Source organism: Ciconia boyciana, chromosome 4, assembly GCF_034638445.1.
Source record: "Ciconia boyciana chromosome 4, ASM3463844v1, whole genome shotgun sequence".
In the NCBI taxonomy this organism is placed as follows: domain Eukaryota; kingdom Metazoa; phylum Chordata; class Aves; order Ciconiiformes; family Ciconiidae; genus Ciconia; species Ciconia boyciana.
The window spans coordinates 3,732,695-3,876,873 of record NC_132937.1 but is presented as its reverse complement, the minus strand read 5'-3'; the positions used below and the strand labels follow the sequence as shown (position 1 = coordinate 3,876,873).

General features: G+C 43.3%; 1 protein-coding gene across 8 annotated transcripts; it reads right to left on the bottom strand.

Moving 5' to 3' along the window:
* Nucleotides 1–40,834: 40,834 nt before the first annotated feature.
* On the bottom strand, nucleotides 40,835–140,792 carry LOC140650831 (protein patched homolog 1-like). Of its 8 annotated transcripts, none has more exons than XR_012042175.1 (26): nucleotides 139,832–140,792; nucleotides 138,001–138,193; nucleotides 99,071–99,260; nucleotides 97,764–97,833; nucleotides 97,557–97,648; nucleotides 95,928–96,126; nucleotides 95,213–95,334; nucleotides 93,646–93,793; nucleotides 92,359–92,490; nucleotides 91,922–92,077; nucleotides 91,177–91,275; nucleotides 90,143–90,268; nucleotides 82,794–82,912; nucleotides 80,377–80,779; nucleotides 79,587–79,896; nucleotides 75,081–75,223; nucleotides 72,157–72,340; nucleotides 70,909–71,189; nucleotides 69,235–69,372; nucleotides 59,509–59,651; nucleotides 56,192–56,291; nucleotides 53,576–53,830; nucleotides 51,944–52,472; nucleotides 51,686–51,837; nucleotides 47,814–47,910; nucleotides 40,835–43,989 (listed from the first exon to the last, which is right to left on the bottom strand). XR_012042175.1 is itself a non-coding variant. In XM_072859627.1 (24 exons), exons 1-23 carry the CDS (start codon nucleotides 140,030–140,032, stop codon nucleotides 51,945–51,947), a joined length of 4,332 nt encoding a protein of 1,443 aa, XP_072715728.1. In that variant the 5' UTR covers nucleotides 140,033–140,792; the 3' UTR covers nucleotides 40,835–43,989; nucleotide 51,944. The 8 variants fall into 8 exon arrangements, 3 of the variants coding, with proteins under 3 accessions (XP_072715728.1, XP_072715731.1, XP_072715730.1); XR_012042177.1 differs by lacking the exons at nucleotides 51,686–51,837; nucleotides 139,832–140,792 and adding exons at nucleotides 135,731–135,811; nucleotides 136,579–136,622 and having other exon boundaries at nucleotides 138,001–138,134; XR_012042174.1 differs by lacking the exon at nucleotides 51,686–51,837.
* Nucleotides 140,793–144,179: the final 3,387 nt, after the last annotated feature.

The window sequence follows — 144,179 nt, the reverse complement described above, 5'->3', positions numbered from 1 at the left end:
GTCGACAAACTTGCTGAGGGTGCACTGTCCATGTCCTTGTCACTGACAAAGATGTTAAACAGCGCTGGTTCCAATACCAACCCCTGAGGAACGCCACTTGTCACTGGGCTCCACCCAGACATCGAGCCGTTGACCGCAACTCTTTGAGTGTGACCATCCAGCCAATTCCTTATCCACCGAGTGGTCCATCCATCAAATCCATGTCTCTCCAATTTAGAGACAAGGATGTCGTGCAGGACACTGTCAAATGCTTTGCACAAGTCCAGGTAGATTAGGTCAGTCGCTCTTTCCTTATCCACCAATGCTGTAACCCCGTCATAGAAAGCCACCAAATTTGTCAGGCATAATTTGGCCTTAGTAAAGCCATGTTGGCTGTCACCAATCACCTCCTTATTTTCCATGTGCCTTAGCATAGTTTCCAGGAGGATCTGCTCCATGATCTTGCCAGGCACAGAGGTGAGACTGACTGACCTGTAGTTCCCCGGGTCTCCCTTTTTTCCCTTTTTAAAAATGGGGGCTATGTTTCCCCTTTTCCAGTCACTGGGAACTTCACCAGACTGCCACGACTTCTCAGATATGATGGATAGTGGCTTAGCAACTTCATCTGCCAGTTCCCGCAGGACCCTCGGATGCATCTCATCAGGTCCCATGGACTTGTGCACCTTCAGGTTCCTTAGATGGTCTCGAAGCTGATCTTCTCCAGTGGGCGGTTCTTCATTCTCCCAGTCCCTGCCTTTGCCTTCTGCAACTTGGGCGGTGTGGCTTGAGCACTTGCCGGTGAAGACTGAGGCAAAAAAGTCGTTGAGTACCTCAGCCTTCTCCATATCCCAGGTAACCAGGTCTCCGGTTTCCTTCCGGAGAGGGCCCACATTTTCCCTAGTCTTCCTTTTATCACCAACATACCTATAGAAGCTTTTCTTGTTGCCTTTGACGTCTCTGGCCGGATTTAATTCCATTTGGGCTTTAGCTTTCCTAACCTGATCCCTGGCTGCTTGGACAATTTCTCTGTATTCTTCCCAGGCTACCTGTCCTTGCTTCCACCCTCTGTAGGCTTCCTTTTTGTGTTTGAGTTTTGCCAGGAGCTCCTTGTTCATCCACGCAGGCCTCCTGGCATTTTTGCCTGACTTTCTCTTTGTTGGGATGCATCGCTCCTGAGCTTGGAGGAGGTGATCCTTGAATATTAACCAGCTTTCTTGGGCCTTCTTCCCTCCAGGGCTTTATCCCATGGTACTCTACCGAGTAGATCCCTGAAGAGGCCAAAGTCTGCTCTCCTGAAGTCCAGGGTAGTGAGCTTGCTGTGCGCCCTCCTCAGTGCCCTAAGGATCTTGAACTCCACCATTTCATGGTCACTGCAGCCAAGGCTGCCCTTGAGCTTCATATTCCCCACTGGCCCCTCCTTGTTGGTGAGAACAAGGTCCAGCATAGCACCTCTCCTTGTTGGCTTCTCTATCACTTGGAGAAGGAAGTTATCAATGCACTCCAGGAACCTCCTGGATTGCTTATGCCCTGCTGTGTTGTCCCTCCAACAGATATCGGGGTGGTTGAAGGCCCCCATGAGGACCAGGGCTTGTGAACGTGAGGCTGCTCCTATCTGTCTATAGAGGGCCTCATCCACTTGGTCTTCCTGGTTGGGTGGCCTGTAGCAGACCCCCACTATTATGTCACCTGTCCCTGACTCCCTTTAATCCTGACCCATAAGCTCTCTGTCGGCTCCTCATCCATCCCTGGGCGGAGCTCCATGCACTCCAACTGGTCATTGACATAGAGGGCAACACCCCCTCCTCGTCTCTCCTGCCTGTCTTTCCTAAAGAGCCTATATCCTTCCATTCCAACACTCTAGTCATAGGGGCCATCCCACCACGTCTCCTGATGACAATAAGGTCATAGCCCTGCAGGCGTGCGCACGTCTCTAACTCCTCTTGTTTATTCCCCATGCTACGTGTGTTTGCATAAAGGCATTTAAGTTGGGCCACCGATGAAGCTGACTTACTGGCTGGAGTGGCTGGAATTCCTTTGTGCTGCTCTTCAGGTACTCTCCTGCTGACCTGTGATCCTTCTCCAGGCTCTGGGCATCTATTGCTGGCACTGGCATCAAACTGGTAGGAGTGGGATGGATTGAGGTTCCCCTCCCCCGGCAACTTTAGTTTAAAGCCCTTGTAAGAGGAATATAGATAGCGAGTAAATGTTACGTCTCTTCAGATGCTGGGAACCCCATGTTCGTGCAGCATCGGATGCACCCCGGATAGATTTCTTACACTGCACACTGCACAGATCCCATACCTGGAGAGAATCTCCCCTCTCCCTCCCCCCCCCCCCCCTTTTTTTTGAGTTATTATAGGATTTTTCTTACAATAAACCAAGGCTATTCATCATTTCTACTGTCAAACAGAAAGGATGTTCACATGAGAACTTCTTGCCGCACTGTTAGATAAAGGCAAGGCCATGCAGGTGGCGTAATCACCAGTACCAAGTGGGAGCTGCCTGCAGGCTCCTCTGTTACAATGAGCTGGCTGAGTACAGGCCTGAACACAGCACAGGCCTGGGCCTACTCAGGTTAACCATTATGTGAATCATTAACCCGTTGATGTACACTGGTCTCCTAGTCAGGATCAATACACAGGGTGAAGCCCCTGAACACCTGCAATACATCAACATCATCATCATGTGGGGCAACATGGCAGAGGAAGTGTTTGAGAAAAGCAAAAGAATAATCCAGATCCTCCTGAAAGCTGGTTTTGTCATTATACAAAGCAAGGTTAAAGGACCTGCAAAAGAGATCCAGCTTTTAGGAATAAAACAGCAAGATGGGCGTAGTCACATCCCTATGGATGTCATCAATAAGATAACAACTGTGTCCCTACCAGCTAATAAAAAAAACCCCAAGCTTTCCTAGGCCTCGTGGATTTCTGGAGAATGCATATTCCAGGTTATAGTCAGCTTGTGAGACCTCTCTATCAAGCAACTGGAAAGAAGAAGTGTTTTGACTGGGACCCTCAGCAGCGACAAGCCTTTGAACAGATCAAACAGGAAAAAATTCATGCGGTAGCCCTTGGGCCAGTCCAGAAAGGACCAGTTGTGAGAAATGTGCTCTAAACTGCAGCTTGGGAGCATGGCCTCACCTGGAGACTGGCAGAAAGCAAATGGAGAGACCTGAGGTTGACCTCTAGAGTTTTGAAACTGGAGGTATAGAGGATGTGAGGCCTGCTACATCCTGACTGAAAAAGAGATACTAGCAGCATATGAGGAGGGTTGGGCTACTTCAGAAGTAGTTGGTACAGAAGCACAGCTCCTCTTGGCACCGCAATTGCCTGTGCTACACTGCATGTTCAAAGGAAATATCCCCTCTACGCATCACGCAACTGACGCTACATGGAGTAAGTGGGTAGCGTTGATCATGCAACAGGCTTGAATGGGGAAACCCAACAGCCCAGGAATCATGGAAGAGATCATGGACTTGTCAGAAGGCAGAGATTGCGGAGCATCGCCCAAGGAGGTGAACCGTGCCGAGGAGGCCTCGCCGTATAATAAATTACCAGAAAATTACAAGGAATATGGTCTCTTTACTGGTGGGTCCTGTTGTGTTGTAGGAAACCATCGAAAGTAGAAAGCTGCTGTGTGGAGTCCCACATGACAAGTTGTCAAAGACACTGAAGAAGAAGATGAGTCCTGTCAATTTGCAGAAGTGAAAGCCATCCAGCTGGCCCTAGAGATTGTCAAACAAAAAAAGTGCCAGTACTCTATCTCTATACTGACTCATGGATGGTGGCAAATGCCCTGTGGGGGTGGCTACAGCAATGGAAGCAGAGCAACTGGCAGCACATAGGTAAACCCATCTGGGCTGCTGCATTGTGGCAAGGCATGGCTGCCTGGGTAGAAAACATTGTAAAGGCACATCATGTAGATGCTCACATGCCTAAGATCTGTGCCAACGATGATCATAAAAACAATTAGCAGGTGGATCAGGCTGCTAAGAATTAAAATGGCCCAGGTGGATCTGGACTGGGAGTGTAAGGGTGATGTATTCATAGCTGAGTGGGCCCATGACCCATCAGGACATCTAGGAAGAGATGCAACATTTAGATGGGCTTGTGATCAAGGGGTGGACTTGACCGCCAACACCATCACACATGTTATCCGTGGACGTGAAGCATATACCATAAGCAAGCTAAGCAGGTTAAGGCTTTCCAGCACAGAGAACGGTGGCTGAGATGTTGATATGGGGAGGAATGGCAGATCGATTATATCACAGTTGTGAACACGCCAAGGCAAGCACCACAAGCTTACCATGATGGAGGTGACTACCAAATGGTTGGAAACATAACCATACTGTCATACCCATGTTGCTTAGTTACAAAAGAACAAACTAATCATTTTGGTTACATCTGGTTACATTTCCCCCCTTTGGAAGTTTTGAAATAATCATCTTTTCAATACTTCCACTCTTAATCTTTACCTATCTCAACATAAGCAGGTGGCTCCTCTCCTGGCATTGGTGTACGATGCTTCATCACTGATTTTAAAATTGCTACAGAATTCCTAGACATTGTCTGTGTCAACATTTTCTTTAAACATTGATAAACCAAACAAATCACCAAAACAACTGTAATCAAAATGATTAGTGTCTGTAACAACTCAGTTATCCATCCTTTAAGAGGAAATCCAAAATGTCCCAAAATTTGGCTTAACCCATTTGTTTGCATTTCACTCCTTAAACCTTGAGTCTGCTGTGCCACCCTCTTCATGTCATCTATTTGTTCATTCAAAGCAGCTGTAACATTTGGGATGTGCACACAGCAATCTTGATTTCTGTAAATCCACAATCATCGCTTCAATTCCCCCATGTGTTTCTCTATGTTTCTCCTCTGCTATTTTTATCATTATTTGTGGGGTAACTATGACTTGTCGGGTGGATGTTACCCACCACCCATCCTCATTTTCTACTGCTCTCAACTGTTCTGCCAATAATCTATCCAATTTACCATAATTTGGTTTCGGGGTTGGAAGTTTTACCTGTTTTACTGGTACCAGGGCAAGGATGCTTTGCTCTGCTGTCTCTCTAGCAGTTTTATCAGCCAATCGGTTGCCCACATTTACCACGGTTTGTCCAAATTGATGTGCTTTACAATGCATTACCACTACTTCCTTGGGCTGCTGGATGTCCTGGAGGAGTTGGAGGAGAATTTCTTCCTTATATTTAATGGGCGATCCTTGAGCTGACAACAGTCCTCTTTCCTTCCAGGTAGCTCCATGTGTGTGAATCTGCTTTCTGTGCTGATGTATTCACAGGGAGAGCTTCAGCTTTCATCACTTGGGTGGTGGTGACCACTGCATACCCTGCCATTCATTTTCCATCTCGGACAAAACTGCTTCCATCCGTAAACAGCTCCAAATCAGGATTAGGCAACGGTTCGTCCTTCAGGTCCTGTCTGCTAGAATATACCTGTTCAATAGTTTGCAAACAATCATGGTGTAAAGACTCACCCATTTCCGAGCTTAAAAACATTGCCGGGTTCACTGCTGTTGAAGTTTTAAGTTCCACATCGTCCTGTTCCAAGAGAGTGACCTGATATTTGAGCATGCGGCTCGGGGACAGCCAATGCCCCCCTTTTTGCTCCAAGACAGAAACTACCATATGTAGGACATAAACCGTAATCTTCTGCCCCATGGTTACTTTCCTTGCTTCTTGGATTAAGAGTACAGTTGCTGCCACAGCTCGCAAGCATCCAGGCCATCCCTTGCTGACATTATCCAATTGCTTAGAAAAATACCCAATGGCCCATTTCCAAGTTCCTAATTTTTGAGTCAACACACCCAAAGCAAGATGTTATCGCTCATGTACAAACAATTCAAAAGGCTTTGCTAAATCTGGGAATCCTAACGCAGGTGCAGACATCAAAGCCTTCTTCAGATTTTTAAAAGCTGTCCAACACTCAGGTGTCCACAACAGGTGATTCTCCTGGGATCCTTTCAAAGCTGCATAATTGAGGATCCACAATCGACACCACCCGACCATACCCAAAAATGTCCGCAATTCCCGTATCGTTCTGGGTTCTGGAACTTGACAAATTGCTTCCTTTCTGCCTGCTCCCAATCTTCTTTGTCCTTGCGAAATTTCAAAGCCTAAATATATCACAGTCTCTTTCCCAATCTGGGCCTTGCTTTTTGATACTCGGTATCCTGCTTGTCCCAAAAAAATTCAGCAAGCTGATGGTCGCTTGTAAACAGTCCTCTCAAGTCTCTGCTGCTATCAAGATGTCATCTACATACTGCAATATTATTCCTTCTGAATTTTCTTTTTTCCACACTTCCAATTCCTTTGCCAATTGATTACCAAATATTGTAGGACTATTTTTGAACCCTTGAGGTAGCACCGTCCAGGTGAGTTGTGTCTTGCGTCCAGTGGTGGGGCTTTCCCATTCAAAGGCAAATATGCCTGGCTATCTTTGTCTAGAGGTATGCAGAAGAAAGCATCCTTGAGATCAAGTACAGTAAACCACTTATGTTTTTCTTTTAAGGATGTCAGCAAGGTATATGGGTTAGCTACTACTGGGTGAATGTCTTGAACAATCTGATTTACGGCTCTTAAATCTTGAACTAGCCTATATTCCTTGCCATTCTGCTTTTTCACTGGCAATATCGGGGTGTTATATTCTGATTCACACTCTATCAATAATCCATAATCCAAAAATTTTGTTATTAATTCTTCCAACCCCTTTCTAGCTTCCCACTTAATAGGATACTGGTTTTGTCTTACCGGTTTAGTTCCAGATTTTAGAACAACCTTTATTGGTTCCGCCAATTTAGACCGACCTGGGATTCCACTAGCCCATACCAAGGGTGTTACTGCATCCTCCACTTCGGCAGGAATTTCTTCCTTCGGTCTTGGTGTGTTCTGTAACATAAGAATTCTCGCTTCCACAGCTTTTGATTCAGGTATTAACAGCTGAGTCTCCCCATTTTTAAAAATTATTTTGTGCATTCAATTTACTCAATATATCTCTTCCTAACGAAGATGATGGACATTCTGGCATATACAAAAATTGATGAGTTACCCATTGCTTTCCCAATTTGTATTTCAAAGGTTATTAAAACGGCCAATTTTCCTTCCGCCCTGTTGCCCCAACAACACTTATAGTTTTATGACTAAACCCCCCTTTGCATATATTTAATACCGACTATGTTGCCCCTGTATCAACTAAAAATTCTACTTCATCATTCCCCAGCTTTAATGTAACCAGGTGTTCAGCTGGGGTTGACTCCCCTGGTCTCCTTCAGTCCTCATCATTCAGAGTCATCAACTTAATTGCCTGTAGTGAAGGATCCAATTCTCTCACTTTGAGACATTCCCTTTTCCAATGCTACAGGCAGAGCAACATCATCTTAAACTCTTATTCCTTCCCTGTTTTTTTCCAAAGTCAATACCATAGAATCTTGCAGGATAATCCCACACTGTTTTTGCCACTCTGGATGATTTCTCAAAGCAAAAAAAAAAAATACGTCATAAGGTATTTCATCTCATTTACCTTCCCTTTTGCAAAATAACATTAATTGCAAGATGGTATTATATCACAATGTCCCATTTTCTGGCCATCTCTCCCCACCTTCCAAGGTATACATTGGCCACCAATGATTGCAATATTCAATTAATTGTTTCCGAGTCAAAGGATCACCCCCCAGATCTTTCCAATGTTTTAAAATACATCCCAAAGGTGTTCTTTGCGGGATGGGTTTTTTTTTTTTTACTCGGAAATGTACCCATTTCCCAAATGACTAGTGGTTGTGATTGTGCACTATCAATCACAGGCACTAGTCAGAGGGACCCCAACCCTTGTTGGAGCTCCCTCTGGGATTCCAGCCCCCTGCCAGAAATCCCAACCTTGGAGACTTCAACCCCCCATTGAAGACTCCCCCTTGGGCCCCGCTCCACAGGGTGTCGCCTAGCAGAGACTTTTGGTTACATCTGGTTACACTCAGAGTCCCATGGTCATAGAAACCAAAATCCTGTTGTTGACAGCAGCCTGCAGCCTATTGTTGACATGCAGTATCATTGCCCTCCCCCTTACACCCTTTCCCCTCACCAGCAGGACTGAGGAGAGTATGACCTACTTCCCCCCATGCGCCTGATTATTTCCCCCAGAGCTCTGTAGTCACTTTTGATACTGTCCAGTTTGCCCCTGGCAGTATCATTGCTGCCCACATGGAAGAATAGCAGATGGTAATCATCACAGGGTCGAACAAGCTTTAGCAGTCTCTCCACATCTTGGATCTGGGCCCCTGGCAAGCAGCAAGTGTCTCTGGACAATAGGTCAGGTAGGCAGAGGGGGTCCTCTGCAGCAGGGAGTCATCCACTACTATCACTCACTGCTTCCTCCTGGTGGTCTTGTATGGTTCAAGGTCAGTTGGCCCAGATGCTTGGCTTGAAAGCACATATGTCTCTTCTTCAGGTTTGAGGGCAGTGAACCTATTTCATAGTTTTAAGCCTTTAGGGGGAGCAGGATCCTTCCTCTTGATGCCAGAAGTCACCAGCTTCCATTCTTCACTTTCCCCAATGGTTGCACTTAATACTAGGGGTGGACTTTCCCTGCATCTCCACTGCAGTTGGGGTCCAGGGTTCTTCAAGCTGTTGTGTCTCTAAGAAGATTCTGTCTCTCTCTCTCATCTTTTTTGATGCTGCACAGCCTGGTGACTTCCTCAACTTCCTTCAATTCAAGAAAACATTTTTGGTATCAGTTTGCTGGAACAGAAAAGGAGCATTCAGTAGAAGTATTCCTACACAGTTCTGAGTAAAACAGGAATTCATTTAAACTCTACAAACTACTGAATAAATCTCAGGTCTTATGTTTCTAATAGATCAGTTATCTTTCAGATAAGCCACACATGGCTTCATACTTTTGTAATATTCTGATTTAAAAAAAATTGACAAAACCAAAATACTGTAAAAACATTGTCCTTGAAATATTGCTATTGCTGCTGGGGTAAAAAAAAAGAAATTCTGGAAGTTTAGTAGAAAACATTATTTTTTTTCTGTTGTATATGTACTGTGATAACACAAAGAAGTCCTTGTATGGATAAAGCCTCTCACTGCCAATTATATAATATTTCAGTCTTTTATCTCACTACTGATTTTCAGACTAAAAGTTAGGCAACTTATCTGAAGCTTCTGAGCTTGGTCAGTGCATAAAAGTGGTTTTGTTTTTGTCAAACAACAGATTTTTATTTCATCAAAATTTAACTCCCTGGGTGGTTTTGTGGGAGGTGACTGGACTTTAGGACTCGTCTTCACCACTTCTAATAAGATGAAGATAAGTATCAGCACATACCTTTTAGCTATTCTTAGAATTACTATCAGTAAATAGGGAAGTTTCTAAAGCTGATCATCCTATTGGGGAGTGTTTCAGCAAAAAAAGTAATTATTTCCTTAAGCTGTTCAAAGCTGCAGAGCAAAAGATAATTTCATCAATCCTGTCAACATCCTGTAGCACTACAAAAACTCCTATAATTTCTTACTGAAATACTTATGCAACTGTTTTTCTTGCTTTCCATACACACATACACACCCCAATAGTCATTCCATACTACTATTTTAAGATTATTTTCACTGGCATATGTGTAATGAATTTCTTCTATTTTGTGTTTCAATAATTTTTTCAACACCCTAACAATGTTACTTTAAGGCTTCCAAATATTCCAAAACCAATCTCCATTGAACCCAGTAGGATTCAGAGCAAGTCCTAAGGCACAAATACTGTAAACAGTTACACATATGCTTAATTTTACACACTTGAAAACCCTATGAGTTAAGCACTTAATAAACATTTGCAGCATTGAAGCTTAAGTATTTTTGATTGTAATATATTATTATGCATGTAGGAGGAGTATGTTCATAGCCCTATGACTATACTATCTATTCAGATTGTAAATTTTCCCTCTCGGCCCCAAGCAGCTAGTAGTGGTAGCCAAATGTGATCCATGAAGTCAGACTCCCAACCTGAATTCAGGAAAGCCTAAGAAATTCAGGTTTCTCTAACAAAAAGAGGTGCTTTCCCAGTTTAGGCTGAAATAGCTGCAAATGCTGATTGTGGCTGGGAATGAATTACTGACTTTTATACACTGTTTTGAAATCTGTGCTTTTAGTGTAAGAGACTGTGTATGAAACCGAATTCTGTTCTTCTAAATGTTCTTCAGAGATGAAACATCCATCCCTCTTACATTAACTAGATAAGTTGACGCAGTTAGAGTGAAAGGATGACAAGACTAAACTATTTACTTAAGGGATTCCAGTTTTTCCAAGCACCAAACAGTTTAAGTCTCTCAACCAGACAGTTAATAATAAAACCACCATTTCAAAACACAGTGTAGCAACCCAGGTATATACCCTGGTTTAGCATTGATTGGTATCTGATTGTCTAACATTGCACACTGCTCTGAAAAAAACCTCTCACAAAATGGATAGCTTCAACCCTGAAATCCATTTCAGACGTTCCGAATGGATACTGGCAAAAAAGTTTAAAAGCCTTTAGGTTTTAAACTGCAGCTTATCTTTCTGTGGACAAATACTTGAAAAAAACCTTTGAAATTATTTTTATTTTCACTGGGATCTTCCAAGCACTAGCACTTCTTCATATTAATCATGTTTTAGGCAGACTTATTTCCTTGTGAGAATAGATAGTTTCCACTCAACTGGATAAAAAAGTACTTCTTTCCTGAGCTGAATATGTTGCATCAAAATAAAAGGAAGCCTTTTTATGGCACCACACCTTAGCATTTCTTCTATCTAGGCTACCTAATGCCCATTTAAAGGGCCAAACTGAGGAAAGTCAGTTTAAGTGGACAGAAGGAGAAACAGGGGTAAACCCAAGTAAAAATCCAAGTGAAAAACATAAGTGAACATGTATGAACAATATGGAAGTCCAAAACAGAATGCTGGAAAACAGAAGCAAACCCAAATTTCTGTATTTTGATGAAAGAAACACAGCCAATACAGAAACTCTTCATAAGTCACAGACCCTAGCAAGCACCATCAGCTAAATTCAGTTCACAGTTCTGAAATCAAACAAATTTAAATGGTATATTTTCACACAGTATTGTGGTTATTTTTCATGGAGGATTAAACTAGTCTATGCCCAAAATTCCTGAGAATTTGGAGTCGATGACACTTCAGTATTTCATGGGAAAAGCAGAGCATCTTCTCTAATAGGATACCAAGTATATTGTTTATTCATAGAATCATAGAATCATAGAATGGTTGAGGTGGAAGGGATCTCTGCAGGTCATCTGGTTCAAACTCCCTGCTCAAGCAGGGCCACCTAGAGCTGTTTGCACACGACCACATCCAGAAGGCTTTTGAATATCTCCAAGGAGGGAGACTCCACCACCTCTCTGGGCAACCTGTTCCAGTGCTCAGTCATCCTCACAGTGAAAAAGAGTTTTCTTATGTTCAGATGGAACCTCCTGTGTTTCACTTTGTGCCCATTGCCTCTTGTCCTGTCACTGGGCACCACTGAAAAGAGCCTGGATCCATTTTTCTTTGCACCTTCCCTTCAGGTATTTATATACACTGATAAGATCCCCCTGAGCCTTCTCTTCTCTAGGCTAAACAGTCCCAGCTCTCTCAGCCTTTCCTCATATGTGAGATGCTCCAGTCAGTCCCTTAATACTGCTAATGCAGCCCAGGATACCATTAGCCTTCTTTGCTGCAAGGGCACACTGCTGGCTCATGTTCAACTTGATGTCCACTAGGACCACCAGGGCCTTTTCTGCCAAGCTGTTTTCCAGATGGTCAGCCCCCAGCATATATTGGTGCATGGGGTTGTTCCTCCCCAGGGGCAGGACTTTGCACTTCTTTGTTGAACTGCATGAGGTTCCTGTCAATCCGAGGTCCCTCTGGATGGCAGCACAACCCTCTGGCCTATCAGCCACTCCTCCCAGTTTTTTATCTTCAGCAAACTTGCTGAGGGTACACACTGCCCCATCATCCAGACCATTAATGAAGATGTTGAACAGGACTGGACCCAGTATATTGTCCCCTGGAGAACACTGCTAGTTACTGGCCTCCAACTAGACTTCGTGCCACTGATCACCACCCTCTGGGCCCAGCCATTCAGCCAGTTTTCAATCCACCTGTGGTGGGTTGACCCTGGATGGATGCCAGGTGCCCACCAAAGCTGCTCTATCACTCCCCTTCCTCAGCAGGACAGGGGAGAAAAAATATAATGAAAGGCTCGTGGGTCGAGATAAGGACAGGGAGAGATCACTCGCCAGTTACCGTCACGGGCAAAACAGACTCGACTTGGGGAAATTAGTTTAATTTATTACCAATCAAATCAGAGTAGGATAATGAGAAATAAAACCAAATCTTAAAAACACCCTCCCCCCACCCCTCCCTTCTTCCTGGGCTTAACTTTACTCCCGATTTTCTCTACCTCCTCCCGCCAAGTGGTGCAGGGGGACAGGGAATGGGGGTTGCAGTCAGTTAATCACACATTGTCTCTGCTGCTCCTTCCTCCTCAGGGGGAGGATTCCTCACACTCTTCCCCTGCTCCAGTGTGGGGTCCCTCCCATGGGAGACAGTCGTCCACGCACTTCTCCAGCGTGAGTCATTCCCATGGGCTGCAGTTCTTCATGAACTGCTCCAGCATAGGTCCCTTCCACGGGGTGCAGGCCTTCAGGAATAGACTGCTCCAGTGTAGGTCCCCCACGGGGTCACGAGTCCTGCCAGAAAACCTGCTCCAGCATGGGATTCTCTCTCCATGGGGTCACAGGTCCTGCCAGGAGCCTGCTCCAGCGCAGGCTCTCCACAGGGTCACAGCCTCCTTCGGGCATCCACCTGCTCCAGCGTGGGGTCCTCCACAGGCTGCAGGTGGATATCTGATCCACCGTTGTCCTGGTTTCAGCTGGGATAGAGTTAATTTTCTCCTAGTAGCTGGTATAGTGCTGTGTTTTGGATTTTAGTATGAGAATAATAGTGATAACACGCTGATGTTTTGGCTGTTGCTAAGTGGTGTTTACACTGGTCAAGGACTTTTCAGCTTCCCATGCTCTGCCAGGTGCACAAGAAACTGAGAGGGGGCACAGCCAGGATAGTTGATCCAAACTGACCAAAGGGCTATTCCATACCATATGACATCATGCTCAGTATATAAACTGGGAGGAGTTGGCTGGGGGGTAGCGATCGCTGCTCGGGGACTGGCTAGGCATCGGTCAGCGGGTGGTGAGCGGTTGTATCACTGTTTTTTTTTCCCTTGGGTTCTGTTCCTCTCTTGCTCTCTTGTTGTTTTCCTTCTCATTACAATTTATTATTATTATTGGGGGGTTTTTGTTCCAATTATTAAACTGTTCTTATCTCAACCCACAAGTTTTCTTACTTTTGCTCTTCCGATTCTCTCCCCCATCCCACTGGGGGGGAGTGAGCGAGCGGCTGTGTGGTACTTAATTGCTGACTGGGGCTAAACCACAACAACCGTTAACCTCCATGGGCTGCAGGGGGACAGCCTGCCTCACCATGGGCTGCAGGGGAATCTCTGCTTTGGTGCCTGGAGCACCTCCTCCCCCTCCTTCTTCACTGACCTTGGTGTCTGCAGAGTTGTTTCTCTCACATATTCTCACTCTTGTCTTTCACTGCAGTTGCGCAGCAGTTTTTTTCCCCCTTCTTAAACATGTTATCACAGAGGCGCTACCACCATCACTGATTGGCTCAGCCTTGGCCAACGGCAGGTCTGTCTTGGAACCGGCTGGCATTGACTCTATCGGACATAGGGGAAGCTTCTAGCGGCTTCTCACAGAAGCCACCACTGTAGCCCCCCCGTTACCAAAACCTTGCCACGCAAACCCAATACACCACCTCGCTGTCTGTTCATCCACCCCATACTTCATCAGCTTCTCTCTGATGATCTTATGGGAGACAGTGTTGAAAGCTGTCCTGGAGCCTAGGTAGACAATGTCCATTGCTCTTCCTTCGTCTACTAGACCAGCCATTTCATAATAGAAGTTTATGACATTGGTCAAGCTGACTACTCCTGATGATTTCCTTGTCCTTAATGTGCCTGGAAGTGGTTTCCAGGATTATCTGCTCCATCACCTTCCCAGGGATCGAGGTGAGGCTGACCGGCCTGTACTTCCCTGGGTCCTCCTTCTTGCTCTTCTTGAAGATAGGAGGGACATTTGCTTTCCTCCAGTCCTCAGGCACTTCTCCCAGTCACCATGATCAATCAAAGATTATTGAGAATGGCCTCACAATCACATTGGCCAGCTCCCTCAGCACTTGTGGGTGCATCCCATCAGGGCCCATGGACTTATGTATGTCCAGTTTGCTTAAGTATTCTCTGACCTGATCCTCTTCCACCAAGAATACATCTTCCTTGCTCCAGCCTTTTTCCCGGTCTCTGGGGCCTGGGATTCCTGAAGGTCGATCTTGCTAGTAAAGACTGAGGCAAAGGAGGCATTCAGTACCTCAGCCTTTTTTATGTCCTGTGTCACCACGCCCCCTGCCTCATTCAGCAGCAGGCCCACATTTTTCCTAGTCTTCCTTTTGTCACCTATGTACTTATAGAAGCCCTTCTTGTTGCCTTTGACATCCCTGGCCAGATTCAATTCCATTTGGGATTTAGCTTTCTTCACCTCATCCCTGCATGCTCAGACGACATCTCTATATTCCTCCCAGGTTACCTGTCCTTGCTTCCACCCTCTGTATGCTTCCTTTTTGTGTTTGAGTTTTGCCAGGAGCTCCTTGTTCATCCACACAGGCCTCCTGGCATTTTTGCCTGACTTCATATTTGTTGGGATGGACCGCTCTTGAGCTTGGAGGAGGTGATCCTTGAATAACAATCAGCTTTCTTGCCCTCCCTTCCCTCCAGGGCCTTTTCCCATGGGACTCTTCCAAGCAGATCTTTGAAGAGGCCAATGTCTGCTCTCCTGAAGTCCAGGGTTGTGAGCTTACTTTTGCCCTCCCCTCAGGATCCTGAACTACACCATCTCATGGTCACTGCAGCCAAGGCTGCCTTCGACCTTCATATCCCCAATGAGCCTCTCCTTGTTGGTGAGTATGAGGTCCAGCAGACCCCCTCTCCTCATCAGCTCCTCTATCACTTGGGTCAGGAAGTTGTTGTCGATGCAGTCCAGGAACCTCCTGGATTGCTTATGCCCTTCTGTGTTGACCCTCCAGCAGATGTCAGGGTGGTTGAAGGCCCCCATGAGGACAAGGGCCTGTGAACGTGAGGCTGCTCCTATCTGTCTGTAGAGGGCCTCATCCGCTTGTTCTTCCTGGTCAGGCAGCCTATAGCAGACACCTCCTACAATGTCACCCACATTGGTCTGCTCTTTCATCCTTACTCATAATCTCTGAGTTGGCTCATCATCCATCCCCAGGCAGAGCTCCATGCTCTCCAGCTGCTCTCTCATATAAAGGGCAACTGCACCTCCTCGTCTTCCCCCTCTGTCTTTCCTAAAGAGCCTGTATGCCTCCATTGCAACACTTCAGTCATGCGAGCCATCCCACCAAATCTCCGTGATCCCAATAAGATCATAGCCCTGCAACTGCATACAGATCTCTAACTTTGACAAATACAGTTATTAACATACTGTAATGAAGAGTATGGAAATTTTCAAGCAAATTACTAGTGAAAATATTTATATTTAAATAATGTGAACAACACACCTTGGAAATGCATGCTCCTTTTTTTGCCTTTAAATTACTGACTTTGTTCTTAACCACTCTTGTGGCATTAGTGTCATCTTACACTGCAGCAATGCTCTCCTCAGTTGTAGGCAGTTATCAAGCTAATGTTTTATATTCCATTATTGGCTCAGCACTCACCCTAAAGGAAAACAGTTGAGTGCAATAAAACCCTCCCACCCCACCGCTCCTTCTGTTCCAGCCTTTGTTCTTACTGTCTTTTAAGAGACAGGCAACTAATAGTAACCAGTTTTTATAATAAGAGTAAAATGTAAGGAGTTTTAATATTTTTCAAAACTGAGTCCAAATTTGCTGTTATCAAGTAATTGAGTGTTGTATTTGGTTTACGTGTAAAGGTTTTGGTAGCGGGGGGCTGCAGGGGTGGCTTCTGTGAGAAGATGTCAGAAGCTGCCCTCATGTCGGACAGAGACAGTTCCAGCCGGCTCCAAGACGGACCCGCCACTGGCCAAAGCTGAGCCAATTAGCAATGCTGGTAGAGACTATCATTCCCTGTAGAGACTACCAGCAGATGTCGGCAAATAGAGACGGAAAAGCTAGTATCAAATTCCATTGAAGAGAGAGGCCTTGAAATTTGCTGCGGAATTTATTCTTAAGATGGTAATTACTGATATATCTATGTGTGTGTGTGTGTGTGTGCCTGAATTTAGGCATTAACTATGAGTTTCTACTAGGCGGAATCATCACCATCTTTTCTAGCTGGTGCTAGAGACCCCCCTCTAGCACTTAATTCATAGCAGTATTCACATGTGGGCCTGTTTAAGTCCACCTGCCTCTCTGGCAAGTTTTTCTTACTCGTGATAGATGTTTTCCTTCAAATGTTTGTCCGGACTTTTAAAAGATATGCACATGGTAGCTGTTTCAGTTGCTGCCTTAACAGGGAGTAGCTTATTCTGGGAATTTGCTGTTAGGTGGTCTGTTCACTGCTGAATGTCAAAAAGGAGTTTCTCTTGCTTGCATTGGCCATCTTCCTTTAACCATCTGTCTGGCTGTTGGAAAGGAATAACCCATGGGCTTATGTATGTCCAGTTTGCTTAAGTATTCTCTGACCTGATCCTCTTCCACCAAGGGTACGTCTTCCTTGCTCCAGACTTTCCCCCTGGTCTCTGGGACCTGGGATTCCTGAAGGTCGGTCTTGCTAGTAAAGTACCTCAGCCTTTTCCATGTCCTGTGTCACCAGGTCCCTTGCCTCATTCAGCAGCAGGCCCACATTTTCCCTAGTCTTCCTTTTGTCACCTATGTACTTATAGAAGCTCTTTTTGTTGCCTTTGACATCCCTGGCCAGATTCAGTTCCAGGTGGGCTTTGGCTTTCCTAACTTCATCCTTGAATGCTTGGACAGTGTCTCTGTATTCCACCCAGGTTACCTGTCCCTGCTTCCACCCTCTGTATGCTTCCTTTTTGTGTTCGAGTGTTGCCAGGAGCTCCTTGTTCATCCATGCAGGCCTGCTGGCATTTTTGCCTGACTTCATATTTTTTGGGATGGACCGCTCTTGAGCTTGGAGGAGGTGATCCTTGAATATTAGCCAGCTTTCTTTTTCCAGGGTCTTCCTCAGATCCATCTACATTTGGTCTGTGGTGGGCTGACCTTGGTCAGCTGCCAGAGTCCTACCCAGTTGCTCTCTCACTCCCCATCCTCAACAGGACAGGGGGAGAAAATACGATAAAAAAGCTCATGGGTTTAGATAAAGACAGCAAGATCACTTGCCAGTTACCGTCAAGGGCAAAACAGACTCGACTTCGGGAAAATTAATTTAATTTATTGCCAAATAAAAATAGAGTAAGATCGTGAGAAACAAATATGAGAACTAAAACACCTTCTCTGCAGCCCACCTCCTTTTTCCCAGGACCAACTTCACTCCTTCATTCCCAACAACTCTACCTCCTCTCTACCACCCCAAATGGTGCAGGATGGGGAATGGGGGGTTGCAGTCAGTTCATAACACTTCATCTCTGCTGCTCCTTCCTCCTCACACTTTTCCCCTGCTCCAGCATGGGGTCTCTTCCACGGGCTGCAGTCCTTCACAAACTGCTCTAGAGTGGGTCTTCTCCATGGACTGCAGTTCTTCAGGATAAGACTGCTCCAGCATGGGTCCTCCACAGGCCACATTTCCTGTCAAGAGAACCTTCTCCTGCATGGGCTCCTCTTCATGGGCTGCAGTTCCTGTCAGGAGCCTGCTCCAGTGTGGGTTCTCCACAGGCTGCAGCTTCCTTCCTTGGGGCTCTCTCCTGAGATGTCCGATGCTTCCACGCAGACAGAACTGCTAAGGAAGGAGACTGCAGTGCAGACCTCAGGTTGCAACGAGTGTCCAGACCTTCCTCCTGAGGCACAAGCAAGTACCTGCGAAAGATGCAAGCAGGTCGAGGAGCTGTCATACCAGGTGGCTGAGCTACAGGAGACAGTGAGAAGACTGTGTGGCATTAGAGGGGCTGAAGAAGAGATAGATGAGTGGTTTCACAACCAGTCTCTTATGGTTGACGCCACTCAGAACGAGGCACCGTGGACCCTGGTGACCCACAAGAGCAGGACTCTGCTTCACTCTCACCCCTCCTGCATAACAACCAGGAACAGATATGATGTCTTAACTGAAGACATCTATGAGCAAGCTCTGCAGGGAGAAACTGTACTAGAACTACATACACACACTAGAAACCACAAAAAGAAATGACTAGTGCTTGTACTGGGTGACTCTCTGCTAAGGGGCACCAAGGCACCCATTTGTCATTCCGACAGGGAATCACATGAAGTTTGCTGCCTTCCAGGTGCTAAGGTCCGGGATGTCACTGAAAGGATGGCACAACTTGTTATAAACATGGACTGTTATCCACTATTACTCTTTCATGTGGGCATGAATGACACGGCAAGCCGGAACCGGGACAGAATCAAGCAAGACTACAAAGCTCTGGGGGTGCGATTGACAGGGATTGGTTCTCAAGTTCTCTTTTCCTCTATTTTACCAGTTAGAGGAAAGAGTGCAGGCAGGAACAGAAGCATTATGCAAATCAACACTTGGCTACATGGCTGGTGCTATCACCAGGGTTTTGGTTTTCATGATCATGGGACACTCTACCTACTAGGGATAGATGGGATCTACCTGATTAGAAAAGGCAAAGGAATCGTTGCCAACAGGATAGCAAACTTGGTGAAGAGAGCTTTAAACTGACAAGCCTGGGGGATGGGGTCCATGGTGGTGACACCTGTGAAGTTGAAAGCAACAGGGTAAAAAACCAAGCCAACCAGAGCAGCAGTGAATGCTCCTTAGCCTTCTCAGTAGGGATAGGGGATGGAGATCCATGCAGCAGCAAAGACACAAGGGTTGTTGATGTGTTAGAAACCACAGAAGCACCTGAGAACAGTCACATAGGAATTAGGGCTTCTCCCCCAAAAAAGGTGCCAGGATCAATAGCCCAAATGAAGTGCATCTACACCAGTGCACGCAGCATGGGCAACAAACAGGAGGAGCTGGAAGTCATTGTGCAGCTGGAAAACTATGATATAGTTGCCATCATGGAAACATGGTGGGATGACTTGCACAACTGGAGTGCTGCAATGGATGGCTATAAACTCTTCAGGAGGGATAGGCAAGGAAGGAGAGGCGGTGGGGTAGCCCTGTATGTTAGGGAGTGTTTTGACTGTCTAGAGCTTGATGATGGTGATGAAAGGGTCGAGTGTTTATGGGTAAGAATCAAGGGAAAGGCCAACAAGGCAGATATCATGGTGGGAGTCTGTTATGAACCACCCAACCAGGATGAAGAGGCAGATGAAATATTCTATAAGCAGCTGGGAGAAGTCTCACAATCGCTAGCCCTTGTTCTTGTGGGGGACTTCAACTTACCAGATGTCTGCTGGAAATGCAATACAGTGGAGAAGAAACAGTCTAGGAAGTTCCTGGAGTGTGTGGCAGATGACTTCCTGACACAGCTGGTGAGTGAGCCAACTAGGGAAGGCACCCTGCTGGACCTGTTGTTTGTGAACAGAGAAGGACTTGTGGGTGATGTGATTGTTGGAGGCCGTCTTGGGCATAGCGATCATGAAATGATAGAGTTTTTGATTTTTGGAGAAGTAAGGAGGGTGGTCAGCAGAACTGCTGTCTTGGACTTCCAGAGGGCAGATTTTGGCCTGTTTAGGAGACTGGTCGACAGAGTCCCCTGGGAGGCAGTCCTGAAGGGCAAAGGAGTCCAGGAAGGCTGGACATTCTTCAAGAAGGAAATCTTAAATGTGCAGGAGCAGGCCATCCCTATGTGCCAAAAGATGAGCTGGCGGGGAAGACGACTGGCCTGGCTGAACAGAGAGCTTTGGCTGGAACTCAGGGAAAAAAAGGGAGTTTATGACCTTTGTAAGAAGGGGCAGGCAACTCAGGAGGACTACAAGGATGTTGTGAAGTTATTATGCAGGGAGAAAATTAGAAGGGCCAAAGCCCAACTAGCCCAACTTAATCTGGATAGTGCGGTAAAAGACAATAAAAAATGTTTCTATAAATGCTTTAACAGCAAAAGGAGGGCTAAGGAGAATCTCCATCCTTTATTGGATGTGGGGGGAAACATAGTGACAAAGGATGGACAGTGTGGATATCTGCTCTGTCGTGGTCCTCTTCATGGGCAGGGAAATAGATGCTCCACTGTGGTCTCTTCCAGTATTTCTGTTATAATAAATGTAGGCACATGGATTTATTTCATGGGCTGCATTTTTTTGTTGGTATGCACAGGGCTTTTCTGGAGAATTTACATAATCTTAATATTAACCAGCCAATTACTTGAGTCGCGTCTCAGCACCTCCTGGTGCAAAAAAGCCCTTTAAAAGAAAAACAATGGGTGGAGCCAGACAACACTCTGACCAGAACAACAAGAAGAAAAATAACAAGAAGTCCGGCTGAATGGTGCAAAAGAAACAGAAAACTCAGGGAAAGAGGTCCCTTTCTACTGCTAGAAAAGGAAACACATTTTAAAAGGAATGGCTTTCGTTCATGGCTGCTCAGAAGAATGTACCAAATCCAAGCTGGATTTGTTTGACGTGTTCTCGAAGCAGACCGACACTGAGAAAAGCCTGTTTATTGAGGTGCCTCCATTTTCTGCTACTGCACAGTCTGTACCTCTGTTGTCCCACAAGTGTGAGGTCGTTTACCCAGTGTGCGAGATGCCAATATACACACAGGGCAGAGGTATTTTATTTCATGTCTGCACAGAGATGGGTGCTAGGTGGTACCTCCACAAAGCTAGCACAAAGTTTGGTCATACAGGTACAGTATTTATACAGTCCAGTTATGCATATGCATAAGTAATTACACAAAGCTGTTTTCTATTGGTCTACATTTCTCTTATTTCAACTTAAAGCTACAGTGCTACTTTAATATTCTGCGCACGCTCAAAGGTGAGGGGTCTCTGCTTGGGCCGGGGTCTCCAGCTTGAGGGGTGTGACTTTTAGTATTATAATGAGGATAGTTTGCCTGAGAGTGCTTCTTATCACACTTCTACTAGTTGTTTCAGATGGTTCCCAAAACATCTTACTTAGCTTACATATTTCTCCAGGATGTGCTTTACTCCCAAGGACAGTAATTCTTGTTTAGACGTTCTGCTTTCCAGCCTGAATCCCCCTTATCAGCTTTACGTAAGCCCTGGCCTTCCACCAGCTCCTGTTAGACTACACTGTTAGACTACACCTCTGGACTTTTTCATAGCTTGGAATGGGGAAGATTATATAGATCTGAATAATACCCTGCTGTACCTTTGCTGCAAGACTGAAAAAGTTGATGAGGCCAACCTCAGTGCTGGTGAGGCCATAGGCCTTGTGAATTACCCACTAGCCTCTGCTTTCAGGCAGCTGGATGTTAGGCTGGGGGACCAACTGATAAGCCAGAGCAACAACTGCTACCCCTACCACACCTTCATTGAGTTGCTTCTCAATTACAGCCGTGACATGCTGTCCACACACTTCTCCACAGGGCTGTTCTACAAAAACACAGCCAAGCAGCAGGAAGCGGTCCTAGTGGATGGTGTTGGTAATCAGGGGTTTAGGCAACGCTCAGCTCTGATGGCCCAGAGTAGGAAGATCAAGCTATTGGGACCCCTCCACAACAATCTGTTTTTTCAAGACAAGCTTTTGTTGAACGGTGTGGATGTAAAAATTAAACTGTTGCACAGCAAAGACCACTTTTGTTTGATGAGCTCCCTGGTGTCAGGAGCCTGCAAGCTGGTTATTACCTATGCCTTGCTGTTTGTGAAGAAAGTGCAGGTGGCACCTGCAGTGTGTTTGGGGCACACTGAGGCATTATTTATGGCCAGCACTAAATACTTGGTAGACCAGGTTAGCATGAATGTGTTCAGTATACTGGCTGGCAGTCACATCAGCAACCAGGAAATTTTGTGTCTGGGACAGCTTCCCAAACTTCTTGTTATTTGGTTTGTAGATAACAATGCTTTTAGCAGCAATTATGCTAAGAATCCTTTCAACTTTAAACATTATGATATAAATTTTGTGGCCTTCTTTGTGGATGGTGAACAAATGCCAGTGAAACCTCTGCAGCATGATTTTGAGAATGGCTGCTCTGTGAGAGAATACATGCAGTCGTTCAGACAATTGGCAGCCATATGAAAGACTATTCCCTGCTGGCTGACTGGGAAGCATTTGCCTGTGGCTATACCCTGTTTGCCTTTAACCTGTCTCCAGATCAAGAATGTGCTGATCAGTGTTCCCTGATCAACACAGGAAACCTGAGAACAGAAGTACGCTTTGTGGGGGCCTTGACCACCACCGTTAGTATGATCGTGTACGGTGCATTTGTCATTGTGATAGAAATAAACCAGTGTAGACACGTGCTCTTCGACTACATGTGAGGATGGACACTGAACAGCTCTCCTGTTTTTCTTCAGCAGACCCCTACTCCAGAGAAACATTTCTAGGTGTGTACCCGAATGACTGGCTCCCTAGGGCCAGTGTTTTTCCAAAACCAGAGCATGGTTGTGAATATGCAACCACATAACCAACCTGGAGAGCACTGGCTAGAAACTTTGCTGGCAGATCAGAACCACACAGAGTGTTTTTGACTTATATGGCTACCCCCCCCCCCCCGAAACAGCACTCTGTTTCCTGAAAGCATCATGTCATTTTTAAAGCACAACATTATTCAACGGACATGGCTTTCCAGAGGAAGGAACTGCAGCATCCTCTCTCCGTGGCCCATGAATACCACTGTGTCTTTTTCCTACATCACCATAACAGGGGACTACCTTTTCAACAGCTTTTAAATGTTAATTTTTTAAAAATTTTAATTTTAATGATCTAGTACAAAATGACCAGATGGTGATTCACTTTGTAAAATATGAATATGGAGCTTTCCCCGTGACCAGAGCTACTCAAAATATGTTTCAGAAGACCCAGACCTGTCTCCCTTGTAATATGTATTTCATAAATGTAATCTTTAAATAAAACTTACAACCCAACTGAAGTTTGTGTTCTGTAACCACACCCCCAATATGTTTTCTTAAATGGACATGACAGACAACAAAGTTTAAAGATTTTACAAATATTTTATTTTCAACAGTAAACTTTACAGGGTGAGCCATTGGGCTTTAGGCACCTTTCTCTTCTTAGGTGGTGTGTATGGTGCTTCTCAGTCCTCCTCAGTCACTTTTAGTTGTTCCAAGAATGAATGAATTTAATGGATTTGTGACCCTTTTTCAGTATGCGTATCTGGTGGAATATTAACGTAATATCCCCCTTCAAGGTATTCAGGGCAATTTCAGAAATGGCCTTTATCAAGTGATCAGAAGCAGCGCAGAGTATTGCTTTCCTCTACCAAATCAACAGCTCCAGGAGGGACAGGTTACTCTTCAGACAATGGGACATCATGCTCACAAGTCTGCCCTGATAGCAACGCAGGGGGCTGGGCTGGATCCTCTGTATTTATTGCTGAGCATTGGGGATTTTTTTCCAATATGTAAATGGCTGGCCACCCTGGCAGGAAAAGGCCAGTTCTTAGCCTAAAAGCTTCATGGGTATAAGTGTTTAAATCGGCAAATAGGTACCCCTATGGTGCCTTCATAGCATCTTCAAACGCTTCTAAAAAACACTGGGCCTTGACAGGATACATCTGCCTGGCTAGGGACGTAACCTGGAGCCTATCTATCTCAGGGGTTCTTAAATAACACCATATATTTTGTGCTGAGAGTGATGGTGTGACTCTTTTTACTCTGGAAAAAAAACCATTCTGGACAATGTACAGGATGCTAAGATTCCTGTGATCTTAAGATCACTAAGATTTTTACTTAGTAAAAGCTTTCTCAATTTCATCACTCTCACAAGCAGAGTTCATCAAATCATTGGTCACAATCATATTTACTTTATTAGGGGAAAATAAATGGTTATCACTAAGGCTTTCAAGTAAATCCTCTACAAAGTCGATAAAAGGATGTTTACAGAGCACTTCCTGAAACAATGGTTGCCAACAACTGTAACACCACACAATATTCTCAGGCATAAAAGAAAACAAGCGGTTGGCATTCTCCAAAATATGTTTTAGAAAATAACTTTTCCCACAGTTGCTAAGCCTTGCCAGAATAGCAGAAAAGATGTGTTTCCAGTGCATGCCCATGATCAAAAACCATAGGCGAGGCTTTCAAAATTTTTAGTCAATACCCTTCTGTCATAGACCATGTTCTGTGTCTTCCAGACAGGCCTGTGTGCTGGTTTTGGCTGGGATAGAGTTAATTTTCTTTATAGTAGCTAGTATGGAGCTATGTTTTGGATTTGTGCTGAAAACAGTGTTGATAACACAGGGATGTCTTAGTTGTTGCTAAGTAATGTTTACACTAGCCAAGGACTTTTCAGCTTCCCATGCCCTGCCAGGTGCAGAAGAAGTTGGGAGGGGATACAGCTGTGACAGCTGACCAAAGGGCTATTCCATACCATACGACGTCATGCTCAGTATATAAAGATGGGAGAAGAAGGAAGGGGGGACGTTCGGAGTGATGGCGTTTGTCTTCCCAAGTAACCATTACGCATGATGGAGCCCTGCTTTCCTGGAGATGGCTGAACACCTGCCTGCTGATGGGAAGTAGTGAATTAATTCCTTGTTTTGCTTTGCTTGTGTGCGTGGCTTTTGCTTTGCCTATTAAACTGTTCTTATCTCAACCCACGAGTTTTCTCACTTTTACTCTTCCAATTCTCTCCCCCATCCCGCCGTGGGGGAGTGAGTGAGCGGCTGTGTGGTGCTTAGTTGCCAGCTGGGGTTAAACCACGACAGCCTGGTTTCTATTGTCCACTTCTGCTTGTTCCTGACAATAAAGTGCTGCTCTATCATGATCTTTTTAGGGTTGTCACTGTAGCTTGCCATTTACCCTCATGGGAAGCACAGAGCACATGAGACAGGTACACCTTTACTTTGACGATCCTAAAGTAGGCTGTCAGGGTGTCAAAATTCTCAGAAATAACTTCAGGGTGCCCAAGAGGGTATTGTTTTGTTTTGTTGATGAAAGGATAGAGGCTAGTAAAATCGTAGTAATGTATCTTTACATCAGGGGCTGCTTTGTCATACAGACAAATGGCATTTGCTGTCAAAAAGCATATCTCTGGGGACCAGTGGTATGGGCAGTTTGGTCCTGGCTAAGAACTCTGCAAGCTCCCCATCTGATTTTTCGTAGCAACCCACTCATGCTCCCATATAGATCTGATGTTGACGCCCACTCTCTTTAGGTGGTCCATCTTTCGTTGTGTTGTGTAATACAAATATCCCAATGTGTCCCCCGCCAGAGGGTTCCAGTCATTTTCATAGTAACATTCAACACAACCATGGAGAAAGCACCCATTAAATTCAAAAGCTGTTGGCACCCCATCAGTGACTGCATAGCCACTCAAGAAGTAGGATCCTACTTGATATTCACCGCCTTATAACACATGATGGATTTGAATATTCTCCTTTTTGAGCACGTACATAAACCATTGAATAGAGGGGGTTGAATATCTCTTTTTATTCCAATGACAGTCATCTGGAAAGAGGAGTGTTGCCGTGTTAGTTTTAAGGAACATAAAGCAGTACATGGACATGCAAGTAGGGGTCAGTGTAGTATACTGAAAGGGATCTATAAGCCTTCACCTTTTCACCCTCTTCACCCTCTTCACCCTTTTATAGAATATGCAATGGGTCATCACCATAATTTCGTTCCTGTATGATCTGCAAGATTCCCTCAAAATTTTTACATCTTGTTGGTAGTAATAACTCAGTTCTTTTTGCAAGTCAGGAATCTTCTGATTAGGTGTGTGCCATGCCAAGAATTGCTTTTTCTTTTCAAGCATCATGCTGTCTACCCCATAATATTCCGATGGTGGAAGAGGGCACACATAACTTTGATTTTCATCAGTGTTGAAAAAATGGGGGAAATAACCTTTGCAGCACTCAATACCCATTGCGTGGGGAAGGCTGCTTAGTTTCATGGGAAAAAAATGTAAAGAATCTATGAATGGTATACTCATGCTGGGTACTTCTATGCACATGAGTTTACCACCTTGGGTCGTTAACTACACACCCATTTTTTCCCCTTCAGAACCTAACTAACAACAAAGTAGCCATCATAGCCTTTGGCGTTATGCACTAGGAAAGTGTAGCCCTAAAACTCTGTGTCCATAAACAACCCAATAAAGTCCACGAGACATGTATCCCCTTTAAAGTTCCATTCTCCTTCAGTTTTCCTTTCTGCCCCTTCTTCTTCATCCCAAGGGGCATCTGGAGCTAACTCCATGGCAAAAAAGTAGTTTGGGACATGTGTTCTGGTTTCCTGCATACATTCCATGTCACAGATAATATAGCCCTGCCCTGCTTCTGGATTTTTGATCATGGGGATGAAACACTGGTGCTGGTTTATGTTGCAGATCTGTTCATAGCATGTTACGCACTTCCAGCCTTTACATTTGTGTTGTTTTTCTACATAGGCCTTATACTTCTCACAGAAAATCATAGCCAAACAGTCAATTTGTTTTTTAATAGCCAGGGCCTTGTGCCTCTGGAAACGTTCCCCATACCTGCACAACAGCCTGCAGCTGGGGCACCTTATCCTTGTCCCCAAGTTAACTGCACAGTTGTGAGAAAAGCAGAGCCAGCAATAACATTTACAGCTGTGGCCATGGTCATAGCATGTATGACAAAGCTCACAAAAGTTCCTCACCCCAAATATCTTCCTAACATCCTTAACACCATAATAATGTTCATCATGTAAAAGGAGGAAGCAGGTCTTGGGATATCTAAGAGTGTCGTTTGGCTTAATAAAGGTCAAAAATTTGCTCTACATCTCAAACAAATATTTAATAAGCTTCATGTAGTGGTACCTGATCTAAATTAACAAATCTGCATTCCTCTACATAATGGATGGCTATAAGCTCTTCAGAAGGGATAGGCAAGGAAGGAGAGGCAGTGGGGTGGCTCTGTATGTTAGGGAGTGTTTCGATTGTGTAGAACTCAGCGATTATGATGATAAGGTTGAGTGCTTATGGGTAAGGATGAGGGGGAAGGCCAACAAGGCAGATATCCTGCTGAGTGTGTGTTATAGACCACCCAACCAGGATGAAGAGGCAGATGAAGCATTCTATAAACAACTGGCAGGACTCTCACGATCACTAGCCCTTCTTCTTGTGGGGGACTTCAACTTACCGGATGTCTGCTGGAAATACAACACAGCAGAGAGGAAACAGTCTAGGAGGTTCCTGGAGTGTGTGGAAGATAACTTCCTGACACAGCTGGTGAGTGAGCCTACCAGGGGACGTGCCTCGCTTGACCTGCTGTTTACAAACAGAGAAGGACTGGTGGGAGATGTGGTGGTTGGAGGCCGTCTTGGGCCTAGCGACCATGATATGATAGAGGTCTCGATTCGTGGCGAAGTAAGGAGGGGGGTGGCGAAGTAAGGAGGGGGGTGAGCAAAACCACTACCGTGGACTTCCGGAGGGCAGACTTTGGCCTGTTCAGGTGAGAGAGTCCCTTCAGAGGCAGTCCTGAAGGGCAAAGGGGTCCAGGAAGGCTGGGCATTCTTCAAGAAGGAAGTCTTAAAGGCGCAGGAGCAGGCTATGCCCATGTGCCGTAAGACGAACCGGCAGGGAAGATGACCGGCCTGGCTGAACAGGGAGCTTTTGATGGGACTCAGGGAAAAAAGGAGATTTTACCACTTTTGGCAGAAGGGGCAGGCAACTCAAGAAGAGTACAGGGATCTCATCAAGTCATGCAGAGAGAAAATTAGAAAGGCAAAAGCCCAGATAGAACTCAATCTGGCCACTGTTGTAAGAGATAATAAAAAATGTTTTTACAAATACATTAACAACAAAAAGAGAGCCAAGGACAATTTCCCTCCTTTATTGGATGTGGGGGGGAACATTGCCACCAAGGATGAGGAAAAGGCTGAGGTACTTAATGCCTTCTTTGCCTCAGTCTTTAATAGTCAGACCAGTTATCCCCAGGGTATTCAGCCCCCTGAGCTGGAAGACAGGGACGGGGAGCAGAATAAACCCCCCATAATCCAGGACGAAGCAGTTACCGACCTGCTATGCCACCTGGACGCTCACAAGTCTATGGGGCTGGATGGGATCCACCCAAGGGTACTGAGGGAGCTGGTGGAGGAGCTTGCCAAGCCACTCTCCATCATTTATCAGCAGTGCTGGTTAACAGGGGAGGTCTCAGACGACTGGAGGCTTGCCAATGTGACGCCCATCTACAAGAAGGGCCGGAAGGAGGATCCAGGGAACTACAGGCCTGTCAGCCTGACCTCGGTACCAGGAAACATTATGGAGCGGTTCATCTTGAGTGCGCTCAACAGGCATGTGCAGGCCAACCAGGGGATCAGGCCCAGCCAGCATGGGTTCATGAAAGGCAGGTAGGTCCTGCTTGACTAACCTGATCTCCTTCTATGACAAGGTGACCTGCCTAGTGGATGAGGATGTGGATGAGGCTGTGGATGTTGTTTACCTGGACTTCAGTAAAGCCTTTGACACTGTCTCCCACAGCATTCTCCTGGAGAAGCTGGCGGCTCATGGCTTAGGCGGGTGTACTCTTTGCTGGGTAAAAAACTGGCTGGATGGCCAGGCCCAGAGAGTTGTGGTGAATGGAGTTAAATCCAGTTGGCAGCCAGTCACAAGTGGGTTCCCCAGGGCTCAGTATTGGGGCCAGTTCTGTTTAATATCTTTATCAATGATCTGGATGAAGGGATCAAGTGCACCCTCAGTAAGTTTGCAGACGACACCAAATTGGGCGGTTGAACAAGGCTAAGTGCCGGGTCCTGCACTTGGGTCACAACAACCCCATGCAACGCTACAGGCTTGGGAAAGAGTGGCTGGAAAGCTGCCAAGCAGAGAAGGACCTGGGAGTGTTGGTTGACAGCCGGCTGCATGTGAGCCAGCAGTGTGCCCAGGTGGCCAAGAAAGCCAATGGCATCCTGGCTTGTATCAGAAATAGCGTGGCCAGCAGGACTAGGGAAGTGATTGTCGCCCTGTACTCGGCACTGGTGAGGCCGCACCCTGAATACTGTGTTCCGTTTTGGGCCCCTCACTACAAGAGAGACATTGAGGTGCTGGAGTGTGTCCAGAGAAGGGCAATGAAGCTGGTGAAGGGTCTGGAGAACAAGTCTTATGAGGAGCGGCTGAGGGAACTGGGATTGTTTAGTCTGGAGAAGAGGAGGCTGAGGGGAGACCTTATTGCTCTCTACAACTACCTGAAAGGAGGTTGTAGTGAGGTGGGCGTCAGTCTCTTCTCCCAAGTAACTAGCGATAGGATGAGAGGAAATGGCCTCAAGTTGTGCCAGGGGAGGTTTAGATTGCATATTAGGAAAAATTTCTTTACTGAAAGGGTTATCAAGCATTGGAACAGGCTGCCCAGGGAAGTGGTGGAGTCACCATCCCTGGAGGATTTTGCAAAAAAATGTGTAGATGTGGCACTTCGGGACATGGTTTAATAGGCATGGAGGTGTTGGGTTGAGGGTTGGACTAGATGATCTTAGAGGTCTTTTCCAACCTATACGATTCTGTGATTCTGTGATTCTGTGATTCTGTGATTCTATGATTCTATATCGCCTAGCCCTGAACCTCTGGATCAGCCATTCCCACTGCTGAACATGCTCCATGGAAGCCATGGTGTGGTCTTCCCCCTCCTCCACCACTCCTGCTACATTTGAGGGTGGGGATAAAGCTGGGCTTTCAAATGCCCCCTCAGGACTTGGGAGTGCAGCAGGTGCCCCCTGCCCCCCAGGAAACATCCTCATTGTGTTCGACAGCTTCTTGCTCTTGCAGAGGGATGCAGTATCCAGGAAGTCCCTTCCAGGGTGTCATCATCTACCCTCCTGGGACACGTTCACTGCCACATCAGGTTCAGAAAAGGAGATTGCCTTTAAGCCCCTGTAACCCCTTGCTAACAAGACAGTTGCAGCAACGCAAAATTCATTTAGCTTTCCAAATTAGCACTCTGTTTTTTCTGTTTTGCTAACCTGTAAGCCAAAGCCTTAGAACTAACAGCCCCACCAGCCCTCTTATAACCACCAACCTGCCTGCTACTCCTCTGAGCCTGAAAATAATCATGGTCTTTCAGCTCTGCAACACCCCCATTGCTCTTACTGATCTGCTTGGTCTTTCTGCAGTAGCTGTGATCTCTAAGAACATAAGGCTACAGTCGCTGTCCCAAAGCCTAAGTCTTGCTGCTTTTTCAGCAATTATTGTCTAACAGGACAGTCTTGATTGCATGCTCAGTCTTCTGCCTCTTCTTTGCAGCATTGCCTAAGGATAAGGAAACACATAAAGAACCAGACCGCACCCCAGAATGGTTTTACAGGTAGCTGTAAGATCCTCCACAACCATGGGGAAATGGAGCGTCCCCATCACCACCCACACTCTCTGTGTGACACTGAAATCCATGTTGCTTTTCATGGGCTTGTTGGCTGGTTCTTCTGGTTTGCATGGTCTTTTTCGGGAATCCCTTAGGGTCTTTCTCTTATTGTCCCCATGTTCTTCTGAAGTTGGCATTTTCTTCTGGTTTTCCATTGTCGCAGACAGTGTTGCTTGTGTCTTGCAGCTGTCATGAAAATTTTGCAACTGGCCTGTGCCAACTGAGGAGAGAGGCTAGAACGTAAAGTATAGAATTACAAAAGTAATTATTTTATTCATGTGCATAAGGTGTCCCATTCAAATTGGGGCACCCGAATACAGTTTTACACATGGTTCTTATACCTTTAAAGTGTTCAGATAGATACAACATGATTTGACCAATCACTACTTAACACACACACACACTACTGTTTTGCAAAGCAACTATAGTTCTATGGCATCATCATCCATCTGCTTCTTTCTTGATCTAGACGTCCCTAGAGTCGGTCTTGCTACAGTTACTTGTCTATGATGCCAGATAATGGGAGGGTTTCACAGAGGTGTTAGAGGAGCTAGGATGCTGGCGTTATCTCGGTAGTCCAGGGGTATCCTTTATTCTTCAGGGTGGGGGCTGTCCTCCTCCTTGCAATGAGCTGGGGTCCTTTAGTCATGCTTACTTAAGAATGAATATGCAGAACACAATGTAAACTATATATATGTATATCTTAAGAAAGTTCATACAATTTCATGCTATAAAGACTAATTGGTACAATAGTTAGGGAATGAGATTTTCCTAACACAGGACTGTACAAAGTCCAAAAGCTGCCCCAGTAATACCACATGGTCATCCCGTTGTGCTGGGCTCGGATGCAGGGGCTTCTCAGTGCAGCTCACAGGATTGGTCTCTTCTTTGCACGTGACAGGGTTTATGTGGGGAAACCCTTGGTGGACCTCCCAGGAGGGGTTCATAGCCCTTGGGCATGTTCCAACTTGTCCGTGCCCCCCCTTTTGGCCTTCCTCCCCCCTCTTGAAGTGCCTTCCCCCACCTCAGACATGACATGTCATGGGCTTGTTCTGCAGCCTTGTAAAGTGGGGGGAGCCCAACTTGCCTTTTACTTTTTAAAAAATTCCTTTCTATTCACATTTAAACGTAAATCATTCATTCCATTAGCTCTTATTAAAGAATCTTTTATCCATTTTATACTTATACTTTTCATAGAATCATTTAGGTTGGAAAAGAACCTTAAGATCATCGAGTCCAACTGTTAACCTAACATTACCAAGTCCACCACTAAACCATGTCCCTAAGAACCACATCTACACATCTTTTAAATACCTCCAGGGATGGTGACTCAACCACTTCCCTAGGCAGCCTGTTCTAATGCTTGACAATGGATATATATTTAATTTCTGCATCTTTTTAAATGTATATATAAAAAATATTGTATCTGTGTATAAATAAATAAAATATATATTTATACATATTTGTACATTCCTTTATATATATTTCTTTATATGTATATATTGTGTATTTTTTTATATAAATGTATATATTTTTACATCTGAGCACTCCCTGGTCCAAAGGAAGTGGGCAGCCAATCAGAGGGAGATCTGAGAACACATGGCTATGACGGTGTCAAAAATGGCAACCTGCCAGTCACAAAGCAGTAGGATAATGATGGGGAATTATGTTGTCAAAAGTGGCGACCTCCTTGTGTGTAGTGAGATGGGGCTTCCTTTTTTGACATACTTCTGGGTAAACTGGTAAGGGTATCTAGTCCTGCCAGCCAATTACAGGGCAGTATGAAAACACATGGGGCATGACATTGTCGAAAATGGCAGTGATCTGCCATAAAATGGTGGCTGAAAGAACATGTCGGTCCCTGTGTATTTAGTGGGAGGGGGGCTTTCTGCTCTGACATCCTTCTGGGGTAAAAAGGTTGGGGTGGCTGGTCCTACCAGCCAAACAGGGCTATCTGAGAATACGTGGGTATGATGGTGTTAAGAAATGGCTGCTAGCCAATCACAGAGCAGTATGAGAACACGTGGGTTATGACATTTAGCAAAATGGCAGCGATCTGCCATAAAATGACAGCTGAAACAAAAAGGTGACCCCCTATGCATGTAGGGGGAAAGAACTTTCTGGTCTGATGTACTTCCAGAAAACCTGGAAGGGGTGGGTGGTCCTGCCATCCAGTCACAACAGACTGTGTGACGGGAAGAGGGAGTGAAACCCGGGGAAAATGGTATATGTGACTGCCTGCAGGGGAGTGGGACTTCCTCAGGAAGCTGGGGGCAGGGCACCTGTCACTTCTTATCTTGTATATTAGTGGTACCTATACTACTTACATGTCACAGCTATCTGTTGGCATAGCTGCTTTCAGCAGCTAACTTCACCATCAGCTTTGCCGGATGCTACACAGAGCTCCCCATGGGGATATGCAAAAGAGGGAAAGCAAGCAAGACAAAGGGAGAAGACAAGAAGAGTAGTGCTGTAGCTGTGACTAAAATCCTATTTAAATTTAAAAAATAAAAAGGATTACTTCCATGCAGAGATCCACTTCCACAGAGCTAATGGGCACTATCTAGGTCATTACACTTAGGGTACAGAGATTTTCTTGCCCAAGTTACATACCAAAGATTAAAGAAAGGGTATGAATAGCATTCATTTGCATTTCATGTACTCTTTCATGCATTTCATTGTACTGTACTGTACATGGGCCAAACCACACTAAGGTTAACACAAATGCAGATTTACCTAGGAGTAATCCTACTGAAGACAATTTAAAAGCAATACTTGCTTAAGGCTGAGCATGTTCTTAAACACCATTGCTGACTTTATTCCCATTAGAGTTGGCAGGGATTTCTTCGTCACTCCATGTATACTCATTTCAATAACAAAATGTTAAAAAGTTCTTAACAGCTCCCAAGGAACCATAGCCAACTACTGTGTAAATCCTTATTAGTTCACAGGCTACTGATTCAATGGTTACTTTGGAACATTACAGTCTATTGCATTAGAGAACGTCCATTGAAATTGGTTTAAATCCATGTACTGTAGAATTCATTGGGAAAGCAATTTATAAATGAGATTAAAGCTTTCACAGACAATGTGTGTAAAAGCCCTTTTTGCCTCCATACATGTATTTTTCCTCAAAATTATGCTGAAATGCCTGGGCCAGACTGAACAAAACTATAAGTGCATGGTGTTCACAAAGCTCATACCATGGATACTTTTATTCCACTCATTTAGTTTCACAAGTACTTTGTGGTCAATTTTTTTTCAAATTATGGGAAGACAAAACTGAACAAAAAGAGTGTTTCCCCCCCCCCGCCTTTGCCAGGTAGAAAGCTAACTTGAAAATAAAAAGTTGTCTTTTATATGTCATCTGATAATTTGCCTAAGTGCTACACTATAGGTGTGTGACACTGTACAATAATACTGCCCCTTAGTCTTTTTAAGATGTTTAAATTTGAACCTGTTAGTCTTCTAAAATCTTACAAAATGGTACAGAAGCATATTAAAATGGCTACCAAAGTAAATACTCAAGTTAAAATAAATAGGTTAATATAATTGTATAAAGGGAATTGATAAAATGAAAGAGGGTTTGCCTGAAATATCTTATGGAATTTGCTAGTTATTTAGGGTGAAAATCGTGAGCTTCCTACTTACATCAGTTGTTCTAACTAAAATAGGGCACTTAAAATATTTTATCTTTATTAGTCTTAACAACTAATAAAATATCTTCTCCCTTGTTTAATGAAAAGAAATAACTTGTTTGGCTCTTAAAGGTAAACTATAATTACAGACAGGTTATATGTTTGGTAACTGGATACAGATAAATTGGTATTTTAACCTCAAGATTATTAGTTTAAATCCAGCCCATCTCAAAGGTCATTTGTTACCTATGTTTGATGATCCATGAAGTCATGTATACGTTCAGTAAAACACCAATAGTACAGGAGCAGCACTCTGTGGAGAAAGGTTCTCCTAAAGGAGGCTTCCCACATAAAATCCTGCCAAGTGATGGCAGACCAGGGGTGCAATCTTTCCCATCTTCTGGGCAGGACACAAAATACGTCACAAGAGAGAGGAAGAGGACAGATTTCCATTAGTCAGTTATGTAAGCTGGAAAAAGGAAGCATAATAATACTCTTCTTTTGAATCCTTTCTAGCTACTGAATAATTAATGTTTAATTCCTTTCCTTTCCTCTCTTTTTTTCAAAAGGCTAGCCAGACTTTCCCCCTTACAGGTCTATTTCCCAACACAAAGTTCAGACAAAAAGGACAAAAAGCTCAGGCTTGCTAAACTGGACAAAACATGGAATAGAACAATAAGTCTTCTTACCCAGGCTTTAAAATATGCTGGTAATACCATTCCAGGTCTCCTAAACCAGATGCTGGAGCGCTCTCTCTTCCAGAGCATCCAGGGTATCTCACTTCTGCCACAAATCCCCTTCTAAAAACTTCAGCAGTCTTTCCCCCTCAACAGATGGGTTTTTCCACACACAACCACTAACAACCACTTAATTCACTTGTGTGGCATGGCCCCCACTTCCCAACCCTTCCCTCTCCAACCAAGACCGAGCCTTCCCTGGGAAGTGGTTTCTAACCTCCAGCTTCCAACCCTCCTCCTTCTCAACTGCTGCAGTTTATAACCTTGCTCCCCAGCAGGTTTCACAAGACTCTGCTGTCTGTAGGCAACTGGGGACCTGCAAAGTCAGCCCTACCGCAAAGGCCTGAGCTCAGGGGACAGAAAGACTCAGGAGACAGCCTTGGGAAGATCCCTTCCTCCTATGATTTATCTCCAGCTTCAGCCTCAGTTTAGGAGCTCCCTGTTGTGGAAGAGCAGAGGGCAGCAGAGAAGCGTGTTTTGAGAAACACCTTGGCTAGGGCCCCGGAGAGCACAGGCAGCACCACTTAGGAGAAGGAAGTCCTCCCACACACTGGGTTTCATGGGGTTTTGTGCTATGTCACACAAAAGTGCATCTCCACCACCTGGACATGAGGTTCTAATTCAGATTAGCTGACTCAAAGACCCTGCAACTGTTAACTAGAGTTAGCAGCTTGAGTTAAGCCTGGAGAAGAGCCTGGGGATATGCTCTGATTAGCAATACAAATTAAAATGCATGCTGCCTTTTGCTGCTCCTTTAGGCAAAATGAGTTATAGCACATTAACTAACTCAAGGTAGATATGACTTTCTCCACTGCAGAGCCTTACCCTACATCAGTGCCACACAGGTATAGGTATAGCTACCATGGCAGCACAAACACTAGTAACACGCCTATGCAGTTACAGCTGTTAAAATGAGGGTGGAGATGTTCCTAAGAAAAGCTATTATAGGGTAGTAAATGGCTTGGATGCCACTGTAGATGACCTCAAAATGTGAGGTAGAGATTTCCTTTTCTTACATAGTACCCACAGGGGCAGAACGGTTTCCACAGTACCAAATATGCTAGTATATATTCAACTTTTTTGTACAAGCAGCAGCACACTGCCCTCATTTTTGTGTTTGTTTAGTTGCAATTAACCATGTAAAGTTAAACCAGGCAAGTATTTTTTTTAAGCCACTCAGGCTGGGTAGTGCAGTTTTCTGGCATGCATCCTGTTCTAGCAGTAAAGGTCCAACATGTCTGCAACAAAAAGGACAAGAATGATTAAATGGAATATGGAATTAGTAATTGTTCTCATTACTTGCATCAGTCATTAAAACTAATTACACTTTGGCAAAGGTGGTTTCCAGATATAAACAGTGTCTCAGATGCTAATTGGGAGTGGAAGATACCAAAAATGAAACACATGTTTATATGTCTGTGTTGCTGCATTTTAGCAGCATGCAGCATTCCTGGAGCTGTTAAATACATGCATTATGCCAACAAAAATTTGGCCACATATTTACTTAAGGCTTGAATAAATATGTCTGATCTCTGACAAAATCTGAATAAAAACTTACTTGGGGTTAATAAGACTGACAGCAAGAAGAAGTGTCATTTATAAGAAATCTAAACATAATAGAATAGAATAGAATAGAATAGAATAGAAAGGAACAGAATAGAATAAAATAGTTCAGTTGGAAGGAACCTACAACGATCATCTAGTCCAACTGCCTGACGACTTCAGGGCTGACCAAAAGTTGAAGCATGTTATTAAGGGCATTGTCCAAATGCCTCTTAAACACTGACAAGCTTGGGGCATCAACCACCTCTCTAGGAAGCCTGTTCCAGTGTTTGACCACCCTCTCAGTAAAGAAATGCTTCCTAATGTCCAGTCTAAACCTCCCCTGGTACAGCTCTGAACCATTCCCATACATCCTGTCACTGGATACCAGGGAGAAGAGATCAGCACCTCCCTCTCCACTTCCCCTCCTCAGGAAGCTCCTCAAGAGCAATGAGGTCACCCTTCAGCCTCCTTTTCTCCAAACTAGACAAACCCAAAGTCCTTAGCTGCTCCTCATAGGACATGCCTTCCAGCCCTTTCACCAGCTTTGTTGCCCTCCTCTGGATGCATTCAAGGACCTTCACATCCTTTTTAAATTGTGGGGCCCAGAACTGCACACAGTATTCAAGGTGAGGCCGCACCAACACTGAATACAGCAGGATAATGACCTCTTGTGACTGGCTGGTTCTGCTGTGTTTAATGCACCCCAGGATGCGGTTTGCCCTCTTGGCTGCCAGGGCACACTGCTGACTCCTCATATTGAGCCTGCTGTCAACCAGCACCCCCAGATCCCATTCTGCGGGGCTGCTCTCCAGCCCCTCCTCTCCCAATTTATACTTGTGTCCAGCATTACTCTGTCCCAGGTGCAGAATCCATCATTTGGACTTGTTAAATTTCATGCCATCGATGATTGCCCAATGCTCCAATCTATCTAGATCCCCGTCCTGGTTTTGGCTGGGATAGGGTTAATTTTCTTCCTAGTAGCTGGTATAGTACTGTGTTTTGGATTTAGGATGAGAATAATGTTGATAACACACTGATGTTTTAGTTGTTGCTGAGCAGTGTTTACACTAAGTCAAGGACTTTTCAGCTTCTCATACTGCCCTGCCAGCAAGGAGGCTGGAGGTGCACAAGAAGCTGGGAGGGGACACAACCAGGACAGCTGACCCAAACTGGTGAAAGGGATATTCCATACCATATGATGTCATGCTGAACAAAAAAACTGGGGAGGTTGGCTGGGGGGAACGCGGCCGCTGCTTGAGGACTGGCTGGGCATCGGTAAGGGTGGAGAGCAATTGCATTGCATCCATGCTGGAGCAGGCTCCTGGCAGGACCTGTGACCCCATGGAGAGAGAATCCCATGCTGGAGCAGGTTTGCTGGTAGGACTTGTGACCCTGTGGGGGACCCACGCTGGAGCAGTCTGTTCCTGAAGGCCTGCACCCCGTGGAAGGGACCTATGCTGGAGCAGTTCATGAAGAACTGCAGCCCATGGGAATGACTCACGCTGGAGAAGTGCGTGGACGACTGTCTCCCATGGGAGGGACCCCACACTGGAGCAGGGGAAGAGTGTGAGGAATCCTCCCCCTGAGGAGGAAGGAGCAGCAGAGACAATGTGTGATTAACTGACTGCAACCCCCATTCCCTGTCCCCCTGCACCACTTGGCGGGAGGAGGTAGAGAAAATCGGGAGTAAAGTTAAGCCCAGGAAGAAGGGAGGGGTGGGGGGAGGGTGTTTTTAAGATTTGGTTTTATTTCTCATTATCCTACTCTGATTTGATTGGTAATAAATTAAACTAATTTCCCCAAGTCGAGTCTGTTTTGCCCGTGACGGTAACTGGCGAGTGATCTCTCCCTGTCCTTATCTCGACCCACGAGCCTTTCATTATATTTTTTCTCCCCTGTCCTGCTGAGGAAGGGGAGTGATAGAGCAGCTTTGGTGGGCACCTGGCATCCATCCAGGGTCAACCCACCACAGTTGTCTAGCTTCCAGTCAGCAGGGACCTCCCTAGACTCCCAAGACCTTTGGTAGATGATCAAGAGGGGTCCTGTTGTAACATCCTCTAGCTCCTTCAGTACTCTGGGATGAATCCCATCAGGCCCCATGGGCTTGTGAACATTCAGCTGATACAGCTGGTCCCTTACAATTTCAGTGTCCACAAATGGAAAGTCACGGTTCCCACACTTGTGGTCCTCTGACTCAAGGGACTGGGCAGCCCAAGGTCTATCAGTATTATTAAAGACTGAGGCAAAAAAATCATTGAATGCCTCCACTTTATTGTCATCCCTATTAGTCAGGTGACCATCTTCAACAAGTATCGGTCCAATGTTTTCTTTAGACTTCCTCTTGCTATTAACATACTTAAAAAAGCCCTTGTTGCCTGACACAACACTGGCCAATTTCAACTGTAGTTGAGCTTTGAGTTTCAACTCTGAGTTTGTGCTTCTCCCTGCATATACGAACCACAGCTCTGTAATCTTCCTGTGAAGCCTGACCTTACTTCCAGACATCATACAATTTCTTTTTCCTCTAGAGTTCCACGTGGTCTTCTGCCCTGTTTGCTTGGCTTTTGACACAATGGGATTGCCTGCTCCTGTGCTTCTAAAAGGTGCTTCTTAAAGACTGACCAGCACTCGTGGACTCCTAAGCCCTCAAAAGCAGATTCCCAGGGGACACTGCTAACTAGTTCCCTGAATAGCTTAAAGTTTGCTCTCCTGAAGTCCAGGGTAGCAACTCTGCTGTCCTTTTTTCTCATTACACTGAAAATTTTAAACTCAACCATTTTGTGATCCCTGTGGCCAAGACAGCCACCTACCATCACATCTCCCACGAGTCCTTCTCTATTCACAAACAACAAGCCTAGAAGGGCATCTTTCCTAGTTGGCTCACAGAGTACTTGTGACAAGAAGTTATCTTCTACAAACTTACATGACAAATAATGTAAGATAAATAGCTATCGATGTAAAATGGAATTTTGAAAGAAAAAGCCTATGTTCTGAATGGAAGAATGTATTGATTTAGTTGTATGGTTTCCAGTCTAGTGAATTGAGCTGTTCCCATGAATGGTTGGGACACAAAAGACAAAGTCAGCATTTTCAGCTTACGCATGATTTTAATGGACACTGAGTGTTCTTCTCATGGACTGCAACCCACTAAGGCCAAATCTGCAATCTGATTCAAAGCAGTACTTCTTGCCACTAGTCTTATGGATCTGAAGGAGAATAATTCAAGTAGCAAAAATAAATGCAAGAGTTTTGCAGTTCAAGTCCTTTAACTGTCTCTCTTTTATGGTTAAACTTCCAGAAAATGTAAAATAAAAATATATATTTGTATTTCATCTCACCATGAAAAGTAGAGGTTGAATTATCCCAAGACATGCTTGAGCTTTTGGTTTATGAGAAGTTTATAAGATTCATGATAAATTTACATAAGGGATATAGGATAAAGCTAAGGACTGCTGGCTCTATGGTACTTTGGTGGATGCTTAGCACAGTATCTTTGCATACCACAAGCTACACAGGGGTTTATGATATAAGTAACTTCTGATAGAAGTGTTGCTACTTACAACACTGGTACCCGCAATAGTCCCTCCTCTTTCCCAAACATGGGGGAACTGCATGCTGGCTTGCAGTTGCTAGTACATTTCCTGGAAGAGGTTTTGTCAAGACCCTCCCTTCTTAGACTCTATAGTTTTCAGAAGTCAGATTTTTTTTTTGTTCCACAAAGTAAGAAAAAATAGACTATTTCTCTAATCCAATTTAAGGAACAACCACAGAGAAGGAAACAGGCAAAAAATTTATACCCACCTCTAAGCAGAAGTAACCTGTATGATAAACTGCCTTACCCAAGTGCTAAATGTTTACACAAAATGCTTCATTCAGAAAGAGAATGAAATGTATAATCCAGCCCTATACCTATCCCCCAGAGACATAAAAAGGGCAACAGAATCAACAGACAAGCACCTACATTTTACAATTTATCTATGATTTTAGAATTTGCTCCTTCTCCAAAACAGGCCAAATCTCAATCTTCCAAAAATCTCAAATTTGTGCTCCAAATTATGGAGGTTCCAGATTTGGGGTTGAGTTTGCTGAACTAAGAAATAAGACTTTATGTTTCAAGTTGGATTTAGGCTCAACTCTGATTATGAAAGTGCAAACTGACATATGATACAACAACTATTTGACTACAGCATGTAGCAGACTTACCAATAATATAGCATGCGCCCTGAAGGATGATTGCTACTCTATACCAATCAGTATAATTGCATGATTGTATCTGCATAGTTGACCAGTACATAAAAAAACCCCCATTCTATAAACAACAAAATCCATAACCAATAAGTTATAATATTTTTATTCATGTTAGAATTTCTATCAGTGTTTGAACATTAGTATTTAGAGAGTTTGTACAATTTCCTTTCAAGGTTTAAAATGAGAACCACACTAGATCACAAATGGTAACTAAAACACAGTCCAGAATTGTATGAATATTCACACTCTCTCTCTTAACACTGTTTAACACTTTCTTTTCTGCCATGGGGTTTTCAAGGAAAAGTATGCACCATAATCACATTTCAGCAGTGTTCTAAAACATAATGCTATCATCATTGCATATAAACTCTTTAAAAAATATACTTCTGTCAAAAGACTTGATGACTACTATGTACACTACAAAAATAAATTTTCACATAAATAAATTATATGGCATAATTTTATCTTTGTAACTGAAATGACACAAACCCACTCCTACCAAAATAGATGGGTAATGAGACAAAGTTTGAATATTTTTTCCTTTTAACTCCTTATGCTAAAAGCTATGATGAGTCTTTAATGTGTTATATACTCTTTCCTATTTAGCATTAGTAAGCACTCTATACAAATAAAAATACATTAAAAAGGAAAACCATAGCTGTAATAGTGTTTCCAATAGAAATAAAATCCCTGCATTTTGCTTGGTATAAACTGGCATGACAAATACTGTAAGAAAACATTCTTATGATACAAAAATATAAATATCACCCACAGTTAAAAAAGGTTTTAAAAAACCCTAAACCAAACCAACATAAATGTTGCCAGCCATCAAGTTCTCCCTTTGCCAATGTGACTATAGGAGCGTGAAGCAGCAGACGGGTCACTGGCACATAACATGCAGAACAAGGAATTGGGCAGGGGCAGATGGGAGACATCACAGCTCTTCCTTGCCCCTGTTGTCACCTCAGAGGAAGAGGAGGGAGAAAGGGAGCATGTGCCTGTGGGATGCACCAGCAGTGTCAGTGGGAGCTCTGCTGACCTCTGACATAGGAGCACACACACTTGGCAGTTGAAGGTAGCTTCCAATTAGTATCATACAGTTTTGCTGCAGAGTTTTTATGACCTGAGGTCACTATGCTGCTAGTACTAAATTGGGGCCCCTCATCTTTTTGTCATTAAGAGTTTTCATGTTAGACAGTGAACTGGACCAGTAGGCAATTACAACATTATCCCCTAGCATGCATCGAAACAGTAGCTTATGTATCACAGGAACAACGTCAGGCTCTCACCGTCTTTCAAGTGTTCACATTGGAGATCTGTAAACAAGTGCCTCATATCAAAGTGTTTTCAAGTGAGCAAAAAAGGCATGAAAATTTGTGCATTCCAGTTATCCCCATTCACTGTGCTGGGAAGGTCTGTGGGCAAAGATAGACTCCCTGAAGCCACTGGAGAAATACACCTTCCCATCAAAGCATTTGCAGCTGCTGTTCAGGCACTGTATTTAAAGAAAAGCCCCACCATCACTGTGTTTAAAAATCGAATGTTGGTTGTGTGTGTTTGGCTCTGAATACATATTTGATCATCTACCTGCTCTAAAAAACAGCTTGGAGAAAGGCAGAAAAAAGATGGAGAAAGACAAAGAGAGAGAGAATGAGAACTTTTGTTCTAGTATTTTAAATTAAGGTTCTCCATTCTTAGGGTTTGGTTTCAACCAGAACATAGAGACTGTAGTATTTCTCCAGGCCATTCACCTGCAGCAATCCATCTTTAGTTTAAAAATAACAAAAAAAAAGCTAAATTAGTTTCACAAAGGGATCCCAGTTTAGCTGTTTTAATTAAAAGTGCCAATGCAGCGTGGGAAAAAACAATCAAAACAACAGAGAAAAAAACATACCAGGTCTTAAGCACCATTCATTACAGTCCTGGATCCAACAGAAAGTTATTTATATTTAATAAGTGAAAATATAAGATTTTTTTTTAATCTTTCCATTTGATTTTTCTCACTTACTATTAACTTCTTTCCTGCCATTAAAATAAGGTGACAGAGGATACTGCTTTGAATGCTATAAGGACACAGCTGAGCTGTGGCTTACCAACAAAAAACTAGATTATTTAGCTTCTAATGTCACTCATAGTTAACAGTATCAATATTAAAACAAGGCATACGCTCACTGAATTTCTATAACCACCAGCACCTCTCAGTATCCAGCACCTTTTGAAGTGAAAAATGAATGGTTATAGTGTTTGCACTTACTTGGCACCGTTTATGAAAAAATATCAAAACACTTTCACAAACAGTAATTAAGCCTCACAACTCACCTGGGAGATACATGAGCACAGTTATACCCATTTTACAGATTGAGAAACTGAGGCACAGAGCAGTTATGTGACTTGACCAAAATCACGTGTACCAAGTCATTAATAGAGTGGGAACCTGAACCACACCCCCAAACCCTGACTTCTTGTCTTCTATTTTATTTTGGCCCTTTGATGATGGTAGGCTATGGTACATGTTGGTAAACACCAATGCAGTTTTCGCTAGTGCCTACTAACAGAGAAAGGCAGACTCACACCAGCATCAGTGGGTTCATAAGCCCATTAAGGGTTACCATACAGTAAAAGAGAAACTACAGTACACTGGGAACATACGCACACTGACGTGCACACTTCCAGATGCACACATCAATACACACAGCAAAACAAAACCTGCACACAGCTAAACCTATTTAAGTCTCCATGATCAACATGCTTTTCTTCATATCTGCTTATTTTAAAAAATTATCACGCATAGCGTTTGAGAGTTAACAGTAACATTTCACACTACCACAGGGTTGTGATATGCAAATTTAAAATATTTTAAACAAACATGTACCTTTACAGAAAAAATCCTATTACATAAGCAATATTTGCATAGAATTATACAAGTAAATCATATAATATTTAAGCAGCAGCAACTTATGCTGAAATTCAGAACTAGATTAAGTTTACTTGTGGCAAAGAGATCAATATACAATAAGTACAGAGAAAAAACAATATTGTCCCCACTCTATTAACTAGAGGCAAATGACTCCAGATTATACTACTTTACAACGTTCTTTTGTTTATTACATGTGTACATCCTCAAAGACTTATAGAAATATTTAACAAAATAATACAATAAGTTAGAGTAACAGTGAATTGTTGTCCTGATGCAGTATGTCCTTTTCCACAACTTTGAGCAGTTTTTCTCTTCAAGCAGTTCTGGAAATACAGTTTTCCATCTTTAGCCTCTTCTTTGCTTCATTTATTACCCTTTACAAATACAGAGGAAAAAAAAATACAAACATTCATTAAAGTTCAAGAAAAAGAAACAAATCGAGCTAATCCAGCACTCATTTCATGAATCTTGTGGTTACAGTTAGCAGTCAGGCAATGTGGACTCTTTTTCCATCAGTCATCGACTTCTTGGTAAAGAAATACTGATGCCAATTAAAAAATGTGGATGCCTTGATTTCTGAATGCCACAAATTCAGTCAAAACCAATGGACACTTCAAAGAGAAAAAAGCTGTATCTGATACTGGACACAGATAAGATTCTCATATTAGCCTGCTGTTCAGCTTGGAAAATCTGAGCCCGAACATTTCCTTATTCTAAGGATACTATTACTTACCATATTCCTAGACTTTGAGTATAAATGCATTCAGGTTTATTTGCACTTTGAGATGTTTGGAGAGAAGTTTTATAAATCAGAAGGTGATTTTATCAGGAATCATCAAAAAATTTCCATCAAAATTCTGCACGTATATGTGTGTGTATGTGTGCATGTGTGTGTGTAAAATATTTCCGCAACCAAAATAAAATGGCTTGCTTTGGTCAAACTAGTGTCTGCCACTGAAAAGCTGTGAAAAGCAGAGCAAGAAAATAGGGACCAAGAGCTAAGTAAGGGTTTAACACTTCTGTTTTTTCCCCAAATGAGGAAAAAAAAGGAGTTAAAATAATGAAATCGGTTTTCAACCACAAGCCCCAAAAGCTTTAGGGGTAAAAAACTCAATTTATTCCTCCCCTTCAAAGCATTCCCCATAAAATTAATGGATTTTTTTCAAGAAAACAAACAGCTTCAGTCTTCCCCAAACATCTAAAATATCCCGTCTGTTCTGAACAGCACTACATCCTGTAACTTTCTATTGCTAGCCTAAGGAGAGATAATGATTTAAGTTTCAAATCGCACAAATTCTTGGATGAACCAGCAGAGTATTATTTCACAGGAACATATTAAATGCCCTGTTAATTAAGCTTTGACCTATATGAATCTGTGATAGCCACTGCAACTGCCCCTGGCAAAACAGAGTGCTTGGCCCAGGGACTCCTCCAATCTGGGAGCTTGCTGGGCAGATCTCCGAATACAGCGCCGCATCCCCAAAGCGCAGGGGACACCCCACAATGCAACACCGCACTAGGCAAGGTGGAGTTTTCCCATCTCTCTCACTCAGCCCATCTCCCAGAGGGATTCAGTCCTCACTATGGGCTTCAAATTCTTTTGATGAATTTTATTCGAAAAAGGACAATTCTTGAAGTAACTGGCAATTTTACACTTTCACTGTCATTGCTGTGTGATGTTTTAGAAGATAGCCTGATTCAGTGATCAGAGCACGGGGAAACAACTGAAAGTTTGCTTTCCTAAGGTTTAGGGTCTTGACTATACTTTTCGCCTGGCTATATATCCCTCGAGATCATGAATTCCACCAGGGCATGATCACTGCAGCCCAGGCTACCTACCAATCTTGACCTCTCCAATAAGTTCCTCTGCGTTGGTGAGCAAAAGGCCCAGTAATGCATCTCCTCTGGTTGGGCTTTCTGTCACCTGGATTAGGAAGCTATCCTCAATGCACTCCAAGAGTCTCCTAGACTGCTTGCAGCTTGCTGTGCCACTTTTCCAGTGGATGTCAGGGTGGTTGAAGTCCCCCAGCAGGATCAGAGCCTGCAAGTGTGATGCTTCCTGTAGTTGAAGCAAGAATGCTTCATCAACATCCTCCCCTTGATCAGGCGGCCTGTAGTAAACACCAGCCATGAGGTTTCCTTTGTTGGCTTGGTCTCTAATTTTCACCCATAAGCTCTCAACCTGTGTACTGCTGTTTTTCAAAGACAGCTTTGTGCAATCAATCCATTTTTTTGTTACATAGAGGGCAAACACACCGCCCCACCCCCCACCCCTCCTTCCTTGCCTGGCCTTCCTGAACAGTTTATAGCTATCGATTGCAGCGCTCCAATCATGTGATTCATCCCACCAAGTTTCAGTGACAGCAATCAGATCATAGCTTTCCAGCTGCACAGTGGCTTCCAGCTCCTCCTGTTTGTTACCCACGCTGCGTGCATTGGTATAGAGACACTTCAGTTGGACTGTTGACTGTCTCGCCTTTTTGGCGGAACCTTTTTGGAGGGTTGGGGGGCATTCCTCACTACTCCGGTAGGTGCACTCATCCACCCTGTTGCTTGTGAGTACACAAGTGTCACGGCTTTGGACCCCACCCCCTGAGTTCCTTAGTTTAAAGCGCGATTCACTAAGTCAGCCAATCTGCCAGCGAAAATTCTCCTGCCTCTTCTAGATAGGTGGATCCCATCTCTCCCCAATAGGCCGTATTCATCGAAGAACATCCCGTGACCATAGAAGCCAAAGCCCTGGCGACGACACCGGCCACGAAGCCAGGTGTTGATCTGCATGATGCGTTGACTTCTGCCCGCACCCCTATCCCTGACTCGCAAGACAGAGGAGAAGATCACTTGGGGCCCCTGCCCCTTTCACCTGTGCCCCCAGGGCTCTGAAGTCCTGCTTGATCTTGCCCAGGTTTTGCTTTACCGTGTCATTGGTGCCCACATGGAAAAGAAGTAGGGGATAGTAGCCTGTGCTTTTAACCAGTTGTGGCAGTCTCTCTGTGACATCCCGGATCTTGGCTCCTGGCAAGCAGCAAACTTCCCTTGACTGTATATCAGGCCAGCAGATGTGTGTGCCTTGGTGCCTCTCAGCAGAGAGTCGTCTACTACTAGCACTTGCCGCTTCCTTTTGCAGTTTTTAGTGTGTGCAACTGGTGCGGTTTCTCCCTGTGAATCTTGTTCATTGGCTTCACCCACTGCCAAGACTTCGTATTTGTTGCTGGTTGGTACATACGAGGAAATGGGGGGGAAGTGATATCCTGTTGCCATGAGTCACCAGAGACCATGGCGCCTCCTTCTCCAAGGTGCTGTCTGTTTGCTGTTGACGCTCTTTGTCTGGTAGTCCTTGGAGGTCAGTGCCACAGGGCCCTAGTATTTCTTCTTGCAAAGTCTCGAATAATACTCTATTTCTTGTTCCCCCTCCCTAATACAGCGTAACCTGCTGACTTCCTCCTGCAGCTCCTCCACCTGCTGCCTGAGTGACTCCACCAGAGCACACCTTGCACAGGTGGAGCTTGCACCCTCCTCCACCCAGGAGTGTGGGGTACAGACTTTACAGCCCTCCACCTGGACAGCAGCTTCCCTGATAGGCAGCTCTGTCTGGGTGGCTGCCTCCACTCGTCCCAGGCTAGCCTGGCTAGGTAGGTGGTTCCCAGCTGCTGCAGAGTGCAGCCCTTGCCGGGTCTCTGCCACCATGCTTCCGATGATCCCAAAGCACTGCCCAATAAGCCCTTCTAATTCCCTGGAGACCTCAAGCTGCTGGGTAGGTTTGCACAGCCAACAGCTAGCTGGGGTGACCATCGGGGCTGCAGCCGAAGCCTGTGGGTGAGCAGAGCAGGCAGCATCCTGACAACTGGTAGAGTGCACCGCCCTTCTCACGCGCCCTTCCACGCAAACTTCCGCACTGCTCCTCTCAGATGACGCTCCCTGTTTGCACGCCCTGTTTGCGGCGCTCCTGGTTGCTGAAGCTCCCTAGGGGCTGGTTATATGCGGCTTCCCAAGGTTTGAACTGGCTGCAGGGACAGCCGGCACCACCTGGCATCTACATGTTGTAGATGAGGTACAGAGTTGGGCATATATAGTGCTGCTAGCTAGTATGCTATGTAGTTGGGCGTAGTATAGTGCTGCTAGGTTTGAAGTAGAAAACGTTGCAAAAACATTCATCTTGAGTGAAATAGGAATGTAAGAAAAGCAGCACACGACTTACTAGTGTTACTTTATACTGGTCCTGTTGAATACACTGTAAACTTTCCATCAGTTGAGTGCTTACTGTGTATAATATCTGATAGTGTGGATCCTCAGACCTGTGAGGAGAAATGCACTGTATCAGTGGACACTTCTGTGTAAAGTGACAGAAAGACCTGATCCGCTAGTAAATGCTACCATGGATATGACTGTGTGAGTGAGCAAAAGTTGCAAGTCCTTGGTCTGTTCCAAGTGTATTCAGGAAAACCTGAATCAGTATTGGCTAGTTTTACAGCCAACTTCCCATGACAGTCATGGAAGCTATGCCCTCATGAGAGTGACAAGAATAGCCCTATAATTTTTACACCTGAAGTGTTTTTACCATAAAATGAATTCTTTGCATGTGGAAACAAGCAAACCGAGAAACAAATGAAAAGCCTACTGGTGCAGGCAGGCATTGTTTCCAAAATTATTACTATGGCTCTGACTCTGTAATCAATGCTTACTCTGGTCATGTGGCTTCAGCAGCGGCTATATGGTATGACTGCAGGATCAGACCTTGTCTTGAAGTCTAGCCAGCTATAGAGATACTTTAATGGACTGTAAATTGAAGTAATTAACTGGTGAAGAACTGCATACTAAGAGAGAGGCTGTTTGAAAGGCTGTATGTCTCTCTCTAATGAAATGGATTTCATTGTTTTACAGGCATTTTTAACTGCCGTAGGAGACAAGAACCGTAGGGCTGTCCTTGCATTGGAACATATGTTTGCACCAGTGTTGGATGGAGCTGTGTCCACTCTGTTTGGAGTGTTAATGCTCGTAGGATCGGAGTTTGATTTTATTGTCAGGTAAAGCATTTGTGTGTCTTGACTTTTTTTTTTTTTAAATAAAAATAAGTATGCTTTTAATATTTAGTCATTTCAGTGTTTCTGTAATTTTATTACTGTGTATGGTGTGTCAAGCATGCTTACATCATGGTCCTGTTTTCCCTATGTTTTATTAACTCCTTGTCATGTGCTAGACATAGTAGTATTTTCATTGCTGGTATTAAAATCTGTTCCAGGAAAATCTGACTCCCAGCATGAAAGGAAACAAAAATGGCCCTCTTTAGCAAAGTTTGCTAATTCTGGAATTAAGTCAGTTTGAAGCAGCTAGTGTTGTCCAATATTAGCTGGATTTTACCTTTAACCTTCCAGATATAGGTCTTCCAGATTTTTCATATGCACAACGATTTGCCTGGAAAGGACACATGGAGCTACAAACATGCTGCAATTACACTGCAACTGATGCTCTCTGGGCCTTCTCCTGCTATCTTTATATGAGGTTTACAGCAATTTATAAATGGGTGAGGAAAAAAGCCCTGTTTGGGAGCTAGGGAACCATAAGTATGAACACAGAACTTCATATTAAAATTTTGTAAAGCAAAGTCCGAAGGCTTTTCTGTTTAGAACTACAGGCACAGTTTCTTGTGGATTTAATTAAGAATGTGAATTTGTCGAGTATGAGAGGAGAGCAAGTTTTTCTTTTGAGGGGAATTAGAGAAGTACAATGAAACAATAAAACAGAACTGAGGTAGAACTGGGCCAATAAAAATGCTCTGAAAGATGACTTAACTGCTTAGGTAAACATAAACTGGATAGGTGATCAGACTTAGCTGACATCCATTTGACAACAACAACAACAAAATGTCGGAGGCAGGAACTGAGAGAATGATTGCTAAATCTCATCAGGATTTTTTGTTTATGTATGTAAGAGATTTGCAGAAAGCAGGGAGTAGGAGGTTTACACTTAGGTCTAAATACATTAAACCTACATGGGGATTATTACTATACAGATATTGCATGCCCTGAAATAGAACTTGTATTTTTTTCAGGTCAGTATATTTTATTTTATTTTATTGGTGGTGAAGAAATAAGGTAGAATTATTCTTTTAGGACCTGATCTTGTAAGGGATGGAACACACTGACATATAGGTTGCTCATAGATTTAGCCTAAATTTACAGGGGTATATTTGCTGTGCTACTTTCCTACTTAACAGACAAAAGATTTGGCAAGCATATTTTTGTATCATAGCAAACGGAAGACTGTAGCAGCCCTTCATTCAAAATTTGGAGTGGATATTCTCTTAGTATATAAAACGAGCATTTCAACTTTTCAGCTTCTTTTATTTTACTTTTTTGCCCATCAGTTTCTTGTTTTCTAACACAATCCGACTTTAGTTCACCTTGTTTAAAAAATAAAATAAAATAAAACAAACCAAAATAAATTAAAATAAAATAAACTATTAGAGCCTGAGCATTGTTATAGTGGGTGAAGACGACCCCAAACTTCCAGAAAGGGATAGATTAGTCCAACAGTGTGGAATATTAAGTAAATTAACAGACACTGTATACACCAAGTGGTCAGAGCTATAATCTTCTTGTTTATCCTAATGTTAGATGGACGAGATGCAAATGTTTAAATGCCTGTTGCTGATCTCTGTCCCAGTATAAAGTTCTGGTGGTTTATCTTAGTGGAGTAGATTGGTTCACCGATTTTTGCTAATGCAGATCAGGAATTCCAAAATGTTTACAGTAGCAGGATATTTGTAGTTTTACAGGACTCTGATATATTTGATCAGATGTAGAAACATGGAGGCAGTAAAGTTTGTTGCCAGCTATGTTGCTAGCTAGAAGCTATGTCGATGCATATGGATGACAGGGAGGTGATTCGAGACAGCCAACATGGCTTCACCAAGGGCAAGTCCTGCCTGACTAATCTGGTGGCCTTCTACAATGGAGTGACTGCCTTGGTGGATAAGGGAAGAGCAACTGATGTCATCTATCTTGACTTCTGTAAGGCCTTTGACATGGTCCCCCACAACATCCTTGTCGCTAACTTGGAGAGATATGGGTTTGATGGATGGACTGTTCGATCAATAAGGAATTGGCTGGATGGCCGCATCCAAAGAGTTACAGTCAATGGCTCAATGTCCAAATGGAGATCAGTAACAAGCGGTGTCCCTCAAGGGTCTGTATTGGGACCAGTACTATTCAATATCTTTATTGACATAGATAGTGTGATTGAGTGCACCCTCAGCAAGTTTGCAGATGACACCAAGCTGAGTGGTGTAGCTGATATGCTTGAGGGAAGGGGTGCCATCCAGAGGGACCTTGACAGGCTTGAGGAGTGGGCCCATGTGAACCTCATGAAGTTCAACAAGGCCAAGTGCAAGGTCCTGCACCTGGGTCAGGGCAATCCCCAATATCAATACAGTCTGGGGAATGAATGGATTGAGAGCAGCCCTGCTGGAGTCCCCAGCACAAGAAAGACATGGATGTGTTAGAGCAGGTCCAGAGGAGGGCCACGAAAATGGTCAGAGGGCTGGAACACCTCTCCTATGAAGAAAGGCTGAGAGTTGGGGTTGTTCAGCCTGGAGAAGAGAAGGCTCCGGGGAGACCTTATTGCAGCCTTTCAATAATTAAAGGGGACTTATAAGAAAGATGGAGACAGACTTTTCACCAGGGCCTGTAGTGACAGGACAAGGGGCAACAGTTTTAAACTGAAAGAGGGTAGATTTGGATTGGACATAAGGAAGAAATGCTTTACTGTGAGGGTGGTGAGACACTGGAACAGGTTGCCCAGGGAAGTTGTGGATGCCCCATCCCTGGAAGTGTTCAAGGTCAGGTTGGAATGGTCTTTGAGCAACCTGATCTAGTGAAAGATGTCCCTGCCCATGGCAGGGGGGTTGGACTAGATGATCTTTAAAGGTCCCTTCCAACCCAAACCATTCTGTGATTCTATGATTCTATGATCTGTCAACAGGAAATGCAATGACACTGCTTTGAATGGGCTACATAACATCTGTGCTTCATTTTCCTCTTCTGGTAAACTGGGATCATAATATGTACTCACCCACTTTGCAAGGCTCTTGGAGTAATTTATGTTTGGATCATCGTAACTTCTTAGCACTGGAAAGCACTATCTTATCCTACCTAACTTCTAGTGCAAAATGTACTATATTCATGGTCAGCAGATTCCAGATGATCAGGGACTAAGAAGTAAACCTATGTGAAGGAAAGGTACTTCAGATAATTCTTATCTTTCCCCTTTCTCCTGATCACAGCATTACCCAAGACAGGCAAATCTACTGGCTACAGGAGACATATCTACCTTATTCTGAGTTGTTGCCAGGTATCCTTTCTTCACATTCAACATCTTGCAGTTCTTTAACTTCTACTTTAGAATTTCTTCTTTCATACCACACATCAAAAGGCACATGGGGGTCCTCAAATGGCCCATGGTCAGCTTCATAGTATCCCTTGTAGGACGGAAAGCTCCCTCCCCAAGAGTTGTGGTTGTGCACAACAGGGTGGACAGCAACAGTCACTGAAGCTGAGGCAGTCACAGTAGTGATAGGCTGGCAGTAGGCTGGTCCTGAGGCACTCATGGCACCAAACACCAGGCTTCTCATGTTATGAGAACGAGCCTTGTGGCCTAAGCAACCCCTATTGCTAGGTCCTGAATGCCGTTCAGCAGAAATTTCAAAAGCGTCCCTGTGAGGGCAGTAAGGAGGTGGTTGCAGCCCTTCCCTTGTTTCCCATTTTGGTTGTCTGCCCTGATGCTGTGCCTGCTGAGTGCCAGCCTCTGGATTCGATTGCAATTTGGGACTCGACTGATACCTTGTCTCTGGCTGAACTACCTGAAAGGGAGACACATGGTTGGTTATGTCTCTGACAAAGCAAGGCAAACAAATACTACACTTTTTTATATTTTATCCCAGGAACAACATTTATAATGGTATTGTCCTGGTTCTAACTCTATAAAGGTAGTGTTCTGGAGTCTTAGAACTGTTGATTTTTCCAGACATTTTTTGTCTGAAGTTGTTAAAACCTGGAAAGCATAACTTCAGATAAACACAGGACTACAGCTGAAAATATATGCACTTCCTACATACTGCTCCATCTTTTCAAAGGGATGGATAGAGCAAGCACTTGATCTTAACTGGTTCAACAAGCAGAATTGCAGGCATTTGGAAAAGGCTCCACCTAGGGTACATACACAGGATGTTAGTGGGGTAGTTTGTACAGACTGTAGGAATCTGTTTCTGGATTTCTTTAAAAAGCGTGAAGCACAGCGGCCACATCAGTCAATAAACCATGACCAACTTCACATGTGGCTGTGCTTGTACCTATTTTTAGGCCTCTGCTGAACAAAAAGTGATCCACATTGCAGCTCAGCATGCAGCATCATGGGGAGCAGGAGATGAAGCTTTTTCACTTTCCTTTGAAATCGCAGTTATGCCAACCCAGTAGCAAGATGGAACAGACCCAAGATTTGATACAACCCTGAAACTTCTTTTTTTCTGGGCTCTATCAATCTTTATCCCCAAGTGATCTGTCCAGAGAAGAGGTATATGAGATGGTGACACACAGAGAGCTGTGTGGAAGAGGTTTGGATCTTTTAAACCTCTCCCCACTTTCTTTCCTGGAGGTCACCCAGAACAGTCATTGAATAGACTGAGAGCTCTCTCTTGTGGCTGGTGCTAATATGATATAACAGCAATTACACATGCTGAAGGCCTCAGCTTTGGTACCATAATTTTACCCCCAACTTGATTCTAAAGGAAAGCCTTCACATCCTGTCTACAAGTGCTCCAAATTTTGGCACAGTCACAAAGCATAATCAGCCAGAAACATGAAAGAAATATTACAGTCTTCCCACAGAAATAGATTTAAATTAAAAAAACCCAACCAAACAAAAAATATTCTTGCCCTACCTCCAGTCAATATGTGAGCTACTTACAGTGGATCTTGCAAAGACAGGATTCTCAGTGGCTTCCACTATTGCTTGATGGACTGGTGCCCCAGAGCCTTGAGTAGCCTCATACTGATGGAGCTCTTCACTGATGCCTGACACTGCAGTTTGAGAGCTGTACTCAGAATCAGAGGAATCTGACCCATTATTTGTGTGCCTGGGTAGCAGTGCAAACCTCATGATGCTGGGGGGTGGCTCAGAAGATGGAGTAGGTAATCTGTTTCGTCCACTGGCTGGAGAAACCTGATAATGACAATGATAATGAAAATTACAAGCATTCAGTATCATTCAATTAGCATTACCCTTATTATTATTAGCACTTGATAGAAATATTCTTTAGCCAAATACACCTTTCCATGCCATGAGAACCTTAGCACTAGTTTTCTGATCAACACCTGTATTACACTGAAAAAATGCATGAAAGAAAAAGACACATGATCTCCATCTCTGGAGATGTATGCAAATAGGATTATACATATTCCTCTATGTATCATTGTCTCAGCAAGTGCATATAATGTTCATGAACATGCACACTTACACTTATAAATATACAAATAATTCCTGGACTTGCCTCCCCCCTCAGCATACATTAAGCATGATTTCATAAATCATCTCAAATGTGTATGTATAGTATGGTTCAGTGTCTAGTTGCAAAGAGAGATGGACACACATAATTGCAATATATGCACATACATACATACATATATATTGTTTGAATAAGGGACAGGCCATGTATATTGTTAGGAATATAAGAGATTATGCACTTTTGTCAAAACTGTTTTATTAATACTGTATTGGGTGTACGTGGCAAGGTTTTGGTAGCAGGAGGGGGGTCTTCAGGGGTGGCCTCTGTGGGAAGAGGTGAGGGGCTGCCCTGTGCTGGACAGAGCCAATTCCAGCCGGCTCCACAACAGCCCCACTGCAGGCCACAGCCGAGCCAATCAGTGAAGCTGGTGGTGCCTCTGTGAAAACATATCTAAGAAAGGGCAGAAATCGCCAGACAGAGAGAGGAAAACAGCAGAGGGAACACCAAGGTCAGAGAAGGAAGAGGAGGTGCTCCATGGCACCAGAGCAGATATTAATTGCAGCCTGTGGAAGACCTATGCTGGAACAGTTATTTTTTTCCTGAAGGACTGCAGCCTGTGGGAGAGCCCACATCGGAGCGTCAAGCACTGGAACAGGCTGCCCAGGGAAGTGGTTGAGTCACCATCCCTGGAAGTATTTAAAAGACATTTGGATGAGGTGCTTAGGGACATGGTATAGTGGTGGTCTTGGTAGTGTTAGGTTTACGGTTGGACTCGATGATCTTAAAGGTCTTTTCCAACCTATACGATTCTGTGATTCTGTGAAAAGTGTGAGAGGGGAGAAGCAGCAGAGAGAAACTACTATGTACTGACTGTAATCCCCATCTCCCATCTTCCCCTGTGCCACTTGGGTGGGGATAGAGGAGTCTGGAGTGAAGGAGTGAAGTTGGGCATGGGAAAGGGGGGAGGAAAGGTGTAGTTTTAATGTTTGTTTTTGTTTCTCACTACCTGGATCTATATTAATTGGCAATAAATTCAATTAATTTTTCCCAAGTTGAGTCTGTTTTGCCCAAAACAGTAATTGGTAAGCAATCTCCCTGTCTTTATCTCGACCCGCGAGTTTTTTTATCCCTTGTCCTGCTGAGGAGGGGGAGTGAGTGAGCGGCTGAGTGGGCATTTTGCTGTTAGCCAAAGTCAACCCACCACAAATACTAAGACCCAAAATAAATACATCTCATATATTACTAGCACTGTATATGTACCTTGTGTTTGATTTTTATACACATGCACACACATATATATATAAACATGCAGCATAGCATTACTGATTCTACTAATGCATGATAAAGATATCCATACATAACACAATAATTGTGTTAACTGAAGTGTAGGCAATGAATAATCAAATACAGATTTGGTAGCTATGAATCCTTTTTTGCTGGACTTGGGCTTTATACTGTAAAGTCCTCAACATCCAGGTGGAGCCTTCCACCCACCAAGATCTTTGCTTGAGCCAAAAGGGTACCACAGGGAGGGATGACTGGACTGGGGGGTGGGGGAGCACCTTTTGGCAAACTTCTGGCCATGGTTATCAGGGTGTGGTCTGTGGACCACCACTGGTGTAATGTTGGTCCATGCAGGCCTCCTTGGTGGTCTGATGAGTTAAATATTTTGAGGAAAGCAACAGAGGCAGTGGGGTGGGAAAGGAGAAGGTGTGTGTACAAAAGAAGCTGTCTTTTGCAAAGTCTTGGGGGAAAGCCTGGTTTTATATTTGCATATGACATTCTGCTTTTAAAAGCTTACCTAATACCTACATTTGTATCTGGCTTGTTGATTGCAGCATCTAAAACAATACTTATTAAAAAATGTACTTTAAAAGTATAAGAAAGTAGAAGCATATCAAATAAATAACAAACATAACATTTAATAAAGATTTAAATTAAAACTAGAGCAAGAAACTTAAAGTAAAAATTTTAAAAATCCAAGAGAATTTTAAAAATAAAGTTTCTAGAGAAGGGGGTTGGTTGCAGGGGGAGAGATAATATTATCATTTCTTCTGTTCACCATTAGTTTTACTGACCTCAGGGTATGGTCCAAAGAGTGAAAGAAGAACAGGAAGCAGCACCAATCCATTGAGAACTCCCAAAATGGTTAAGATTGCCAAAACAGCAAAAAAATACCTGAAGTAGGGTTTAAAGGGGGTGGGAGGGGGAAGAGAAGAAGCACAAATATTGTTAGAAATAAGGGATTACATACTACTGCTAAATATATTTAAATATATATATACTAAATTAAATCTCAAATATTACTAATATTGCACTAAATAATTATATCTCTTTATATACAGGTTTTTTGTTTTTGTTTTTTACCCTTTGGATTAGAGAATGTACATCACACAACCCAAAGTATTAGTTGATAAAAGAAAGAAAGAAAATTCAATTTGTTAATTTCCCAGAATCTGGCAGCATGTAATGTTATTTATGAATGTGTTACACACAAAAATATGGAATGTGCAGTGAATGGCTGAATGGATTGAAAGCACAAATACAATGAAAAGGGGCCCCCATTAGCAAAAACCCAGCAGAAGAAAACAAATGAAGTGAAGGGTGTAGAAGTTAAACAATTTAGCCTAGAAGGGAAAGAAGCCCACTTCTCCCAGCAGCTAATCCAGTGTGAAATACTTCTGCATCTTACAGTGGAATCTCTAATTAAAACTCCAGCATAAGGTAAGGCTTTCCCCTGCCATTCATTAATCACAACTTTCCACCTAGAATTCTGTGAGTTCCAGTTTTACCAAACAGCACAAATTGCAGCCTTTTTACAACAAAGGAACCAGCTTTCTGCAAAGAAAATGCTGCCCATTCTATAGTAAGCTTCAGCATCCTACTGAGTAATAGCACTCCAGAATAGCAGAATTGCATTGCAGGCTAATCTTTTGTTGAACAATTTAACACCTCTGAATACTGTTGTTTTGCATCAGCCATTTCAAACATAAAGGCTGAAGTACTATGGAAGAAGAGGAAAGTGCACAAGTGTTTGTCCTTTCCCACCACTGAGGGATAAGGTCTGGGATCCTTCATGAATACCAAGGTAAACCTGTCAGTAAAAGGAAAGCCTTGCTAGTTGGCATTCAGCACAGCTCGAGCTCAGACTAAATTTAAGGCTGCATTATAACTAATAATTTCAGGAACTCAGTCTTGGGTAAATTCCTGGAGGAGAAGGGGTAGGAGAAGAACTGAGGGCGAATTTGCTACTAATGGCTCTGCTGTCATTAGCTGGCAACAAACTTTAGTGCCTCTTTGGATGCGGCCATCCAGCCAATTCCTTATTGATCGAACAGTCCATCCATCAAACCCATATCTCTCCAAGTTAGCGACAAGGATGTTGTGGGGGACCATGTCAAAGGCCTTACAGAAGTCAAGATAGATGACATCAGTTGCTCTTCCCTTATCCACCAAGGCAGTCACTCCATTGTAGAAGGCCACCAGATTAGTCAGGCAGGACTTGCCCTTGGTGAAGCCATGTTGGCTGTCTCGAATCACCTCCCTGTCATCCATATGCATCGACATAGCTTCTAGCTAGCAACATAGCTGGCAACAAACTTTACTGCCTCCATGTTTCTACATCTGATCAAATATATCAGAGTCCTGTAAAACTACAAATATCCTGCTACTGTAAACATTTTGGAATTCCTGATCTGCATTAGCAAAAATCGGTGAACCAATCTACTCCACTAAGATAAACCACCAGAACTTTATACTGGGACAGAGATCAGCAACAGGCATTTAAACATTTGCATCTCGTCCATCTAACATTAGGATAAACAAGAAGATTATAGCTCTGACCACTTGGTGTATACAGTGTCTGTTAATTTACTTAATATTCCACACTGTTGGACTAATCTATCCCTTTCTGGAAGTTTGGGGTCGTCTTCACCCACTATAACAATGCTCAGGCTCTAATAGTTTATTTTATTTTAATTTATTTTGGTTTGTTTTATTTTATTTTATTTTTTAAACAAGGTGAACTAAAGTCGGATTGTGTTAGAAAACAAGAAACTGATGGGCAAAAAAGTAAAATAAAAAGAAGCTGAAAAGTTGAAATGCTCGTTTTATATACTAAGAGAATATCCACTCCAAATTTTGAATGAAGGGCTGCTACAGTCTTCCGTTTGCTATGATACAAAAATATGCTTGCCAAATCTTTTGTCTGTTAAGTAGGAAAGTAGCACAGCAAATATACCCCTGTAAATTTAGGCTAAATCTATGAGCAACCTATATGTCAGTGTGTTCCATCCCTTACAAGATCAGGTCCTAAAAGAATAATTCTACCTTATTTCTTCACCACCAATAAAATAAAATAAAATATACTGACCTGAAAAAATACAAGTTCTATTTCAGGGCATGCAATATCTGTATAGTAATAATCCCCATGTAGGTTTAATGTATTTAGACCTAAGTGTAAACCTCCTACTCCCTGCTTTCTGCAAATCTCTTACATACATAAACAAAAAATCCTGATGAGATTTAGCAATCATTCTCTCAGTTCCTGCCTCCGACATTTTGTTGTTGTTGTTGTCAAATGGATGTCAGCTAAGTCTGATCACCTATCCAGTTTATGTTTACCTAAGCAGTTAAGTCATCTTTCAGAGCATTTTTATTGGCCCAGTTCTACCTCAGTTCTGTTTTATTGTTTCATTGTACTTCTCTAATTCCCCTCAAAAGAAAAACTTGCTCTCCTCTCATACTCGACAAATTCACATTCTTAATTAAATCCACAAGAAACTGTGCCTGTAGTTCTAAACAGAAAAGCCTTCGGACTTTGCTTTACAAAATTTTAATATGAAGTTCTGTGTTCATACTTATGGTTCCCTAGCTCCCAAACAGGGCTTTTTTCCTCACCCATTTATAAATTGCTGTAAACCTCATATAAAGATAGCAGGAGAAGGCCCAGAGAGCATCAGTTGCAGTGTAATTGCAGCATGTTTGTAGCTCCATGTGTCCTTTCCAGGCAAATCGTTGTGCATATGAAAAATCTGGAAGACCTATATCTGGAAGGTTAAAGGTAAAATCCAGCTAATATTGGACAACACTAGCTGCTTCAAACTGACTTAATTCCAGAATTAGCAAACTTTGCTAAAGAGGGCCATTTTTGTTTCCTTTCATGCTGGGAGTCAGATTTTCCTGGAACAGATTTTAATACCAGCAATGAAAATACTACTATGTCTAGCACATGACAAGGAGTTAATAAAACATAGGGAAAACAGGACCATGATGTAAGCATGCTTGACACACCATACACAGTAATAAAATTACAGAAACACTGAAATGACTAAATATTAAAAGCATACTTATTTTTATTTAAAAAAAAAAAAGTCAAGACACACAAATGCTTTACCTGACAATAAAATCAAACTCCGATCCTACGAGCATTAACACTCCAAACAGAGTGGACACAGCTCCATCCAACACTGGTGCAAACATATGTTCCAATGCAAGGACAGCCCTACGGTTCTTGTCTCCTACGGCAGTTAAAAATGCCTGTAAAACAATGAAATCCATTTCATTAGAGAGAGACATACAGCCTTTCAAACAGCCTCTCTCTTAGTATGCAGTTCTTCACCAGTTAATTACTTCAATTTACAGTCCATTAAAGTATCTCTATAGCTGGCTAGACTTCAAGACAAGGTCTGATCCTGCAGTCATACCATATAGCCGCTGCTGAAGCCACATGACCAGAGTAAGCATTGATTACAGAGTCAGAGCCATAGTAATAATTTTGGAAACAATGCCTGCCTGCACCAGTAGGCTTTTCATTTGTTTCTCGGTTTGCTTGTTTCCACATGCAAAGAATTCATTTTATGGTAAAAACACTTCAGGTGTAAAAATTATAGGGCTATTCTTGTCACTCTCATGAGGGCATAGCTTCCATGACTGTCATGGGAAGTTGGCTGTAAAACTAGCCAATACTGATTCAGGTTTTCCTGAATACACTTGGAACAGACCAAGGACTTGCAACTTTTGCTCACTCACACAGTCATATCCATGGTAGCATTTACTAGCGGATCAGGTCTTTCTGTCACTTTACACAGAAGTGTCCACTGATACAGTGCATTTCTCCTCACAGGTCTGAGGATCCACACTATCAGATATTATACACAGTAAGCACTCAACTGATGGAAAGTTTACAGTGTATTCAACAGGACCAGTATAAAGTAACACTAGTAAGTCGTGTGCTGCTTTTCTTACATTCCTATTTCACTCAAGATGAATGTTTTTGCAACGTTTTCTACTTCAAACCTAGCAGCACTATACTACGCCCAACTACATAGCATACTAGCTAGCAGCACTATATATGCCCAACTCTGTACCTCATCTACAACATGTAGATGCCAGGTGGTGCCGGCTGTCCCTGCAGCCAGTTCAAACCTTGGGAAGCCGCATATAACCAGCCCCTAGGGAGCTTCAGCAACCAGGAGCGCCGCAAACAGGGCGTGCAAACAGGGAGCGTCATCTGAGAGGAGCAGTGCGGAAGTTTGCGTGGAAGGGCGCGTGAGAAGGGCGGTGCACTCTACCAGTTGTCAGGATGCTGCCTGCTCTGCTCACCCACAGGCTTCGGCTGCAGCCCCGATGGTCACCCCAGCTAGCTGTTGGCTGTGCAAACCTACCCAGCAGCTTGAGGTCTCCAGGGAATTAGAAGGGCTTATTGGGCAGTGCTTTGGGATCATCGGAAGCATGGTGGCAGAGACCCGGCAAGGGCTGCACTCTGCAGCAGCTGGGAACCACCTACCTAGCCAGGCTAGCCTGGGACGAGTGGAGGCAGCCACCCAGACAGAGCTGCCTATCAGGGAAGCTGCTGTCCAGGTGGAGGGCTGTAAAGTCTGTACCCCACACTCCTGGGTGGAGGAGGGTGCAAGCTCCACCTGTGCAAGGTGTGCTCTGGTGGAGTCACTCAGGCAGCAGGTGGAGGAGCTGCAGGAGGAAGTCAGCAGGTTACGCTGTATTAGGGAGGGGAACAAGAAATAGAGTATTATTCGAGACTTTGCAAGAAGAAATACTAGGGCCCTGTGGCACTGACCTCCAAGGACTACCAGACAAAGAGCGTCAACAGCAAACAGACAGCACCTTGGAGAAGGAGGCGCCATGGTCTCTGGTGACTCATGGCAACAGGATATCACTTCCCCCCATTTCCTCGTATGTACCAACCAGCAACAAATACGAAGTCTTGGCAGTGGGTGAAGCCAATGAACAAGATTCACAGGGAGAAACCGCACCAGTTGCACACACTAAAAACTGCAAAAGGAAGCGGCAAGTGCTAGTAGTAGACGACTCTCTGCTGAGAGGCACCAAGGCACACACATCTGCTGGCCTGATATACAGTCAAGGGAAGTTTGCTGCTTGCCAGGAGCCAAGATCCGGGATGTCACAGAGAGACTGCCACAACTGGTTAAAAGCACAGGCTACTATCCCCTACTTCTTTTCCATGTGGGCACCAATGACACGGTAAAGCAAAACCTGGGCAAGATCAAGCAGGACTTCAGAGCCCTGGGGGCACAGGTGAAAGGGGCAGGGGCCCCAAGTGATCTTCTCCTCTGTCTTGCGAGTCAGGGATAGGGGTGCGGGCAGAAGTCAACGCATCATGCAGATCAACACCTGGCTTCGTGGCCGGTGTCGTCGCCAGGGCTTTGGCTTCTATGGTCACGGGATGTTCTTCGATGAATACGGCCTATTGGGGAGAGATGGGATCCACCTATCTAGAAGAGGCAGGAGAATTTTCGCTGGCAGATTGGCTGACTTAGTGAATCGCGCTTTAAACTAAGGAACTCAGGGGGTGGGGTCCAAAGCCGTGACACTTGTGTACTCACAAGCAACAGGGTGGATGAGTGCACCTACCGGAGTAGTGAGGAATGCCCCTCAACCCTCCAAAAAGGTTCCGCCAAAAAGGCGAGACAGTCAACAGTCCAACTGAAGTGTCTCTATACCAATGCACGCAGCGTGGGTAACAAACAGGAGGAGCTGGAAGCCACTGTGCAGCTGGAAAGCTATGATCTGATTGCTGTCACTGAAACTTGGTGGGATGAATCACATGATTGGAGCGCTGCAATCGATAGCTATAAACTGTTCAGGAAGGCCAGGCAAGGAAGGAGGGGTGGGGGGTGGGGGGGTGTGTTTGCCCTCTATGTAAAAAAAAAATGGATTGATTGCACAAAGCTGTCTTTGAAAAACAGCAGTACACAGGTTGAGAGCTTATGGGTGAAAATTAGAGACCAAGCCAACAAAGGAAACCTCATGGCTGGTGTTTACTACAGGCCGCCTGATCAAGGGGAGGATGTTGATGAAGCATTCTTGCTTCAACTACAGGAAGCATCACACTTGCAGGCTCTGATCCTGCTGGGGGACTTCAACCACCCTGACATCCACTGGAAAAGTGGCACAGCAAGCTGCAAGCAGTCTAGGAGACTCTTGGAGTGCATTGAGGATAGCTTCCTAATCCAGGTGACAGAAAGCCCAACCAGAGGAGATGCATTACTGGGCCTTTTGCTCACCAACGCAGAGGAACTTATTGGAGAGGTCAAGATTGGTAGGTAGCCTGGGCTGCAGTGATCATGCCCTGGTGGAATTCATGATCTCGAGGGATATATAGCCAGGCGAAAAGTATAGTCAAGACCCTAAACCTTAGGAAAGCAAACTTTCAGTTGTTTCCCCGTGCTCTGATCACTGAATCAGGCTATCTTCTAAAACATCACACAGCAATGACAGTGAAAGTGTAAAATTGCCAGTTACTTCAAGAATTGTCCTTTTTCGAATAAAATTCATCAAAAGAATTTGAAGCCCATAGTGAGGACTGAATCCCTCTGGGAGATGGGCTGAGTGAGAGAGATGGGAAAACTCCACCTTGCCTAGTGCGGTGTTGCATTGTGGGGTGTCCCCTGCGCTTTGGGGATGCGGCGCTGTATTCGGAGATCTGCCCAGCAAGCTCCCAGATTGGAGGAGTCCCTGGGCCAAGCACTCTGTTTTGCCAGGGGCAGTTGCAGTGGCTATCACAGATTCATATAGGTCAAAGCTTAATTAACAGGGCATTTAATATGTTCCTGTGAAATAATACTCTGCTGGTTCATCCAAGAATTTGTGCGATTTGAAACTTAAATCATTATCTCTCCTTAGGCTAGCAATAGAAAGTTACAGGATGTAGTGCTGTTCAGAACAGACGGGATATTTTAGATGTTTGGGGAAGACTGAAGCTGTTTGTTTTCTTGAAAAAAATCCATTAATTTTATGGGGAATGCTTTGAAGGGGAGGAATAAATTGAGTTTTTTACCCCTAAAGCTTTTGGGGGCTTGTGGTTGAAAACCGATTTCATTATTTTAACTCCTTTTTTTTTTCCTCATTTGGGGGAAAAAACAGAAGTGTTAAACCCTTACTTAGCTCTTGGTCCCTATTTTCTTGCTCTGCTTTTCACAGCTTTTCAGTGGCAGACACTAGTTTGACCAAAGCAAGCCATTTTATTTTGGTTGCGGAAATATTTTACACACACACATGCACACATACACACACATATACGTGCAGAATTTTGATGGAAATTTTTTGATGATTCCTGATAAAATCACCTTCTGATTTATAAAACTTCTCTCCAAACATCTCAAAGTGCAAATAAACCTGAATGCATTTATACTCAAAGTCTAGGAATATGGTAAGTAATAGTATCCTTAGAATAAGGAAATGTTCGGGCTCAGATTTTCCAAGCTGAACAGCAGGCTAATATGAGAATCTTATCTGTGTCCAGTATCAGATACAGCTTTTTTCTCTTTGAAGTGTCCATTGGTTTTGACTGAATTTGTGGCATTCAGAAATCAAGGCATCCACATTTTTTTAATTGGCATCAGTATTTCTTTACCAAGAAGTCGATGACTGATGGAAAAAGAGTCCACATTGCCTGACTGCTAACTGTAACCACAAGATTCATGAAATGAGTGCTGGATTAGCTCGATTTGTTTCTTTTTCTTGAACTTTAATGAATGTTTGTATTTTTTTTTCCTCTGTATTTGTAAAGGGTAATAAATGAAGCAAAGAAGAGGCTAAAGATGGAAAACTGTATTTCCAGAACTGCTTGAAGAGAAAAACTGCTCAAAGTTGTGGAAAAGGACATACTGCATCAGGACAACAATTCACTGTTACTCTAACTTATTGTATTATTTTGTTAAATATTTCTATAAGTCTTTGAGGATGTACACATGTAATAAACAAAAGAACGTTGTAAAGTAGTATAATCTGGAGTCATTTGCCTCTAGTTAATAGAGTGGGGACAATATTGTTTTTTCTCTGTACTTATTGTATATTGATCTCTTTGCCACAAGTAAACTTAATCTAGTTCTGAATTTCAGCATAAGTTGCTGCTGCTTAAATATTATATGATTTACTTGTATAATTCTATGCAAATATTGCTTATGTAATAGGATTTTTTCTGTAAAGGTACATGTTTGTTTAAAATATTTTAAATTTGCATATCACAACCCTGTGGTAGTGTGAAATGTTACTGTTAACTCTCAAACGCTATGCGTGATAATTTTTTAAAATAAGCAGATATGAAGAAAAGCATGTTGATCATGGAGACTTAAATAGGTTTAGCTGTGTGCAGGTTTTGTTTTGCTGTGTGTATTGATGTGTGCATCTGGAAGTGTGCACGTCAGTGTGCGTATGTTCCCAGTGTACTGTAGTTTCTCTTTTACTGTATGGTAACCCTTAATGGGCTTATGAACCCACTGATGCTGGTGTGAGTCTGCCTTTCTCTGTTAGTAGGCACTAGCGAAAACTGCATTGGTGTTTACCAACATGTACCATAGCCTACCATCATCAAAGGGCCAAAATAAAATAGAAGACAAGAAGTCAGGGTTTGGGGGTGTGGTTCAGGTTCCCACTCTATTAATGACTTGGTACACGTGATTTTGGTCAAGTCACATAACTGCTCTGTGCCTCAGTTTCTCAATCTGTAAAATGGGTATAACTGTGCTCATGTATCTCCCAGGTGAGTTGTGAGGCTTAATTACTGTTTGTGAAAGTGTTTTGATATTTTTTCATAAACGGTGCCAAGTAAGTGCAAACACTATAACCATTCATTTTTCACTTCAAAAGGTGCTGGATACTGAGAGGTGCTGGTGGTTATAGAAATTCAGTGAGCGTATGCCTTGTTTTAATATTGATACTGTTAACTATGAGTGACATTAGAAGCTAAATAATCTAGTTTTTTGTTGGTAAGCCACAGCTCAGCTGTGTCCTTATAGCATTCAAAGCAGTATCCTCTGTCACCTTATTTTAATGGCAGGAAAGAAGTTAATAGTAAGTGAGAAAAATCAAATGGAAAGATTAAAAAAAAATCTTATATTTTCACTTATTAAATATAAATAACTTTCTGTTGGATCCAGGACTGTAATGAATGGTGCTTAAGACCTGGTATGTTTTTTTCTCTGTTGTTTTGATTGTTTTTTCCCACGCTGCATTGGCACTTTTAATTAAAACAGCTAAACTGGGATCCCTTTGTGAAACTAATTTAGCTTTTTTTTTGTTATTTTTAAACTAAAGATGGATTGCTGCAGGTGAATGGCCTGGAGAAATACTACAGTCTCTATGTTCTGGTTGAAACCAAACCCTAAGAATGGAGAACCTTAATTTAAAATACTAGTTTTTCAGTTGTTCAAAGGACTGGTGGATGGGACCATCTGGGAAACTGCCCTCAGGGATAAAAGAGCTGAACAGAGCTGGAAGCTACTTAAAGACATTTTTCTTAGAGCACAAGAACTATCAATTCCCATGTGCAAGAAATCAGACAAGGAAGGCAGTAGACCAGCATGGCTGAGTAAGGACCTCCTGGTCAAACTAAAATGCAAGAAGGAAATGCATAGGCAGTGGAAGTGGGGATATGCATCCTGGGAAGAATATAGGGATGCTGCCCAGATGTGTAGGGATGGGATCAAGAAAGATAAAGCACAGCTGGAACTAAATTTGGAAGGGTTGTGAAGAATAATAAGAAGGGCTTCTACAGGTACGTTGGCCAGAAAAGGAAGGCAAAATAAATTGTATCCCCCCCGATAAATAGGACGGGATCCGGTAACAACATACATGGAGAAGGCTAAGGTACTCAACAACTTTTTTGCTTCAGTTTTCAATGGTAATCTCTCTTCCCATATCTCTCAAGTCCCTGAATCTCAAGGCAGGGACTAAGGGAATGAAGTCCCACCCATCATAGGAGAAGATCAAGTTCGAGACGACCTGAGGAACCTGAACGTACACAAGTCCATGGGACCTGACAAGATGCATCCCAGGGTCTTGAGGGAATTGGCTGATGTAGTTGCTAAGACACTCTCCATCATATCTGAAAAGTCATGGCAGTCAGGTGAAGTCCCCAATGACTGGAAAAAGGGAAACATCATGCCCATTTTTAAAAAGGAGGACCCTGGGAACTAAAGACCAGTCAGACTCACCTCTGTGCCCAGTAAGATCATGGAACAGATCCTCCTGGAAGCTATGTCAAGGCATATGGATGACAGGGAGGTGATTCGAGACAGCCAACATGGCTTCACCAAGGGCAAGTCCTGCCTGACTAATCTGGTGGCCTTCTACAATGGAGTGACTGCCTTGGTGGATAAGGGAAGAGCAACTGATGTCATCTATCTTGACTTCTGTAAGGCCTTTGACATGGTCCCCCACAACATCCTTGTCGCTAACTTGGAGAGATATGGGTTTGATGGATGGACTGTTCGATCAATAAGGAATTGGCTGGATGGCCGCATCCAAAGAGTTACAGTCAATGGCTCAATGTCCAAATGGAGATCAGTAACAAGCGGTGTCCCTCAAGGGTCTGTATTGGGACCAGTACTATTCAATATCTTTATTGACATAGATAGTGTGATTGAGTGCACCCTCAGCAAGTTTGCAGATGACACCAAGCTGAGTGGTGTAGCTGATATGCTTGAGGGAAGGGGTGCCATCCAGAGGGACCTTGACAGGCTTGAGGAGTGGGCCCATGTGAACCTCATGAAGTTCAACAAGGCCAAGTGCAAGGTCCTGCACCTGGGTCAGGGCAATCCCCAATATCAATACAGTCTGGGGAATGAATGGATTGAGAGCAGCCCTGCTGGAGTCCCCAGCACAAGAAAGACATGGATGTGTTAGAGCAGGTCCAGAGGAGGGCCACGAAAATGGTCAGAGGGCTGGAACACCTCTCCTATGAAGAAAGGCTGAGAGTTGGGGTTGTTCAGCCTGGAGAAGAGAAGGCTCCGGGGAGACCTTATTGCAGCCTTTCAATAATTAAAGGGGACTTATAAGAAAGATGGAGACAGACTTTTCACCAGGGCCTGTAGTGACAGGACAAGGGGCAACAGTTTTAAACTGAAAGAGGGTAGATTTGGATTGGACATAAGGAAGAAATGCTTTACTGTGAGGGTGGTGAGACACTGGAACAGGTTGCCCAGGGAAGTTGTGGATGCCCCATCCCTGGAAGTGTTCAAGGTCAGGTTGGAATGGTCTTTGAGCAACCTGATCTAGTGAAAGATGTCCCTGCCCATGGCAGGGGGGTTGGACTAGATGATCTTTAAAGGTCCCTTCCAACCCAAACCATTCTATGATTCTGTGTTCCCAATATTTGGCCATCTCCAGTGTGCTAGGATCCCCTTTAGTTCTCAGCAACTTTTCACTGTCACCAGATCCTCTCAATAGTCTACCAGTCCTCCTGTTGAGTCTAAAAGGTCTATTAAATCCCCATCCAATTTGTCTCCATCTCTTGCTCCATTTTTCAGCCCCTTCCTTTAATTTCTTTTTTGATTGCTATTATATTGACCAGACTCACACATTCTTACTTTTTAATACAGTAAGATTCAAATCCATGAAGACAATGATATTCTTAAAATAACGTTCTTCTGAAAAATGGATTAGAATAGTCTTATAGGAAAATGATTTATGCTGAGTGCGTGAAGAGACCTTTCCATATGTAATATTGAGAGTTTTGAGATCTAACACTGCTAAGAACAGGTAAATGGAAAATGTTTTAAAACATGGGTAGCTTTTCATTTGTAGTATATAAACATTTAAATTCTGAAATTCCCAAATTTCTAAGAAAATATCTAAAAACTCCAACTTAGTATCAAAATTGCTTAATTGGCAGAAAATAGAAATCAGGCCTTTGTCCTAAGTTTATCGTTAACATTGCATAGTTCAGCACTGCCACTGTCAAATGTGAACACAGAAAAATAGCCCTTTACTCCAGTCTTGGTCACCAAATAAAGCAGGATGAGTTTTGCATAACGAGCATCCACAACTGCTCCCTTGCAAGAGAACTGTCATTTCTCTGCACTTTTGTACATCAGGTTGACTAAGCTGGATGATTAGGTGCACTCTAGATTTGGACACCTAACTTTGAAAATGTTGAAAATGTTTATATAAAACATTCAAACATTTTTTTCCTCTCTGCTTCTCTTTATTACATTGGAGGAAATATTACATATTTCCCTACAGATTGCACATTTGAGCCCATTATTAATAGCTGATGGGTTTTGAAAAGAAGATGGAGATTTTTTACATGAAGAATTCAAATAATTCAAATTTTAGTAGTCCAGAGAGATTAAATGACATTATATGATTTTGAATATCTCCCTTCAAAGGTTTCTTTACCACAAGATACAGAATCTACATACAAGAGGGCATAAACAGCTACATAGCACTGAGAGTCAACAACAGCGAGGCTGCAGATAATGAGTGGGAGAGTGTGGCCTAAAATAATGAATATTAAGAGCTCTGTTTTGTCTATGTGTTTGTATGGCTCACACAACTAGATATCACGTTTACCCATGATCTTAATCACAGTCTTCAAAAAGCATTATTAAATAATAAAATACTGTTATGTAATCCCTCTTATCTTCTAGGAGACTGACTCAATAGTTAGGAACTATTTCATCAGATCAGATGTACTCTACCATGACAATCCAAATGGCACACAAAACTTTGTGTGAGGTTTATGACTGATACTCTTCTGAGAATCATGTCACTGACTCAGGAGTCTACGTAAGGATTTGGAATCATAACAGTCACCATTTCATTTTAAAATACATTGAAAATGCTTTCTAGTTTTACATACCAAAGCAATATGAACAGTGAATTCCACACCAATGCCAACAGAAGCAACCAGGATAACCACAGGCACTGCACTCAGCTTTATTCCAATTAGACCCATCATGCCAAACAGCTCCACAGTCATCAGAGCCAGCACCACCACCTAGATGATTTCAAACAGCCGTTAGTAACTTCTCATACTCTAGACAAACGAAGAGGAAGGATAATTCAAAACAACATGGGGACTATAAAATATATCCCTCAGATCAGTCCTTCTCTTATCCCCAAAGACGAGCCATTTTTCCTTGTTTCATTGTGCTCAATGTCAATGACCCTCTAAAGAGTCAGTTTAAATTATTATCCCAAGAACCAGTTAACAGATCAAGCATCACTTTTCTGTTGGTAAAAATTTATCAATGTGATTTGAAAAATATTTTTTTTCTTCCTTCTCATGGATACCCACTGGAAGATACATTTTCTCTTTTTCACCTGTTTCTCTGACAAACCTTCTAGAAAAACTAACTTTCAAATAACTGCATTGGAATTATTTTTGTAGTACTCCAAATGTAAGTGAGGATGACTCCAGAGTAGGTTTAAAGCCCAGAAGAAAGTGAATGTCATAATTAGCTGATGAGTCTCAGGTTACAGAGGGCCTTTGAGCTTTAAAGATACTTGTAGGGATTGACATGGACAATGCAAACAGTTAAATCTAAGGGAAAGCTTTTATTTTTCTTTCATCTACCTTGTAAAAAATAATAAGGGAGGGGAGGAAATCCATGGAATTGACTTCAAAGTTTCTAAAGCCAAGCAGGAAAAAAAGACACAAACTTATAAAAGCAATGGCGGACTCTGAAAATAAACCACCTTTCCAAGGGAAAAAAGTATGCACTATAGTAAATGATTTTATAAGTTAATGAATCAAGAAAAATAACATAAATTGTTTGATTAAGTGCTATGAAAAATATTCTAGACTAAACATTTACCTTTTAACATACTTGCCATATAAACATATATTACAAAAACTAGTAACTGTTTTACATTTTTCTATGTCTGGCATTTTATAAACCATACAACAGTTTATGGAATTTAAACATGGGAACATCATAATCCAATTTAACTTGAATGTTTACTATGAGGCTTATGGTGCCTTGCAGAAAGCATGGAGGAATATTCTCTTCAATTTATAATTTTATAACTCTTTCTCCTCAATAGCCCAGTTACACTCTCAGTGTGTACTGTACAACCTAACCATTTCAGTCTTTCCAGAAAGACTGCATTCAGAAATCAGTGGGCAAATTTATAGGCAAGTTAGTCACAAGCAACTGCCTTGAAAAATAACATTGTCTGATAAAAGGGAGGAAGGAAAAACTAAATAGAAATAACTTTAATATTTAATAACATTCCTAATTTTCCTCTGTGTCTTTATTTCTCATGTTAATGTGCATCTGAACAAGGGCAAAAGTTCACATATCCTTATAAGAAACCTTTAAATCTGCAAAAAGGTAGCCAAAGGATTAAGGTTATTAAGGTTTGTACCTTTAGCATGAACTCTACCCCCTCAAGTTGAATACATATATAATGAATGATGCAATATACATACTCCATTAGAGGCCCAGACATAAACAAAACTTTCCTGACTACAGCAAGAGCTACACTGAAAGGAATTTGACTTCAACAAAGACCCTTATAATAAACTTACAATTATGCCAGATGTCCAAGGGTTCAGGAGGAAGAGGGCACACACCAGAAATGTGCAAGCCAAAACCACACTAATGGATAAGAGGAGCCAGTGACGAAGCCCAATATACTGCTCCCAAAATAGAAATGGGTAACCATTTGGGTAGCTGGCAATCCCCAGGCCGGCATAGTTATTACAGATAGCTCTCACTTTCTTGATAGCTTCCACAAAGTCAGAAGTTTCACGCAATCCATTGAGGTAGAAAGGAAACTGAGCATATTCTATGGGCTCAGCTGCTGGAACTAGGAAAAGGATAGCAATGTTTTAATGTCTTTGTGAAGAAGGAGATATACAGAGAGCATGATTAACAAGACACTTGTTCTCTATAGCAAAATGCTTAAAGGTGTTGAATTTAAATTTTGCATCTTTGGAACAACTGTCACTTTAAAAACTCTAAATACAGGAGATTACTATATTTGGGATTAACACAGCCTGTATCAAGTCCCCAAACAATTCTATATAATTTAACAACTACAGGTATATTTCAATATATGTATTTAATCTTCACCAGCCTTTTACTGAATACCTGCCCTAGGGTTCAGATACACTGAAGCACAGCTAGCTTGTTACCCAAGCACATTTTCAAGAGTGCCAGTCCTCCCCCACATCCTCTCCCATTCCCCACTGGTGTCCAACTAGCAATCCTCCCAATAAATTCAAAGCTGAAGCAAAGCAAGGCGAACCAGAATTAATGCTCAGGATGCAAAACAGTGAACAGCACAGAGTGGGAGGGACAGAAGAACACCCACTCACACCGACTGCTCCCCTAAATAGCTCTTGTACCCTATCAGTGTTGGTAGCTTATACATATGAGCTAACTTGATAAAATTTCCTTACATATTAAAAACTGAGGATAAACATGATGTAATCTCAGTGATGAAATTCAGGAATTTCATGCAATCTCCACGTTTCTCTCACATATGGAACTATCAGGTGACATTAAAAAGCAATGCTTATAAGTTTTGAGCTTTGCTAGAAACTGTTATAAAACTTATTTTTCAACATGATAAAACCCTTCAGTGGTGCCACATTACACTAGATTCCACAACTGCATTTGTCTCCTGAGGCTACAGAGTAACACAATATATTGTTCTGTTTATGCTTCTGAGCCCTATACAGCATCACCCAACTATAGAGTTACTAGGTCTTGAAGGAAGGAGTGAGAGCACCTATATAAACTGTAAGACATTAAGATGAAATGTTACTTACTTCTCAGCCTTGTTTCTGGCATATAGTCTGCTTTGTCATGGACCCATTCTGGGCGGTGAGGCCGGATGTTGGCTTGTGAGGCAGCATAGGCCACAGGGTCATTGCTAACCCAGGCTGTCAGGTAGATGTAGAAAGCATTTGGGTTAATGATTCCATCTGCATCCACCAAACGCTGTTTAGTCAACTGCAAAATGGAAAAATTAGAAGCCATTCAGAAAGAGTTTTGCTTTCAGGGCTCTTGCTGCAAAGCTTATGACAAAAAGCCTAGAGATGCGACACACACATATAGGAAGGGGGAAAGAAAAAGACAAACAGCATGAACTTTCACTTGAAGTCACTTACCAGCAAACTATTGTTTGACAATGAAGAAAAATCTAAATAACTACAGTGACAGTGGAAAGTGGTTATTTATAAACTAATATTTATATAATATTTATAATAACCACTAAATCAGCAGATGGTTCCAGAACAGACTGAACCAATCAAATCTGAATTCTAAAAGACTGTCTGTAGCCGAGGGTGAAAACCAACCAAATTGGAGAAACACATTTTTTAAAGAAAGGGGAAAAAAACTTAGCAAGAGTCCCTATACATGCCTGTGTGCAGTTAACCTCTGTTGCTAGCATTGAAGGAAATGCCACCCAGTAAATGGAGGAGAGCTATAAAAATAAAACAACATCTGTATAAATTTTTCTAACACTTTGTCCTAGTTTTGTCTGGGATAGAGTTAATTTTCCTCCTAGTAGCTGGTATAGTGCTGTGTTTGGATTATTTAGCATGAGAATAATGTGATAACACACTGATGTTAGTTGTTGCTAAGCAGTGCTTACACTAAGTCAAGGACTTTTCAGCTTCCCATGCTCTGCCAGCGAGGAGGTGCACAAGAAGCTGGAAGGGAGCATAGCCAGGACAGCTGACCCAAACTGGCCAAAGGGCTATTCCATACCATATGACGTCATGCTCAGTATATAAACTGGGGGGGAGTTGGTTGGGGGGCAGCGATCGCTGCTCAGGGACTGGCTGGGCGTCGGTTGGCAGGTAGTGAGCGGTTGCATCACTTGTTTTTCCTGGGTTTTGTTTCTCTCTCTTTTTGTTGTTTCCCTTTTAATTAAAAATTATTATTATTATTATTATTATTTTATTTTATTTTATTTCAATCATTAAACTGCTTTTATCTCAACCCACAAGTTTTCTTACTTGTGCTCTTCCGATTCTCTCCCCCATCCCCCTGGGAGGGGGGAGGGTGAGCGAGCGGCTGTGTGGTGCTTGGTTGCTGACTGGGGTTAAACCATGACACACTTGTCTCCTATGACCTATGTATTTCAGAAAATGCCCAGTGCCAAAAAAAGCAGACAAGTGCACTGTGTTATTTGGGTCACTGTTGGCAAATGTATCTGTGGGGTAAACAGCAGTGGTATACTTCTAGGGTTCTGCAGTCAAATACTGCACAGCTAGAGCTCTGGCAGAGGACTCTGTGGATTAAAAATATTACTGGGGGTTTTCTTTTGTTTTGCTTTGTTTATTTAAAATTCTGGCTTGGCTCCAGTTTCAGGTCTTTTTAATGAAATGAAGAACAACAGTGACAGCCGTTAAAAAAAAAAAAAAAAGCAACCCCCCCCAAAAAAAAACCCCCAAACCTAGATTCCAAGGATCTGGATTCAATTAATCCACAGGATGTGCAACAACTGTATGTCTTCAAGCTGTCTTTGGAATTGCATAGTACAGCACTCAGCCCTTGTGGGTGCACCACACTTTTCTCCCTCCCAGGCACAGGAAATTGTATCAGCAGCTTTAGTCCAATCACATTTGTTCCGCAGTGTATGTGGTACACACTGCTAAACAAAATCTCACTAAAGTTTTTCTCTTTGGCTCCCTACCTTTGCTAAATTCATAGCTGAAGCATCATTCAAACCTGACAGCATGCTGCATGTTGCCATATAGCAATGTGTTTTACACGCTATAGTAACTGAACAATGTAATCCGTAAATCTGTCACCTTTAATGCCAGCAAAAAAAGAAAATAAGCAGATCTGCCGAGAAGCTCACTAGAGAGACTATTTTCTGCCTGAAAGCACAGAAAGTCAATGATGATTCTAGGAGAGGAGAGGAGAAGCTAGGTTACTGCAGAATTTTTTAAGAGGTTTAAAATCAAATTTTGGCATAAGGAGTCAAACCCAGCATGTTTCACCTACCTATGTGATAATAAAAAGCAGAAAATGCAGTCATATGCTGTGATAACCTTATGAAAGCAGCTCAGATATATTTTATTTAGGCATCTCAACCAATTGTCATTCTCAGTTCTACTACAGTATATCTATATTTAGTAATGACAGTACAATAATATTGTACAGCATATAGTTATTTCAGTCCCCTTCCATTCACTATCATTCGTAAACATCTTTCTTTAAAACGTGTGTTTTGAATAAATTGGTAGGAACTAACCGAATAATTGCAAACGCTAGATTCAAAGCCACAGCAGAAGGCTGAGCAAAGGTCATCCCTTATAAACAAATCTGATTCAAATCAGGAATGATGCCACTTAGGGCAACAAGGCTAACGTTGGCTGTATGTCTGGCATAGGACCAGGCTCCATCTACCTATGGATGCAGAGTAGCATCTTCCACACCAATTGCAGTGGAAACTGCGTGCGTGTGTGTATGAGACAGGAGCAGCATTTAATGCATGCCAGCCAATAATCAACAAGGACAGGCATTCCTGGTGTTGATTTTAAATACTTCTCAACACAGGCCAGACTCTGCAGCTAACATGTAGCTCAAGCAAAGTCAGTGAGGCTACGCAATTAGGTACAACTCAGGAATTTCATCAAGATGAAAAAAGAGGCTATGGCATGCTCCTTGCATCTCCCCCAACTCCTAATGGATTGTGCATTCCTGTATAAACCCAGTATGGACTCTGATACAGTACCTGGCTGATGTCAATGGGCTTTGCTCGGTTGCCTGTTTGCACCAAGAGTTTGTAAGCCAGAACAGCATCGTTGGATCCATTTTTATAATTGTTGTAAGTGATTTTCCCAGCTTCCCAGTCACTGTCAAATGCATGCTGAAGTCCTAAAGAGTTGAGGAAGATGTGAGGAAGATAGAACAAACAGATAAGAAATCAATCTTTGAAACAAATTCCAGTAGGAAGAAACAATAATAGTGATTCTTTTTAATATAAACTGTGACTATTCATAGCTGAGGCAGGAAGAAAATTATCCATCTGCTGCCTCCTAAATTCGGGCTCCCCACCTCACGGTCAGTGGGTGGGAAGGTAAAAGTACCAGTACTTCCCCCAAAGAAAGGCAGGAGAAGCAAGAAGGTGCAGGGGAAAAGCCTCAAGACTCTTCCCACACTGCTGACCAGCAAAAGCAAGCTAGCAAAAGGGAGATGCAATCTGAACTGGAATAATCAGTTTCCCCTCAAGGCAAAAGGGAGAGTGGGGATGGGATTAGGACTCTCAGGTTCGCTGTCCTTCTCAGAGCCATTCCTGAGTTTGCATAGCCTCACTACTACCTCAGCACAAGGCTGGATGTGAGAGCGCAACCTAGCACTCTGCTTGTACACTTATGCAGGGAAGGGTCAAAGTTGTCTAGAATAAAAAGCGTTTTTCTTCATGAACTACAGTTCCAGAGTCACCCCACTCATATTCTTCCCTCCTCCCTTAGAAAACTGCCTGCCAGGTCATCCTACAAAATCGTACCCACTTGTAAAGCCAACAGGTTGAGAACAAAGCAATGAAATAAGCCTGCCAAACCTACTATGTGCAGCCCTTCAGCATCTGCCCAGAAAGAGGATGATTTAACAATAGATATTCTGACATTGAAGGGACTTCAAAGTCCCCTTTAAGAAAAGGGGGTGTTTGTTGGTGCCCTTGGAGTGGGGAAAATATTATTTAGGAAGTGTGAGGCCACTCTCGATTATCTTTGAATGATCATGGAGATTGAGAGGAGTGCCTGAGGACTGGAGGAAAGCAAATGTCACTCCTATCTTCAAGAAAGGCAAGGAGGAGGACCCAGGGAACTACAGGCCCATCAGCCTCACCTTGATCCCTGGGAAGGTGATGGAACAGCTAATCCTGGGAACCATTCCAGGCATGTGAAGGACAAGAAGGTAATCGGGAGCAGTCAGCATGGCTTCACCAAGCGGAAGTCATGCTTGACCAACCTGATAACCTTCTACAATGAAATGACTGGCTTGGTAGACGAGGGGAGATATTGTCTACCTTGACTTGAGAAAGGCTTTTGACACTGTCTCCCATAAGATCGTCATAGAGAAGCTAATGAAGTATGGGCTGGATGAGCAGACACTAAGGTGGGTTGGAAACCAGCCAAATGGCCGGGCCCAGAGGGTAGTGATCAGTGGCACGAAGTCTAGTTGGAGGCCACTAACTAGTGGTGTACCCCAGGGGTCAATATACTGGGTCCAGTCCTGTTCAACATCTTCATTAATGATCTGGATGATGGGGCAGAGGGTTCCCTCAGCAAGTTTGCTGAAGATAAAAAACTGGGAGGAGTGGCTGATAGGCCAGAGGGTTGTGTTGCCACCCAGAGGGACCTCGACAGGCTGGAGAAATGGGCAGGCAGGAGCCTCGTGCAGTTTGACAAAGGGGAAGTGCAAAGTTCTGCACCTGGAGAGGAACAACCCCATGCACCAGCACATGCTGGGGGCCGCTCAGCTGGAAGGCAGCTTGGCAGAAAAGGACCTGGGGGTCCTGGTGGACACCAAGTTGAACATGAGCCAGCAATGTACCCTTGCAGCAAAGAAGGATAATGGTATCCTGGGCTGCATTAGGCAAAGTATTGCCAGCAGGTTGAGGGAGGTGATCCTTCCCCTCTACTCAGCGCTGGTGAGGCCACAGCTGGAATGCCATGTACAGTTCTGGGCCCCCCAGTACAAGAGAGACATGGAGCTACTTGGAGAGAATCCAGCGCAGGACCACAAAGATCTTTAAGGGACTGGAGCACTTCACATATGAGGAAAGGCTGAGAGAGCTGGGACTGTTTAGCCTAGAGAAGAGAAGGCTCAGGGGGGGATCTCATCAATGTATTTAAATACCTGAAGGGAGAAGAGAAGGTGCAAAGAAGACGGAGCCAGGCTCTTTTCAGTGGTGCCCAGTGACAGGAGAAGAGGCAATGGGCACAAACGGAAACACAGGAGGTTCCGTCTGAACATAAAGAAAAATGTTTTTACTGTGAGGGTGACTGAACACTGGAACAGGTTGCCCAGAGAGGTTGTGGGGTCTCCATCCTTTGAGATATTTAAAAGCCATCTGGACGTGGTCCTGGGCAACTGGCTTAAGGTTGAGCAGGGGGGTTGGACCAGATGACTTCCAGAGGTCCCTTCCAATCTCAACCATTCTGTGATTCTGTGAAGTGCAGAAATACAAATCCATCCTTCCTGAATACAGCTCTATTCCATTTCAGTCTCTTAGAAAGTGGTTATGTGAAAGCATTTGTGCTATCATAACAGTCATGTAAAAGATCACTTCGGGAGTTAGGAGGCTGTTAAAGAAGAATGTAAGAAAAAAGGAGAGACCTTCAAAGGACAGCTTAAGAGGAGCAGACAAGTTGCTATGCTAGACAATATTTGGAGGCAGAACTTTCAGACTAATATCAAATTCCTGACACAGGGCTAAGCAGAGACACAATACCAAATATATGCATTTGCATGCAATGTTACCAATTTGTGGTTGCAAGTTACATTTTACATTACTACAGTGTGTGGAAACTTAGCTGTTTCACTTCTTTTCCCCCCTCCAATGTATGCTACAGTTCTTACAAATTTGATCATCCCTCAGCTGGCTTAACCACTTTACACTTTGGGTCATTTTATTACTGGCCTTGTACACTGCTGAAACTGAAAGTCTGCAGAAATACCAAGAAACCACTATCAGTTGTGCTTACTTTCCAAAGGATTTCAAAATTTCAGTAATAAAAATTCCCTATAACACTTTGAAATTAATAGCAGAGTAACTGATTTAAAAGCAAACAATATTTTTATTATAAACTGTTCACACCAATGATTTTAAAAGCCCTTCAATCTGTTTTAAAGATAGCTGTAATTAATGAAATGTTTCTGGGCAGAAAGATAAAAGTAACTTGTTGACCCCTTTCTGCAGAGAAATTATACAAACTATAGCAATTTTTAAAATGTTATATAGAAGAATGTAAAATCCTCCAAAAGTATGTTGGATGCTGGAATGGGGGTGAGGAAGGAATTCCTACTGACCCATGTGAACAGCTGGCACCATGAAACACGAGATAAGATTATCTTTTGCAAAAACAAGCCTAATTAAAAGCCATCAGGGAATTTAAGCTACCTCATTTACATTGTCACTTACAAAAATAATGTTAACATTTCCAGTTTAAATTAATGATTAATGTTAACTATCTTCTGTTGCATTTTCAGATAATAGAAAATGTTAACATGATTTGATACCAGGCAGCAAAATACAAGTGAGCCTCTGAAAAAAGAGGTGCGTTAGGCTGAAGGCACTCCAAATACTGGCAGTTATGTGCATGTTTTCTAAGAATCATTGTCTGCATTGGCCATCTGTAAACAGTTAAGGTTAAAATTTACAGTCTCAGTAGGTCAGCATACTTTATTTTTCTGTTTGCAAAAGCTTCCTGAAGATTCTTCCAACAGAGAGACAGAGGTAGGACAGAAGTATTTCTGGGCAGGATGTATTTGCTCACAAGAGAGAACTGTTAAATTTGCTGAGATGTAGCATTACTATTTATTTTAAATACAAAAGAATTACTTGCCTCAACATGAATAATTATAATATCATGCCTTTAATAAGCCCACTTTAATATAATTATCATCATACTACCTATAACAACCCCCCCCCAGTTACAGTTCAGCACAGAAAAAGTAGCACCATAGAAAGAGTGAGGATACTTGATTGGAAGTCTAGAATGTGTAGTAATCTCCCAATCCAATAAAATGCCTAAGCCTGAACTTTCTTCATGCCAGCAGTCCCAGCTGAAGCCAACAGGATCACTCATGGGCTGAAAGTTAAGCCTGTGCCAAAATACATTTCTGGACCAGGACTTTTAATTTACCATTCTCAAAACACTCAGCAAACATTTATCTTCCCAAGAAACCGGGACATATTTGGCCATTAATTATAAAGCAGAACTCCTCATTAGCCACTTAGAAATTAATGACATGAGATGACCTCTCATGGATATAATCTTTTAAAGCTCCAAAACTGCTTTATTGGGGAGTAAACTTAGCCACAAAGAATTTAAGTGAACTGTTGGAGAAACAGCGAATTGATGTCTGAGTTTGGATCAGAACCTAGGCATTTTCCCTCCTGCTAGCATGCTTTAAACCATGTGACTGTATTGGAAGAGGAGAGCATTACTACAGTGAATAATTGCTTGCTACTGTAAAATTAAAAAGAACAGTTCATGCAATTCTCTCTTACCTTGCAGCCAATCTCGAAAGTAGTGCAACCACATTTTGGGAAGCTGCTTATCCTCTTCCAACAAAACGTATGTCACATTACTGAAACTTTTGTGAAGTTCATAAAGTAAGTGCTGGACATTGGGATAGTCTGCTTTCTGTGTCACTATATACATGTTGTAGAAAGAGAAATACTTGAACTGTGTTGCAATAAAGTCATATTCCTGGGTTTCTCGTGGTACAATGTCTGTGAGATTCAGTCCATCTCTAGCCCAGGTAGTTCCATAAAGGCTGAGCCCAAGTAAACCCAGAAAAAGAAAAATAACCACAATCTGCAACAAAAAATGGAAATGCATTTGGTTTTATGTTCCTAAAGAAATGAATAACTCATAATGGCACACAGAACCAGGTTCAAAATTAATACCCATCACTATACTTTTAAGCTTTTATATATTTATGCACATGCACACTACAAGGCCAAACTAATTTGTGTTTTAGTGAAGGGGCTCTAGATCATGAACAGGAAATTTATATGGTGATGAAGTTAAAAAGTAGATTTAGTTTCACTGTTCATGAGCTTAGTTTACTGAAAGTCACCAAAACCCTCACTCATAACTTACATTTGAAAAGTATGTCACTACAGCACTACCAAGATAAAACTTTTAAAGTATGAAATTAGGTGTAAAATTATTAAGAATTGTAATTCCAAAATAATTCTATTTATTCCTGATATTTAATACTATTGTCAGGATAATTTTCCTACTGGGCAAGGCAGAAGTCTATTTTTGAAAAACAGGTAGTTTTCTGATTACCTTAGCTTTTGGTTTTAGCAGGAATGGAGCATAATGCTTTTCTGCAAAAGATGAGAGTGTCCATTTAGTACAGGGTGGCTCAAGGCAATGCATACTGGAGTCTGAGAATTGGGAAAGCAAATCTCTTGTCGAGCTTGTGCTTTCTGGGCTCTGGCAGCTGAGGTTATCTTGCGTCACTGTCACTGGCTGCACAGATATTGCTGAGCAAGGCTCTGCTGTGGTGTAGTACACCTGTGCATGAGGATCGTATTCTGTGCACAACTGCACTGTAGACTGCATTGTAATCTGAGTTTCATGTGCAAAACTGTGACTGCTGTATGGGGGTGGAGGACTGTAGCAAGTATTATCACTGTTTTCCACATATGCTTGAGGCTCAATCTGAATCACTCTAGTGGCACACGGACTGCAAGAGAAGAGAAAAACATCTGTTCACATTTAGATAGGTCTTTATTTTAATCAGGCTAGATAGGATAATCTGCTTCCATCTGAGACTGCTTCTACTACTATTAAATTGTTTATGTTAATTAAGCATAATGTTTTGATGAGGATTTCCTTCTGCACTTTTAGGAAATATTTCTTAGACATGGTTTAAAGTGTAGGCCTCTGAGCCTGTTTCTGCACGTTTCTTGTGCCCAAGAAAGAAGGAACCAGCATTTGTCTGAAGACACTGGCATCCACTCACATCACTCTATTAATTTACACACACTAATAAGGTCAATAGCCAGGTAGTCGCACACAGTCTGAATGCATGATATGTGTGTGTGAGTTTACATCTATGTGACCATGCTGAGAATTAAACTATTTAGAAGATCAAAATGTAAATGCATGACATGCTGAGTTCTTCTGTTTAGAACTATTAAAGTAACTTAAATAATATTTGGGCCTTCTGGATAAGATCTCAGACTTTTGGGAGGCAGGTTGAAACCACTTGCTATACACTGACTGCATGTTTTAAAATTGAAGTAAACATATACAAGGATTAATTCCCAGGAAGGATGGGCAACATGAAGAGACAAAATTACAGAAGCATTTTTTTGAAGCATTCCCTTTATTGCAGTCTATGCAAGAACATAACGGACACCTAGTTTATTAAAAAATACATGTCATAAACAAGCCTCCTTCTGTAAATAAAAACAAATTCCTGATAGAAAACAGTATCAGAGATTTTTCACCAAGTGGAAAAATCCTACAAAAAGGAAGAAAATGTTGCCTACCTAAACAAAGCAAGCTCTTATTAACTGAATTTCTTCATATGTACATGGGCCCAAATTCTGATTCACATTTGGTACAACTTTAGATGGGGGAATAAATGGAAGGTCTGACTGCCCTGTACTTCTGAGAATCAGGGCTCCAAAATTCAAGCACATTAGACCATCCAGTGAAACTATAACTGAATCAGAAACAGAAAGCAGGAGTCCTGGCTTGTGATCAACTCCCTGTTCTAATGAGTCCCTCAAAAACAAATTTAGGAAAGCACTTTCTTTGACATCGAAGTTAAAAAGGTCAAACTGTCTGCTCCTACATGGGTGTGAAAGGCTAAGAGGACACAAGGGGGTTTCTCTACATCCTGGTTATGACGTGCATGTGAGAGTACATAGAAATGCATAGAAGTACATATAGAAATGCAGCTTATCCTCTTCATTGCAGGCAAAAGCAAAAACTAATGTAGAAAATATGCTTTATCTCTAAGCGGTGGCTCCGCTGATGACAGTAGCTTCCTCCTAGCCTGCCCCTGCCCTCAGAGCTGGATGCGTATTAGGTAAGAGTGTGCATACTATCATTCTAAATTACTATTGGAGCCATAACAGAAAGTTTATTGATCACTATCTTGCAATGGTACTGATCATTCTGAATTCCTCATAGTCCTATGAAAAATTGGGCTAAAGGGAAGTAATTTTATAGTTTTTACATTATTTTTATGCATTTAAGTTTCAAGGCATAAAAAGCATAAAAATTAGCACATAGTGATTAAGTATAAGTAAGGCTTCTGAGTACCCTGAGTTATTTACAGTCTTCCATAAGAGACTGGAATTAAGTCTTCCAAGGTTACCCAATACCAGCACCGGCCACACTGCAGTACCCCATAAAATTCTAAAAATACAGATATTACTAAAGCATAGCTCTTTTACATGCTTCCAGAAAGTTGTCCTCCAATGGCTAAAATGGATGTACGTATGAGTAAAGGAAAAAGTGTGTGCGTGTGTGAAATGCCTTTTAACTTTTCCCTCAGTCAGATAAAAAAACAAGGTAGCAAATGTAATTCAGTCACTAGCAATAAAACCATGACAATAACATACTGACCCTGCTGCTGTCCTGCTGCAATGAAGAACTTCCACTCCTGACAAGGGGTGGTAGAACGATTGGTGATCACAAAAAGGATGCACCTCATATACTGTAATTCTATCACACATTCTCACCTTGTAAAACAGCAGAATATATCCAGTCTCCTGTCTTCCCGACGATAAAGGTCCATGCTCAGGATAGCAGGAAAAATCAGCAAAACCATAGCAAAGTTGAATACAACCACAACTGCTGCCTAGAGATCAATCATAAGAGAAGCGAAGTCATTACTAAGTTTCATTTAGGGCATTGGCTTTACAAAGCATAAGGCTTCCTTTCAATTCTCACCCATCCACCCATTTATCATGTTTACTCATCAGACCCTTTCAAGCTTCTCCCTGAGGGAACTGGGAGGTATATTTTTACATCCCAGTTTCATTATGGTAGGCCTACTGTAGCTAATTAAGTTTTTTAATATTAACCTTCATATTATTTTAATATCTCTATACCTAGAGATGTGGTGGCACCAAGATTTTTAAAGTGGAAAAAACAGAGTCATCAATAAATTACACTTTTATATGAGATTCTGTCCTATTTAGAGTCTCACAGTACAAAAAGGTGGAAGCAAAAGCAAACCTGGAACTAGGACTGAAGTTCTCACATTTAAGGGATCTGAAGTAATTTAAGTACCACAATAACATTAAAGCACATTATTAAATCAGTAATGAAATAAAGGTTTAATTAAATTTTAATGAAACTGCTCTATTTAGTAAAACACTGTGCATTTGATGTACTTAAAGTCTAGCAAAAAAGAGTAACATTTTGGGATTATCTGTTCAGCTCTCCTGCTTGTGTTTAACAGAACTTGATTAATGAGCCAGTCTACCAAAATGAGTCTTAAATTGGAACAAGAATAGTCAAGTTAATTTGCAAAGTGATTGTTATTTAAAGAAAAACAACAACTCCCCCTTCAAACCATAACCCTTTCCTACACAGAGATTCCCAGAGAATCTCTATAAACATATGTGGTGCAGCATCTATCATTATTGTTAATGGTATTTATTTGCAATAAAACATAGCTAAGATCACTCACCTTACAAAGGTAAAAATTGGGCACAGATGGGTTTGGAAAATAGTAGTAGAATAGTAGAGATAAGGATAAGTCTTTGAGGAATTTTTTTTTTTTCCCCCAAGAAACTGGAAAAAATAGTTGAGCCATCAACAGATAAAAAAAAAAGGAAACCCTTATATTTTACTTATTATATAATCAGTAGGCATCTCTATAGTAGCCCAGTTTCAGGCTGAGGAAAGCATATAAATTAACAAGTGCCTCCACCTGTAACTTCTGAAGTAAACACCACTTGGGTTCAAACAGTCAAAAAAAGGACTAAAATTGGATTACACAAATTCAGTGCCTGACCTGATGTAAATGAGCCCTCCTTTTTCCAACACAGATCAATGGCTGCTTTTGATGTTGAAAATCAGCCCTTAAAATTGGCAACTCAAAAGATGAGACATCCAAAATTCATGTTTTAAAAATGCTCAACTTATGTGACCCTAAATAATGCAATTTTGTATTTTTGTGTCTCTTATCTGTGAAAATCAAAGTAGTAACCTACTGAATGATTTTTAGGGTTTTGAAGCTGTAAAATATAATAAAAAGGCTAGTTCTTGTTTTTACTTTTCTGAGAATGACAGAATCAGTTATGTATGTAAACACTTTATAATTATTTCAAACATAAATATATTGTACACAAAAGTGGTTCTTACTGATGTTTCTCTTTTGTTGTCTCCAGCCTGCTTAAAGTAAGATTTTGGTCCTGCTGATTGGCTGGAGACATAACTACTACAATAGAGTTTATCTAGTGTTTAAAGCCTAATTAGCATTTAATCATTACTTTAATCTTTGAGAGAAAAGATCCCATGACCGTTTCATGATTTATGAATATCGACACAGAAAGGTGTCAATAACCACGACAAAAGGTATGTAAGATCATAGACAAGACTTCAAATTTAAGTGATTTCCTTTTGATCCTCTCTAGAATAGACTGAATCTGTCAGGAAAACAAACGGCTGTTGTTGCAAGCAAGGTGTTTGTTGCACCTGGTTCATACAACCGCTCTCTTATTGCTGCTAAACCAGTGAAAATTGAATCACCCATAAATCATGAGTAATTAATTGTGTCTAACCAAGAGCTTCCATCAAGGATCAGCTATGAATTGCTGAGATTTGGAAAAATCAGCTGAGACCTGGTCTAAGAATTCTTATATCTCTCAGCATGCCTGAAAAACTAACTGAAGTCCTCTACTTCTGCTCACTTCTATAAACACTTCCTGCCTTATCAATTCTTTGTAGACCCCAGTGACCTTGAATCCCAAATGCCACTAAACCCAAAAACTAATACTTAAATGCACGGCAGAGATGCATTTAAGTTATATTTACATTTGATTTTTAAAGGAGAATCGAAAGTATCCCAGCAACACATAGTAAATCTACCTATTAACATGGCATCTCTTTTTAGAGCAACTAGATTTTCCATTGTGCCGTACTGGTGTTGATGTACTACTGATCCTGCAATTCAAATATTTCTAAACAAGCCTCTCTATCCTGACTTGCATTTTGATGGATTCCTATAGCTTAACACCACACTTCCTATATATATTATACTTTCTCTCACTCACCCTCCACCCTAACATCTCAAGGACATAACATTTCACAGTTTTCACAATTAAATACAGAAAATATTGTTTGTATATCAATTCGAATTTGTTGTCTCATCAAAAAACACCCCATGAACTGATAAGGTGCAGTGTGCCTTCCAGTTCCTGCTGTACATCCCCAACTCCAGGGGCACTTGGAAGCAAGTGGACAAGGGAAGGATCAGTAAATGATAAAAAAAAAATGCAAACAGCTAAAAAGCTAAACCAGTCCTTATCCTCATAAGGGAATTAATTAAAAAAAAAGCAACTCACTTAAAGAAATGGAAAATGATGATTTTTAAACTCAGCAAGAGCTAACCCACTTTGTTGAGTTAACCCTAGTAAATTCCTATGACAGCAGCAAACTTGCAGTGTTTAAGTTCCATAAAGTAACTGAACAACTCACAGGTATCAATGAACTGCATTAGCTGATGGAACAGAAGCTGAAAAAAGAAAGCACTGATATACAAAACATTAGTTTCTAAGTAAAAGTTGGGCTTCCACATGCAAGGCTAGTCAGGAATTCTCCCATTTATTCTCCCTAGCAGCTGGGTTATTTTACAGATACTGGTCCTCAAAAGTTATGGAAACTATGACAGTTATCTTGCAATATCTTAAGGAAAGCAAATGAAGAGCAAAATAAGGTCAAGAACAATCCTTTTTTTAAGCCTATCTGTTAAAAATTCACTATCTAGATGAGAAGGCAGCGTCTGTGAAAAGTAAACTGCAGTATTTCATTGCTTTCTAAGTTTTGCTAGAAAGCTATCAAAGATGACAAGGAATTCTTCTTTAAACAAGCCTAAGAGGGACAGGGAGGAAGAAGACTGTGAATAAAGAAATCCATATATACAGACCACCCACCAAAATCTGCCATGGTTATCTGATTCTGAATGCTATGATTAAATGCATTACCTGTTTTTGATTATACCTGGTGAAGCTAGACAATGCAAGTAATAGATGTTCCTTTCTAACAATAAGGGATGTAATTTCAGTGGTTCCTAACTTACATACACAGATTGCTCTAGTACCAATAAATCCTCAGTACGGGTCTCTGGTTAGCCTTTTTGCACATTTTCCCATCTCTCATATACATATAAGGGGTTACTATGTGTGAGGAAAGACAGATCACAGATGCATCTGAGAAAAGATTGAGCCACTCAAACATTCATTTCTGGACACTCAAATGTACCTACACATAGATTCCATGTTAATCACTGCCTTAAAAATAACTTTGATCATGATGTCATTCTGAATAATATCAACACATTCATACATGGATATGTTGAAATGTGATTGGAAACTTTGTCTTTCATTTTGCTTTTTGAAAACACCATGCATTTGACAACATGGGCTTCCTTTTCTGAACTTCTGCTGATTCAGTTTACAGCAAGTCATAAGACATGGCAGCAGGCAAAAAACCGGACTTTTAAAAAAAGATAAATTTAATTTATACTCAAATTACAGTAACAATTACAGTTGTCTCCACAGATATTCCAAAGGCAACCTACCATGTTCTGATGTGAAAAGTGAGAACAGGCTGAGCAAAATTTGATCAAAGAAAGCAGCGCAGCAGTGTGACTAGGAAAAAATGACCCATCTCTGTTGGGTTCTTATTAGGAGAGTGGCATTTAGGCTGAAGTAGCTTCTATTAAGCATGGTCACTGCAAAGCCAGACAATGGGAAAACAGGACCTCTCTTCTGATTCCTAGTGAAGATCTCTAGTATTCTTTTTGCTGCTAAAGTTATGTTAGATGTTTGAGTTTGGGCCACAGATTATCGAATACAATCATAGAATCATAGAATTATTTAGATTGGAAAAGACCTTTAAGATCATCAAGTCCAACCATTAACTTAACACTATGAAGTCCATCACTACACCATGTCCCTAAGTGCAATGTCTACATGTCTTTTAAATACCTCCAGGGATGGTGACTCAACCACTTCCCTGGGCAGCCTGTTCCAATGCTTGACCACCCTTTCGGTGAAGACATTTTTCCTAATATCCAATCTAAACCTCCCCTGGCACAACTTGAGGCCATTTCCTCTTGTCCTATCACTTGTTACCTCAGAAAAGAGACCGACACCCACCTCACTACAACTTCCTTTCAGGTAGTTGTACAGAGCAATAAGGTCTCCCCTCAGCCTCTGCTTCTCCAGGCTAAACAACCCCAGTTCCCTCAGCCGCTCCTCATAACACTTATGCTCTAGACCCTTCACCAGCTTCGTTGCCCTTCTTTGGACACGCTCCAGCACCTCAATGTCTCTCTTGTAGTGAGGGGCCCAAAACCGAACACAGTATTCGAGGTACGGCCTCACCAGTGCCGAGTACAGGGGCACAATCACTTCCCTAGTCCTGCTGGCCACACTATTTCTGATACAAGCCAGGATGCCATTGGCTTTCTTGGCCACCTGGGCACACTGCTGGCTCATATTCAGCCAGCTGTCAACCAACACCCCCAGGTCCTTCTCTGCTGGGCAGCTTTCCAGCCACTCTTCCCCAGGCCTGTAGCGTTGCATGGGGTTGCTGTGGCCCAAGTGCAGGACCCAGCACTTAGCCTTGTTGAATCTCATACAATTGGCCTCCACCCATCGATCCAGCCTGTCCAGATCCCTCTGTAGAGCCTTCCTCCCCTCAAGCAGATCAACACTCCCACCCAACTTGGTGTCGTCTGCACACTTACTGAGGGTGCACTCAATCCCCTCGTCCCCTCCCCATTGATAAAGATATTGAACAGAACTGGCCCCAATACTGAGCCCTGGGGAACACCACTTGTGACTGGCCGCCAACTGGGTTTAACTCCATTCACCACCACTCTTTGGGCCTGGCCATCCAGCCAGTTTTTTACCCAGTGAACAGTACGCCCATCCAAGCCATGAGCAGCCAGTTTCTCCAGGAGAACGCTGCAGGAAACGGTGCCAAAGGCTTTACTAAAGTCCAGGTAAACAACATCCACAGCCTTTCCCTCATCCACTAGGCGGGTCACCTTGTCACAGAAGGAGATCAGGTTGGTCAAGCAGGACCTGCCTTTCACAAACCCATGCTGACTGGGCCTGATCACCTGGGTGTCCTGTACATGCCGTGTGATGGCACTCAAGATGATCTGCTCCATAACCTTCCCTGGCACTGAGGTCAGGCTGACAGGCCTGTAGTTCCCCGGATCCTCCTTCTGGCCCTTCTTGTAGATGGGTGTCACATTTGCTAATCTCCAGTCAACTGGGACCTCCCCGGTTAGCCAGGACTGCTGATAAAGGATTGAAAGTGGCTTGGTGAGCACTTCCACCAGCTCCCTCAATACCCTTGGGTGGATCCCATCCGGCCCCATAGACTTGTGTATGTCTAAGTGGTGTAGCAGGTCGTTAACCATTTCCCCTTAGATTATGAGGGCTTCATTCTGCTTCCCCATCCCTGTCTTCCAGCTCAGCGGGCTGGGTACCCTGAGATTTAGATGACATAAATCACTTCTTCCAAAAGAAGTGTTACACTTCAAAAATATTTCACACACTCAAACTGATCTTTGCCATAATATAAAACAATTCACTGTCATATCCCCTGTAAGAAGAGAGATCTAGGTTTTGGCAAGTCAGCAGAACTAAATACTGCTAACTATTCAGGACTAAAGCTCTAGTTTAAGATGCCACAGATATCTGCTCAACTATGTAGCAAACTAATGCCTTTATTCTCCTTTACTTTCTCTGTTATTCACTACCAAATTGCCTATTGAGAAGAAAATGGTAAACAAGTTACTAATGTTGGTCATGTAGCTGCAATCATGAACACTTTATCATTTAATAGCTTAATGCAGGCATGCTTAAATTGCTGAAAACAGCAATAATTGCCTCAGGTATTAAGAAAAAATGCAGCCCTTGCTTCCTTTGGGTAGGTCAGGGGCTCAAGGAGAATGAAAAATGATTGGAGAACCAGGCTATAACAGAGGAAAAATGACTACTGAAAAAGTAGTTTGCCTGCTCTGCACCAAGGTCAGCCAATGCTATAAATCGCTTGTGTGTTAAAAACGTGTCAGAGGAGAACTTCCCAGAGCTTTCTTCAAAGAGCCCTTGCTTTCAAAAGAAGCTTTCTTCAGCATCCTTAACATTTTGTCTTCCTGAAGGTATATTATCACAAAAAAAAAAAAAGAGAAGACAAAGAGAGAAAGGGAGAGAAAGCGATACATGCTTCAGCACAGAAAATTCACATTTTCTCTCAAAACAGAACAGAACAAACCAGAAAATTCTCAGTGAAGTTTTCTCCAACATTTTGTTAAAATTACATTGGGAACAAGTCAGTACAAACTGTTGCAGTAATAATTAATGTGGCAAATGCATTCTCGCTGCTGTCATTGCACTTTGGTTATGGTTTGTAATAGCAGCAAATTGGACAAACCTCAATGAAAGGATTAAATTCCTACTTAGGAATGTGATGGTGTAAACTAGAGTACAGTCTACTGGTCTAGACTGCCTTAAGGATTCAAATCTTGCTGGACACTTGTTTCTGCTTAGTTGCATACTTCTTGTTTTTTGCACTCGACCTAGTTGGGATGGGGCAGGATATTCTTTCACCCACCAACAGGATGTGAGAGACTCAAGGCGTGAGAAATGGAAGGAGCAGAATCAAGGGGAGAGAGCAGTTGGTTATCACCAAGAACTATGGTAAACAGTGATCACATATTGGTTCAGTGAACTGCAGAAGCACTGAACATGGACTTTAACACTACCACTAACAGTTATTATAATTCACTTTCCACGATGACACCATCTACAAGAGCTAACAAAACAACATAAAAACTTACTTGGAGTGAAAATGCTCGTAAAGCAGGAATAGGGATTAAGGCAGCCATAAAGAAAGCAGTAACATTGCTGATAGATGTAAGGGCTACGCTTGCTCCTGTTCGCTTCAAACATTCACCTGTTCTGTCCTGCAAAACAAATGACGTATTGTACAAGTCAAGTGAATAAGGTGATGTCCTGCAAATGAAGGGGTCATCCTACAGATATAACATGGTAACAGTGAAAACTATTACAAGGAAATTCTGAATACAAGTGTGCATTTGAGAGTATGTAAGAATAAACAATATACTAAGTACACTGTCCAGGAGAAAAGCAGATGACATATGAAGTGCTTACATTTTTTGAGGGTAGAAAACATTATCAAAGCTGACACTGGCTTCAAAAGTCAAAGCTAAATGGATACTGACATTATATCAAATACATCAGTTATTAAGTAGGATGTATTTTATATCAGTGCAGTCACTTGGTGTTCTCAACATTTTTCAGACAAAATAAGCCTGCATTAACAGCATAGATGCATAATGTCTTGAAGAAGCATGTAAGAAAAAAACCAGAAACCCCAGGAACCACACAAAAAACCAGAGAGAATCAAACACAGGACCCTTTCCCAACACAGTAGGTTATTTTGAAGCATATGGAGGTTATAGCACAATGAGTTTGTAGGGCCTGCATGCCGAACCAGCTAGAAAGAGCACATGGAAGACATTGCTTGTACAAAACAAAACTGGCAAATATATATTGCTTTTAAATAATTTGTACTTTGGATATGAAACTTTTGACTGAGAATAAAAAGGTCAATTAAAGAAAAAGATTATAAAAGTGAGGAGGATCTTAGATTTCATAATGTGAATAATGTGAATGTCATGGTTAATTATAAATAAAAGGAAAGAAAACCAGGCCCTAGGAAAAAGATCTCTAGAACAAAAGCTTTTTAAAAAAATCATTACTAATTCTAGGTATAATATATTTTCCTATATGAGGCTTTTTCTTTTATTTTATTCTTTTATTTTCCCCCAACTCCCCATTTTGTCATTACCTCAAATGGTATTCTCTTATTCTGCCCTGTTTCACTAAATGCATGTACCAGAAGGAATACATCATCTACACCAACTCCAAGGGCAAGAAAAGGCAAAACCTTGGGGGAGAAACAAAACAAGCAAAAAACCAAGAACATTTTTATATTATTCTTATGACCTACCATGCAGCTAGTCATTAGATGGCTAATCAAAATAACCTTTACACTACACTCTGAGCACAAATCCAAGGTTAAAATGAAAATCAACAGGATGCAATACAGCTATTAACTTTTATTCTGAAAGACTGCTGAGGAACTTGCAGTATACCATTTACAGGTACAAAACCTCACTAAAAGTAATTCAAGTTTTTGGTAGGCAAAGAATATCAGATAATATTTCAAGTTATTTTCAAAATATTTTCAGGGTTTGAACATCCTGATATATTCAGATGTAAGGACAAAACTTGCAGCTTCTTATGTACAACTGGGTGCTTGCACTCATATTGGGACACAGAAAACCAAATATCCTAGAATCTACCTAATTAAACAAACTGCAGGATATCTGCCTTTTTCTTTAAAATCATTTGGCAGCACATTCTCTTAATTTCTCACAGCACAAGCTACTAGATAGGAGAAAGACACAAGTAAAAATCTAAAAAACAAAATACTTTCTCAGCTTTTGTTTTTCATCAAAGATTGATTCAGATGTGTTCATTTACTAACAAAGTTCTTGTAATTTAGCAGCAGACTTGTGGCTCCTTAATACCTGAGTTGTGGCAGCATTAAAGGAAATTCCAATCAGTGAGCACAGACCCAATCCTGCAGCCACTGAGAGAGCAACCAAGAAGACTCCTGCCAGCCCCACAGCACCCTGAGACTTGGCACAGTCCCACCGCAGCATTGTTAAACAGGCATAGGCAAGCTGAAAGCAGAGCAGGGATTGGATTAGAATGGATCCTCCTCTATCGGCTATCTCCCCCCAACAACATACACAGTTTACAAGCGTTTTTAAACAGAACAGACACATCACAGATGTTACATAGAGGAATAGGTGACAACCCTGAGGCAAATGTTTACAAACTGCAATTTTTATTTTAAGTATTCTGAAAATGTTCTGGACTGTTGACTGGTAACAACAAGGCAGCCATTTGAGCCCTGCTATACTACTGGAGTCAATTAAATAAATAGAATTTATTTTCTTACCATTAGTAAGTAGCCACTAGCTACTCTGATAACACTGACATCAGAAAATGACTTTAGAATGTCATCCAGGGTAGTTGTAGTAAAGGAAAGCACCTTCTGAGTAGAGTTTTGTGCAACACTTTGATGAACAACCTATGGAAAGAAAAATAAAACTTAGTGTGGCTAAAAAAAAAGCCCATTATCTTCTACAGCACATATCTGAAATCAACTACTTTTGCCTTAACGTTCCTGTTAAAGCACACACCCTATACAAGAGATTTCACTGATGCTACATGAAATAAATATTTTTGGTAATTATTTCCTGCAAGCTACTGATTATCAAACAAGAATTTGCATCCTTCAGGAAAGGCCACTGCATTCACAGCTCATTCAAAACATTTAACTTAACTCCTGAAATGTAAAGGAGGTTTTTTCTTTCCGTAACTCTGCCATTGGTTTGCTGTTGTATGAGTTTTGCCTTTAATCCAAGATACAGCAAACAGTAAAACCTTGTCCTGGTTTCAGCTGAGATAGAGTTAATTTTCTTTATAGTGGCTGGTATGGGGCTATGTTTTGGATTTGTGCTGAAAACAGTGTTGATAATACAGAGATGTTTTAGTTGTTGCTGCACTAGTCAAGGACTTTTCAGCTTCCCATGCTCTGCCAGGTGCAGAAGAAGCTGGGAGGGGACACAGCCAGGATAGTTGATCCAAACTGACCAAAGGGCTATTCCATACCACATGACGTCATGCTCAGTATATAAAGCTGGGGAAGCAGAAGGAAGGGGGGACATTTGGAGTGATGGCGTTTGTCTTCCCAAGTAACCATTACGCGTGATGGAGCCCTGCTTTCCTGGAGGTGGCTGAACACCTGCCTGCCCATGGGAAGGAGTGCATGAATTCCTTGCTTTGCTTTGCTTGCGTGTGCGGCTTTTGCTTTCCCTATTAAACTGTCTTTATCTCATCTCACGAGTTTTCTCACTTTTACTCTTCTGATTCTCTCCCCCATCCCACCGAGGGGGAGTGAGCGAGCGGCTGTGTGGTGCTTAGTTGCCGGCTGGGCTTAAACCACAACAACCTTCATGGCTTCTCATATGTGAGTAAGCAAGCAGCTTCTTAATTAAAAAAAGAAGAAACCAGCCTTTTAAAATAGTCTGTTACGGCGCAAGGATAACTTTAAAACCAGGAGACAACATTCAATTCTAGTTTAAGCATCTTCCTTGAGAAAATACTATAAAAAGCCACGACTAAAGGCAATGGATCTTAGTAAAACTTTATAGCAAGGTATCTAAGTTATTTTGAATTTTACCTCAACATACATCCGCTGCCAGGCTTCCAGAATTGCTGCTGCCTTATCCTCACTCCAGTTGATATGTGAAACATATTCATACCCCTTGAAGTGCTCATACATTTGCTTCGGAGTCATTAACTGAAACATGGTTTGCAAAGCCTGGGCACTGTAACAGGGAAAGAAGAGAGCGGAGAAAGAGGCATAAAATAAGCATTTTCAGGAAATGACTTTTCACTGCATAAAGGCTCAAATGAGAGCCTAATAGGAGCTTGCACGAGTTCTTGATTTTATAGGCCACATGTTGACATTAAAATTGAACAGAGTATAATTATTTTACTATGTATCTGGTGCAGCTGTACTGGTCTATACAGTATTGAGGCTAAGTCTGTTTTCACTGAAGTTAGTGAGAGTTTTGCCATTATTTTCAATAGGATCAGTTTCAGGAGCAAAGAATGTAACCCTACAAATCAGTTATAAAGATCATGACTGAAAGACAGGTTGTTATGAGGAGGACACAGGAACAGTTATTCCTATGAGATCTTGCAAATGCTGTTGTCAATTTGTCATTTGAAGACCTCGGTCTTTTTCATCCCTTGGAGAGAAATGCCAGACTAAACTCCTGACACTTGACAAGCAGCAAAGAATACACAATAGGCAATAATTATCCATCGTAAATTTCCACAGTATGTAACTGTATCCAACAATTTTAGAAGCTTAAGGAACTATTTTATTTTTCACCAAGAATAAAGTCTTTGGCTATTTGTTAGAAGATACTTTTGCGCACTTTTTCAGAATAAATCAAAATTAGTAAGAAATTAAACTTCAATATTTAGTGTCAATGTAAAAAACATCAAAATCCATATCAAAAGTTCTAGTAAAAATTATCTATATTAAATATGTAAGAATTATACTTCTTTTAGTTTAATATAAATTTGGATTCAGTGTATACATCTAAATAATGTTTTTATATGTCCTATTTTTTTAACACAGTTCTTTTTCAAGGGGTTTCCCCCCCAAAGTCCAGTGTTCTATGACTTCTTCAAGAAGTCTGAAACAAAGGGTTTTATTTTGTCAGTCAAAAAAGTATTCAAGATACAGTGACATAAAGAATATACTTTTCTCTGTATTGACCCTAAACGAACAGTTCAATGGAGATTTTGGAATTCTGAGAAAAGTCAAATGAATGGGCACATTACCAAAGTTAGTTTTCCCCCTTTTTTCCTTTGATCATATTTCAAAAACACAATCAAAGTTGTTCAGTGTTTTAAATACTGTTCAATGCTTTATACATATACTCTAAACAACAAAGTTGCCAGGAAAAAAATTATTTCTGAGCAATGTACACTATCATTCTTAGGTTAGAAGCAGGCAGCAATGACACCTCCTTAAATTTAAACAACTGTCTAATCACTCTTTTAAATTCTGTCCTCATCAGGGATGTCCTCCTAGACCAGGGTTCATAATACACATCATTCACAGATTCTGAAAGGCAGTTGATGTTGCATGATCTGGCCCCCTGCCAAAAAAACCCCAAACCCTAACAAAGAAAAATTTTAAAATTTTCTGTAAACATTTGTTTGCTTACCTGACAAGTTTACCAGAACTATTCTTGACTGTACCACCTATAATCAATTCCTCCTGCCAATGCATGTATTTTCTTGACAGTCCATAGCATCCACCACTCAAAACAAGAGCCACATCAAGAGGCTAGAAAAAAGTTTTAAAGAAGCAATTCATCAGTTGCACAACTTCAGACAAACTCATATCCTAAATCAACACCTAGTGTACTGAAATAACATATTGAAGATCATCTAGGAAGTCTACAAAGAGAAATGTGTTCAACAAATGGAGTAGACAAACTAGCCCGATACTTGTTCACCAGACAGCAACTTCTCCAAAGCCTAGTGTGACTGAGAAAGGGATATATAAAGTTGGGTCAAAAAACTGGCCCTACTTGAAGGAAGACCTTGCTGCACGGTGTCAGTGTACAGCAGCAGCTGTATTCCAGGAGTGACTGCGTCTGCCTGAGGCATGTTGCCTGCTGGTGCCTGTCACCACATTGCCACACCCAGCCAGTAGCTGAGAACTGTAATCTCACTCTAAATACGTGTGATTAATATTGCATCACAGGCTGAGGGAAAGTTAGTGACTCTGGGCTAATGGTATATAATAGGAACCAAATAATGAAATCACTGAAGAACATAAAATATATATTACTTGGAAGAGAATGGTACCTTTTTCTCTCACCACACATACAGAGCCTCCCTTGAAAAGATCTACACAAAGATAAGCAAACTTACTTTGGTGGAATTTTTGTTGGGAGCTGTGATTGGGCAATCAGGATCAGCAGGATTCAGACAAGGTCTATCCATATAACCATGACCAACCTCTGCTTTATTCAGCATTTCTTCCCAGCTCTCCACTTGGTAGTTTATTTTCTTTAACTCTTCTAAGAATTCTAAGGGGTCAAAGTTGATCCACTGCAAAGGAGGTTTCCCTCTGTAAAAGAAATCAGGGAAAAATGACAAAAAAAGACAAAATAAGTACTGAAACATAATTTTTTAATTTGTATTTGCACAAATGATGAAGTTGTTTTCTGTTACAAGCTAAAACCCTTTCTGGTAAGGTTGTTTCATAAAATGAAATCCATGTTTTAATTATATTTGTTTATGTATACTTTTCTTGTAGCCCTGTGGTGATTTTAACAAAACCAGTAAGTACTTACATACCAATTTACTGTATGAAAGAGAATATTCACATGTTAAAAATACTTTCATTTACAAACCAAGTAAAACAAACCATCAAGCACCTAAATAACAAAAAAGCAGGCCAACTGCTGCTTCAAAGAATTTGGAGGGAGGGGAGAGGGAAAGAAAGGAGGGGGCTGAGGAAATAAATCCTTTCACATAGTATCAGTTTACTTCTTGCTAGTCTAATAATCATCTTGCAAATGTAATCAATCAATATAGCTGATCTTTGTTTATCTATAGCAATTCTGTGCTCCTGCAAATGCTCTGGCTGCTTGACTATCAACCATCAAGCTTTCCTGCTACCATGGCTGTCATCACTATCACTGTCACATCTCCCACCCCCCACTTTTGAATTTATGATGTTGACAGACTACAAAGGCTTTTGGCTGCCTTATTCTGTGATTCAAACCACACTGTATCTGCTTAACCAGGCTTAATTCTTTATTTGAAATCTCCCAACCAGAAAATACAACCCCCCTTATTTCCCCATCTAAAACTATACACTAAACGTTAAGAGATAGCCATTGCAAATTGCTTTCACAGAGACATGCAAACCAGGACAGAAACAATAACTCAAATGTTAACTCTTGCATAATTAACAGAAAATGCCTGCACAGATTAACAATTAACTCTTTGAATGATCCAGGGCATATAATATCACACTTGCAAATTGTGAGAAACCACCCATAAAAGATATATTTGGTTTCTTCAATGATCTCATAAGCAAAGGATTTGAGTTTTATTCCTTAGGAAGACTTGAGTTTTTATCCAAGAGACCTACATTTTCTTAGAAATAAAATTAATTCCCAGCCAATGTTTTTGTAGTTGGGGGGGGAGGACCAAAAAACAAAAAAAAAAGAAAAAGTTTATTTCCAAAAAAGCATACAATTTAAAAAGCTTGAATTCAGAATTTATATTTCCTTTTGCATGCTAGCAGAACAAGAAAAGTGATGACACAGGACTTAAATTGATGCATACAAATCATCTTTTAGAAACAGAAAAATCTTTGTTCAATTAAAAAAAAAATCCATGCACATTTTCTGCAAAGGCACTACGATTTATTTTTTATTTTTTGGTTAAACCAGAATCTGAATAAGCAATGGGATGCAACTCAAAATCATGCATCATTTTACTATTAAAATCAGACGGACTGGAAAGTTATAAAAACAGCATGCTTACAATAGATAGGCAGTTCCTGACTGTAGCTTTGCTCCCTCCCAGAAGCAGTCCAAAGGAGTGATAATTAAACAAGGATAAAGATATTCTATGATCTGTCAAAGTCAGAAAGGGGAAAAAACCCACAGTTAGACTACAATATAATCTAAACAATACAAACTGAATCATGAGAATATAAAATGTTTATAACCAAATGCCTGTTATGCCTACCTGGTCCATGTAACCTGCTTCTGTGATGAGTTCTCCTGATTTATAACATAAGTGTTCCAATTTCCATTGTCTGTAATAAATATAAAGAACAAGTTGTTGGGTTTTTTTTTCACAATTACTGAAAAGTTATTTTTTAAAATGTAACATACATTAAAATTGCAACTCACATAGACATGGTGGCCTCAAGTAGTGAATCACTGAGAAAGCCAAATTTTATTCAATGTAGGTATACCATAACCTCACAAAAAAGAAAAGGCCTTTCTTTTTGTAGTTATAACTAGAAATATTTATTTCATTTATGCTAAACAGTCTCTGTAAAAGTCATTAAAAATAACGGAGCTACTGTTGGATTAATAGGCTAGCTGACACAACTAAAAGGGACAGAAATGTGGCTTTATATAAATGAGACCACTTGTGACTTAAGATATCATTCAGTGACACAAGAGAGAGAAGTCAGCTTCAGGCTCAGACTAGCTCTGACTCATGCATGTAGGAGAAAAGAAACCATTAGAATTTCTGTTTTCCTTGTTCAGCTGTATTACAATTTCCACTGTAGTGACTTATAGCACTTTAGACAAGGCAGGAGCTGGGTAAAAGATAATTGGAGTCTAGGTATTAGTTCATTTAGGCATCAGTTAGATGTGCTGAAAAGATGTGATGAAAGACAGTGGGCTTCATGCCTTGCAGACAGCATCCCTAGGCACATCATCATGTAAGCAGTAACCCTGGAGGAACCACTTGTCATGGAGAGATCTCACTAGCCCAAAGCTGGTGCCTTGTTAAGGTGCACTTTTAGTATTTTTATTGCTGGACAACTCTTAACTCCTGCTTTTCGGACAACTCCGAACCCAACTTGAAGGCCAACTCTACTATGATTGCATCTATGTTATTAAATAGCCCAGTAATTCCACCCACTGCCATTTCTCTTCCATTTGCATTTCCCCTTTAAACCCAAATTACTGGAAGGCTTTTCATTGTTAGGAATCCCATCAATAAAGTCCTATTTTTAAGAGCACAGTTATCACGCCTTTACCAAGAAAAATGCTGGACACTGTAGCACTGCTCATAAGGGTACATTTTCAAAATCTCATCCAACACCTCTTACACCATTTTCTTTGTTAAAAAGTCAACTGGTCACTGCTATCATGCCACAATTTCAAGCATCAGTAATTAGTGACATTCAAATCAAAAGACAGTTCTAAGGGAAAGGTTCTGAAGTGCTATCCATTAAAAATATATGCAAGGAAACATCTGTCCACTTTCTAGCTGTTACAGATGATCAAGAAAACTTTTGCTTTTTTTCTTACCTGTTGTACATATAAACATCTACTCTGCTGGCCTGAAGTGCAGAGTCAAGGTGCTGTCTGAGTGCTTCTATTGTTAGTACATTAGCACCATCTTCCTGTGGAGTCTGAATCATGAGCTGGGGGGTAAACATGGCCTCTTCTCCAATCTTCTGCCGTGTGTAATTTAATTCCCGACTCACTCGTCCACCAACTGATGGATAAATATTAACAGCTTTGTATTAGCTAATAACAGCTTATTCTGGATTCACATGATGAGCACTCTCTGGTCAGAAAATCTTTACCATGTGCATGGAATATTCTACCTCAAATTCATTGCAGCATAGCTCTAAATCTAATATCAAATTTATTTAAGTAACAGTGTAACAAAAAACATATTCCCCATTAAAAAAATGCCATTGTCCCTACTGCACTAAAACACTGATGTGCAAATTGGAGCCTCTTAAACAACATGTTTTTTCTATATTAAAACCAATATTCCATATGTAAAAAAAAAACAAAACACCTTTGCCTTGCAGACCAGACCGAATACTCTTACGTTACAATTTCTTTCACTTGTATAAACAATCTGCTCCAATAGCACATTTCAAGATAAATGGCTTCAATTTACACTCTTCTAAAAAATTTGGCAAAGACAGAAGGGGGATGTTTCTCTTCAGTTAAAAAAAGGGAAGAGGGAAAGAGTAAGTGAGCATGAATACTTCTTTCAGCCTTATATAAAGTGAAAAAATACTAAATTCACATAAAGAGGTGCAGTCCTGAGTGCAACAGAGCATACCAGAAAGGACCATCTACAAAAAATTTGCCCTAGTGGTCCAGCACCTGCATAACATGGTGTGATGCAGGGGATAATTCATACACAACATCTGTTTCTAAACCCACATGAGCTGAGCAGGTGTGCTCCATATCAAAACATGGATTAAAAAAAAAAGAAAAAGGCAGAGAGAGACTGCAAAGGAGACAGGCTCTAGAGGGAGCCATATTCAACTTGCCTTGCCACAGAAAATTACATAAGAATGGAAAATTATCTTTCCACTTACAAAAAAGCATTCAGCTAGAGTACATATACTTTATATAACCTCCCCTATAGTCTATCCAGAAAATGCATGTGGGATGGGGTTCAATTCAGCCCATTAGCTGAATCAAGACCACATCCAGATGAGGAGGAGAAGAACACCACCAATATATTGTTTCCAATTGTTTCTGTCGTGGTGTAAACCCAGTCAGCAACTAAGCACCACACAGCCGCTCACTCACCCCCCACCCCGCCCCCAGTGGGATGGCAGATAGAATTGAAAAAAAAAATACAACCCATGGGTTGAGATAAAGACAGTTTAATAGGAAAGCAGAGGAAAATAAAATAATAATAATAATGATAAAAGAATGTACAAAACAAGTGATGCACAATGCAATTGCTCACCACCCAACAACTGATGCCTAGCCAGTCCCTGAGCAGTGATCGCTCCCCCCCTGCCAACTGCCCCCAGTTTATATACTGAGTGTTCTGAAGGCAAAGTATTGCCAGCAGGTTGAGGGAGGTGATCCTTCCCCTCTACTCAGCGCTGGTGAGGCCACAGCTGGAATGCCATGTACAGTTCTGGGCCCCCCAGTACAAGAGAGACATGGAGCTACTTGGAGAGAATCCAGCGCAGGACCACAAAGATCTTTAAGGGACTGGAGCACTTCACATATGAGGAAAGGCTGAGAGAGCTGGGACTGTTTAGCCTAGAGAAGAGAAGGCTCAGGGGGGGATCTCATCAATGTATTTAAATACCTGAAGGGAGAAGAGAAGGTGCAAAGAAGACGGAGCCAGGCTCTTTTCAGTGGTGCCCAGTGACAGGAGAAGAGGCAATGGGCACAAACGGAAACACAGGAGGTTCCGTCTGAACATAAAGAAAAATGTTTTTACTGTGAGGGTGACTGAACACTGGAACAGGTTGCCCAGAGAGGTTGTGGGGTCTCCATCCTTTGAGATATTTAAAAGCCATCTGGACGTGGTCCTGGGCAACTGGCTTAAGGTTGAGCAGGGGGGTTGGACCAGATGACTTCCAGAGGTCCCTTCCAATCTCAACCATTCTGTGATTCTGTGAAGTGCAGAAATACAAATCCATCCTTCCTGAATACAGCTCTATTCCATTTCAGTCTCTTAGAAAGTGGTTATGTGAAAGCATTTGTGCTATCATAACAGTCATGTAAAAGATCACTTCGGGAGTTAGGAGGCTGTTAAAGAAGAATGTAGGAAAAAGGAAAAAGCATGTGAGCTGGCTTTGGTGCCCAATAACTCCACGCAACACACGACCTCTCCTGTCCTGAATGACCACCATAACAGATGGAGCCCAAAGTCATGGACTAAACAAACTCATCAGACATTTATTAAAATTTTATGGACATAAGGGAACAATATCTGTGTATACATCAAAGGACAGGAAGGGGGGAGTTGATTAATGAGGATGTATTGGATAGTGAGGGACCTGAGCATGATGTAAATGGTAAGTAATAAGGGGTGGAGAATGTACTGGTTTTGGTCAGGATAGAGTTAATTTTCTTCATAGTAGCTTGTATGGGGCTATGTTTTGGATTTCTGATGAAAACAGTGTTGATAACACACTGATGTTTTCGTTACTGCTGAGCAGTGCTTACACAGAATCAAGGCCTTTTCTGCTTCTCACACCACCCCACGAGCGAGTAGGCTGGGGGTGCACAAGAAGTTGGGAGGGGACACAGCTGGGACAGCTGACCCCAACTGACCAAAGGGATATCCCATACCATATGACGTCATGCTCAGCATGTAAAGCTGGGGGGTGGAGGTTGGCGGGGGCTGCTGTTGTTTGAGGACTAGCTGGGCATCAGTAGGTTGGTGGTGAGCAATTGTTTTCTTTTGCATCACTTGGTTTTTCTGGTTCTGGGGGTTTTTTTCCCTCTCTCTTTGTTGCTGAGGGTTTTCTCCTTTTTAATTATTAAACTGTCTTTAACTTGACCCACAAGTTTCCTCACTTTTACCCTTCCGATTTTCCCCCCAATACTGCTTGGGAGGAGTGAGCGAGCGGCTGTGTGGTGCTTAGCTGCCTACCGGGGTTAAACCATGACACCCAGCCATCACACAATAAAATACTTAAGTGCATCTTAAGTGAGAAGCACTCAGAAAACCAAAACTGTTCGCCTCTAGTATACATTTGCACAACACTGATCAAAGAATCATAGAATGATTTCGTCTGGAAGGGACCTTTAAAGACCATCTAGTCCAACCCCCCTGCCATAGGCAGGGAGAGTCCTAAAGGCACAACAGCAGGCTGTCCCCAGGTGCCAAAAGATGAGCCGGCGGGGAAGAAGACTGGCCTGGCTGAATAGAGAGCTTTGGCTAGAACTCAGGAAAAAGAGGAGAGTCTACGACCTTTGGAAGAAGGGGCAGGCAAGTCAAGAGGACTACAAAGGTGTAGCGAGGTTGTGCAGGGAGAAAATAAGAAGGGCCAAAGCTGAGCTAGAGCTCAATCTGGCTACTGCTGTAAAAGACAAAAAAACCCAAAACTTCTTCAAATACATTAGCAGCAAAAGGAGAGCTAAGGAGAATCTCCAGCCTCTGTTAGACGGGGGAGGGAACACAGTGACCAAGGATGAGGAAAAGGCTGAGGTACTTAATGCCTTCTTTGCCTCAGTCTTTAATAGCAGGGCCAATTGTTCTCTGGGTACCCAGACCCCTGAGTCGGAAGATAGGGACAAGGAGCAGAATGAAGCCCCCATAATCCAGGGGGAAATGGTTAGCGACCTGCTACACCACTTAGACATTGACAAGTCTATGGGGCCTGAACGAGATCCACCCAAGAGTACGGAAGGAGCTGGCAGATGTGCTCACCAAGCCCCTTTCCATCATTTACCACCAGTTCCAGCTAAACGGGGAGGTCCCAGTTGACTGGAGATTAGCAAATGTGACACCCTTCTACAAAAAGGGCCGGAAGGAGGACTCGAGTAACTACAGGCCTGTCAGCCTGACCTCAGTACCAGGAAAGCTGATGGAGCAGATCATCCTGAGTGCCATCACACGGCACGTACAGGATAACCAAGGGATCAAGCCCAGCCAGCATGGGTTTAGGAAAGGCAGGTCCTGCTTGACCAAACTGATCTCCTTCTATGACAAGGTGACCCGCCTAGTGGATGAGGGAAAGGCTGTGGATGTTGTCTATCTAGACTTCAGTAAAGCCTTTGACACGGTTTCCCACAGCATTCTCCTGGAGAAACTGGCTGCTCATGGCTTAGGCGGGTGTACTCTTCGCTGGGTAAAAAACTGGCTGGATGGCCGGGCCCAAAGAGTGGTGGTGAATGGAATTAAATCCAGTTGGCGGCCGGTCACAAGTGGTGTTCCCCAGGGCTCAGTATTGGGGCCAGTTCTGTTCAATATCTTTATCAATGATCTGGACAAGGGAGCGAGTGCACCCTCAGTAAGTGTGCAGACGACACCAAGTTGGGCAGGAGTGTTGATCTGCTTGAGGGGAGGAAGGCTGTACAGAGGGACCTGGATAGGCTGGATCAATGGGCTGAGGCCAATTGTATGAGGTTCAACAAGGCTAAGTGCAAGGTCCTGCACTTGGGTCACAACAACCCCATGCAACGCTACAGGCTTGGGGAAGAGTGGCTGGAAAGCTGCCAAGCAGAGAAGGACCTGGGGGTGTTGGTTGACAGCTGGCTGAATATGAGCCAGCAGTGTGCCCAGGTGGCCAAGAAAGCCAATGGCATCCTGGCTTGTATCAGAAATAGTGTGGCCAGCAGGACTAGGGAAGTGATTGTGCCCCTGTACTTGGCAGTGGTGAGGCCGTACCTTGAATACTGTGTTCGGTTTTGGGCCCCTCACTACAAGAGAGACATTGAGGTGCTGGAGTGTGTCCAGAGAAGGGCAACGAAGCTGGTGAAGGGTCTAGAGCAAAAGTCTTATGAGGAGAGGCTGAGGGAACTGGGGTTGTTTAGTCTGGAGAAGCAGAGGCTGAGGGGAGACCTTATTGCTCTGTACAACTACCTGAAAGGAGGTTGTAGAGAGGTGGGAGTCGGTCTCTTCTCCCAGGTAACAAGTGATAGGACGAGAGAAAATGGCCTCAAGTTGCGCCAGGGGAGGTTTAGACTGGATATTAGGAAAAGTCTCTTCACCGAAAGGGTTATCAAGCATTGGAACAGGCTGCCCAGGGAAGTGGTTGAGTCGCCATCCCTGGAGGTATTTAAAAGACGTTTGGATGAGGTGCTTAGGGACATGGTAGAGTGGTGGATTTGGTAGTGTTAGGTTTATGGTTGGACTCAATGATCTTAAAGGTCTTTTCCAACCTATACGATTCTGTGATCTTTCACTAGATCAGGTTGCTCAAAGCCCACTCCAACCTGACCTTGAACACTTCTGTTCTGGTTTAGCCCCAGTTGGCAATTAAGTACCACACAGTGGCTCGCTCACCCTCCTCCCCAGTGAGATACGGGAGAGAATCAGAAGAGCAAAAGTAAGAAAACTCGTGGGTTGAGATAAGAACAGTTTAATAACGGGAACAAAATAACAGTAATAATAAAAATAATAATAATGATAAAAACAATAATAACAATGATAACAACAACAACAATAATAACAATAATAATTTAAAAATTGTAATGAGAAGGAAAACAATGAGAGAGAGAGCGAGAGAGAGAGGAACAAAACCCAGGGAAAAAAACAGTGATACAACCGCTCACCACCCACCAACCGATGCCCAGCCAGTCCCCGAGCAGCAATCGCTACCCCCCGGCCAACTCCCCCAGTTTATATACTGGGCATGACATCATATGGTATGGAACAGCCCTTTGGCCAGTTTGGATCAACTATCCTGGCTGTGCCCCCTCTCAGATTCTTCTGCACCTGGCAGAGCATGGGAAGCTGAAAAGTTCTTGAGTAGTGTAAATATTACTTCGCAACAAGTAAAACATCAGCGTGTTATCAATATTATTCTCATACTAAAATCCAAAACACAGCACTATACCAGCTACTAGGAAGGAAAGTAACTCTATCCTAGCTGAAACCAGAACAGTATCCACCCCTTATTCTATACCATCTATGTTATGCCCAGGTTCCACCCTTTCCAATATATTTCAATAAATCACCACCACTTTTCCTGTCTTTTGATATATACACACAGATATCATTCCCTTGGTCTATGGGCCATGCCTCTAAAATGTCCATTGAGTTCATTTAGTCCATGACTTTGGGCTCCATCTGCCATGACAGTCTTTCAGGACAGGAGAGATGGTATGTGGTGTAGGATTGTTGCATGCTCAAGCCAGTTCTGGTTCCATCACTGCTGCACTTTGCTAGGTTTCATCAAAGTTCATTCTTCATTAATCTGGGTGATTCTCACTGAAATACCATTGATATGGTGTATAGCAACCATAAAAGTGATGACATACAGTATTATATAGCAATTAACATCATACCATTTAGTTCGTTGGCTATTCTCACCCAAAACCAAATCCCCCTGAGGTAGCGGACTTCCCCATCCTTATGCATTACCCACCAAGTGCACCCAGGTCCTTGAGCAAAAACAATCCCATGAATGGGCTTGCCTTTGCCCGAGGCAGGAGTAACCCAGACTGTCTTCCCCAGCATGTTTTTTATGTGCACTACAGGGACTTTATCCCCTTCTACAGTATGTAAAAGTTTTGATTGGGCAGGGCTGGCTCGATTGACAGATCCCCTAGTGTTGACTAACCAGGTGGCCTTTGCTAAATGTGTATCCCAATGTTTGAATATCCCACCACCCATTGCTCTCAGCGTAGTCTTTAACAGTCCATTGTATCTTTTGATTTTCCCAGAGGCTGGTGCATGATAGGGGATGTGATATACCCACTCAATGCCATGCTCTTTGGCCCACGTGTCTATGAGGTTGTTTCGAAAATGAGTCCCGTTGTCTGACTCAATTCTTTCTGGGGTGCCATGTCGCCACAGGACTTGCTTTTCAAGGCCCAGGATGGTGTTCCGGGCAGTGGCATGGGGCACAGGATATGTTTCCAGCCATTCCACCATTGTAAGCACATAGCGCTTGCCTTGGCGGGTTTGTGGGAGTGTGACATAATCGATCTGCCAGGCCTCCCCATATAAATATTTCAGCCATCGCCCTCCATACCACAGAGGCTTTAACCACTTGGCTTGTTTAACTGCAGGGCATGTTTCACATTCATGGATAACCTGTGCAATAGTGTCCATGGTCAAGTCCACCCCTCGATCACTAGCCCATCTATATGTTGCATCTCTTCCTTGATGGCCTGAGGGGTCATGGGCCCACCTAGCTATAAATAATTCACCCTTATGTTGCCAGTCCACATCCACCTGAGCCACTTCAATCTTAACAGCCTGATCCACCTGCTGGTTGTTTTGATGTGCCTCAGTGGCCTGACTCTTGGGTATGTGAGCATCTACGTGACGTACTTTTACATCCACATTCTTTACACAGGCAGCAATATCTTGCCACAATGCAGCAGCCCAGATGGGTTTGCCTCTGCACTGCCAGTTGCTCTGCTTCCATTGCTGTAACCACCCCCACAGGGCATTTGCCACCATCCATGAGTCAGTATAGAGATAGAGCACTGGCCACTTTTCTCGTTCAGCAATGTCTAAAGCCAGCTGAATGGCCTTTACTTCTGCAAATTGGCTCGACTCACCTTCTCCTTCAGCAGTTTCTACAACTTGTAATATAGGACTCCATACAGCAGCTTTCCATCTCTGATGCTTTCCTACAAGATAACAGGACCCATCAGTGAACAGGGCATATTGCTTCTCATTTTCTGGTAGTTTATTGTACAGTGGGGACTCCTCAGCATACACATCACCTCCTCCTCTGGTGATATTCTGAGATCTTTGCCTTCTGGACAGTCCATAAGTACTTCCAAGATTCCTGGGTGATTGGGGTTTCCTATTCGAGCCCGTTGTGTGGATCAGTGCAACCCACTTACTCCACGTAGCATCAGTTGCGTGATGTGTACAGGGGACCCTCCCTTTGAACATCCAGCCCAGCACCAGCAGTCGGGGTGCCAGGAGGAGCTGTGCTTCAGTACCAACCACTTCCAAAGCAGCTCAAACCCCTTCATATGCTGCCAATATCTCTTTTTCAGTTGGAGTATTCCAGGCCTCGGATCCTCTGTATCCCCGACTCCAAAACCCTAGGGGTCGACCTCGAGTCTCCCCTGGTGCTTTCTGCCAGAGGCTCCAGGTAGGGCCATTCTCCCCGGCTGCAGTGTAGAGCACATTCTTTATATCTTGCCCTGCCCGGACTGGCCCAAGGGCTACTGCATGAACTATCTCCCGTTTAATTTGTTCAAAGGCTTGTCGTTGCTCAGGGCCCCATTTGAAATCGTTCTTCTTCCGGGTCACTTGGTAGAGAGGGCTTACGATCAGACTGTAATTTGGAATATGCATTCTCCAAAAACCCACAACGCCTAAGAAAGCTTGTGTTTCCTTTTTGCTAGTTGGTGGGGACATGGCTGTTATTTTGTTAATCACATCCATTGGGATCTGACATTTTATTCCTAAAAACTGGATCTCCTGTGCAGGTCCCTTGACCTTACTTTGTTTTATGGCAAAGCTGGCTTTCAGGAGCATTTGGACTATTTTCTTCCCTTTCTCAAAAACTTCTTCTGCTGTATTGCCCCATACAATGATGTCATCAATGTATTGCAGATGTTCTGGAGCTTCCCCCTGTTCCAGTGCCGTCTGGATCAGTCCATGGCAAATGGTGGGGCTGTGTTTCCACCCCTGGGGCAGTCGATTCCAAGTGTACTGGACATCCCTCCAAGTGAAAGCCAACTGTGGCCTGCACTCTGCTGCCAAAGGGATTGAGAAAACACATTAGTGATATCAGTTGTGGCATACCATTTGGCTGCTTTTGACTCCAGTTCGTGTTGAAGTTCCAGCATGTCCGGCACGGCAGCACTCAGCGGTGGCGTGACTTCGTTCAGGCCACGATAGTCTACTGTTCGTCTCCACTCTCCATTAGACTTTTGCACTGGCCATACGGGACTGTTAAAAGGTGAACGAGTCTTGCTGATCACTCCTTGGCTCTCCAGTCGATGAATCAGCTTATGGATGGGAATCAGGGAGTCTCGGTTGGTGCGATATTGCCTCCAGTGCACTGCTGTGGTAGTAATCGGCACCTGTTGTTCCTCGACCCTCAGCAATCCCACAACAGAAGGGTCTTCTGAGAGACCAGGAAAGGTAGACAGCTGTTTAATTTCCCCCATCTCCAAGGCAGCTATACCAAAAGCCCACCGGTACCCTTTCGGGTCCTTGAAATACCCTCTCCTGAGGTAGTCTATGCCAGGGATGCACAGAGCCTCAGGGCCAGTCACAATGGGGTGCTTTTGCCATTCATTCCCACTTAGGCTCACTTTGGCCTCCAATACAGTCAGCTGTTGGGATCCCCCTGTCACTCCACAAATACAGATGGGTTCTGCCCCTGTATAGCTTGATGGCATTAGGGTACACTGTGCACTAGTGTCTACTAGAGCCTTATACTCCTGTGGGTCTGATGTGCCAGGCCATCGAATCCACACAGACCAGTAAACTTGGTTGTCCCTTTCCTCCACCTGACTGGAGGCAGGGCCCCTCTAGTCCTGGCCATAGTATTCGTTACCCACTTCTTGTACATATGAGTCAGGAGCTCCTTCATTAGATCAGCCCTTCTGCTCTGTCTGGGGAACTGTCCACTGGAAACTGGAGCAGCAATTTTCCTGGAAGAACCCCCTTTGGTGATTGTTTTTCCTTGCAACTCACATACCCGTGCCTCTAGGGTCGAGGTAGGTTTTCCATCCCACGTCCTCATGTCCTCTCTGTGGTCACACAGGTAAAACCACAGGGTGCCCCGTGGTGTGTACCCTCTATATGCTCTCTCTTGAGCAGAAGAACGCTGACTCCTAATAGCTGAGATACTGGTCCATACAGGTGGAAAGTAGGACCTATCCTCTTTGAGTCGCTGGACCTCCCGGGACAGTTTCTCCACAGCCGAGACAAGGGAGGAAGAGATACTTTCTTCGTATTCCTGGAGCTGGCTAGCTGCTTCATCCGCTGTTGGACCCTCTCCATCTTTCCAGGTCAGTATTGCCAATGAGTTGGCACACGACGCTGGTGCGTTCCGTACCAACTTCCGCCACATGGGTCGTGTGCACTGGACTTCATCTGGATCTTTGGGTAACCGCTCCTCGTCCAGGTCACCATAAACCACCTCCAGCATGGCTAATTCCCTCAGGTAATTCCCATTGTGGTCCATGTCCCGGGGCAATATATTACATCTTCCCTGAAGGGATATCTTTCCTTTATAGCTTACAGGAGTCGCCTCCAGAGGCTGAGGGCTTGTGCTCCTTTTCCAATGGCTTTGTCAATGCCCCCTTCCCTAGAAAGGGATCCCAGCTCTTTGGCTTCCTTACCCTCTAATTCCAGGCTACTGGCCCCATTATCCCAGCATCGGAGCAGCCAGGTGACAACGTGCTCGCCTGGGCGATGACTGAAATCTTTGTGCATATCTCGCAGCTCACTCAGGGATAGGGACTGGGTGGTTTCCATCTCGTCCACGAGTTCTTCTTCTTCCTCCTCCTCTCCTTGTCATGGCCCTGCTCTTTCATCCTCCCTTTCTAAACGAGCTGACTTTCACTTCCAGGATTTCTTCTTGCGTATAGGGGTGACTGATACTGACACGGGTTGGTTTCCTGCTTGATCCGCAGTGCCTGTTGCAGGGGGGCTGGAGTGACCGCAGTGCCTGTCGCAGAGGGGGCTGGAGTAGCCGCAGTGCCTGTCGCAGGGGGCGCTGGACTAGCCCCAGTACCTGTCGTTTTGTCACCAGATCCTTGAGGGTTCTTAATAGTGTTGAGCAGGGCTCGGTAGGCATGGGCCAGGCCCCAGCATGTTGCAGTGATTTGTGTCTCCTTAGAATTGGCAGGGTGACAGCATACTTTTTCCAAATATTCTACTAATTTTTCAGGATTCTGCACTTGTTCAGGGGTGAAGTTCCAAAACACTGGAGGTGCCCACCGTCCTAGGTACTTGCCCATGCTATCCCCCACACCCTGCCACTCATAACTATCCGGCCTTGGGGCAGAGCTCTGGATGATATTCTTAAATTGCTTACTAACCTCAGACAAAACCAAAACAATATTGCCAAGCAATACCAATAGAAGGATCTTAACTACCCAAGGATGTTCAAGATACTGAAAAGTTATTGTAATGAAGGAGGAAACATTGTAGAAGAAAGTAGTGAAGGTGCCATTTTGTATTTCCTCCATAAAAAACCTCTCAGAGGAAGAAGTATAATTGCTAATTGTCTCCATAAGGTGGTACCCGAAGTACAGTAATGGCTTCAGTACAAAACTCAGATACCAAAATAAACCCAAGGTCACTGTTTTAATAACAAATCTCCCAGGCAAAACATCACTAATCACTGCAGAGCAGAGCAAACTGCAAAAACCAACACCGATCTTTAACATGTACAGCAAAAAATGAGCATGGTGCAGATCAGGTAAACCAATATCGAGGACAGATGAATCAATATCGTGGCCCGCAACTATTAACAGTTCTAAATTCCTTAATACGCTCTGGTTAATCTGTTATTATCTCAAACCCTTCGAGCCCCACGTTGGGCGCCAAAAAGGACTGTTGTGGTTTAGCTCCAGTCAGCAATTAAGTACCACACAACCGCTTGCTCACCCTCCCCCCTCCCAGGGGGATGGGGGAGAGAATCGGAAGAGCAAAAGTAAGAAAACTCGTGGGTTGAGATGAGAACAGTTTAATAATTGGAACAAAATAATAATAGTAATAATAATAATAATAATAATAATAATAATAATAATAATGTAAAGAGAAGGAAAACAACAAGAGAGCGAGAGAGGAACAAAACCCAAGGGAAAACAAGTGATCCAACAGCTCACCACCTGCTGACCGACGCCTAGCTAGTCCCTGAGCAGCGATCGCTACCTCCCAGTCAGCTCTCCCCAGTTTATATACTGAGCATGATGTCATATGGTATGGAATAGCCCTTTGGCCAGTTTGGATCAACTATCTTGGCTGTGCCCCCTCCCAGTTTCTTGTGTGCCCCGGCAGAGCATGGGAAGCTGAAAAGTCCTTGACTAGTGTAAACATTACTTAGCAACAACTAAGACATCAGTGTGTTATCAACGTTATTCTCATCCTAAAATCCAAACCACAGCACTATACCAGCTACTAGGAAGAAAATCAACTCTATCCCAGCCGAAACCAGGACAGCTTCCAATGATGGGGTATCCACAACTTCTCTGGGCAAACTGTTCCAGTGTCTCACCACCCTCACAGTAAAGCATTTCTTCCTTATGTCCAATCCATATTTACCCTCTTTCAGTTTAAAACCGTTGCTCCTTGTTCTGTCACTACAGGCCTTGGTAAAAAGTCTGTCTCCATCTTTCTTATAAGCCCCCTTTAAGTACTGAAATTGTGCAATAAGGTCTCCCCAGAGCCTTCTCTTCTCCAGGCTGAACAACCACAACTCTCAGCCTTTCCTTCATTGGAGAGGTGTTCCAGCCTCTCAATTTTCGTGGCATTCCTCTGGACCCGCTCTAACAGGTCCATGTATTTCTTGTGCTGGTGTCCCCAGAGCTGGATGCAGTACTCCACGTGGGGTCTCACGAGAGCAGAGGGGGAGAATCACCTCCCTTAACCTGCTGGCCACACTTCTTTTTATGCAGACCAGGATATGATTGGCTTTCTGGGCTGCAAGCGCACATTGCCAGCTCATGTCCAATTTTTCATCCACCAGTATCCCCAAGTTCTTCTCTGCAGGAATGCTCTCAATCCATTCATCACCCAGTCTGTACTGATATTGAGGATTGCCCCGACTCAGGTGCAGGACCTTGGACTTGGCCTTGTTGAACTTCATGAGGTTCGCATGGGCCCACTCCTTAAGCCTGTCAAGGTCCCTCTGGATGGCATCCCTTCCCTCAAGCAAATCAGCTGCACCACTCAGCTTGGTGTCATCTGCAAGCTTGCTGAGGGAATAAGTGATGCACCTTCCAAAGACACAAGTGTGAAACTCTATTTATAATTTTCATTGGCACAATTTGTGACTGACAGATTTCCACTGACTTACTAAGAATTTTGAAGTTATTGGGTCATTCAGTTCATGTACTCATTTCTACCTCAAATGTAATTTTCTTACCTATACTTTTCTCACGATTAATGTTCAACATTTACATGGTATTACATTAACATCCTTATAAAAAACTCTGGAACCTGCTACTAGAAACTTCAATCCATTTCATACTGAGTAGTTTTAGGATTAAGTTTGACCTCTGCTACACTAGCAGATCTTGATCCTAAAGGATGCAATGAGTGACAGCCAAAAGGAATTACTTGTTAATTTGCTGTCTAGTTGTTCACAGGAATGAAATTCTTTCTTTTTCAGGATACCTTACAATGTTCCATTTCAAGCTACTGGAATTGCAACATATAGCCTGAGGTGGTTTTATTTTTTTGGATATGAACACTACTTTTACTAACCATTCAATAGCTACCTTGTGTACAACTGCACTACAAATAGCTTAATAGAGAACAAGCTCTCTATAAAAAGGAACATTCCTGGGAGCCAAACACTTGGGTTAAAAATGTTCGCCCACCAATGTGGAAGACAGACTTTGAGAAACGAAAGCCAAAATTTCTAGAAGTACCTACTGGTTTTGGAGCCTCAGTTTTTGTGTGATCAGTTTGAGATGCCTGAACAGGGCAAAATTTTCAGGACAATCCCCCTTCTAAAGACTGTGGCCTTAAGGTGTTTCTATTTGAGCACTTGGTGGGGTGGGGGGAGAACACACTTCCACTTTGTTTGAGAGACACCACATTTTCCATTTTTCCAGTATCGTAAATCTGTATCATTAGAGCAGTCTGGTCCAACATTTTTACATTGATAAATCATACCTCTAAATAGTAATGGACAACTCACATAAATTTCATCCCTCCATAGTATACTGACCCTTTTTGATAAATCAGATGTGTAGATCAGTGCCCCTTATAATGTTTCCATTACTGCTTGCGCAATGCTCAATGCAGGCAACATCTGCAATTTGCGATACCTGTTATCACTAGAATGGGACTAGAGAGGAATAAAATAATGCCCACCACCACCTTCATGACTTGGTAACCATATAAAAGCAAAGACTGAGAAATATACCCCAATGCAGTCACCTGAGACTTAACCTTTACTATCCAACCCAAAAAGCAGCAGTGTGCAGAGGAAGACAAAATCAATCTGGACTTGCAAGGAGACTACGCAGCCTCTCCTATGCCATGCCACCTCCAGCACTCCACAGTGGGCAAGTGCCCATGGGGAAGCTACAGGCACCCTGCCTTTTCTCCATTCAGCACCTTCTCCCTGCTGGGACGGTAACCAGGAAGGGTCTCCATTATTCTACCTCTCTAAGAAAATTAACTCTATCCCAGCCAAAACCAGGACACTATCCCTTACGATTTATTAATTTTATTGCTCTGCTAGGTCCAAGCTACAGACTTGGTCTAATTTGTTACATTTTCTTCAGTTCTAGTCACCTTGGCACTGGTGATCTGAATTACTGTCAAAGGTCGGTTCTGCAACAGTGGGAATAGAAACTATACATGTACATCTCTCTCTTCTTAGGCCACGTAATGGAAGACTGATCTGTAATCAGTCAGCAGTGTGAGAGACGACATTCTTAAGTCTGAACAAGCCTAGGACATACTTTTTCAATCAGTTGGACTCTCACTCTACCCATAACCCCCCTGGGGCTAATGGGACCATCAGGCAAGAAGCTAGGCCCCAGCATGGATAAAGCTATCAGAATCAGGCCCTCAACAATTATAGTCATTCTGGCACGAAGCATCACTTAATTTTTAGTTCAAGAATTCTTTGAAGAAATAAGTATTTCTATAACACGCTCCAACCATTTTCTCAGCCTGTCGTATGTGGCACTACCTCCTTCACATCATGTAACAATGATCAGCTCACAGTAACAAAAAATAAAAAGCAAAGTATAAATTCCATACCTAGATTCCCCTTATAACTTATTAACATCCCTCTTATTACAGTGACAGGATATACAATAAATAAGACTGCATACGCATGGTAACAAAAAAGCTACTGTTAATTTATAACAATAATTAAACCCTAAAACCACTTAGACTTTGCCTCAAGTGTTTGAGTATATGCACATTAATCACAACTAAATGCAAATTCAAATCAAATAGCACACTCCATATCAAATGATCATTCTAGATTGAAAGTTACTTTGCAAACCCATATATCAGATTTGTTGTACTGCTGCTGTGTTGAAAGAAGTGATTGTTCCACTATGCTCAGCATTGGTGTGGCCTCACTTCGAGTACTGTGTGCAGTTTTGGGCTCCACAATATAAGAAAGATATAAAAATATTAGAATGTGTCCAAAGGAGGGCAACAAATATGGTGAAAGGACTAGAGGGCATGACTTATGAGGAGTGGCTGAGGATAGTAGGTTTGTTCAATTTAGAGGAGACTGAGGGGTGACCTCATTGCTGTCTACAACTTCCTTGTGAGGGGGAGTGGAGAGGGAGGTGCAACATCTCTCTGGTGTCCAGTGATAGGACGCGAGGGAATGGCTTAAAGCTGCGTCAGGGGAAGTTCAGATTGGATATTAGGAAAAAGTTCTTCACTGAGAGGGTGGTCAAGCACTGGAACAAGCTCCCCAGGGAAGTGGTCATGGCCCCAAGCCTGTCAGCATTCAAAAAGCATTTGGACAATGCTCTTAGATATATGGTTTAACGTTTAGGTTGCCCTGGGTGGAGTCAGGAGTTGGACTCAATGATCCTCGTGGGTCACTTCCAACTCAGGATATTCTATGATTCTATGATTTATAAAATTCCAATTTTACTCATGAGGCTGATGTTCATGTCCACTGTTGTCTTTCTCCACCAGCCAGTACTCTATGATATGCTAATAAATTTTGCTTCATCTTACAGGGACAAAGCAGCGGGGATAGGGGAGCACATGTATCCTAATCTATATGTCTTGGAACAAAAGCTTCCTTTTGCAGTCCTTTATATTGCAAGTACTTCAGAACACAAAATGTCTCTCTCTCTTTTTTTTGTTTAAATGCCACCCAAGACAATAAAGACCCAATTGGATGACGACTTTGTCAACCATAAACATCTACTCCCGCTACTATACTCTCTCCCATTCCACTCACACTTCACTTTTGAATTTAACTAAGACTTGAACCAACAGATCAAACCATGCAAGACAAAGGGCAGCATTCCTATCTGCTGAAAGTGACCAATCGTTTATTATCAAAATAAATGATTGCTTCCTAATCAAGATCCTGTCAAACTATATTAAATTCACTGAACAAGGCAGATTTAGCTAATCTGAATTGCATCAATCACACAAGTCTGTCATCAGAAGCAAAGCTGTTTTTTCCCCTTTTACATTCAAAACAGGAATAACAAAAACATCCAAGAAAGCAGGCACATGTTCCAGAATTCAATAGAGCTGCTGCGCATTCTTCTTAAGGCATTACACCAATTAATTATTTCTTTGATGGGTCCATTATGAACATTTCTTCTCTCAAAAAGAATAAAGATAACTCCACAGGTTAAATGCAGATACTTTATACAACATAACACTCATACAAAAAGATTATAAACTTATATTGCAGAGGGAAAAAGATTACGTGAAAACATACAGATGGACCAAAACCAAATATATACATCAGTGGACTTTCAATATATCAGAAGCAATAAAGAACAAGAAGGAAGACAGAAAAATTACAAAAAGTTTCTACCAGTTAGATGTTTTCACTTCTTTTAACTGAAAGTTTACAAAAATCACTGTAGGCTGCCATGCCCAAAGATCTTGCATGTAAGCAAGGAAGTGCTTACAAAACACCATTATGGAGAAATCTCCAAAACTCCTTCTGGAAAATCAGCATGCTGGGGTGCCTCTCTGAAGTGCATATACACTAAAGCATGCAGCATGGGGAATAAACACGATGAGTTAGAAATCTGTGTGCAGTTGCAGGGCTATGATCGAGAGACACATACACACAGCTAGAAGCAGCCTCACGTTCACAGACCCTGGTCCTCATGGGGGCCTTCAACCACCCTGACATCTGCTGGAGGGTCAACACAGAAGGGCATAAGCAATCCAGGAGGTTCCTGAAATTGAGCTATCAAAAAACCCCCACAAACACATCAGTTAGCAATGATGAGCTACAGGAGCCAGCAACAGATCAATGAAAAAAGATAATCTTTATCATGTAATTAAACATGATCTATGCTAGCACTGGACCAAGGACAGTCAGAAGTCTCATCCTGCATTTAGGTTCTCTTGCATGGCACTTACTCTGCTTAATACACATACCCACATGTGTATAGTTCACCTGTAATGGCAACAGTTGTGCTTGCCCAGGTTAAGACAGCCTGCACTCTACCATTTCCTTTTCTAGCGTCCAGATGGACACTACACTCCCCCCCCACGATAAGATCCAACAAAAGGACATCATCTGCCTAGAATGTCATCATATCCCAATATGAAGATTTAGCCACCTCCAATCTCTCTTTAGCACCACTGGCTTCTAGGAAAATCAATGTGACCATCTCAACCATTTCTGTCACACCGAGAATTAGATAATGTCAGATTCTTAATTTCTGCTTTAAAAAAGGGGGGGGGGGAAAGACTGTCTGCTACAAATAAAATAAAGTTACAGAAAACACCAAAGCACTTCAAAAGACTGCTTTTTATTTCCCAGCCCATCATATAAGTTACATTCCTCACACATGCTGGGGATTACTCCAATATTGCTGTTACAAATTTAATTAATGCTAACATGGTTACAAATAGCAAAAATAAAAACAGACATCAAAGATCAGTTTTCATTCTGTCACAGTTTGACAAAGTTCAGGGCAGTGACAAGGACGCAAAGCTGTCTGCAGACTCAGGAAAACAGTCCAGCAACAGCTGCCTCACCTCATATCGGGAAACTTTCTCTGCAACTTTAAGGGTGAAAACCTTTTATTTCTAAAAATCAAATAAAAGCTTATTTTACATGTATGCATCTGTATTACCTAAAGGCAGAAAAATTATATTTCTGATGAGGTAAAATAGATTTATTGCTAAAAAAATAATTATATATTTTGGATGCAATTCCTTGGTGCCTCTCTGGGTTGAGAAATTGGGTTGAGAAACTGCAGTAAAAAAAAAAGAACTGTACAAACTGAATAAAAAATATAAGAAGCAAGAAAATGCACAAGAATACAAAACAGACAAAACTTGTACATGTAATTCAAACTTTCCAATTAAACATAAAATTCAGTAGCTGCTTACTGAGCTGGGACACATGTCCTTGGTAACAGGACATGAGCTATTCACCTCTGGGTCACTAGTTCTAATCCAACCAGGAACAATAGTGATCACAAGTTGTTTACAATCTGACAGCTACTTAGTAGCATATGTGAAATGAATTGGTGGTCTCAATCCATTTCCTAGTGGGCAGGTGTCCATATTATAGAAAACCACCATCACAGTTGGTATCCTTGCTGACCATTTCAACAAAGAGATTGAGAAATGAATGGATATGGAGAGTGAAGTATCCTTTCTTCCAAAGACATGGTCCATTCAGGTCAGAGCTGAGCCACAGTTTTTGGTGGAGAAGCCAAACTATAGAATTTTCTGGGTGAAGCAGCAAAGAAATAAAGGACTCTAGACTCTGATGTTTCCTGGAAATCAAGGAGAAGGTCTACAGCTAGTATAGACTTGTAAGTCTCTAATAGTTCATGGTCCTATGACAATTTACACCACCTGAGGAGCAAAGCAAAATTTTTTACTTTTCAGTAATTTAAGAAAACATTCGTGCATTCTTAATAGCAGGCCAAAATCCTCAATCATATTGAAAATGGCTGAATCACAGAATCATTTAGATTGGAAAAGACCATCGAGTCCAACCGTTAACTTAACACTGCCAAGTCCACCACTAAACCATGTCCCTAAATGCCACATCTACACGTCTTTTAAATACCTCCAGGGATGGTGACTCAACCACTTCCCTGGGCAGCCTGTTCCAATGCTTGACAACCCTTTTGGTGAAGAAACTTTTCCTAATATCCAATCTAAACCTCCCCAGGTGCAACTTGAGGCCATTTCCTCTCGTCCTATCACTTGCTACTTGGGAAAAGAGACCGACCCACCTCGCTACAACCTCCTTTCAGGTAGTTGTAGAGAGCGAAAAGGTCTCCCCCGAGCCTCCTTTTCTCCAGGCTAAACAACCCCAGTTCCCTCAGCCTCTCCTCATAAGACTTGTGCTCTAGACCCTTCACCAGCTTCGTTGCTCTAAAGTTTCCAGTTCTGCTGAGCAGAGTATGTAATGGGCTTCAGGGTCTAAACCTAATAATTTTAAAACATCTGAATATAACTGTTTTAACTTACTTTAACTTGACTAAGAGCTTCTGCTAGGTAATACGTTAAAAACAATTTGTTTTGTTATTCCATAGATGTCTGTTTTCCTCGAGATCCAACTTTTCATTTAAACTCTCAGTGCCCTTTCCTCGAATATGTAATTGTTTTCCTGTGTGATTAAAAGCAGCATTTTTAAGCCTTTTCATCTGTACTCCTGGGATGGCACAAATTTAGTCTGTATATGGAGTAGCACAAAATCTGAATACAAATTTTTAAAGGAACAGAAAACAGTCAAGACAAATTCTTTATCCAGAACCTTTTAGGGGATATCGTTTCCTAAATTATGTTTTTCGGAGACAGCAAAACTAACATATAGAAAAATTAAAGGAATGAACATGTTATGAAACAGGGTACAGTTTCTTCCAAGTATTCCCTACCAGCTGCTTGCTGTACTATCTGTTGTTGCCTAAGCAGCTTCCTTCTGAATGGCTTTGCACTGAAGCAAAACTGCTCTCGCTGTTGGACACAATCAGGTCAGGTCACCACTCCCTCCAGCACTGAACCTGCTGCCTGTCACAGCTCCCCCCATCTCAATATTTCTTACTGGCCACCAGCTCCCAAGACAGTGCTGCATCTGTCAAGAGGCCCATTTCTCTTAGTTTGCTTGCTATTCACACCAAGCAGTAAAGAGCACATTTGACTTTGTGTATTAATGTAATTAGAGATTCCTGTCAGATATACTGAGAGTTTGACCATATGTCTATGTTTATTCTAAAACACAAAGAACTGGAAAAGAAAGTTAAACAAATGAATGAACAAACAAACCCCACAAAACAACCTTTACTTTCTACTTTTGGCTAGCCTGATCATTCAGATAATTTTACTTCACTACCAATCCTACCACATTGCAAAAATGATCTATTCTCCCTTTAAACCCAAAATTATTAGAATCTCTAGAAATAGGAGGAAAAATGCCCCTGCTGTAGCAAGTATACATAAAATACCAGAGATTTTATTAAATCGATTTCTGTACAATTAGTTAAGACCTCCTAAAATCTGCATAAAGACAGTGTCAGTGCTTGCAATATATGCTCTCTATCAGTGCATTCAGCTTGTTGCCTAACATTAACCTCAGCTCCCTTCTCTCAGTCTCTGTGGAGTTGACATCACCCCTCAGCACTGAGCACTATTTTCACCATTATACAGCGAGCCCTCCTTTCATTGTCTTTCCACTTGAGGCCGCATGGGGCAGAACACAATGGAAGCCCCCACCTTCACACACAGGCTCCCCCAGTCTGTGAAGAACATCACTCTGGACCAGAGTGCTATTTCTAGCACTTCCTTCTCTCCACATCTGTGCAGGGAAACACACATCACCAGGAACCACTTTTATGATTTTGTTGCAATCAAGATTAGCTGGATTAGGGGTTGATTCATAAGGACTCCCTGCGGCTGTGAGGAAGTTTCATCACAAGGTCAGTGTGGTGGGAACTATATTCTGTCAACACCACCACTCCTTATAGCTGACTACAAAACAATACAAAAGAAAAAAGTTGCAAATGTGAAATATATGAATGAACAGTTTATGGCAACAAAGAAATTTACAGATTTCCCCATCAGCTGTTTAAAAAGATGTGTACACTTCAATGCTGTATTACTTTAAAACAAGAAACCTGTATTAGTAATTTTAAATTTATAAAAAAATTAGTGGTTTAGGAGGTGTGAGGAACCTGGGGAATAAGTGTAGCAACTCACACACAAAACCATAGAGGAACTTTTGGCACTTATTCTAAAACCAGTCATGCAACTTGAAGATTGTTGCACTGAGATTTTATTACATATAATGCTGTCACCTTCAAGGCTATTTAATTCCTAGACCCTAAGTGCAATAAGTAACAGAGACAAAAAAAGAAAATGTGGGTTGGAATGCAGAAAGGAGAAGCAGAATTCAATTCTTTTGTTTGTTTTTGTTCCTTAAAGCACAATTACCAAACTCTTACCTTTCTCCCCAAAGATACCCCTCCCCCCATCATAAGGGCATCACATAAAGACAGCAACACATTTGTAGCCTGCATGATGCAAAACAAAATCTATAGTGAAAAAGGGGAACTTTTGTTTTGCATGTGTGTGTGTGTGTGTGTGTGTAGTTTTAGGGCTTTTTCTTTTTTTTTCTTTAAGAGCAGTCCCTCTTGATTGAGCAGCCCAGTTCTGTGCAAAGACTTATCTGTTATACTTCTGCCTGTCTTTCTCTTTGGTTTAGCACGTTCACCAACATGAGAAAAGGAGGTAAAGCAATGGAGGCTTTGACCTGCAGCTGTAACACAATACTTTCGCACAGCCCTGTCGACCCCTGACATAAATTTTACACCACAGCTGGCATTTACACACTTAACGTTACCATATGTATAGCATACTCTGTGCTAATTATGCTAATCACCTGTCTAACGCTCTGTTGCAAAAAATGATTGTATTTAGCAGTCCACTGCCTACCAATACAGCTTACTGTGTGGCTGAAATGTACATTCAGATGGACCTGAATGGCAAGATTTTTCCATGCTGCTGGCTTCATTCAGACCACAGAAAAATTTATTCAAGTCAACTGGTTTCGGTCCTCAACAAAAAAGTTACGATAAAAAAATGAGGGTGTTCCTGCCCTAACATTCTAAGTCTGCTTGCAAGCAAAATGATAAATCAATTGGTGTGGGAAACAAAAAGGGGGAAAGATTTCTTTTGCCAGCCATGAGAAACTGTAGCTTATATTAAAAATAAAAAAGAAAAAAAAAGGAATAAAAAAGGTCATCCTATTTTCCCAAATCTCTAGAAAGAGCTAGCTAGCTAGATGTTTAGGCCTGATCACAATTCTCTCAAGTTGCTAGCTTTTATCTACAGCTGAAAGTCATAATAAACACATTTTAGTTTTATTTTGTTTCATGGTCTTAATAACTTGCATTAGAATATCATATTTTCTATTATTTACCACTTAAACAGCATCAGTTTCTAAAGAGCAAGGGCTTCTTTTCTGAGTATGAGGAATAACTTCCCCTCAAGAAGTCAGTAGAATAAGACCAGTGTAAATTAAATCACAATCAGGCCCAAGTGGACAATCAAACAAGAGAAATGCACAAGAAACACCCTCCAGGAAAAGTAGTACAGGAAAATATATCTTTTAAATAACTGTACTCTTTTTGCCATTATAGAAAAGGTAACTTACAAAAAAAAATTTAAAGTTGCAATGGGTGGGTTTTTTACATTATCATAGTGTCAGCAGGAAGGGAAAGGTTAAATGAGTTCCTAAAGCTTATTTTTCTTCTGGCTATCTCACTAAGGAGACTACACTCAGATCTGCATTGGGATTACATTCCTGTAGCTATTTAAATATAATTTATCACATACAAATAACTTCCTATAACCCCTTTCCCCTCTGCACACATCCAAGGAAGCTACAGCAACTCAGAGATTTGTCCAATAACCCAAACATAAATCTGATTATTGCATCACCCTTGGCAATTTCCCTTTCAGGTCAGATTTGCAGAATCTCCTTTCAACTAGTTTTTAAGTGTTATGAAATGACATGTTCATATACAAAATGGAAAAATGTGCAAATAAACCTATAATCACTACTGAATCTGAAGAAGATAAGCACACTGGAAGGTAATTAATTGTTAATACACACCAAAGGATATTTAATTAAAAACAAGAACAGCTCTGCAATGTTTATATCCTGAAGGTGTAGCAACACACTCGGTCTTTCCATTACACAGCATGAGGTCAAGAAGAACCCTATGCCTCTGCCTTCCTTACTTTCCATCCTTTGTCCACTCTGCTTCCATGTGCGTGAGTACATGATTGTCCCCCTGTACTCGGCACTGGTGAGGCTGCACCTCGAATACTGTGTTCAGTTTTGGGCCCCTCACTACAAGAGAGACATTGAGGTGCTGGAGTGTGTCCAGAGAAGGGCAACGAAGCTGGTGAAGGGTCTAGAGCACAAGTCTTATGAGGAGCAGCTGAGGGAACTGGGGTTGTTTAGTCTGGAGAAAAGGAGGCTGAGGGGAGACCTTATCGCTCTCTACAACTACCTGAAAGGAGGTTGTAGCAAGGTGGGTGTCGGTCTCTTTTCACAAGGAACAAGTGATAGGATGAGAGGAAACGGCCTCAAGTTGCACCAGGGGAGGTTTAGATTGGATATTAGGAAAAGTTTCTTCACCGAAAGGGTGGTCAAGCATTGGAACAGGCTGCCCAGGGAAGTGGTTGAGTCGCCATCCCTGGAGGTATTTAAAAGACCTGTAGATGTGGCATTTAGGGACATGGTTTAGTGGTGGACTTGGCAGTGTTAGGTTTACGGTTGGACTTGATCTTAAAGGTCTTTTCCAACCTAAATGATTCTATGATTCTGTGATACATGGTGAAGGTCTTTACTTTTCTCTAATATTTTACATATTACATCCCTGTTTCACTAAATTAAGCAGACTCAGCCAAGCCATATCTTGATTTCTAGCATCTGTTTCAGTTATTATTATCTGCCAGTTCAAAGCACTAATTTATTTTTGCTCTTTCAGCTCCAAAATACTGGCTGTGCAGCCAAACACACAAATAACACTACAACTACTGTGCCTATTTCAGAGTGTGTGGATTTTCCCCCTTTCTTTTCTTTTCTTTTTTTAAATAGATGGACCACCTCGATCTCATGTCACAGAACATTACATTGCAATACTTGACTGTGTAATACATCTGGCATTTTTGGGCAGGATTCCTGAGCTAGAGGCCAGAAGCCCTTAAGCAATGATTCCGGGGGGTGAGGGGAATCATACAAGTTGATTTAACAGTGCTCATTTCTACTTTGTTGCACTTAGCTTTTGGTTATTGACAGAAAAGTAGAAATGCATTGGACTAGTAAACAAAAGGCTGTTTCTTTTAATCTATCTTACTGTTAATAAATGAAGACCATATTATAGTTCAAGGGCTCAGTTCCAGCTTCAAGTATATGGGTGCACAACAATGCATATGTGCCTTAAAATATCAGCTTTTTCTTGCACATGAACAATATACAGATGTTTCAAATATACAACAAAGACTTGTATATTTGAAGCTGGAATGAAGTTCTGTATGATTCTCTAAAGGAACAGCATCTTTGTAGGAGGAAGCAGGTTATGTTTTTCCTCATTCCCTTACCTCATATTTTGCTCAAGGACTGAAAGAACTACGTTTTCAAAAAACAAGCAGAAGTTAAAGCCAAGACATTCATTCTAAACAACAAAATTAAAATCTTCCCATACATGAAAATATATATATGGTCAGCAGTTTCTATAAAGGGCTTTTTACCTCAGAAAACTGCTATTTCTGTCAAATTCAGGATGTTTACAGCAACTGAGGTGATGCTGAATAAAAATAACAGGAAAAAAAATAATAGCAAATAAGTTGTATTTATGGTTATTAAACCTTCCTGTTAAAGAAAAAAAAATAAGCTTATACAGCTAAGAAGAATAAGAAATTATTTTTTTTTAATTCTGAATTCAAAGTTATTCCTTGTAATTCCATTCTACCTGTTTCTAGTAAGACCCTGCAATACACAATGGGTCAAAATTATTACAAGTCAACATCACTGGATGAACAACAAGGATGAACATCTGGCATTCATCGTTCATATTTAGCATACTGTAAATAGAAAAATAAATAGAAAAGATCATGCAAAACAGGAGCCAAACATTTTCCTGCTCTTCCTCTTGATTCATGGGCAGAGAAATAAAGCGGCTATTATAAGATACTATGCATTTTCAGTACACAGAAATCACAGAATTGTTTAGGTTGGAAGGGACCTTGTGAGATCATCTAGTCCAACCCCCCTGCTCAAGCAGGGTCAGCTAGAGTGGGTTGTCCAGGACTGTGTCCAGTCAGGTTTTTAATATCTCCAAGGACAGAGACTCCAAATCATACTCCATAGCACTGAGTTTTCTCTTGTGAGGCACCATATCAGAAATCTGCTCCCTCAGTAAAGCATCAACAGTAGAAACTCATAGTTTCTACCAGTAATAGCGGAAGTTGTGTATCTATATCTTTCTAAACTCTGACAGAAGACTACACTCCTTACTGTAGAACTGTCACTTAGGCATTAAGGAGTTTTACTGGCTTCTTCAGGTTTTCCCAGATAGAGTTACTAACAATCACAAATAGGGAAAGACGTCCTACATAGTACAAAACTGGAGAGAGAGAGAAATGAAAAGAAGCAAAGGCATATTGAAGATAAGTAAGGAAGATTAAGAAAATATATACAACTATGGTAGACACGTGGGGTAGACAAAGAATAATGAACTGCTCAGTAAAATTCTGCACTTTAGCTCCTACTGAACTCCAAAAAGAGCAGCTAGGACCATGTATAGCCACATCATCATCTTTGAAGAGAAAAAACACTGTGCAAAGGCTGGAAGACTGAACTTAATTCCATACACAAGAGAAAAAGCCTGACAAGGAACAGTACTGCAAGGTCTATAACCAAAACAGTATTTTAACCAATCAGAATATTCTTAAATAGCTAGCTGTGGGGCAGAAAACTTTGCAAGCAGTTTTACCTGACTGCTCATAGGTTGAAGTGCATAATTCACTGTTAACAAAAGTCATGCATAAAAATCCATGAGTATCAAGATGAGAACATATTCCATTAGAAACCAAAAGGAAAGCAGTTGCAGACACGGCAAAATTAGCATCCCAGTGGACACAACTCCAACAGGTCATAGGGAGGTCAGCTTTGAAGGAGAAATACAAATGAAATATAAACATGGCATTGTTGAAACCAGACAAATCTCCCATAGCTTTGTCCAGCCAGCACTAATCTAGGCATCTGCTGTGGAGCATAATCTAAATAAAGGAATCAGTCAGTTCATATACCTGGAAGCTGTCATATTTTGGAGCCTCCTAGCAGTTATGCATAACTGAAACATTCACTTGCATGTAATATCCTTTAAATTTGTTGAGCGGTCAAGAACTGTTACATGCATACACTGTGCGTATTACTACCTTTCTGAGGAGCCACCACAAATACTACTTAGTTGCTGGACCATCTCTTCCCACAAAAAAAATAAATCATGAAAACAGATGGAGTCAGGGTGAGGAGTTTTCCTTAATGCCTTCTCTGTTGAAAGTAAGTTTGAGTGTCCATGGCTTTTAGAGTTCACTCTTGTCTGAACCCAGTGTCTGCTAAGGAATAATGAGAAAGGAAGGCCCATTCTCTACAAAAGAGTCCACTTAACAAGTAATAGGAACTAGCAGACCTCAAACCACTCATCAACACCTCCACATGGTGCCACAACTCCAGCAGCAGCCTGCCTTACTGCTGAGCCAGCCCTACTACATTCCCTCTGTTCCTGCTCAACAGCAGTGGCATAGGGAACAAGAAAGTAATGTCACTTCCAACTGTTCTATTTCACTCCTGGATTTACGCACCAAAATCTCCAAGCTCTCTGGTACTACAAAAATGCCCATCTCAACCTGTTCATAACCAGCAAAATCCCCAGGGTGCGGGAATTCACTCAAAGATCAGGAGAGGAAGACAGGAATGGTGCAACAAAGGCAGTGCCCTGTCTAAGCATACATGTTCCAACAGAAAAGGAAACAGACCCTTCCAAACAAGGATTTATAGTGCACATTCTGGCACAGATATTAGCCACAGCGTGATAAGTTTGGAAATAATAATGAAGAACAATTTTCTGGAACCTCAAGTAAATTAAACTCCTCTGAAGTTTGAAAGGCAAAAGGAACCGTGTTCTTACAACTTGGGGGGGTGCCAGTTCTACAGAACAAGATCCTCCTCTTGCCCTTCCCATAACAGGTAAAGTGGGGGCACTTGTCATGTATTAGTCTGGTACAGTTTTGTACAAATGCTGGCTGAAGGCCCGGCTACACGAAAGTAATCCCAAGTTCTGCCACTGCTTTCAATAAGTTCAGGTTTCACCCTATACCTTCTCAGTGACCAAAGAATAGTCAGACTATTCCACACTAAACTAGAGTTGCATTGAGTTAAAACTCTTAAAGATGAAAGAGGAATTTTAAATACTTAAGTTATTCTTTTGATGCATGAGCTTTTCAGCAATGAGCATCAACCCTGAGCAGTGACGTGGATACCTGTCAAGATGGAACTTGACAGAGACCTATCAATGATTTAAAATGTAATAGCTGCATTGAAATAACTTGCAGGGGTTGGGGGGGGGGGGGGGGAGAGGGTGTGCTGCACGGGTGACATCTGTAGGAGATCATGGACTGCCCTGTGTTGTAAACAGCAGGTTCTAACTGCAGGTCACTGAAGGTAACACTTCCCCTTTATTCAGCACTGGTGAGACCACACATGGAGTACTGTGTTGTAGTTTAAGCCAGCAGGCAGTTAAACACCACACAGCTGTTTGATCACTCCCCCACCAGTGGGATTCATCAAAGTTCAATCTTCATTAATCTGGGTGATTCTCACTGAAATACCATTGATATGGTGTATAGCAACCATAAAAGTGATGACATACAGTATTATATAGCAATTAACATCATACCATTTAGTTCATTGGCTATTCTCACCCAAAATCAAATCCCCTTGACGTACACAGCGGACTTCCCCATCCTTTCGCATTACCCACCAAGTGCACCCAGGTCCTTGAGCAAAAACAATCCCATGAATGGGCTTGCCTTTGCCCGAGGCAGGAGTAACCCAGACTGTCTTCCCCAGCATGTTTTTTATGTGCACTACAGGGACTTTATCCCCTTCTACAGTACGTAAAAGGTTTGATTGGGCAGGGCTGGCTCGATTGACAGATCCCCTAGTGCTGACTAACCAAGTGGTTTTGCTAAATGTGTATCCCAGTGTTTGAATCTCCCACCACCCATTGCTCTCAGCGTAGTCTTTAACAGTCCATTGTATCTTTTGATTTTCCCAGAGGCTGGTGCATGATAGGGGATGTGATATAGCCACTCAATGCCATGCTCTTTGGCCCAGGTGTCTATGAGGTTGTTTCGAAAATGAGTCCCGTTGTCTGACTCAATTCTTTCTGGGGTGCCATGTCGCCACAGGACTTGCTTTTCAAGGCCCAGGATAGTATTCCGGGCGGTGGCATGGGGCACGGGATATGTTTCCAGCCATCCAGTCGTTGCTTCCACCACTGTAAGCACATGGCGCTTGCCTTGGCGGGTTTGTGGGAGTGTGATATAATCGATCTGCCAGGCCTCCCCATATAAATATTTCAGCCATCGCCCTCCATACCAGAGAGGCTTTAACCACTTGGCTTGTTTAATTGCAGCGCATGTTTCACATTCATGGCTACCCTGTGCAATAGTGTCCATGGTCAAGTCCACCCCTCGATCACTGGCCCTTCTATATGCTGCATCTCTTCCTTGATGGCCTGAGGGGTCATGGGCATACCTAGCTATGAACAATTCACCCTTATGTTGCCAGTCCACATCCACCTGAGCCACTTCAATCTTAGCAGCCTCTGATCCACCTGCTGGTTGTTTTGATGTTCCTCAGTGGCCTGACTCTTGGGTACATGAGCATCTATGTGATGTACTTTTACAACCAGGTTCTTTACAAAGGCAGCAATATCTTGCCACAATGCGGCAGCCCAGATGGGTTTGCCTCCACGCTGCCAGTTGCTCTGCTTCCATTGCTGTAACCACCCCCACAGGGCATTGGCCACCATCCATGAGTCAGTATGAAATACTGGCCACTTTTCTTGTTCAGCAATATCTGAAGCCAGCTGGATGGCTTTCACCTCTGCAAACTGACTCGATTCACCTTCTCCTTCAGCAGTTTCTACCACTTGTTGTATAGGACTCCATACAGCAGCTTTCCATCTCCGATGCTTTCCTACAAGATGACAAGACCCATCAGTGAACAGGGCATATTGCTTCTCATTTTCTGTCAGTTTATTATACAGTGGGGCCTCCTCAGCATACACATCACCTCCTCCTCTGGGGATATTCCGAGATCTTTGCCTTCTGGCCAGTCCATAATTACTTCCAAGATTCCTGGGTGATTGGGGTTTCCTATTCGAGCCCGTTGTGTGGATCAGTGCGACCCACTAACTCCACATAGCATCAGTTGCGTGATGTGTAGAGGGGACCCTCCCTTTGAACATCCAGCCCAGCACCAGCAGTCGGGGTGCCAGGAGGAGCTGTGCTTCAGTACCAACCACTTCCAAAGCAGCTCAAACCCCTTCATATGCTGCCAATATCTGTTTTTCAGTTGGAGTATAGCGGGCCTCGGATCCTCGGTGTCCCCGACTCCAAAACCCTAGGGGTCGACCTCGAGTCTCCCCTGGTGCTTTCTGCCAGAGGCTCCAGGTAGGGCCATTCTCCCCGGCTGCAGTGTAGAGAACATTCTTTACATCTTGCCCTGCCCGGACTGGCCCAAGGGCTACTGCATGAACTATCTCCCGTTTAATTTGTTCAAAGGCTTGTCGTTGCTCAGGGCCCCATTTGAAATCGTTCTTCTTCCGGGTCACTTGATAGAGAGGGCTTACGATCAGACTGTAATTTGGAATATGCATTCTCCAAAAACCCACAACGCCTAAGAAAGCTTGTGTTTCCTTTTTGCTAGTTGGTGGAGACATGGCTGTTATTTTGTTGATCACATCCATTGGGATCTGACGACGTCCATCTTGCCATTTAATTCCTAAAAACTGGATCTCCTGTGCAGGTCCCTTGACCTTACTTTGTTTTATGGCAAAACCAGCTTTCAGGAGGATTTGGACTATTTTCTTCCCTTTCTCAAAAACTTCTTCTGCTGTATTGCCCCACACGATGAAGTCATCAATCTATTGCATAAGTTCCAGAGCTTCACCCTGTTCCAGTGCAGTCTGAATCAGTCCATGGCAAATGGTGGGGCTGTGTTTCCATCCCTGGGGCAGTCGATTCCAAGTATACAGAACGCCCCTCCAAGTGAAAGCCAACTGTGGCCTGCACTCTGCTGCCAAAGGGATTGAGAAAAACGCATTGACAATATCAGTTGTGGCATACCATTTGGCTGCCTTTGACTCCAGTTCGTGTTGAAGTTCCAGCGTGTCTGGCACGGCAGCACTCAGCGGTGGCGTGACTTCATTCAGGCCACGATAGTCTACTGTTAGTCTCCACTCTCCATTAGACTTTTGCACTGGCCATACAGGACTGTTAAAAGGTGAACAAGTCTTGCTGATCACTCCTTGGCTCTCCAGTCGATGAATCAGCTTATGGATGGGAATCAGGGAGTCTCGGTTGGTGCGATATTGCCTCCAGTGCACTGCTGTGGTAGTAATCGGCACCTGTTGTTTTTCAACCCTCAGCAACCCCACAACAGAAGGGTCTTCTGAGAGACCAGGAAAGGTAGACAGCTGTTTAATTTCCCCCATCTCCAAGGCAGCTATACCAAAAGCCCACCGGTACCCTTTCGGGTCCTTGAAATACCCTCTCCTGAGGTAGTCTATGCCAGGGATGCACAGAGCCTCAGGGCCAGTCACAATGGGGTGCTTTTGCCATTCATTCCCACTTAGGCTCACTTCGGCCTCCAATACAGTCAGCTGTTGGGATCCCCCTGTCACTCCACAAATACAGATGGGTTCTGCCCCTGTATAGCTTGATGGCATTAGGGTACACTGTGCACTAGTGTCTACTAGAGCCTTATACTCTTGGTGGTCTGATGTGCCAGGCCATTGAATCCACACAGTCCAGTAAACTCGGTTGTCCCTTTCCTCCACCTGACTGGAGGCAGGGCCCCTCTAGTCCTGGCCATAGTATTCGTTACTCACTTCTTGTATATACGAGTCAGGAGCTCCTTCATTAGAATCAGGAGTAAGATCAGCCCTTCTGCTCTGTCTGGGGAACTGTCCACTGGAAACCGGAGCAGCAATTTTCCTGGAAGAACCCCCTTTGGTGATTGTTTTTCCTTGCAACTCACATACCCGTGCCTCTAGGGTCGAGGTAGGTTTTCCATCCCACTTCCTCATGTCCTCTCTGTGGTCACACAGGTAAAACCACAGGGTGCCCTGTGGTGTGTACCCTCTATATCCTCTCTCTTGAGCAGAAGAACACTGACTCCTAATGGCTGAGATACTGGTCCATACAGGTGGGGAGCAGGACATATCTTCTTTCAGTTGCTGGACCTCTTGGGACAGTTTCTCCACAGCCGAGACAAAGGCCCATAGGGAGGAAGAGATACTTTCTGCATATTGCCGGAGCTGGCTAGCTGCTTCATCCACTGTTGGACCCTCTCCGTCTTTCCAGGTCATTACTGCCAATGAGTTGGCATACGACGCTGGTGCTCTCCGTACCAACTTCCACCACGTGGGTCGTGTGCACTGGACTTCATCTGGATCTTTGGATAACTGCTTGTTGTTCAGGTCACCATAAATCACCTCCAGCATGGCTAATTCCCTCAGATACCTCTCTCCATGTTGGTCCATTTGCCTGGGTGATATATAACATCTTCCTTGAAGGGATACCTTTCCTTCACGCCTGACGAGTCACCTCCAGAGGCTGAGGGCTTGTGCTCCTTTTCCAATTGCTTTGTCAATGCCCCCTTCCCTAGAAAGGGATCCCAGCTCTTTGGCTTCCTTACCCTCTAATTCCAGGCTACTGGCCCTGTTATCCCAGCATTGGAGCAGCCAGGTGACAATGTGCTCACCTGGGCGATGACTGAAATATTTTCACATATCTCGCAGCTCACTCAGGGATAGGGATCGGGTGGTTTCCATCTCATTTATGAGTTCTTCCTCTTTCTCCTCCTGTTCTCATGATGGCCCTGGTTAATCTTCATCTCTTTACTAAACAAGTTGATTTTCTTGTGTATTTCTTCTTGTGTATAGGGGCAACTGATACCGGCACGGGTTGGTTCTCTGGTTCAGCTGCAGTGCCTGTCGCTGGGGTTTGAGTAGCTGCAGTGTGTGTCGCGGGGGTTGGAGTATCTGCAGTGCCTGTCACCGGGGTTGGAGTAGTCGCAGTGCCTGTCACTGAGGTTTGAGGTGCCGCAGTGCCTCTCGCCGGGTTTGGAGTAGCTGCAGTGCCTGTCGCCAGGGCTGGAGTAGCCTCAGTGCCCATCGCAGGGGTAGATCTCTGGATGGTATTCTTAAATAGTTGTTTAATCCTAAACAAGACCTGAACTACATTCAGGAAACATAGCAATAGCAACATGATGGTTTGAACATCCCAAGGATATTCAAAATTCTCAAGAGCTGTTGTAACTAGCCTGGAGGAGAAAGGGAAAGTGAAGGAGCAGGGGAAATTGTCCCCCCCATCTCCCCCATAGATTGATTTTCCGAGGAGAAAAGGTAAAGAGTGTAATTATGAATAGTTTCCGAGAGGTGGCTCCTGAGGTACGGAGATGATGGCAATGCCGAGTACAAATATCAGATTAGCCTCACAACCAATAATTTTATCATATCATAAGCCAGTGTTACACAGCGCAGCAAAATAAACTTGACCCAGCTCCCAGCGGTGATAAACAGCACAACAGGGAACATATACTGCAAGTAAGGTATTACATAACACAACCTTGAGAGCAAATAAATCAACGTTGTGACTAGCGACTATTAAACAAATATAATGAATGCTTATAACAAATTTGCCTTAACATGCTCTGGTCAGATCTGTCGTTATCTCAACCCTTCAAGCCCTATGTTGGGTGCCAAAAGGACTGTTGTGGTTTAACTCAGCAGGCAGCTAAACACCACGCAGCCGTTCGCTCACTCCCCCCCACCAGTGGGATGGGGGAGGGAATCGGAAAAAAAAAACAGTAAAATTTGTGGTTTGAGATAAAGACAGTTTAATAGGACAGCAGAGGAAGAGAAAATAATAATAACAGTAATGATAAACGAATGTACAAAACAAGTGATGCACAATGGAATTGTTCACCACCCGCCGATCAATGCCCAACCAGTCCCTGAGCAGCGATCGCTGCCCCCCAGCCAACTCCCCCCAGTTTATATACTGAGCATGACGTCATATAGCATGGAATATCCCTTTGGCCAGTTTGGGTCAGCTGTCCTGGCTGTGCCCCCTCCCAGCTTCTCGCTGGCAGGGCATAGGAAGCTGAAAAGTCCTTGACTAGTGTAAACATTACTTAGCAACAACTAAAACATCAGTGTGTTATCAACATTATTCCCATACTAAATCCAAAACACAGCACTATACCAGATACTAGGAAGAAAATTAACTTTGTCCCAGCCAAAACCAGGACATTGTCTCCAGGTTGGAAGGGGGAAGGGGATGTAACCAGGCTCACTAGAGAGGAGCCTAAGGGTGGCATGCCAATGTTGGGAGTGAAACTGATAGCCCAGCTCAAGTGCATCTACACCATGGACAACAAACAGGAGGAGCTGGAAGCCATTGTGCAGCAGGATAGCTATGACTTAGTCACCATCACAGAATGGTGATGACTCTCATGACTGGAGTGCTGCAATGGATGGCTATAAGCTCTTCAGAAGGGATAGGCAAGGAAGGAGAGGCAGTGGGGTGGCTCTGTATGTTAGGGAGTGTTTCGATTGTGTAGAACTCAGCGATTATGATGATAAGGTTGAGTGCTTATGGGTAAGGATGAGGGGGAAGGCCAACAAGGCAGATATCCTGCTGAGTGTGTGTTATAGACCACCCAACCAGGATGAAGAGGCAGATGAAGCATTCTATAAACAACTGGCAGGACTCTCACGATCACTAGCCCTTCTTCTTGTGGGGGACTTCAACTTACCGGATGTCTGCTGGAAATACAACACAGCAGAGAGGAAACAGTCTAGGAGGTTCCTGGAGTGTGTGGAAGATAACTTCCTGACACAGCTGGTGAGTGAGCCTACCAGGGGACGTGCCTCGCTTGACCTGCTGTTTACAAACAGAGAAGGACTGGTGGGAGATGTGGTGGTTGGAGGCCGTCTTGGGCCTAGCGACCATGATATGATAGAGGTCTCGATTCGTGGCGAAGTAAGGAGGGGGGTGAGCAAAACCACTACCGTGGACTTCCGGAGGGCAGACTTTGGCCTGTTCCGGTGAGAGAGTCCCTTCAGAGGCAGTCCTGAAGGGCAAAGGGGTCCAGGAAGGCTGGGCATTCTTCAAGAAGGAAGTCTTAAAGGCGCAGGAGCAGGCTATGCCCATGTGCCGTAAGACGAACCGGCAGGGAAGATGACCGGCCTGGCTGAACAGGGAGCTTTTGATGGGACTCAGGGAAAAAAGGAGATTTTACCACTTTTGGCAGAAGGGGCAGGCAACTCAAGAAGAGTACAGGGATCTCATCAAGTCATGCAGAGAGAAAATTAGAAAGGCAAAAGCCCAGATAGAACTCAATCTGGCCACTGTTGTAAGAGATAATAAAAAATGTTTTTACAAATACATTAACAACAAAAAGAGAGACAAGGACAATTTCCCTCCTTTATTGGATGTGGGGGGGAACATTGCCACCAAGGATGAGGAAAAGGCTGAGGTACTTAATGCCTTCTTTGCCTCAGTCTTTAATAGTCAGACCAGTTATCCCCAGGGTATTCAGCCCCCTGAGCTGGAAGACAGGGACGGGGAGCAGAATAAACCCCCCATAATCCAGGACGAAGCAGTTACCGACCTGCTATGCCACCTGGACGCTCACAAGTCTATGGGGCTGGATGGGATCCACCCAAGGGTACTGAGGGAGCTGGTGGAGGAGCTTGCCAAGCCACTCTCCATCATTTATCAGCAGTGCTGGTTAACAGGGGAGGTCTCAGACGACTGGAGGCTTGCCAATGTGACGCCCATCTACAAGAAGGGCTGGAAGGATGATCCAGGGAACTACAGGCCTGTCAGCCTGACCTCAGTACCAGGAAACATTATGGAGCTGTTCATCTTGAGTGCGCTCAACAGGCATGTGCAGGCCAACCAGGGGATCAGGCCCAGCCAGCATGGGTTTGTGAAAGGCAGGTCCTGCTTGACTAACCTGATCTCCTTCTGTGACAAGGTGACCCGCCTAGTGGATGAGGGAAAGGCTGTGGATGTTGTTTACCTGGACTTCAGTAAAGCCTTTGACACTGTTCCTGCAGCGTTCTCCTGGAGAAACTGGCTGCTCATGGCTTGGATGGGCGTACTGTTCACTGGGTAAAGAACTGGCTGGATGGCTGGGCCCAAAGAGTGGTGGTGAATGGAGTTAAACCCAGTTGGCGGCCAGTCACAAGTGGTGTTCCCCAGGGCTCAGTATTGGGGCCAGTTCTGTTCAATATCTTTATCAATGGGGAGGGGACGAGGGGATTGAGTGCACCCTCAGTAAGTGTGCAGACGACACCAAGTTGGGTGGGAGTGTTGATCTGCTTGAGGGTAGGAAGGCTCTACAGAGGGACCTGGATAGGCTGGATCAATGGGCTGAGGCCAATTGTATGAGGTTCAACAAGGCTAAGTGCCAGGTCCTGCACTTGGGTCACAACAACCCCATGCAACGCTACAGGCTTGGGGAAGAGTGGCTGGAAAGCTGCCCAGCAGAGAAGGACCTGGGGGTGTTGGTTGACAGCTGGCTGAATATGAGCTGGCAGTGTGCCCAGGTGGCCAAGAGGGCCAACGGCATCCTGGCTTGTATCAGAAATAGTGTGGCCAGCAGGGCTAGGGAGGTGACCGTGCCCCTGTACTCAGCACTATTGAGGCCGCACCTCAAATACTGTGTTCCGTTTTGGGCCCCCCACTACAAGAGAGACATTGAGGTGCTCGAGTGTGTCCAGAGAAGGGCAATGAAGCTGGTGAAGGGTCTAGAGCACAAGTCCTATGAGGAACGGCTGAGGGAACTGGGATTGTTTAGTCTGGAGAAGCAGAGGCTGAGGGGAGACCTTATCGCTCTCTACAACTACCTGAAAGAGAGGTAGGTGTCCGTCTCTTCTCCCAAGTAACTAGCAATAGGATGAGAAGAAATGGCCTCAAGTTGCACCAGGGGATAGATTGGATATTAGGAAAAATTTTTTTACTGAAAGGGTGGTCAAGCATTAGAACAGGCTACCCAGAGAGGTGATGGAGTCACTATCCCTGGAGGGGTTCAAAAAAATGCATAGACGTGGCCCTTCGGGACATGGTTTAATAGGCATGGAGGTGTTGGGTTGATGGTTGGACTAGATGATCTTAGAGGTCTTTTCCAACCTAATGATTCTATGATTCTGGGCTCCCCAGTACAAGAGACATGGACATACTGGAGAGAGTTCAGCAAAGGGCTATTAAGATGATTAAGGGACTGACTGGAGCATCTCTCCTATGAGGAAAGGCTGAGAAAGCTGGGACTCTTTAGCCTACAGAAGAGAAGGCTCCAGGGGGATCTCATCAATGTATATAAATACCTGAAGAGAGGGTGCAAAGACGACGGAGCCAGGCTCTTTTCGGTGGTGCCCAGTGACAGGACCAGAGACAATGGGCACAAGCTGAAACACAGAAGGTTCCATCTGAACATAAGAAAATCCTTTTTCACTGTGAGGGTGAGTGAGCACTGGAACAGGTTGCCCAGGGAGATTGTGGAATCTCCCTTCTTGGAGATATTTAGAAGTCACCTGGACATGGTCCTGGGCAACCGGCTCTAGGTGGCCCTGCTTGAGCAGGGGGGTTGGACCAGATGACCTGCAGAGATCCCTTCCAACCTCAACCATTCTGTGATTCTGTGATTTTTCCTTGAGAATTGCATTTTTACTGCTGAGCCAGTCACACAGGTGTTGTCAGCAAGCTGTTTCTTTTATTAAACTGTCAGGAGAAGCAGGTGGCATAAGATGGGACTACCCTTCCTATTAAGTGAACCCCAGTAATATCAGGATAATAAACCTCAGGGACGAGTGCTGGATGGGACTGCAATCAAACGTTATTTACCAAACACTTATAAAAAGGCAGAGACAAAAAAGTAAAAGCAAAAATTGACAAAAGAAACTTTGCCACAACAATCTCACAAGGAATTAAGAAAAAAATGTTGAGGGAAAAAGAATATTCACAACTGTTTGCATTAGTAATTAAGGTGCACAGCACCTAATGACCAGAACAGATTCTGAATGTACATCTCTGCCTATGGGTGGGATCCTGCAGTGCCTGCTCTACTTTTCTGGGCTGTGGGGGATGATTTCATCGTATTTTGGGCTCCTCAACTACATGTACCAAAAAAGTTCAATTATTAGCACATTATTTTTCAAAATAGAACAATACTCACTAAATGATCCATGAACTTCATCCTGACACCAATATGGCTGTCATCTGCAAAGATAAAATCTGGTTCTATATGCTATAACTCATCCACAGGGCAAGACAGACCACCTTGATAATAGCTGGTAACTTTGCACTCAGCACTAAATTCTCAGCACGCACACACACAGAGGTATTTACTAATGATTACTTATGCAGTTTTCTGTATTAACTTTTATAAGCCAAATTCTGCTGCAAGCTACTTTGATGTAAATCCAGAGTAACTACCACTGTCAACAAAGTCAGTCTGGTTTTACATCAACACAACTAAAGAGGGAATATGATGCTAAGTAAATAATATTTTCTCCCTCAAAAGAAAAAATTACAACCTGGAGTCATGCCTCTCAGACTAGAGTAACCCTGAGCAGGCCCCCGGGCAGGAGGGCAGTGATGCTGACTGCCTTCAGGCCCTCAAGGGAAGCAGCCGCTCCACATTCCCCCGCCCGCATGCTGGGGTGGGGCTATTTCTAAAGGAAGCACACAAACCCCCAGTCTCCCAATATAATTGCTTCTCCTTTACCAAAGCAACCTTCCTACACTGGTGCTTACCAACACAAAGGCAACACGGGTGAGCCTTTTGGCTGGTTTTGGAGGACATCTTCCCCTCTGGCCTAGGGCAGTGCCCACGGCCACCCCACACCCGGCTGCCCAGCCACAGCCTGTGGGCCAGCCAGGCCAGGCTTCACTTCAACAGTCTTTTTTTTTTTTTTTTTTTTTAACCTTGAGACAAATGTTTCTCCCCCACAGTTGATAGCTGTCCAAAAAAACAGGACCACACACAGGCACCCAACCCCTCTAGGCCGTGCTCCTCATGGCCTGCCAATGCACATGCAGTGCATGGCACATGCACTCCCAAAATGGTGAAGGGGGGGCCTCCTTGCAGCGCAGCCTCCCGTCTCTGGCAGTGGGGCCAGAAAGACACTGCTGCCAGCAGCCCTCCTGTCCGGAGAAAGGGGCTGGAGTGTGGACAAGCAATATAGCTGGGCACAACAAGGCCAGGCACTCACCCAGAGTGCACAGCCCACTCTCCTGCAGCCCTCCATGGGTGGTGAAGTGGTATGTGCTGCCCAGAGCCACATGCCCTGCTGCCTGCCCCTTCCCAACCTATACACACTCATGTTCACCAGCCTCACAGAGCCCTGCAAAACACCACAGCACTGGGCACAGCCAGCGCTTTGTAGGCTTCCCTTGGCCACCAGCCCAGCCCCCAAACAGTCAGCAGGCCCTCCTCAGCATGAAAAAGGTCTATTATATACATATGTATACACACACACATGCATTCACACACTCTCAAAGTCTCCGACGCTCAAGCTCTTTTTATCCAGCTCCCGAGGTGGAAGGGGCAATGTGGGGAGGGATGGCATCAGAAAAAAGGGGATCTTGGACTTACCTTCCACCCACAGCTCCTCCACGTTGGTTTCAAGATTTGCTGCCCTTAATCCTACAGCAAAAGCCCCAAATATGAGAAGGCCAACAACTAAAAATTTTCCACAGTTTTTTTGAATGTAACAGCCCAGTTTAAATAATAGTCTCTGAAACTTTGCTCTCAGCCACAGCGGTGCTTTTCTTCCAGTAGCTTTCCCCTACAAGGCAAGGAAAAGTTAGTAATTAAGAGGCTGGGGCAGACACTGACACAGGCAAGGCACACTTATTCTAAGAGGGCATATGGGGAAAGCCCCCCTCCAAGCACTAACACAAGCAGAACAATTATTTATACATAAATGCTCATATCCTCACAGTGTCCCTTGGAGTAAGGACAGTAATGCTGTCCTTTGTGAAGGTCCTTCACCCCATGGCTCAGCTGAGCAGCTTGCAACCACCATTAAGTATTTCTGTAGGCCAAGATGTGTACCTGCTGGTAACTGTCCTATTGCTAAACCACCACACAGGTTTGGGATTCCATCACTGCTTGAAATCCACATAAACGAGACAGTGTGTGTGCACCTGCTCCCTGCCTAAGCTGCCCATCACTGTCTTGCACTCAAGTTACCACTACCAGTTCAGGTTGCAACACACTCATTCATGCTGGCAAGATTCATGGCTCTAGGGGAGAAATAACCTATGTCGATGAATCTCAACAGGCATGTCAAAAAAAAAAAAAAGTCCCCTTTCCTGTTCTCATTAGACCTCTAAAGGGCTGATGGCAGGGGGGTGGGGTGGGGGATGTCGATGGTGAAGGAAAACTACTTTGTAGGAATTTGTTGCCATTTCTCCCATTCCCAGCCCTTAGCACAACTTTGTAGTAAATGCATGATCCACGTGGTGAGCAGTGCTGTAAGATCATAAACAATTAATTTCCATTGAGTTTGGAGACACTGTGCGATCTTAATTAGGAAGTAGAGCAGCCATATGTAAGTTACGACAATATTTATGAACGTTAGAGGGCAGCCACATGGATTTTTTTGCCTTTCCCCGTTTTACAAAGCCTAGACATCTGCTCCATGAAATGAAATGCTCTTTGCAGAAAGGCATTGTATCTCGAGGTTGTTTATTTTGAACATTTTTTGGTTCGCAGACGTTAGCAGTTGGGACCGTTTCCCCTCCCCTCCCCGACTCGGGCTTCCAGCGCGCTCCTGCACCTCCGGCGTTTCCACGCTAACAATAAAGCCTGTGAGCCGGGGGAACTCAGTACGACCTGTACAGAAGATTTAAGGTAGTAATTTATTTACAACTTTCACTTTTCCTCCGAACGATGGGGTAAACATTACAAACTTTCTCTGCTATGAGAACCCCTCTCTGAGGGTAGTCGCGTTTTCGGCACTCGATGGAGAACTTCGCAAAAGCACAACTTTTTGCCAAGAAAGCAGCCGCTCATTTTCTCCCCTTTTCCGGTTAAAGACCGGTGTTAATGAAGTTGCAGAGTGCTACGAGGGAATAGAGAGAAGCAAAGGAAGTGGAGAGGGGAGAGGAAAAGCGAGAGCAGGCCACAAACTACCCGGGGGAGGCCGGGAGGGAGGTGAAACTGCCTCCGGGAAATTTAAGTAGAGGAGCGCTCCGCAGCACAAACACACACCAGGGAAAGCATATGCAAGAAGGAAGGGAAGGAGAACACTCTCTCCCGCACTAGGGTCGCAGACGTCCCTCTCTTTTTCCCAGCATTTTATTGGTGGCTGTTTCTTTTAATCTCCTCCTTCTACCCCCCACGAGAAAACACCTCCCCCATAATAATAGTACTAGCACGTATCTATATCCCTGAAAAAAGTCTGAGTGATTGAATGCACCTTTGAGATCTGCTCCAAGGCGAAAGCCGCATCGCAGTAGCTTGGTCGCTGCAGATACTCCCGGTCGGGCGCCGCAGCGCGTCGGTTCCCTCCGGTCCTTCGCTGCCTCCCGCTATCGCTCCTCGCCGCTCGGCCGGGGTGGCCGCCGCCCCCCGCACCGCTGCTCGTCTCCGGCTCCAACACGTTAACGGCTGAGGCCATGTTGCCGCCGCTGCTGGCGGGGTGAGGGAGTTGCCTTTAGTGCTGCTGCTGCTGCCGCCGCTGCGGCGGGGCCCGGAGCCCGGTAGTGACCCGCGGAGCGCGGCGGGGCCCGCGGGGGGGCTGGCGGCACTGCAGACCGCAGGCTGCTGCCGCCGCCGCTGCGCGGCCGCTTCACGCGGAGCGTTGGGCGGTGGCTGCCGCCGCGGCCGCTCCTGCCGAGTCGCACCCTGCGCCTCCCATTGCCACATCGCGTGCGGTCCCCGAGGTGCTAGCAGCTGCTCCCCGCACCCAGGGAGAGTGAGAGGGGGAGAGGGAGAGAGGGAGTGGGTGGGTGGGTGGGCAGGCAGACGCGACCCTGCCCCCCCGCCGCCGGTTGCCGCCGCGCTTTCCTCCGCTCCCGTTGAAAACGCTTCCTCCGGCCGCCGCTGCCTCCGGGAAGCCGCTGATCCGCGGCGGCGCTCAGCGGAGGCGGCACGGCAGCGGCACGGCGGGCTGCGGCTGCGTTGTCTCGCCGCGCTGCACCATACTGCCTCAGCGCCAGGGTGCTAGCCGCGGGGCCGGCGAGGCTCCGCGCTCTGCCCCGCGGCGGCGGGCGGGCGGCTGCCTGGTGCTCTTCCCCGGCGTGTGAGCGGCAGGACCGAGCTAGAGCCCCTCAGCTCAAGAGATGAGGTGAAGAAAAAAAAAAAGGACTCTCTCCATTTGGATAAAGAGGAGGAGGGGTGGAAGGGGGGAAGTGAGAGAGAGGGAGGAAAAAAAGAGCTAAAAGCCCGCCCCTGGGGCTGTCAGATGGCTTGGGTTTCTACGAGGCGGATTGGCTCGAGGAGGGTAGAAATTACTTAGCAAACATGACTATTATTAGCTGCTTAGCAACAGCTCACCAAAGTAGAGAGACCACCCAGGCAGGCAACCCTTGTGTGTGCATCGCCAGCTTCAGGGGGAGCCTTGAAGAGATCCAGCCTTCTTTGCATGCAATACTTCCATTAAGGAATGCCTCCCCTCCTTTCTTCTTCGTTTTCTTTTCAAGATTTTTTTTTCTTTCGGGATGCTTTTAGACAAATGCATGCCCAGAACTTTCTCGCGATCCATATATAGTTGGTTTTTTTTTCTTTTTTAAAAAAGGGGGAAACGGGAGGAAAGCAGCATTAAACGATTTCTAAAGCCCTTAAAAGAAAATCCTTTTAGGGACACCTTGGCCTCAAGCTGCAACAAATACTGGGAGGTCCAAGCTGAATTCCCAGGCTTGCAGAAATAATGACAGGGTGGTGAATACTGCGGTAGGAAGTGCCAGATTTTTCTCACTCTGACTTTATTTTTTAACTAAAGAGGTGAGTTAGTTCCTTGCAATAAAAACACCCTGTCCAGTTAGAAAAACACAGTGGAAGCTTATGACTTGAGGGATTTAAAGCCGCACAGTAGCTAGCCTGTTTCAATTTAGGGCTCATTCTTTAAAACTGAAACCGGAGGATAGCCAATTTTAATATGTTTTAGTGTAAAAATTAATGAAACGCAGCCTGCCTGGCCGCGCTAAACACTTCTTAAATTATACGTGATTGTTTACTTTTTTGGCACCGCTCCTCCCCGTTTCTGTTCATTGCGAATCAGTCATTAATTGCTGACGTTACAGCTGCGCGCATTCTCGTCCAGCTTCGGGGCTGCGCACACTGGCCCCCAGCGCGGCTCCCCGCGGAGGAACCGCGGGAAGCGGGGACAGCACAGAGGACGCTCCACTCCGCGCCCCGTCGCGCCCGGCTCCGGCCCGGGCAGACCTCCCAGCGCACTCGCGCGGAGGACAGAGAAAAACTCGCCCGCCGCGGCTCCGCGCCTGGCCCGGGGAGGTTTTTTGGGAGCTGCCTCCGAGCAGGGGAATTGCTGCGCGGCAGCGAAGGAGCGCGGCTTTAAGGCGCGCCCGGTGTATGTTCATTTAAAAAAAAAAGATAAAAACGTCGAGGGGGGGACAGGACGAGACGGGATCGGACCCAACGTGCGAGCGAGAGCCTAGGACAACCTCGCCGGACGGCGCGGAGGGGCGCTGCCTCCTCTCTTTCCGCACTGCGGGCAGCATTGCCGGAGCTGCCGGGGCGGCCGCAGGACGTGCTCGGAGGAGGTCTCTCCCGGTACTGTGTCCCGTTCCACGCCGGGACCGCCAAACCCGCGGGCACCGGGCACCTTTCCATTCAATCCGTCAAACGCCGGAACTGCGACCGTGAACAAAGCCCCCGAGCCCCGGGGCACTGCCAGCGCCATCCTTCCTTGGGGGGGGGGCTGTTTTGCAGAGGTTGTGCACCGGCAGCGGGGCTCCCCCGGCAGGGCTGCGAGCCACAAAGCCCTAGCGCTAGGAGCGGCCTATGCACCTCACCACCAGTGCAGAGACTCTTTGTGAAATTACATAGTGGCACTCATTGACAGGGGTTTTCCAGGGTCACTGTCACCAGTGGGGGATCCTCTTTCCTCTCCCTTCCCCCACTTCCCCCCACTTTTTCCCACACTTCCCTGTAGTCTTTTGATTGCAAGGGAAATCTGCATCTTTGAAGGGCAGGCCTTGTGCTCCTTACTGAGCTGTCTCCAGGAAAACAGCTGGGAGCAGCACACACATGTACATACACAAACATGAGAGAAAGAAACCTAAAGAGAGCCAGAGGCTGGTTTCAGTTGGAAGATGAAATCCAGACCTAAGACACAGTCAACCACCTCTTATTCAAGTTTCAGCTTGGGAAAATAACTGCTTCTCATTAGGAACCAATGTGCCATTGCTCCTGCTCCCATTCAACCTGACCAGGTCTGATGGGGTGGCAGGGCTGGGAGACAGGGAATGAAGGGACTGGTAGACAGGTATTTTGGCTCAGCCTCCCAAACCATAGAAGACTGTCTCTTCAAGTATCATGAGCCTTCAGACCTGCCCTGCCTGCCTCCTGCCTGCTAGGCTGACTTCTCAGGGCTTCACAAAACAGACCAGCGCTTGTAAATTCTTGTTCTTGGTTCCAAAACTCGATCTGAAGACTCAATTTAACAAGTACTATCTTAATCTCCTGTCGTGGCTTATCCCCAGTCGGCAACCAAGCACCACACAGCCGCTCTCTCACCCTCCCCCCGGTGGGATGGGGGAGAGAATCAGAAGAGCAAAAGTAAGAAAACTCGTGGGTTGAGATAAGAACAGTTTAATGATTGAAATAAAATCTAATAATAATAACAAATTGTAATGAAAAGGAAAACAAGAGAGAGAGAAACAAAACCCAGGAAAACAAAAACAAAAACCAGTGATGCAACTGCTCACCACCTGCTGACTGATGCCCAGCCAGTCCCTGAGCAACGGTCGCTGCTCCCTGGCCAACTCCCCCAGTTTATATACTGAGCATGATGTCATATGGTATGGAATAGCCCTTTGGCCAGTTTGGGTCAGCTGTCCTGGCTGTGCTCCCTTCCAGCTTCTTGTGCACCTCCTCGCTGGCCGAGTATGGGAAGTTGAAAAGTCCTTGACTTAGTATAAACACTGCTTAGCAACAACTAAAACATCAGTGTGTTATCAACATTATTCTCATGCTAAATCCAAAGCACTGCACTATACCAGCTACTAGGAAGAAAATTAACTCTATCCCAGCCGAAACCAGGACATCTCCCCTCTTTCCCTGTGGTCTGGAGGGATTATTTTTTGTTTTTAGCATATGCAAGAGATTAATTACTGCAGGGATTTAATTGGCCTTGTTTATTGGGTGTACGTGGCAAGGGGGTGGGTCAACTCACCACACCTTGTTTTTGTTTTTTGCTTTTTTCCTTAAGGAAGAAGTGTCAGTGTAAAAGTCTCCACTTGGGTGGTCAGAACTGTGGTTGCCCCCAGTTTGTCTCGTAGCTGATACCTGGGTGCTACATTCCTAGTGATAATGTTTTTCCTAATCAATATGCCCTTATTTACATTTGTAAGCACTGCTGGCTCTGTACCCAGAACTGCTCCTCCACACTAAGGGATTTTTTTCTATTTTCAGCAACTCGCAAGGATCCCACAGATTTTGTATGTCAGACTTGCTCTGTGGGTGAAAGCCTGTGAAAGTGTCTCCTTGTGTAGAGTAGCTGCAATCTGAAATCCTTTATACCTGGTGTGCTGGTTTTGGCTGGGATAGAGTTAATTTTCTTCATAGTAGCTGGTATGGGGCTA

Bases quoted from the DNA above. Each gene is read 5' to 3' on its own strand.
- LOC140650831 (XM_072859627.1), bottom strand. From the start codon at position 140,032: ATGGCCTCAGCCGTTAACGTGTTGGAGCCGGAGACGAGCAGCGGTGCG. The intron at 91,276-91,921 runs GTATTAAGGAGC...TTCTCCCCCAAG, and splicing joins TTAATGCTGCCACAACTCAG to GTTTTGCCTTTTCTTGCCCT. The intron at 72,341-75,080 runs GTACTGTATCAG...TCCATTTTGCAG, and splicing joins AGCCCATTGACATCAGCCAG to TTGACTAAACAGCGTTTGGT.